Consider the following 136670-nt stretch of genomic DNA (forward strand, 5'->3'; position numbering starts at 1 on the left):
ACAACACTTTAATATTAAAAATATTGCTTTACATTTCCACTGGATAAAACTGATACTCCAAAAAGCTGTATCATGTTTCACCCTCTTCTCAGCACCCCCACTGTGTACCACCAGAGTTCTGCATAGAACTGATCTAGAAGACAGACTTTGAAACTTCCGGCCTTGGCCCCAAAATTAACATGACTAAGGAAGAGATCCCAACTCTAGGACTGGCCTAGAGCCAGTGGCATTTCCTCAAAAACTCAGACTGCTGGAAGAGGCAACAGAGAGGAAGTTAATGAGGAAATGCAGGCTCAGGGAAGGGAGGTGAGGGTTTCAGGGTCACAAAGCAGCTAAGATGCTATTTGGCAAGATCTGAAGGACAAGAGCCTGACCAGCATCCTGTTATGATTATTTTCCATCTTATTACAAGCCTGTAGTAGGCAGATGTGAAAGGACCAAGACGGTGGATGTGTCTGGTAAATACTGGGATTGAGGACTGAGGATATTCTTGATTATTTCAGTTGTAATTGTCATACAAACGCATTATGTAACAGAAAAGTCCAGAAAAACGTAGGTATGGCTGCATCCAGGGGTACAATGATGCCATGAAGAATGTGTCTCCTGAGTTCCTGCCTTGTGTTTCTTTCACTGAGAGCTAAATTCTCCCCAAAATGTAAGATGGCTGCCAATAACTACAAGTTTATATTCTACTTGCCTAGTCATCCCAGAAGAAAAAAATGTTTCTTTCCCAATAGCTCCAGCAAAGACACCAGGATTGCATCTCATCGGCCTGACTTGGGTCACTAATCCATCCCTGAACCAGTCAGTGTAGTCTGGGATGGCAGAGATGGAGTACTTTAGTGTACTAGGCCGGGGTCATCTGCCTACACTGAAACTGCAGGGTAAGGCAGCCCCACAAAATCACATAGACTGAGGAAGTAGGAGGCGGGGTATTTCTCCAAAGGACAACCCAAGTGTTCTTACCAGAAGAAGGAGGAAGAGATGCTAAGCAGGCAAAATCAATAGTCAACCTGTAAAAAGTGGGCAGGAGCCACAGGTAGTGGGTGGTCACATCCACGACAGTCCATATGACTGCCCTTAACCTCCTAACTGGGTTGTCTGAATGGCCTCTTAATTCAGCAAACATTTCCTGAGTACCTACCATGTACAAGGTCTAGCACCTTCTACATAACAGATGCACAGCAAGGTATTTCCCTGCCAGCAACCCTAGGAAAGCAATAATGGACTCAAGCTATTGCTTCCTCCCCACAGGAATACAGCAGGCAAAATAAGAAACCAGCTCTGATGTCACTTGACATGAAGTCTTGACTCTCCCCTGCCATAGCCACCTTCCATCTACCTCTGAACTTGGTACACTGTGCCATAATGTATTGATTCTCTTCTTCATCTCCCCAACTAATGCGTGGCAAGGCTGAGGCTCATTCATCCATGTATACCCAGTGCCCACGATATAGTAGATGTTCAAAAATATTTGACTTGAGTAAAAATTAGTTCCCAGGAATGGCCTGGCCTCAGTTCATGAAATATTCCTGAAACCATCTTCCCTTCCCAACCAGCTTTCCTTTCATGAACCAGTTTGTCATACCTCAATTCAACTGAACTAATACTTACTGAATGTCTATCATGTGCCAGGTAGTTAGGCTCTGGGGATTCAAAAATTAACAAGATAACATTTCAAATTCAGCACCCTCACAAGAGGCCAAAATCAGCTCTTCTGTCAGTATTTGTCTGGAAGAAAAAAAATCTCAGTACTGGTTTTTGCTCTGCTTCGTGACCTAGGGATGGTCATTCTCCCTCCCTGGGCCTATTTTCCTCCAGAAAGGAAGGACTGACTGGGTATAAAGTCTCTAATAATATAACAGACATATACATGTTGAATTAGACTCCATATTGCCATTTGACCAGGCTATCAAACATGGAGTCAACCTTGATTCTTCTCTCACAGTCCTACCCAAACTGCCAACAAATCCTGTTGACTTTACCTTAAAACCCAGAATCGAACCATGTCTCACCACCTCACCCAGCCTGGTACAAACCACCAACATCTCTAGCTAAGGTCATTGCTGTAACCTCCTGACTGGTCTCGCTGTTTCCAGTTTTGTGCCCCTACAGTCAATTCTCACAGAGCAATCAGTGATTCTTTTACAGTGGAAGTTCAAACCCTCCAATGGCTCCCCATCTCATTCAGAATAAAAACCACACAACCCTACATGGATGGTCATTCACTCTACCCAAGCCACACCGGCCTCCTTGCTGTTTCTTAAAGATAGCAGGTATTCTTGCACTGAACGTTCCCTCTGCCTGGATTGTCTCCTTCCTTCAGACCTTTGCATGACTGATTTGCTAATTTCCTTCAAGAATTTTCTCAAAAAATCACCCTCTCAATGCTACTCTGATAGCCCTATTTAAAATTGCAACTCCTCCCAACCACCTTCCCCATTTTATTTCATTGTAATCATTCCCTTCTATCACACCACAGAATTTACTAATTTTGTTTGCCTTCTTGCACTTAATTGTAAACTCTCTGAATATTAACGAAATATTGATTATTCAATTAATATTGATGTCTGTTATGTGCCAAAGGAGCCCTAGTGACACAATGGTTAAACACTTGGTGGTAACAGGAAGGTCAGCAGTTTGAACCCACCAGTGGCTCCACAAGAGAAAAGACCTGGCGATCTGCTCCCGTAAAGATTACAGCCTAGAAAACACTAAGGGGCAGTTTTACTCTATCGTACGGGGTTGCTATGGGTCAGAATCAACTCAACAGCAAACAACAATATGTGCCAAGTATTGTGCTAAGTAATAGAGCTACAAGGTGACTGAGACAGCTTAAAAGTCTAGTGAGAGAAGAAGTAATAACAATTAGTAGTTACCTACCTTGCTAGTGCCATTGAGTCGATTCCGACTCATAGCGACCCTATAGGACAGAGTAGAACTGGCCCACAGAGTTTCCAAGGAGTGCCTGGCGGATTTGAACTGCGGGCCCTTTGGTTAGCAGCTACAGCACTTAACCACTACGCCACGAGGGTTTCCAACAGTTAGTAGTAGTAGAAGTTAAATAGCACATTTATTGGGTGCTTCCTCTGTGTTAAAGGAGCCCTGAGAGTGCAATGGTTGGCTACTAACCAAAAGGTTGGTGATTTAAATCCACTCAGCCACTCTGAGAAAGACCTAGCGATCTGCTATAGAACTGCACCATATAATTTCTAAGGAGAGGTGGATTCAAACTGCCCACCTGAGCTCTTAACCACCGTGCCACCACAGCTCCATTGGTAAAGATTAAAAAAAAAAAAACCTTATGGGGCAGTTCTACTCTGTCACATGGAGTGGCTATGAGTTGGAATCGACTCAATGGCACCTAACAACAACTCTGTTAAGTGCTTGCAATACGTAATAATAATGATGGCTAACATGTATTAAAACAGACTGTACTACATGTATTACCTCATCTTATCCTCACCAAGCCCGATAAGGTGAACATTACTAGCCTCACTGTAAATAACAAGATTTCAAGGCTTGGCAATGGCCACAGACAGCATGCGAACTAAGGTGATGGCAGTGAGAAAGGAGAGAGTCAGATGTGAGAAATATTAGGATCAGCACACCTTGATTAAAGGTTGTATGTGGGGCTGAGGGAAAAGGGAAAATGACTCCCAGTGTGGACTGGGGTGGGCCAAAGAGCAACAGGGCCGAAGACAAAGATGAAAGCCGAATTAGAGTTGAGTTCGAGGTGTTTGTGGGCCCCTTGGAAACCCTGGTTGCCTAGTGATTAAGAGCTACGTTTGTTAACCAAAAGGTCGGCAGTTCAAATCCATCAGGCGCTCCCTGGAAACCCTATGGGGCAGTTCTACTCAGTCCTGTAGGGTCGCTATGAGTCTGGGTTTGGTGGGCTACTTAGGGTGGTGAAGGAAGGCAGCTGGAGACAGACTATCTTGGGCAGGAACGGAGAAGTGGTTCCGGGCCCTTTCCTCGGGCCTGAATAGATGCTGGGAGAGAGCAAGCAAGAGAAGGGCAGGAGGTGGATTCCCCTCCCTCATGGGTATCTTCAGCAGTAGCAGCAGGAAGGGAGAGGGGGGACCAAAGGACAAAGAGCGCGCAGGCACCGCCTTTGTCCTGGCGGCCCCTTTAAGAAGCGCGCTCCCAGCGTCTAGCCCGCCTTGTATGCAAATTTAGCGGCGAGGCGGGAGCGCGCGGCTGATACCCGGGGACTGGGCTGCGGCGGTTAGTCCTCTCCCGGCCGCCGTCGCCTCCGACATATTGCCCGCAGGAGCTGCGGCGGCGAAGCGGAGAGCGCCGGGGGGAGGAGATGGGTGAGCAGAACGGCCAGGCTTGGCGCGGGGACGAGCGGGCGTGGGGGTCAGGATGGCCGTGCTGCGAATTGCTGCCCCACGCGGACAGGCGCCTGACCAGGGGAGGGGGAAGGGATGCGGGAGGAGACGGGACCCCGCCCCCTCCTGTCGTTTGCGGGGTGGGGCTCTGTTGTGGGGGCGGGACATTAGGGCGTGGGCGGAGCTTCTAAAATGAATTGGGCCTGTGGGGGCTTGAGCTTTGGTGAGGACCTGTTCTTCAGGGCAGGATGGGGCAGCCGGGTTTTCGTCGTGGGGGCGTGGCCTTAGTGCTATGGGCGGAGCATTTGGGCTGTAGGCGCTTGTGGTGGGCGGCGAACTTTGTGGGCTGTAGGACCTTAGCTATAGGCGGTGGGCCGGGGGGCGGCCTTATGGACTAAGGGATTCCATTCTGGAGCGGTGCCTCTGGGCAGAGAGGGTTTTTATAGGCCTGTGGGCAGGGTTTCTGGGCTGGCAGTTCTGTGTAGGCGGGTCTTCTGGGTTGAGGGGTTTTATGTGGGTGCGAAGCTTCTGAAGAGAAGAGGTGGGTGCGGGCAGAGCTTCTAGATTGAGTGTGCTCCCGAATTTAATAAACGGAATATAATAGTGTATGAACAGAGCTTCTGGTCTAGGGGATTGCTCCTGGACAAGTACTGTTTGGAGACTTGTGTGGGAAAAGCTTCTGAACTGAGGAGCCAGGGCACGGGGAAGTGGAGGCTGCTGTGCATCTGTGAAGGGGTGTGAACAAGATTGTAATTTTGATTAGGAGCTAGGGTGGTACTAAGGAGTTTTGTGCAAGGTGGAACCTGGGGGCTTGGACTACACAACTAAGTCTAGGGAAATAGTGGGTCTGTTTTGAACCCACATACTTGACTCTGTGCTCAGGCCCACTGAGTACCCATTGAGCTGGATCTTGGGACTCTGGAAAAAAAAAGCTATCTCAAGACTACTCAGAATTGTAAGCCACCAGAAACTTGTAGTATCTGGATGGGGCTCTGTGCCCACCAGAGCTGAAAGCATGGGACCCAGACCCCAGGACTGCTTGTGACGCAGTGTAAGCTCAGTTTCCTAATTTGTGAAAACCTACCTTTCATTCACTTCTCAACATATACTTATTGGACACTTACTTTATGCTGAACACTGTGGTAGGGGACACAGCAGTGAAAAAGACAGATAAGGTTACTGACCTCACAGACCTTCCATTCTGGTAGCAGAAACAGAGGATAAATATGTTAGCAAATGAGTAAGTAAGATAATTTCACAGAGCGAAATGCTATGGGGGAAGAAAGAAATAGGATAGGGGGTGATGTGCGCAGCTACTTAAAAAACTGCAGTTAGGGAAGGGCTCTCCACACAGAGGGTATAGCAAATGCAAGAGGTAGCAGCCAGCTTAGCTTGCTGAGCAAAGAAGCCAGGATGGCTGCAGTATGGGGGCAAGGCAGAGAATGGTAGTCAGGGGCCAGATCATAGGCCCCGATGAAAATTAAATGATAAAATGAGCCACCAAGTAACTGGTAGCCAGTATCATTGTTGTTATTCTTGGTATATGATATGCCCCTCAGCTTGAGGATCTGCCTTATGTTGAGCCCCACAGGAGGACGAAGAGGTCCCAACAGGACATCCTACTGTCGAAATCCACTCTGCGAGCCAGGATCCTCAGGGGGCTCTGGTGGGGGCCACACCTCCAGTGCCTCGGTCACCAGTGTCCGTTCCCGCACCAGGTAAACCACCTTTCTGTCTCTTGCCTCTCACTGTGGGCTCACAGGGACACTGTGAACAAGACTCTGGTTGGGCTCCAGGATGAGATACCCCAGATGTCCGGTGCAGGCCTAGAGGCAGTGAACAGCAGAAAAGATCCAGAGTGAACTAGCTGAGGGTGGTCATTTGGACAGAAGCAGTGGGATAAGCCCAAAGGCCTGGGTTCTAATTACAGTTCTGCTCCTGATTTGCTAGTGGCTTGGACAAGCTGCCTGTCCTCTCTGGGCTTCTTTTTCCTTATCTGTAAAATAATCTAATAATTCTTTCCATCCTGGGACTGTTGGAAGGTCTGAACAAGATTAAACCCAAACTCACTGCTGTTGAGTTGATTCCAACTCATAGTGACCCTATAGGTCAGGGTAGAACTGCCCCATAGGGTTTCAAAGGCTGAGATCTTTACAGAAGCAGGCTACCACACCTTTCTCCCGAGGAGTGGCTGGTGAGTTCGAACCACCAACCTTTTGGTTAGCAGCCAAGCACTTTAACCTCTGCGCCACAGGAAGAGGCTTTGTTGGCTTTTTTGGCAGGAGTAAGAGGACTCTGTCCTTGCCATGAGCTACTTTTCTGATCCTACCCCCTAATCTTGTGCCCCAGAAACCTTTCCTGGTAGGTACTCAGATCAGCTTCTGATGTTGTTCCCTCCCCACCCCCAGGAGCAGTTCTGGGACGGGCCTCTCCAGCCCCCCACTGGCCACCCAGACGGTCGTGCCCCTGCAGCACTGCAAGATCCCTGAGCTGCCAGTCCAGGCCAGCATTCTGTTTGAGTTGCAGCTCTTCTTCTGCCAGCTCATAGCCCTCTTCGTTCACTACATCAACATCTACAAGACAGTGTGGTGGTATCCGCCCTCCCACCCACCTTCCCACACCTCCCTGGTAGGTGTCCAGCCAGGGTCAGCTGTGTATGTATGGGTGTGACATTTGGTCTCACTATAAACTATCAAGCACCCCTGTGTGCCTGGTCTCGTGCTAGGTATGGGAGGTGTAGAAGGAATAGGAGAGTGACGAATTCCTGAACGTTTCCTAGTGTGCCCAGTACCGTACGAGGCATTCTAAGGGCAACCCAGATTTTGCCTAAAGGAGCTTAAAAGTCTTAAGTCCTGTGGGAGATGAACTGTGTGCATACATGAGTGTTTTAAGGGGTGGACGGAGCTCTGTGCAGCAGGAGAGGTGCAGGGACAGGGCCCGGGTGATCAGAATAAGAGAGCTCACACACCACTCTCTTATCCCCAGGGACTGTCCCACTTCCCTCCTCTGGGTCCTGTTCTACTCCTCTAGGTACTTTCCTGGCCTGACTCAGCTGGAGGCCTATGAAGGTTAGAGAGTGGGGACAGTCCCTGTGGAAAGGACTGGGCAGGGGGAGGTGGTTGTTAAAAGCCGGTGTGTGGGCAGGGGGCCTGCTTGACCCCCAGGCCTCTGCCCTCTGACAGAACTTCCACCTGATCGACTTCAACTTGCTAATGGTGACCACCATCGTTCTGGGCCGCCGCTTCATTGGGTCCATCGTGAAGGAGGTGATTGGGTCCTAGAGGCTGCCTGGGGATTATGGGACTCCCCTTTCCCCCTGGGGTGTCAAGGAGACACCCATATGCCCAGCCCTTCAACTCTGAAGCATTTTCTTGGGGCTCCCTTTGGACTTGGTTGAAGAACATTTCTCACATCCCGTCAGCTCTTGGAGTGTACTAGACTTCAAGGAGAAGGGTTTGCCTTGCCGGGTTCTGCCCAGCCTGCTGTCCCACTTTTCCCTGGGTGGGACCACAAGTCATGCTGGGTGGTATTTGGGCACAGCCCCTTCAGCCTCCATCCAAGACCCCATCCCATCCTATCTTGCCCTGACCCAGGCTTCTCAGAGGGGGAAGGTCTCCCTCTTGCGCTCCATCCTGCTGTTCCTCACCCGATTCACCGTTCTCACGGCAACAGGCTGGAGTCTGTGCCGCTCCCTCATCCACCTCTTCAGGACCTACTCCTTCCTGAACCTCCTGTTCCTCTGCTATCCGTGAGTACCCCTCACCTCCCCATTCCCTGCCTAGCACCCAGCCCCTGACCTCTGCCCTGAGTGTGGCTGGGTCAGCAGGCCCCCAAACTGGGAAAACTCATGGGCAGGGCAGCAGCAATATCCCCTCACATTGTCAGACGACATCCCAGTGAGATCAGGATGATTAGCCTTCTTTTGCAGGAGAGGAAACTGAGGTAGCATAATTTACCCAATGTCCCACCCAGGGGGAATGCAGAACAGGACTCAGATCTCAGTATTTATCCCAAAGGATAGATCTATCCCGAGGGAAATGCACAGGTTCATCTCTGTCTCTTCCTTTCCCCCCTCTCTGGTTCCTAATCTTCCTGTTTCTCTCTTGTGTGTCTCAGTGTTTGTGTAATCTCCTCCGGTGTGTCCTCTGGGGCTGTGTGCCTGCATGCGTGCATGTCTCTATGTGACTGTGCGTGAAGCGCGTGTGTGTGTCTGTGTCTGTCTGTCTATCTTTGTGTCTGTTTTACTCATTCCCTCCTTTTTGCCAGGACTGATTGTCCTTTTCTGGCCTAGAATCAGGGCGGGATTTGGCGAGGCATCCTGCTGGCTGCTCCTGGATTAGGCTCTTGGCTGCCTGACATTAGCAGTCATTTCCCAACCCCTGAGCTTTCTGATTTATGAGCTTCCTCAGGCTGGGCCAGCCCTGTCCCTGGGAAGTTTCACAGCTAGACTCTCCTCCCTTTCTATTCTGGATGACCAAAAGAGCATAGGCATGGGTGCCCCATCACACTTGCTTCAGTTTTTTTTCTTATATCTAGTTTTTCATTATAAAAGTGGTATATGTGTCTTATAAAAACATGAAACTTTACAGAAATTTTAACATGGAAAATGAAAGTCCCAGGTAATCCCAGTCCCCCAGGAAACCATTATTTGCAATATATCCTTCCAAATTTTTTTTTTGTGTAAGTACATACACATTTTTTAAAACAAAAACGGGATCATACTATGCACGATGCTAAACAGTTTACAGTGTCTTTTATATAATCAGTATCACTTGGATGTCTTTTCATGGCAGTATATATAATTCTGCTTCATTTGTTTGAATGGTCTCTGTAGTATTCCATTATATAGATTTTTCACAATTTGCTCTATTTGTCTTCTACTGGCGGACTTTTGAGTTATTCCTAGCTTTTTGTTATTTAAAACAATAAGGCAGGGAACATTGTTTTGCACATTTGTCCAATATTTCTGTACAGCAGATTCCCAGAAGTAGAATTACAGCACCAAAAGGTATGTCTATTTACATTTTTTATAAATATTAACAAATTGCCCTCCAAAAAGGTTGTACCAATTAATATTGTCAACAGTTGCCTTAATTTTACACTTTCTGGTTATTACCTGATGAGTCCGCATTTCCTTGAATACAGGTATCACCCAATGTTCATATTTTTCTTTTTATTTAAAAATTTTTATCAATATCATAGAAATTCATTGTAAAAAATCAAGTCCAGTAATGCTATAAAGCTTCCAATGAAAAGTAGTAGCCTACAACCCCACCCTTCAGATTTTTAGTCCTACTTCTTAAAAGCATTCTCTTTCACTATTTACGGCTTTAAGTATTTTTGGCATTATCTCCATAATTCTAGCATCCTTATACCTTTATTTGTTCTTTTTAAAATTTTGTTTTTGGATTTTATAATTGGATAATAAGTTTACATAGTTAAAATTCAGGTGGTATAAAAGAATATAGAGTGAAAAAGTCTATCCTGATTCCTATCTCCCAGCCACCCAGTTTCCCTTTCAAGAAGTAACCACCAGTGTTTCCATCTTCTTGTGTATCCTTCTGGAAATAAATGTTCTATGCATATTTAAGCAACTCGCCCCCCGCCCCCCGCCACACACGTATACACACAGATTCTCTGCAATGACAGATGAATAGTTAGCTCACTCTCCCATCCTTACTCCTCCCAGTATTTGAGGCTGGTACTATTTTTAGTTCATCTCTTGGTTATCTTTGTCATTAATATAAGTATATCTCAATTTCTTGTTCTATCTAGACAGTATCTTTAAGATATTAGGAACCTTATCCATCTACCTTTCCTTCTTCCTCCTCTCACTTCCTGACATCTATACTTTAATATTGTTAAGTTTGACATTCACATTTTTCTATATAACCACTTTAAAGTTTTCCATTCTTCATCTAAGTCTAATTTTAAAAATTAAAAATCAGTAAGTAGCCTTGATATTATTATGAGTATGACTACCATTCACTGCAGGGCCAAGTAGTGTGCATAGGTAACATTCCTTCTCTGTAGTTACCGAGTTACAATCTTGAACCTCTTAGAAAAGAATGTTCCTAGTCTCAAGGTCAAATGGTTTCTCTTTTCTTACATTCCATCAATTGCTTAAAATCATGTCACATTTTAGTTTGCTTCATATTTAGATTGTAACTTTTCTTATACAGCTTTTTATTTTTATTTATTTTTTGGAGTTTCTAATTGCCTGTCTTTTTTCTTGTTGACAAAAGAATGATGGGCCTTCAACATATCCTCAAGTTTATCCAGCCTCTCAATCATGCTACCTGTTGCCTGGAGTCCATTTTTTCCCCCAAAGACATCCTTCCTGGATCCCTCCATCCTCCTGCTCCAGTCTGGTGGTTACTCTTTAGGCCTGGTGTACATCTCTCAGCCTGGGACTTCCCTTTGCTGCCCTTCTGGGTTGGATCCACTGTTTCCTGGATCCCATGTTTTCTTCTTTCTTGGTTTTCTCACTTATTTTGCTGGAGTACATTATCAGGTAATTTCCTTAACAATGGGTATGTGGGAGGTATATACACTGCAAGAACTTGCATGTTAAGAAATGTCTTTATTCTGCCCTCATACTTAATTGATGGTTAGGCTGAATGTAGATATCTAAGTTCAAATTCATATTCCCTCAAAATTTTGAAGATGTCCTGTTGTCTTTAGCATCCAGTATTGCTAGTGAGAAATTTGATGCTAGTATTCTAACTCCTTTGTAGTGACTTGTTTTTTTCTTTCTGAAAGCTTTTAGGAGTACTGTATCTTGATTATTTGAAATTTCTCAAGGTTGTGTCTGGTGTAGAACTTTTTGTGATTCATCCTATCATTACTCTAGAACTTTCTAAACCTGAGATTTGGGTATGTCTTCAGCTCAGGGAAATTTTCTTCTATTATTTCTTTGGTAATATCTTCCCCTCCATTTTTTCTAGTCTTTCTTTCTGGAATCTCTGTTCATCAGATGGTAGAACTCATAGACTAGTCATCTGTTTTCTCTTATATTGTCCTTCATATTTTCCATTTCTTTCTTTTTCTCTCTGCTTTGCTTTCACAGAGATTTCAACTTTATCTTTCAGCTTTTTTATTGAGATTTTTTTCAGCCATCTTATTTTCATCTCTAAGGCCTCTTCCTTGTTTTCTGATTGTTCTTTTCTCATAACATCCTGTTCTTGTTTTAAAAGTGTCTTATGTTCCTTCAGTTGCTTCAAAAGCTACCGGGGTCAGCTTTTCTGTTTCATGCTGGTTTTCCCCAGTATAGTTAGTTTCTTCAATTGTGTATTTATATTTAAGAATGAAGGACTGAGTAGCTGGAGTCCATTTTCTTTCCCTCTGGCTTTGTGTAAGTGGGTAAGAGGTTTGACTGAGAGTTCTAAGAACAGTACATAGGCAGGGCACACTGATTGGCAAGCTTTACTTTAGAATGAGTGGATTAGGTGCTAATTGCCAAGTTTTGGGCTCCTAAAGGCCAAAAAAAAAAAAAAAAATTTTTTTTTTTTTAAAGGCCAGGTAGAGGGGGGCTGTTACTCTAGATGTCTCCATTGAAACCAGTGCCGTTGACTCAATTCTGATTGCCTCCATTAGAGACCCCAATTGTCTTCAGTTTATTCAGTTTCTTTAGAGAAGAATCTGTTAGGTGGGTTGTATGAGGTAAGTAGGGGAATAATGGGACTGACTCTTCTAAGTAAATACAGATCTTTATTTAATCCCATTTGTTCTGCCCTGCTTCTCTTTTCTACCCTCTATTGAATCCGCCCACTTCAAGGCAGATTCTGTCTGGGATCCCTCTGAACAGAGAAGCTCCCACCCCTCCCGTAGGCCTCTCATAGCATGTTCTAGACCTATGCCACTTAGTGTAGTAGCTACTAGCCACCTGTGGTTATTGAACACTTGAAATAGGCTAATCTGAACTGAGATATGCTGTAAGTGTACAATATATACCAGAATGGGGAATGTGGGTAATGTCACTGAATTGTACACTTAACAGTAGTTGAAATGGCAAGTTTTTTGTGGTATATATCTTACCAGAATTAAAAACAAAAAAAAACTCATAGATTTAAAAAAAAAAAAAAAAGTTTTCATTAGTACCAAAAAAAGTAAAATATCTAAATAAATATTGATTACATGTTAGTACGATAATATGGATATATTGAGTTAAATAGAATGTAATACTAAAGTTAATTTCATCTTTTTTTTTTTAATGTAGCTACTAGAAAATTTTGAGTTACACGTGTGGCTCACATTATATTTCTATTGGACAGCGCTGCTCTCTAGATGATGGCTTCCCCTCATCTCTCAATGTGTTTTGATCTGCTCTTTAAATTTGTTCAAATCACTTGCATACTAATGACTCCCACTCCCATTGTCTTTGCTGATATGGATTTATTTTCTACTTTTATACTGTCATGTCTTGCGTGGAGGGGATGGGAGGAAATTACCATCTTGCATGTGAAGTTCCTTCTAACTTCTAACCTGTCAGAGTAGTCATTTTTCTGCTTAGTTTAATTCACTGTGAAGGAAGGGACTTGACCCTTGCTTCCTACTGTATTCCCAGTGCTCAGCACGATGCTTAGCACACACTCAATGCTAATACATGCGTTGAATGACTGACCATTGGATGGGAAGATGGAAGAATGGAAGGATGAGTAAATTCTCCCCTCTCAGCAACCTGGAGAGCTGAGGCCTGGGGAGGGAAGATTTTCCCCCAGCGGCCGAGGATTGAGTCTTGGCCCATGGGCAGGCCTGCCCTCACCGCCATCTTCCCCAGCAGGTTTGGGATGTACATTCCGTTCCTGCAGCTGAACTGTGACCTCCGAAAAGCAAACCTCTTCAGCCATATGGCCTCTGTGGGACCCCGGGAGGCAGTCAACAGCCTATCTCGGAGCCGGGACTACCTGCTGACACTGCGGGAAACATGGAAGCAGCACACACGGCAGCTGTATGGCACAGAAACCATGCCCACCCACGCTTGCTGCCTCTCTCCCAGCCTCATTCGTAGTGAGGTGGAGTTCCTCAAGATGGACTTCAACTGGCGCATGAAGGAAGTGCTTGTCAGCTCCATGCTGAGTGCCTATTATGTGGCCTTTGTACCTGTCTGGTTTGTGAAGGTATGTTGCTCAGTCCAGCGAGGGAAGGGGCTTGTGTCTGCCTGGGGCCCGATCCTGCTGTCTGCCTCACGTGAGCCCTCCTGCTTGCATAAACAGCTGCCATTTTTTGTGGGATTTCCCATCTGCTGTCCTCTGGTGGGCTAGAGTGACTACTGTCTCCATTTTAGGCTCCTTGAAAGGAAGTGACCTACCCAAGGCCACCCAGGCATTGAGGAGGACATGGCACTGGTGTTCATAATACTTGATAACAAAGAGCAGTGACTTCATATTTCACTGTGGCTGTTTTAGCATGTCACAGTGTCCCGCTTTATCATTAAGGGGGAAACAGGATTCATCCAGATCTGAATGACTCCAAAAGCCTTTGCTCACTTCCTTTGCTTATATGGCCTCCTGGGAAGTACCTCCTCAGTTGACAGTAGGCTTGAAACACTTCTGTAAGGATGAACTGTACTGAGTGATTAGAGTGTGAGAAGACTTAATGTCTTTTGAGCACCTGCGATGTGGCAGGAGCTTTCACATGTATTATAACTCTCCTACATGTCAGTAGTGGTTAAGTGCTACAGTTGCTATCCAAAAAGTTTGGCAGTTCAAATTCACCAGGCCCTCCTTGGCAACTCTATGGGGCAGTTCTGCTCTGTCCTATAGGGTCACTATGAGTCAGAACCGACTCGACGGCAACAGGTTTTTTGGTTTTTTAACACCTCTCAAGGAGTCCTGATGGCACGGTGGTTAAGCACTTAGCCACTAAAAGATCAGCAGTTCATATCCACCAGTCACTCCACAGGAGAAAGATGTGGCAGTCTGCTTCCGGAAAGACTTCAGCTTTGGAAACTTATGAGGCAGTTCTGCTCTGTCCTATAGAGTTGCTATGAGTTGAAATCGACTTGATCGGAGTGGGTTTGGTAACGCCTCCCAGAGGTAGTTAGTGATTGCTGTTACCCTTGTTTGACAGGTGAGAAAACTAAAACAGAGAAGTTAAATGAATTGCCCAAGGTCACAGAGCTAATAAGCAGCCGTGAGGATTTGAACTTGGGTCTCTTATACTCCAAAGTCTGTTCTCTGGCTCAGAGTGGGGGCAGCTGGAACAATTTTTCTTTGTAGGAAATAGACTAGAAGGCACAGAGTATGAGTCCGTGATTAAGCCTTCCTTGTTAGATCTTTGATCTTTCATTTCAGGCCACCCTGATGTTTTACCAGGGCTGTCCTGACTCCCAGGGCAGGTAGAATGAGGGCAGGGAAGGGGAGTGAGGCCTGCATGGGGGTCCCAGGCCTCACCCACCTCCCACCACCCCCAGAACACACATTACTATGACAAGCGCTGGTCCTGTGAGCTCTTCCTGCTGGTGTCCATCAGCACTTCAGTGATCCTCATGCAGCACCTGTTGCCTGCCAGCTACTGTGACCTGCTGCACAAGGCTGCTGCCCATCTGGGCTGCTGGCAGAAGGTGGACCCAGCACTGTGCTCCAACGTGCTGCAGCACCCGTGAGTCTCCCCACCCCACCCTGTTCTGCCCAGTCCCACCCCTCCTGGTCAGGATCTGAAGTCACTCGCCCGCTCACTCATAACTCATTCGTTCAACCAGCGAGTCAGCAAATAGTTATTGAGCCTGTCTTGTATGCTAGGCCTTGTGTCCATAGTAAAGTGTGGCAGGGCTCAAGATGGACATGTTCCCTGTCCTTGGATAACTTGCCTTGTACTGGAGATAGGGAGGGGGCAGGCAGAGGATTCATGGACTCATTAACTGTCTCATTCACTGACTCGTTTTTCACTCATTGACTTGCTCAAGTATTCTTACATTCCGTCACTCCTTCTCTCACATGCTCACTCATCCATTCAATCACTTACTGTTTCAGCAGACGTTTACTTTCACCTATTCCAAACCAAAAAGGAGCCCTGGTGGTGCAGTGGTTAAGCACTCAGCTGCTAACTGAAAGCTTGGCAGTTCAAACCTACCAATCACTCCATGGGAGAAAGATGTGGCAGTCTGCTTCCATAAGGATTTACAGCCTTGGAAATGGGGCGGTCCTACCCTGTCCTATAAGGTTGCTATGAGTCAGAATTGACTAGATGGAAATGGGTTTGTTTGTTTTAATCCATATCAGGCCTAGTGCTATGTATTGGCAAAGGGCTTGGACTTTGACCTATAGGCAAGGGGAGCCATAGAGGGTTTTGAAGTGGAGGGATCATTCCAAGGTATGCTTTAGAAACCTCAGTCTGGCGACAGGATATGGCACTGTTTTCTACTGATGGTGAGCCCTAGCCAGAGGAGGAGGGCCATAGGGAAGAAATGACCAAAATGAGAACCTTAATGAGTTTACAGTTAGTTGGGGGAGATAGCCATGTACACAAATAGGATGGTGGGGTGGTAGGGGAGAGGCTTAGCCACAGGATGCACCCAAAGCAGAAACAAGTAACCCTGTTCAGGAGCCCTAAGGTGTTAGGCTGTCCTCTTCTCAGCCTGGCTCATCCTTCGAGGGTGCCCAGCATTTCTACAACCCTTCATTTCATCACAGTGCTTTTCATCCCAGGTTATATAGTTTTTCTGCCTATATTCCCCCATTACACTGGAAGCTCCTTAGAGCCTCATCAAGACCCCGGGACAGGTAGAATCAGAGCGGGGTGGGGCCCAGCACAAGGACTGGCAGAGAGGAGGCCCCTAGGTCAGTTTTATAGAGATGGGTCTACCCAGGGGAGCAGAGATGCAAAGGAAGGCCAGAGGCCAAGCCTTCTCCTGGTGTTTGTTCTCCATGCCAATCAGGGCCCCTTTCAGGCTCTGACCAGGTGGTCCAGGAAAGGAATGTGCATTGCTGAATGGGCAAAAAGGTGGCTTGGCTAAACCTCAGGCTCTGAGTGTAGGGAGGAGTAGAAAAATAGAACGTTGTTAAGTATGAAGATAAACCTGTCCATGACTCATCGTGGTCTTCAGATGAGATCCAGGCTCTTTCGCATGGCTTCCCAGCTGATGAACTGGGTCTTGTCAGCTTTTCCTGCCTCTTTCATGCCACACCCCACCTTAACCTCTGCTTCAGCCAGACTAAACCTCTTCAGGTCCTTCTGTGCTTTCTGCACTTTTGTATCCTGGCTTTTGCACATGATGTACCTTCTGCCTGGAATGCCCTTTCCAGTCTTCATTTCTTGACTAACTTCTATTTGTCTTCTAGCGCTTTGCTTCCTCCAGGAACACTTCCCTGACCACCCAGCATGGGTTCAGTGCCCCTCCCTTATGCTCCCAACCAAAATAAAACCAGTTGTCATCAAGTTGATTGTGACTTGCGGATTCCCCATGTGTGCAGAGTAGAGCTGCTCCATAGGATTTTCAAGGCTGTGACCTCTCAGAAGCAGATCACCAGGCCTTTTTTTCGAGGCATCTCTGGGTGGGTTCAAACTGCCAACCTTCTGGTTAGTAGTTGAGTGCTTAACCATTTGCACCCCACAGGACTCCTCTTAAGCTCCCACAGCCCCGATAATTGTGCTTAACACTGTCTGCTGGGTTTGCGTAGTTACTTACCTGTCGTTCCAGGACTAAATTGTTCCTGGAGGCCAGTGTCCTTGCTCATTAAGCACGCAGAGTCTCTTCATTCCCAGCAGAGTAACATCTGGCTTATAATAGGCACGCAGTACATTTTTTTGTGAGTGTATAGTTTTTTGTTTTCTAAGTACAATTCACGTAGAATGAAATGCACAAATCTTAAGTATAACAATTCTTTGAATTTATACACCTGTGTAACCCACCTCCAGCCCCTCAGAAAATGTCCTCGTGGCTCTTCCCAGTTACCCCCTAACTCTGAGACTAGCACCTTTCTGCTTTCTTTCACTATAGGATAGTTTTTCTGTTCTAAAACTTTGTATAAATGGAATCGTACAGTAGATAATCTGTGTCTAGCTTCTTTTATTCAGCATATTGTCTGTGAGGTTCATCCATGCTGTTGCATATAACATGATAAGTACTTGTTGAATTAATTAGCAAGGCAGGGGTATGGGATTGAGAAAGGGTTGCTTACAGACTGATTTTCAACCCTCTGGCCCAGGAACCTTGGGGTTCCTGGGAGTTCTCACAAAACATTGTAAGAAAGAGCTCACTGGTCCCACCACCTCCTTCTTCCGGCATACACTCACCAGGCCTCTTTGTGTCAGGCCTGTGGCATGCTTGAGGACGCAGGGATGAATTGAACACACTCCTTTTTCTCAAGAGCTCCTAGCCTAGTAAGGGACACAGACAGAGAAATAAGTAAATGACAAAACGCTGGAGAAAGTGAACTAGTAGCAGGAAATTCAGGAACAATTGAAGAATGTTGAACTCTGTGGGGAGTTTGAAAAAGGCTTTCTGGAGGAGCCTGGGCTTTGAAAGATGAAAAAAGAGCTTGCTAGAAGGAGAAGGCAGCAATCAGGAAGGGCAGACCAGTGGAGGGAGCAGCTTATGCAGAGACATGAACAGTACAGTGTGCTAGAGGAACGAGAATCAGTCTGCATGGCTTGCGTATGAGCTGTGTGGTAGGGATTGTGGGGAGGCCACACAGGGCCTCAGAGGCTATGCTGGAGAGCCTGGACCTGACCTCAAGGGCATTGGGAAGGCTTCAGAGGGCTTTAAGAAAAGGAAGGGTCAGGTTCAACTTGGTATTTCACAAAGATCACTCAGGTAGCTGTGTGGCAGACTGATGGGAGGCTAGAGGTGAGGCGACTAGATGAAGAAAATGCACCCAGAGAGGCACAAGGTTTGCTTGACAATCCCTCAGACGTTAGTGATAATCCAAGACCTTTTGACTCCTAATGCAGTGAATTTCTTATGACTCTTACCATTAGAGGCAACTGGGACACAGAAAAGTCACTGTGTCTAAGGGATAGAAATGGGAGTAGAGTCCTGGTGGTCACCCCCTGCCCGATCTTCTGGTATGCCCTTTTATTATTAAGCTGAGGGTAAGGGGTACTGTTGGGCTGTGCCTCCAGGTGGACTGAAGAATGCATGTGGCCGCAGGGGGTGCTGGTGAAGCACAGCAAGAACGTCTACAAAGCAGTCGGCCACTACAATGTGGCTGTCCCTTCTGACGTCTCCCACTTCCGCTTCCACGTGAGTCTCCTCCCCCTGGGCCTGATCTAGAGGGCATGAAGATCAACAGGCAGGAAGGTGATGTCATAGCGAGAGAAAGGTTCCTAATGCATGATCCCCCAAGCTATTTTGGAAGACAATGCACGCATGCAGCACAAGGACAACCATACAAACGATCACTTAATAACTGTAGCTCCCTTGGTAGTAGCAGATCTTTCAAAACATTGGGTGGAGAGGGAAGAAGATGAGACAGTAAAAGGAACAGTTCTTGGTAGTAAAAACAACAACTATAATCAGTGCTTATTTTGTGCCAGGCACTGTGCTAAACACTTCCCATGCCTCCTCCCATTCAGTCTTCACCAGAACCTTTGTGAGAGAAACACCATGGCTGTCTCCATTTTCAGATACTGGGATAGGCTTGGAGCCCTGGTGGTGCAGTGGTTAAGTGTTTGGCTGCTAACCAAAAGGTCAGCAGTTCAAATCCACCAGCTGCTCCTTAGAAACCCTATGGGGCAGTTCTCCTGTCCTATAGGGTCGCTATGAGTCGGAATCGACTCGACGGTAATGGATTTGGTTTTGGGTTTGGGAATAGGCTTAGAGAGTTTAATTCGTTCAGGGGTGCCTTGCTGAGAAACTTGGGTACTGATGACTTATGGGCCCAATACTATTGAAAGGGCTGCTCAAAACCATCTAGGCTAGTGGCCTTCATTTTATCTTACTATAAAAATTATTTTTTCCAACCCAGTCATAGCCCGGAGTCCAAACATCATGGCACTGCTCTATTTGAATGGTCATACATTATCCACTTTGCTTCCTCTTCACCCCTGCTGTAGCCCCTAAGGAACCTCCCTGGAACCTGGGGCTATGAGAAATCACTGACCTGGGTTGATAGCTTCGATTTATAGAAGAGAAACCTGAGGCCCAGGAAGAGAAAGGACTTGCCCAAGGTCCTGCAGCCCGTCAGGTGCAGAGCTTGGCCTGGCATCCAGGTCTCTATGTCAGCTCCTATTTCCTGCCACCTCTTCCCCCATACTGTAAGCAATTCTTAAGATTAAGGTTTAGGTACCTTGGCCGCCACAGAATCAAGACCCCGAGACAACTGAGTACTCTTTTGAACTGATCAGAAATATTTTTTGAGTCTCTCCACTCTACCTGGCCCTGTAAACACCAGGTAAGAGTGAGACGTGGCCATGCACCTTGGAAGCTCCTGGCCTAGCTGGGAATGCTACACGTGAAGTTGTGGGTAACTCAAGCTGCAGAGTTTACAATAACTTTCCATGCCTGTGTCATAAGATTCTTAATTGTTGAGGCTTGACAATAACTCAGGAGGATCACGTATTAATATGTACTGATCTTAGACTAGAAAAGGAATTTGAGAGGGATAAGACCTCTCAAAAAAGGCTTCCTGGAGGAGGTAGAAGTTGACTAGGAATTTGAATGACTTATCTGGGAAACGGCAGTCCTAGCAGAAGGAACATCCAAAGAAAGGCAGATGAGGTGGCAAAGTCCAAGTCCGATCCTACAATGTCTTCCTTCCCATCCAGGTTTGCATGGTGCCCCTTTATTTGTCCCCTTTAGTGGCCCACCAAGAACCCTCAGCCTAGAGACAGGTTTCTGGAGCATTTCTTCCAGCCCATGCCCACCCTCTCCTGGGCAGTTCTTTTTCAGCAAACCCCTACGGATCCTCAACATTCTCCTGCTGCTGGAGGGTGCTGTTATTGTCTACCAGCTCTACTCGTTAGTGTCCTCTGAGAAGTGGCACCAGACTATCTCACTGGCGCTCATCCTCTTCAGCAACTATTACGCCTTCTTCAAGCTGCTGCGGGACCGCCTGGTGTTGGGCAAGGCCTACTCGTACTCGGCCAGCGCTCAGAGGGACCTGGATCACCGGTTCTCCTGAGCCCCAGGGCGGCCCCAGGGACATCACCCAGGCTTCAGCTTCAGACAGGGGCTCCCTGGCAAGGGGCTGTTGGGGAGGTTTGGGCGGGGGACAAAAAAAAAAAAAAAGCAGACAAAAAAAAACAAATCCACCAGAGCTTTGTATTTTTGTTACGTACTGTTTTCTTTCTTTGATATTTGATGTGATTATGAGGAAAAAAAAGTCCTATTTTTATACTCCCAACAAGCCTGTGTCCTGTGGTTCTTTCCCTTTTTCCTGCCTACCAGGCTGAGAGCAAAGGTGCAGGATTCCTGGCTGAGAAGCCCCACGTGTGGCTTCTGGGCCCCAGTGGGCGCTGCCTCCTCTATTGGAAGAGGAGAGGAGGCACCAGAGGGCATGGTACCAGGGATAGCTGCCACTTCCTGAATTCTTGCTGTCTAGCAGATGCTGCTTTATATGTATTTCAGGCCTTGTGTGATCTCACTTTTATGACAACCCTAGGAGGTAAATGGCACTCCTGTAGATGAGGAATGGGAACTTAGTTTTAGTGGCTTGTCCAAAGTAACTCAGCTAGGTAAGGTAAAACTAGGCAAAACAAACAACAACAAAACTCTGAAAGATCAAGCTACTGTCCTAGCAGAATGTGATGTCCTGATTCAGCATGCAGTCACTGGGCCCCTGCTCTGTGCCAGGTGCTGTGGTAGATGGTGAGGATGCCAGGACAGAAACAAGCAAGTCATACTACACTGTGATGAGTACAACTGTTACAAGGTACAGAATAACAGGAGAGAGTACTTAATGCTCTGTGGGCTTCTTGGAGGAGGAGATAGTCTGAGTTGTATTAGCCACTTCCTAAGCGGAGAAGAAAGGAGCCTTGGTGGCACAGTGGTTAAGAGTTGGGCTGCAAACCAAAATCTCAGCGGTTGGAACCTACCAGCCCAGGAGAAAGATGTGGCAGTCTGCTCCTGTAAAGATTACAGCCTTGGAAACCCTATGGGACAGTTCTACCGTGTCCTATAGGGTGGTTATGAGTCAGAATTGACTTGATGGCAATGGTTAACAGGTGGAGAAGAGGGGGGAGGCATTCCAAGGAGAGGAAAGGGCACATGCAATAGCAGAGATTTGGGACATCTGGTGTGTTGGGGGAAGGTAAGCAGAGCGAGCCTACAGCAGAAATGATAAGGAAACGGGACGTAGATGGGGTGGGACTGGAGAGGTTAGCAAGGGCTGGATCAGGAAGGGCGGGGAACCCTAGGTCAGGGAAAGTGTGTGAGCAGGTGCTAGAGTGGAAACAAAACTGCTTGGAGGTGACCTGGCTCCTAGGGGCATAGGATGGAGAGTTCAGGGGCTGGGAGGAGGGAAGACAGTCATTGCCACTCTCATCTATTAAGGCCACGTTCCCTGAGCCCTTGTTAGCCTTTGGCTGCAAGGTACCCAGATGAGTTCACAGTACTGTCTGGGAGACGAACTCCTTAACAAATATTTTGGGTGCCTCTGGAACAGATAGATGAGAAGATACTGTCCCTTCCATAGATGACTGGAAGAAAAAGACACCTTATAAGCGAATCAGAGAGGTAAGTGCTGAGGCAAACATGCATCCGGGGCTCTGGGGGAGCACAAGGGACAGATGCTCTGACTGTTGGAAACAGGCTTCTCAGAGGAAGTGAAGTTTGAATTGGTCTTGAAAGTGTGTAATAGTTCACCACAAGGTCAAGGGAGGGCATTGCATTCCAAGCAGAGGGGACAGCATATGCAAAAGTACAAGAAAAATAAAAACAAGCATATTTGAGGAAAAGTGAGTGATTACAGTTGAAGCCTGGGTTGCCTGGTGGGAGTGGCCCGAGAAGCCCATAAAGGCCCATCTGTGTGCCAGATTGAAATGTTTGGGCATTACCTAAGTAGGAAGGTGCTGAGCAGAGGAGGGACACCACCACCAGTTGCCATCAGGTAGCAACCCCGTGTGTGTCAGAGTAGAACTGTGCTCCATGTGGTTTTCAATGGCTGATTTTTCAGAAATAGTTGGCCAGGCCTTTCTTCCCAGGCAGCTCTGGGTGGACCCCAACCTTTTGGTTAGCAGTGAAGTGTGTAAACCATTTGTACCACCCAGTGACTCCAAAGAAGTGATAGCGGTAAGGTAAAAGCAGAGGGAAGATCTCTGCTTTTCAGGAGATGGGGGTGGGAGCCGTAGAGCCTGGAGGCAAAAGACCAGTAAGGAGATTGGCAAAATATACCTGGAGAGAGTGATGAGGTCTGACCTTGAGCAGTGGGGCGGGAAGAGAAAGATAGCACTTCCTTTTCTGAGCCCAAGTCCTAGAGTTTATCTTTTGAGTTGTTTCCCTTAATGAGCAAGTCAGAGAACTAGAGCTGGCAATTTGTGTGACAGGCCCTGGGGACCAGCTATCATGTTCCTCATTCTGCTTCCAAAAAATAGAGCTACCTCCTGAAACCAGTGACTTGAAGACATAGCCTGCCTGTATATGTGTTGAAGTGAGGGACAGAACTGGCATGTCATTTTGCAAAAGGGAGGCCTAATATGAACCAGCCATAAATTCCATGAATTCAAAAGGCACATGAACACTCAGAGCACTCATCTGTAAAAAGGGTGGTCATATCCCTTGCTCTGTGTAACTCAGCTGTTCCATTCATTCGTGTATTCGGTGATTAGTCATGTGCCAGCTACTGTGCTAGGTGCTGGGAATATAGTGGTGAACAATACAGAACTGACTCCTGCCCTTAGAGAGCTTGCTGTAGGGATAAATTAAATAATGATTGGGAAATCACTCTGCCAACTATAAAGCACTGCACTGGTCTAAATGTTTTTCTACTTCTTATCTCCCATTAAGACTGCAATCTCAACTAGGACTACCTGTGGTAGGCTGAGTCAGAAAACCTGGCTTTGGTCTTGACTTCTTCATTTCCCTATCTCTATTTTTTATATCCTTAAGCAAGTCACTTCCCCTTTCTGGGCTTCAGTGTTTTGTAAGATTGAGATGATTCCTTATTCATATCTATCTCAGGGTCTATGACTGGCTTTAACTGTGAAAGGAAGGGATTAGTTTCTGAAAGAGGAGACTTCACTACAAAGAGGAAATAGTAGCAGAAAAAGTTGAAAACACCGAGGCACGCTTAACTTTTCTAAGTACGTTTGCTTTCCAGTCTTTCTCCACCCACTCCTTTCATATTCTATCCCTATTCCCCACCTTTAGTAGCTGCGGTCACTTTAAGTATGCGCCTTCTACATAAACGCGGCAGTGGGGCGAAGATTGCGTTTCATCCCAGGGTTGACTGCTAAGTGGTTTGTCCGTTTCGGGCTGCCGTCCTGCAGGTCCGCCATATTGTCTGCTAAAGCTACCGCTGGAGCTGCCGCCGCTACCGCTGCCGCCGCCGAGTCGGAGCGAGCGGAGCCGCGATGGGTTAGTAAGGAAACCAGGCAATTGTGGAGTCGAGCTGAGGTAGTCTCGGGGCTAGGTGTCTGGCGAGAGCCTGTCTCTGGTCTGCAGCGGCAGTCTGAGGCCTCAGCAAATAGGTTTGAGGGGAGAAGCTTGGGCGGGAGTGCCCCTCAGGCTAGTTTGGGGCCGGGCTAGGGCCCGCGCGGGGAACTGTCTTCGGGGCTGGTTCTGGGAACACCTTGACACACCTGGAGCCCCCACGTGGTGGCCCCCGGCTGGGGTCCACGCTTTCCCGAGGACTAGAAAGGGGCCGACCCCCCGTCTGCGCGGAGACTGGGGCTGAGGGACGGGCTCCAGTGGCAGGCCCGGGAGGCGCTAAGGGAGCCCTCTCCCGGCGTGTGTTTGGCCGACGCGCTGCTTGACTGGAATCAGTGGCGTCCCTGAACTCGGAGGAATCCTCCCTACGTCGCGTGGTAAGGTCCTCTGGAGAAGAGAAGCCAGGCTTACCAGCTGCAGCCCAGTAACCAGGGCAGTCAGGCGAAGGGCAGCTTGGGCCGCTGAAGGCCGAGAGAACTTGCCGAGCCTCGGCGGAAATGGGGTGGTTCGAGTGGGCTCAGAGTGACAGCCCTCGGTGTGGTAGAAACGATAAGCCAGTGCCTCGTGAGCAGATTCAGGTCGGAGACTTCAGGTTTCTGGACCCGACTCTGGTTAAGAGAAAAGGAGCTACCTGTTGCTTTTTCTGAGGGGCTCCGGCTGGCAAGGCCTCTGCTCAGAAGTCTTTGGAATTAGAAACAGAATCAGCAGTGGTATCGCTTCTCCAGCGCTAAAACTATTAGATTTGCTAAGCCCTTCCTGTGCGCAGGCACTGGTCTGATTACTGTACGTGTTTTACTTTATTCGCACACCTTAATGAGATAGGTACTACCGTTACTTCTGTTTTACAGATGAGGTAACTGAGGCTTAGAGAGGTAAAGTAATTTACCCAAGGTCACACAGGCTGAAACTAGTGATCAGTCACCCCAGAGCAGTTTATAACTGCTGTTCTTTATGGCCTGGCCCTCTAGTGGTTGGGCTGGAAGAAGGGGAAAGCAAGCTTTCAACCTGAAGCTAAGTTCGTAAAGGTGTTTTTTTGCTTGTGCTTTAGCCTGAAGGAAGAAAGGAGCCCTGGTGGAGCAGTTCAGCTGCCAACTCAAAGGTTGGTGGTTCAACCTACCCAGTGGCTCTATGGGAGAAAAGACCTGGCAATCTGCTTCTGTAAAGATTACAGCCTAGAAAACCGTATGGGGCAGTTCTACTCTGTCACCTGGAGTCACTATGAGTCAAAAATCGACTCGACAGGACCTGACAACAACAGTAGTCTGAAGGAAACTGAAAAACTCCGGAATGAATTGCTAACCCCAACTATTTGGGGGCTCAGTGAGATTCTGCATTATTTTGTGAGATTCTGCATTGTTTTGTAAGATTCTGAGGAAACAAATTGTTCCCTTGAGCTGGGAGACAATGACTTTAGAATCAGGTGGTATTTATAATCTGGCCTGCCACTTCCAAGCTCTTATCCAGGGAAGTCATTTAAATATTAAATGCAGCAACACGTATTGAAAGCATCTAGCAGAGTCCACAATAAATGTTATTTTCCTTTCCTGGTCTCTAGAATGGGTGTGCTGTCAAGGTGTTTGAGGATTAAACAAACTAATAATGTACAGTGCTTGGGGCCTAGTAAGCATTCTCTAAGTGTCAGACTGATCTTTTTCCATCTTCAGTGATGTTTGTTCCTTTCCCTTAAGCACTCTGGTTTCCAGAATCCTCCATCAAGTGATAGGACTGTCTTTGTAACTGAAGGTTTGTATCAGCGAAAAACTTTTAGGGGTTTTTATGTTATAGACCGAGTCCGTGGGTGGCGCAAACAGTACAGGGCTCAACTACTAACTGAAAGGTTGGATATTCAAAAACCACCCAGAGGAGTCTCAGAAGAAAGGCCTGGTGACCTGCTTTCGAAAGGTGACAGCCTTGAAAACCCTGTGAAGTCAGTTCTGCTCTGCAAACATGAGGTCACCATGAATTGGAGTCAACTTGACGGCAACTGGTTGTGTCATAGAGTTTGTATTGGCCTTCAATTTCAGGTACACTGATGACTCAGAAAGAAGGAGCTGATGTTTAGTTTATTAAGCTCAGTAAAATAAACTTTATAGAGATTTACCCAGTTTTTACAGATCAAGACGCTACCTCAGAAGATAATACTTCGAGTAAGCAGCAAAGCCAAGAGTGAGATACTTATCCATTTTGTTGCACCATAAGCCTCTCAGAAGACTGAAGTTGTAAGGTAAAGTTAGTCCTTTTCTGGTAGACTAGGAGATGCATTTTCTTCAGTGCAGCAACAAAACCTGATCAAGGTCCTGAAGCGGGATTTTTAGCCTAGAGCTAGGTTGTTGTTAGCTGTCTTGGAGTGGGCCCCTGACTCATGGCAACCCCATACACAGTGGAAAGAAACACTGCCTGGTCCTGCACCATCCCCATGATCAGTTGGTCTGTAAGGTTTTCATTAGCTGCTTTTTGGAAGTAGATCACTAGGCCTTTCTTCCTAGTCAGTCTGGAAACACCACTGAAACCTGTTCAGCATCGTAGCAACACAATCCATCGCTGACAAATGGGTGGTGGCTGCACATGAGGTGCATTGCCCAGGAATTGAACCCAGGTCTCCCCCCTGCAACGTGAGGATTCCACCAGGTTACCTCCCCTCTTCCCTCCAACTCCATCTCCTGTACTTCTCCCCCAGCCCACCTTGTGTTTTTTGGCTAACCTTTGTACCTTGGGGTGAAACCTAGTGTAAGAAACACGTAATCCTAACATCAACTCCCCAGTTATCCCCATTTTACAAATGAACACACTGAGGCTTTAGTAGATTAGGTGACTTATGCAAGGCTGGTGATCTAGGCCCTTTGGGGTTCTACCCCCACCCCCATGATTCCAGAGCCCACTATATTTTACTTCCTCTCAGGAGTACTCTCTTAGAGCTCAAACCTATGTCCTATACGGTTTTTCCTGTGCTAAAAGTTCACTAGCCTTAACAGACCTTTGTAGTGATTTCACTGCCATTAGGAGCCCTTTGGGGTTGATATTGCAGCTCTGGAGTTACTTTCTGACCCTCCTCAGCAGAGACCACAACCTCTGTAGGCTAAGGCATAGGTTGTCTTACCATTCCTATCATCTTGCTAATAGGGAATCTGGCAGCCTGCTTCTGGGGAAGTCTGGCTCCTCCCCAGCCCCAGGGGTAGGTCTTGATTAATCTAAAACTCTAAACCAGTCATTGTAATTCTGTCTCCTTAGCCAGTGATTGATTTAGGCAGGTACCTACGATGCCCTTTCTGGCTAATTAACTAGATATGAAGGGAAGCCTGGGGTACTCCTGGAGAAGTCTTCCTTATTTGAAAGAGATTTTCTACCTTTTATTATATTATTATTTTTGCCAGATTGTATTTTAACTCTGGTTTTACAAAAGTGTGAGCATTAAAAAAGAAATAGGAAGCTATAACAATGTTAGCCAGCATTAAAATACAGAGCTTGCTATGTGCTAGGTACTTTGGACATGTTATCAGGAGGGACCAGTCCCTAGAGGACATCATGCTTGGTAAAGTAGAGGGTCAGTGAAAAAGAGGAAGACCCTCAAGGAGCTGGATTGACACACTGGCTACAACAATGGGCGGAAACAGTGATTGTGAGGATGGCGCAGGACTGGGCAGTATTTCGTTCTGTTGCATATAGGGTCACTATGAGTTAGAACCAACTCAGCAGCACGTAACAACAACATGTGCTAGATATTCTTCTAAGTACTTTATGTATTAACTCATTTACCTCTTAGATTCTCATGTTATAATTGAGGAAACTGAAGCATAGAGAGGTTTAGTAACTCGCCCACTGTACTTGGAAGATCCATTTAGGAAGCATGGTTCTAGCCAAAGTATGGGCTATTGACGGCTGTGGTCTGCTTTTAGAAAGCAAAGAACTCTTTCCTACTCTGAAACACTATTTGCACTTGCTACCTGAAATTTATTAGTAATTTTGGAATCATGAGGCAAAATTTATAAACAGGACAGGTAGTTCTGAGGTTGAGGGTGAAGTCAGCCATTGGGGGTGAGAGTAGAGAAGTTGGAAAGAACCTGACTACTTCACGATGTTTTTTGAACCACTGAATTAGCCAGCTTTAGAACTGTCTTATCTGTGGCTTAAATAGGATAATGAAGGCCACATCTAGTTCACTTTTGGCTGCAAGTAACAAAACCTTACTGATAACCTTGAGTTCAAAAGAAGTAATCTAGCCCATCTCTTTTAGTTTCCCTCTATCCTTGCCCAAAGGAGCTCTGGTGGCACAGTGGTTAGATCGCTCAGCTGACAACCAAAAAGTGGCAGTTCAAACCCTCCAGCCGCTCAGCAAGAGAAAGATGTGGCAGTCTGCTTCTGTGAAGATTTGTAGTCTTGGAAACAATGGGGAGCAGTTCTGTTCAGTTCCATAGGGTCACTATGAGTCGGAATTGATTTGAGGGCAGTAAGTTTGGTTTTTGGTTTTTTTTTTTATCCTTGCCCTGCCACTCCACAGTTTGTAAACAGTTACCTTTGGAGAAGGCGCTAAGCCATCAGTGAACTACCCGAGTGATCCACAGACATCAAACTCACTCTCATTACTGGCCTGCTTCTCTTCCTTTTCTGTTAATTAGTGATCATTGGTCCAGACACTATGGCAGGACACTTACCCATCTTTGGTTCCTTACTCTTATCTACCCTTTCTATATTGGCAGTTGTTGGGTACTGTATGATCCTGCCATTGAGGTTTCCCCTAAATCGCTTTGTGTAGGCTTTTCTCACAGCGCAGCTCCACAAAGTGTTGATTCTGTGATCTTTAACCTTGGTGTCTCAAGCTCCTCAAAGTGAAAATATGGATAATACTGTTTTTAAGATTGTTAATGAAGATTCAGTGAAGTGTTGGATGTCAGAAAGCATTTTTTTTAATTGTAAAGGTGTGTTGCTTCAGAAGCCCTCCAAACTGATCTGTTGCCTCTTCTACCACTACCAGTTTGCTAAGCCACTTACCCATTTTGTGTTAATTTACCTAAAACTAGATAATATGAACATCCGTTTCACTAGGCACACAAACTACAGTATGATTCAACATGTTAAATGAGATTGATGGAGTATCATTCCCATTTTTCCTCAGAAAAACTCAGCCATCTGACCAACAGATAAAAGTTCCTGGTATTAATAAATCAATGTATTAGATTGCATATTTAATATATAACATATTAAATATTAGTAAAGGTTACCCTTTTTTAAATATATAAATGTTTTTCTTCCTACTCCCCAGTTCCTCTTGTATCCCATACTTTGGAAGCCAGTATAAAATAATAAGTATTTTAGACCAGCAAGTCCAGAGTGCTATGAATGCATTTAGTAAGGGGGTCCACCCCAGCCCAAGGGAATCATGGAAGGCCTTTAAGCTAGGTGAAATCTGACCTATGGGTGGTAGCTGTCAGTGAGGGATGGAAGGAGGGATGATTATTTCAAAAGCAAAAGGTTGGTAGGGTAGATGGGTTGGTAGCATGTGAAAGTGATGTTTGGACTTGATCCAGTTGACAATGAAATGCCATTGAAGAATTATAATCTCAGAAGTGACATGATTAGATTTGTTTGTTTATATTGCTTGGGCTGCTCTAGGGAGAAAGAATTAGTATGCAACAAGACTCCAACTAGGAGATTCTTTCAGTAATGAGGTACTCCTGGCAAGAGGTAATAATGGCGACTGAAGTGGTAGTAGTAGGGAATAAGAGTTAGGAATTTGAATCAGCAGGGCTTGGTTATTGATTTTATCTAGAGTCTGGGGCAGAAGGAAAAAAATTAAGCATGACTCCTAGGCCTCTTACCTTGGAGCAGCAGAGTGCCTAGTGGTGCTGTTAACTGAGGTAAGTTTAAATTTGGACATTTTGAGGCGTCTCTGTGACCTCCAAGGGAAGGTGTCCAAAAAGCAATTAGATATTGAAGTCTGGAGCTCAAGAGTGAGCTCTAGAATGGAGATAGAGGTTTGATCATCTCTCTGTCTATCTCTGTGTATTGTGGTAACCGAAACCATGGGAGTGACTGATGTTGTTAGGCACCATCGTTTTCAACTCACAGCGACCCTATATACAATAGAACAAAGCACTGCCCAATCCTGTGCTATCCTCACAAGCATTGCTATACTTGAACCCATCGTTGCAACCACTGTATCAATCCATCTTATTGAGGGTCTTCTTCTTTTTTGCTGATCTTCTACTTTACCAAGTATGATATGCTTCTCCAGGGATTCACCTGGGAGTGACCGATAGTACCTAGGAAAAATGTGTGTCATGGGAGAGGGGCTGACAAAAGAATGCCAAGGTATGTCAGCTTTAACGTGCAGAGAGAAGGGAAGCGGCAGCCAGAATTGGAGGAAGAAAACACGGAATGATTGGTGTCTTAAAAACTAAGGGAAAGAGAGTATTTCAAGGAGGACATGGTTGTCAGGATTTAGTGCTGCCAAAAGGAGAAGCAAAATAAGGACTGAAAAGGCCTATCAAATTTAGCTTCATGTACTTAATCAGTAGCCTTAACGAAAACCATTTCGGTGGCATGGAAGCCAAATTGGAGTGGGCTAAAAAATGAGACAGCAGAGGCAAATTGTTTTAAGAAGTTTGAGTTGTAAAGAGGAGAGGAGGGTTAATAAGGCTGTTGTAATATAATGCTATAATGGCTAGGCAAGAGATCATGAAGACCTGAATTAGGGCAATGACAGTAGGGATGGAGAAGAAGAGTCCAGAAATAATTAGGAAATAAAACCATTTACTCTTTGTTATTGGATGTGGAGATAAGGGAAAAGGAATTGTCAAGTTTCTTGCTTGAAAAGCTAAGATGGTGGTGGTGATGTTAAGTGTTGTGGATGACCCCGTGTGACAGAGTAGAACTGCCCCTTAGGGTTTTCTAGGCTGCAGTCTTTACGGGAGCAGATCACCAGGCATTTCTCTCTTGGAACCACTTGTGGGTTTGAACCACCAACCTTTCAGTTAGCAACCGAGAGCTTAACCACTGCACCACCAGGACTCCTGAGATATTGGTACAGGTCACTAATCCTAAGGAGCCTTTTGCCCCTTAGAAGCAAGGATGGCAAGACTTCGGCTATCTTACTTTGGACACATCATCAGGAAAAAGACCAATCGCTAGAAAAGGATGTAATGTTTGATAAAGTAGAGGGTCAGTGAAAATTAGGGACACCTCCAATGAGATGGGGGCCCTGATGGCGTGGTGGGTAAGCGCTCGGCAGTTTGAATCCACCAGCTGCTCCTCGGAAAACTTACAGGGCAGTTCTACTCCATTCTGTAGGGTCGCTATGAGTTGGAATTGACTCAAGGCAATGGGCTTGGGTTTGGTTTTGGTCAATGAGATTGACACAACAGCCACAGCAATGGACTCAAACATACCAGTGATCATGAAGATGGCCCAGGGCAACTTTTCATTCTGTTATGCATAAGGTTGCCGTGAGTCAGAGTCAATTCGACAAGGAGCTTTTTTCAGACTTTTTTTCTCCTAATTGTACCCCCCCACAATGAAATTTTAATACCACAGATACACTCTGTATCTTTTTATGTACTATAAGTACAGGCATGCCTCCTCTTATTGCCCTTCACAGATAGTGTGTTTTTTACATGTTGAAGGTTTGTGTCAGCTCTGCAACAAGCAAGGCTGTCAGCACCATTTTTCCAACAGCATGTGCTTACTTCATGTCTCTATCACATTTTAGTAATTATTGCAATACTTCAGATTTTTTCAATATTATATCATGGTAATCTGTGATCAGTGATCTTTGATGTTACTATTGTAATTGTTTAGTAGCGCCGTGAACCGTGTCCATACAAGACAGCAAACTTAATCAATAAATGTAGCGAGTGTTCTAACTGCTCCACCAACCAGTGGTTTTTCCAAATCTCTGCCGGTCCTTGGGCCTCCCTATTCCTTGAGACACAACGATATTTAAATTAGTCCAATCAGTAACCCTACAATGGCCTCTAAGTGTTCAAGCAAAAGGAAGAGTCCCATCTCTCTCACTTTAAATCAGAGGCTAGAAATGATTAAGCTTAAAGAGGAAGGCATGTCAAAAGCCTAGATAAACTGAAAGCTAGTTCTCGTACCGAACAGCCAGGTTGTGAATGCAAAGAAAAAGTTCTTGAAGGAAATTAAAAGTGTTACTCCAGTGAACACACAAATGATAAGAAAGCCAAACAGGCTTATTGCTGATATGGAGAAAGTTCTAGTGGTCTGGATAGATCAAATCAGCCACAACATTCCCTTAAGCCAAAGTCTAATCCAGAGCAAGGCCCTAAGTCTTTTCAATTCTGTGAAGGCTGAGAGAGGTGTGGAAGCTCAGCTTATGTTGGAAGAAGATGCCCTCTCGGACTTCCATAGCTAGAGAGGACAAGTCAATGACTGGCTTCAAAGAGTCAAAGGACACCTGACTGACTTCTTAGGAGCTAATGCAGCTGGTGACTTTAAGTTGAAGCCAGTGCTCACTTACCATTCTGAAAATCCTAGGGCCCTTAAGAATTATGCTAAATCTCTTCTGCCTGTGCTCTATAAATAAAACGACAAAACTTGGATGACAGCATATCTGTTTACAACATGGTTTATTGGATATTTTAAGCCCACTGTTGAGACCTACAGCTGAGAAAAAAGATTCCTTTCAAAATATTACTGATCATTGACAATGCGCCTGGTCACCCAAGAGCTCTGATGGAAATGTACAAGAAGATTAATGTTGTTTTCATGCCTGCTAACACAACATCCATTCTGCAGCACATGGATCAAGGAGTAATTTCAACTTTCAAGTCTTATTTAAAAATACATTTTGTAAAGATATAGCTGCCATAAGTAGTGATTCCTCTGATGGATCTGGGAAAAGTAAATTGAAAATCTTCTGGAGAAGATTCACCATTCTAGATGCCATTAAAAATATTCATGATTCATGGGAGGAGGTCACTATCAACATTAACAGGAGATTGGAAGAAGTTGATGCCAACTTTCACAGATGACTGTTAGGGGTTCAAGACTTCAGTGGAGGAAGGAACTGCAGATGTGGTGGAAATAGCAAGAGAACTAGAATTAGAAGTGGAGCCGGAAGATGTGACTGAGTTAACTGCAATCTCATGATAAAACCTTAACCGGTGAGGAGTTGGATGAGCAAAGAAGTGGTTTCTTGAGATGAAATCTACTCCTGGTGAAGATGCTGTGAACATCATTGAAATGACAACAAAGGATTTAGGATATTACATAAACTTATTTGATAAAGCAGTGTCAGGGTTTGAGAGAACTGACTCCAATTTTGAAAGAAGCTCTAGTGTGGGTAAAATGCTATCAAATAGGGTCTCGTGCTACAGAGAAATCTTTTGTGAAAGGAAGAGTCAATTGATGCAGCATACTCCATTGCTGTCTTACTTTAAGAAATTGCCACAGCCACCCCAGCCTTCGCAACCACCACCCTGGTCAGTGAACAGCCTTCAACATCGAGGCAAGACCCTCCACCAGCAAAAAGATTACGACTCACTGAAGTCTCAGATGATGCTTCACGTTTTTTAGCAATAAAGGTTTTTTTAATTAGGTATATATATTGCTTTTTTAGACATAATGCTATTGCACACTTAATAGACTACAGTACCATGTAAACATAACTTTTATATGCACTGGGAAACCAAAAAATTTGTGTGACTCGCTTTGTTGTGATGTTTGCTTTATTGTAGTGGTCTGGAACTGAACCCACAATATCTCCGAGGTATGCTTGTATATACAGGTTAGAGAAATTCCTGCTTTTAATGGTCACAAGACCCTGTTGGAAAGGCCTTTCTCGTATTACTGAAAGTTAAAATGAAGAGCTAATTTGAGGGATTTGTGTGATTCAGCTCACTTGTAGACAATGCAGAAATTTCCCTGACCAAAGAATAAGGGTGGAGGGGAGGGCTACAGAGTAGAGGCCAGGTAGCCAGCAATTCACTGTTCTGATTTCAGAGGCATTTTGCTCTGTGGAACTTCGTTTTTATACCTCTTAAAAAAAAAAAACAAAAAACCAAACTGATCTTGTTCTTAAAAATGACCTTGGGCCTTCTGATCTTTGCTCCTGGTGAACTGTTTGCCTTCTCCACCCCCATTATCTTCGGAAAAATTAACCCTCTAGTTGAGTCGGAATTGACTCGATGGCACTGGGTTTTTGGGTTTAGTTTTCAAAGACCACTTCAGATCTTAGCACTCGGTAAAAATAGTTCTCACTTCCACCCTCTGAGCTCATTGCACACTTACATTCATTGTCTTTTATATTCTTAATGCTATGATACTTACCTAGGTTGTAAAGCTTCCTAAATTAGGCAGAAGCCTTTACACAGTGCCTTGCACACACATTTTTTTAAAACAAGTAATAAATCATATGTATATTTGAATGCTCCTTAGCGAGGATGACAAGACTTCATCTCACATGCTTTGGACATGTTATCAGGAGTGACCAGTCCCTAGAGAAAGACATCATACCTGGTAGAGGGTTAGTGAAAAAAGAGAAGACCCTCAGAGAGATGGCTTAACGCGGTGGCTACAACAATGAACTCAAACATAGCAACGATTGTGAGGATGGTGCAGGACGAGGCAGTGTTTAGTTCTGTTGTACATAGGGTTGCTATGAGTCAGAACCAACTTGACAGCGACAGCACCTGACAACAATATAGACACATATACACATGTATACACTCTCCATACCTGAGCATTGCATTTGTATATAGACCCAAGGGGCACCAAAAAACAAAAAACCCCATTGCCCTCAAGTGGATTCCGACTCATAGCAAACCTATAGGACAGGGTAGAACTGCCCCCATAGAGTTTCCAAGGAGTGTCTGGTGGATTTGAACTGCTGACCTTTTGGTTAGCAGCCATAGCCCCTAACTGCTGTGCCACCGGGGTTTCAAGGATTAGTAAATCCTAAGAGAAAATTAGGACTAGAGAACTAGAGCTGTCAACTCTGGTTGATTCAGTACCTCAGTGTGGCATACTTCATTTAGACCCTGAGCGTTGAGTGTAGTTGTGTGTGCAGAAGTTAGTTTTCCCTCGGTGACCTTTTTTAAATCACCTAGTTTATAGATTTAGCATTGTTTCCTTGAGTGATTGCTGTTCAGCCCAGTCCTGTGAGGATACTGCCAGAGTATGAGCAGCCCTATTATGGCCCCATTGTAGACTGACCCACTTGTCCAGTAGAGGAGTCTCTCCTGTTGTCTTGGTGACTAGCAGTTCTGACAGGCTTGCAGATAATACCCTGAGAGTCTCATGCTGTCAGACCTGTTTCGTGTTGTTTTCTTGTTTGCAGTATTTCCTGGTCATGAAGCTCTGAGACAAATTCAGGAAGTTTAAAAAGCCATTTCTAAACCTTATCCTACCTTGTCATTAGTTGCTGTTGAGTCGATTCCAACGAAGGAAGACCCTGTCTGTGCAGAGTAGAACTGCTTCATAGGATTTTTAAGACTGTGACCTTTCGGAAGCAGATTGCCAGACCTGTGTTCCCAGGTACTTCTGGGTGGTTTCAAACCACCAACCTTTCAGCTAGTACTCAAGTACTTAACCATTTGCATCAGCTGGGTATCCAATCCTACCTTACCAGCACAGCATTTTACTATTTACAAAGTGTTGTATACCGTTGAACTGCTTCCAACTCATAGTGACCCTACAGGACAGAGTAGAACGGCCCCATAGGGTTTCCTAGGCTGTAATCTGCAATAGCAGATCACCAGGTCTTTTCATGTATATACTTGTTTCATCTTCACTGTAACTGAGGTAGACAAGATAAGGTTAGGTATTGTGAACTAGTAAGTAGCAAGACCGGAGCTAAGATCACCTGGCTTTGTAGGTCTTTTCACTAATACCACACTACTTCCAGTGTTCCTCTTCATGGTCCATCCGGTACAGCAGCCTCTCTCAGCACTAAATACTTCTTTCTAATACAGACCTTTGAAGGTAGCCTGTCCGTTCATATATTGTTGAACTTATAAAAAGATTCTCAAACCCTACACCAGTCCAAATGGGCATTTGTCTCAGCTTATCCTGTTTCCCTCCACTTTGTATCATTAATGCTACTGCTGCCACCACTGACCCCTCCTCCACGTACCTGCACACACGCACACACATCTTCAAAAACAAGAACTGGAAGGAATAGTTTTTTTTTTCCTTTGAGTGGCAAACAGCCTTCCAGTACTACCTAATTACCTGTCAATTCCTATAGTTTTCTACTTCCTCTCTACATGTTAGTATTTATATCATCTTATGTTTGTAATCCTTGTTCCTGCCAGGAAGTAGACCACATCTCATCTGAGGGATTGAATCAGGTGACAGAATGGTAGAATCCAGGAAGAGTATTGACACTACTGGGAACACACTTCAAGGAAATAAGAGTCCTCTTGTGGCTGGTATGCTGCTTAAGTAAGGTTTATGTAATGGAGAGAGACATAATGGAGAAGGACATCATGCTTGGCAAAGTACAGGGTCAGCAGAAAAGAGGAAGACCCTCAATGAGGTGGATTGACACAGTGGCTGCAACAGTGGGCTCAAGCATAACAACGATTGTGAGGATGGCGCAGGACCGGGCAGTGTTTTGTTCTGTTGTGCACAGGGTCACTATGAGTCGGAATTGACTCAACGGCACCTAACTACAACAACAATGGAGAGAGACCTGAGTTAGACTCTGCCACTTATTAGCTGAGTCCTGCAAGTTATACCTCAGATCTCCCACCTTAAAATGGGAGTTATATATGAGCTTGGATTTAAGCTAAACAAATCTTTACTAAATCATTCCCAATGGAATTTTAAATTTCCCTGGGAGCCCCCTTTTGTAGAAGTTAGAGATTGACTTTGGGATATTTGAAAGATCTCTCAAGAGAGATATGCTGGGTTTTAGTCTGGATTTAGTAGATAAAACCATTTAACCATGGTCAGTGACTTTGGAAAGCATGCTGGATTGAACTTGAGAAGACTGCTTCACAGCCAGTAGTAAGGACATAGATGTGTGATGTTCTTGGCAGGAGCGTTGTTATCCTTGCCTGCCGCAGTGCCTGACCGAGATCCCCTCCTAGCAGGACATGGAAAGTAAGTAACTTGACACAGGAAGGGAACTCATGTACTGCAATAGTTTGTTCTCAAGCTTGGCTTAATGTTAATGTCATTAACTCTGAAGGCATCTCAATTAAAGATAAGCTTATTAAGAAAGGACTCATGTAGGATCACTTTTGATTAGTGTACAATTGCTCTATATTATGTCTAAAAAGAATAGCTATCTACCTGTGAAAGAATAGTTATTCACATGCCAAAGAATAAAGTTGAACCCCTACCTCACACCATATATAAAAATTAATTCAATGGGTCAAAGGCCTAAATATAAGAACTAAAATTGTAAAACTCTTAGAATAAAACAGGGTAAATCTTTGTGACCTTGGAATAGGCAACGGTTTCTTAGATAGGATACCCAAAGCCCATGAAAAAATTAAAAACAATTAAGCAATTGTATATAAAATCAGAATTTCTGGTTTCTCTTGAAAATCTAACAAAACTTTTAGATATGGAAGAGAAATATGAATGAAAATGGTCTTCAAATACTTGAAAGGATATTGTTTCAGGAACCCAAAATAGGATCAGTGTAAGTTACTGGGGTATAGGTCCCATTCAGAATGAACGGAAGTTTCTAATACTTGGAGCCATCTGAAATGAAATGGGCTGCTTTTGGAAATAATATGTTTCTTATCACCGGTAGTGGCCAATCACAGGTTTAAGGCTTGCAAATTAAAGAGAGATTTAAGTATCAGAAAGGAGACCAGACTAACAATCTATAAATCTCTTTTGATTCAGCCTGTGGATTCTGTTTGATAAAGTGCCAGGTTATATAGAACAAGCAGAATGAGGTTCTCTTGACTTTTATTCCTCCCCAGTACAATCCATTTGGAATGAAGATATGGTTTGGGAGATATTTATGTACATGCTATTACTGTCAGCCTCTCTGTTTCTGAAATCACAGCTTAAAGAGTAGACCCTAAAGCCATAGGATTTGTTCATCCTTAAAACCAAATTTCAGAAACACTTGGCTTTCCAAGTATATGTGAGTGTACTCTTCATGGATAATGAAAATTATGATAAGTTCTCATATTACTTTATTTTGTTTTCTTTTCTATTTGTTTTGCAGTTTTTTTTATTTTGTTGTTGAGAATATACACAGCAAAACATACACCAATTCAACAGTTTCTACATTTACAGTTCAGTGACATTGATTACATTCTTCCAGCTGTGCAACCATTCTCATCTTCCTTTTCTGAGTCATTCCTCCCCAGTGAACATAAACTCATTGTCCCCTCAGGTTCTTGTCTAATCTTGCAAGTTGCTGTTGTCACTTTGATCCCATATAGATTATTCTTAAAAGAACATAATGCTCAAGGCAGACTTTTTTTTTTGTTTTTACTAGTTAAGCTAAACTATTGCTTGGTTTTAAGATGACTTCAGGGAATATTTTTGGTTTAAGTTTTAAAGATTATCTCACTGCAGTAGTTTCAGGGGTTCATCCAGCCCCCACGGTTCAGAAAGTCTGGAGTCCATGAGGTTTTGAAATTCTGTTCTGCATTTCCCTCCCTTTGATCAGGATTCTTCTGTAGAATATTTGCTCAAAATATTCAGTGATGGTAGCCAGGCACCATCCAGTTCTTTGATCTCATGGCAAAGGAGGCAGTTGTTCATGGACGCAATTAGCCACACATTTTATATTCCTCCTGTTCCTGATTCTCCTTCTTCCTCTGTTGCTCCAGACGAATACAGACCAATTGTCAAGGCTTGGATGGCCACTTGTAAACTTTTAAGACTCCAGGCACTACGTAAGGAACCTAGAAAGTAGAACAGAAGCACTAAATATGTTATTAGGCCAATTAACTGGGAGGTCTCATGAAACCATGACCCGGTACCTCCAAACCAAGGAACCAAATCCTATGAGGTTTTTAGTTGTACATAAGCAGTCTCAGCAGCTATTGTTGTTGTTGTAAATATATCTATCACACAGCTTTTGCCTGTTCAACTTTTTATAGGTGTACGACTTATTGACAGCAATTTTATTGCTTTATTTTGGCTGCCAGGGAGCTGACGTGCCAAAATGCTAGTAATTGGGTCCTGCTTGTCTGCATTCATCTTTCTGCGTTTTGTTTTTGTATCTTTTATTTTGTTGATTTTATTATAAGACACTTTAGATCTTTGGAAAACTGAGGTTTAAAATGTTGGATGGAACATTTGAGAGTGTGCCATGAGCTGTGCACTGTGCTATAGACTCCAAAATAAATATGAGCTCTTGCACTCAAAGATTTAATGGTCTGAAAGTGAGGGGTGAGGAGGGTAAGAACTAAAACAATGTCATTGGCGGTGACATTGTGGGAATTAGATTGAGATTGGAGTAATAGATCAAATCAGTGTTATTTACCAACCTGTTGTCTTTGGTAAGGGCCCTAGTGGTTAAGTGCTTGACTGCTAACTGAAAGGTTGGTGGTTTGAACCTAGTTGCTCCACGGAAAAAAGAGGTGGCAGTCTGGTTCCATAATGTTTTACAGCCTTGGAAACCCTATGGGGCAGTCCTACTGTGCTCTCTAGGGGTCACTAAGAGTCGGAATCGACGGCAAGGAGTTTTTTATTTTGTGTTTGATGGCTGTTGATGGCTGACTTTAAGACCGGGTGAATGGTGAGGGCATCAACTCTGAAATAGGTAAGATAGAAGAAACAGGAAAGTGAGGTGGAGATTAAGCATTTGGAAATAAGATTTCAGGAAGGAGATTGTGGTATGGATTTGATACTTGGTGTAAAAAATAGAGGTTGAAGCTAAGAGAGATCACTTGGTGGGGGACAGGGGAGCACACCCTCTGAGAAGAGGGCCAAAGGTAGAATTTTGGTACACACTGATATTGAGAGGTTGACATTGGAAGAACACAGTAAAAAACCTGAGTGGTTGGAGAGGTAAGAGAAGAAGTTGGTGCCAATAAAATCATGGGTAGAGAGTTTCAAGAAGGCAAAAGTAATCATCAGTGGCAAATTAGAAAGTCAATTAGAATGAATATTGACAAGGTCACTGGATTAAAAAAAAAAATACTGGATTTAGCAGTCTAAAAATCTTTGAGGCATTTGTGTCCTATAATCTCAAGTGGAGTGTTTTTTATTTGGGTGTCATATCTATTCTGGAGGAAATGTATGGTTTCTAGGTTCCTAGTAAGTAACCCTTCTAACATCTGCCTTTGGAAGTTCTTTGTAGTCAAGAAACAGGTTTCTTAATGCTGTACACTCCTTTGGCAAACATTTATTAAGCACCTGTTTTAGCTAGGCCCTGTGTCTGTTACAATGTAGGTGTTCAATAAAGTAATTAAATACATGAACAATGGTTTATTCAACAAATATTGGTATGTCTTTGATATTATAGGTGCTGGAATATAACAAAGGTCTCTGTCTTTATAGAACTTACATGTCCTGTAGGAGAGAACAGACACAGCAAGTAATTAGTGTAGAGAAGGAAATAAAACAGGTGCTCCAACAAAATAGGGAAACTTGCCTTGGGTTAAGGTAACAAGGGAAGGATCCAGTAATTCCAAAGGCTGGGGAAGAGCATTGTAGGCAGAAAACAGGAAGTATGAAGACTCTGCATCAGGAAATAGCTTGATAGGTTCCAAATACTGAGACAGCCAGTATGACAGGATCATATGATGAATGAGAGTAAAGAGTTGCATAAAATGAGATGAGCTGAATATGTAGCCTGGGCCTTGTATTGTGGAAAAGATTTTTATTCTAAATGGGAAAGGAAGTGGTGTGCTCCAGTTGCATTGTGTAATGATGGTTTTAGGGGTCGGTTGTTCTGGTGGTTGGTGACTTGGACAGGGTAGGAGTCAGGATTTCGGAGAGTTGTAAATATATTCAAAACGTACGTTGGAGTTAAGCTGTAACAGAATTTGCCGATAGAGTAAAGAGGTGAGGGAAAGGAAGAAACCAGGAGTAGCTTTTACCTAGGTTTTGGATTAAGTAACTGGTAAATGCTGTTACTACTGCTGAGGGTAGAGAGAGGAAGTTAGAAATTAAGTTAGTTTTGGACATCAAAGTGGAGATTTCAAGTAGGCAGTTGAATAGGTAAGTCTGGAGCTCAAGGGAGAGGGCTGGGCTGGGCTGGAGACATAAATTTGGAAGTTGTCATGGAAATGGATGAGATCAACTAGGGAAGGAGTTAAAAAAAAAAAAAAAAAGAACAGTATTTAGGTGTAGAGAGGAGGAGCCCATCAAGAAAGACTGGGAAGTATGGGTGAGGTTGAGAGTTAAGCAGTGGTGCCAAGAAAGCTGAAAGAGTTTCTGAGAGGAGGGATTGATAACTGCTGTTGAGGCATTGAGGGAGGCAGAAATTTCTATCCATTGTATTCATTAAGGAGCCATGGTGGCACAGCGAGCAGTTAAGAGCTTGGCTGCTAACCAAAAGATTGGCAGTTCAAATCCTTGGAAACTCTGTGGGGCAGTTCTACTCTGCCCTGGGAGTCACTATGAGTGGGAATCGACTCGATGGCAACAGGTTTGAGTTTTTTTTGTTGTTGTTTATATTCAGCAGTTGAGGTTGTTGGTAAAGCAGTTTCATTGGAATCGAATGAATGGAAGTCAGGTTTGAATAGTTGGAAGTGTGAACAGAGCACGTAGAGATTCAGCAATATTGGTAACATCTATATTTTAAAGTTGAATAGAGGTCATTTCATTATGCCTTACATCTTACACTTAGGGTGTGTGATACTCCGGAAACATTTCAGAGTAAAATTAAAGTGGTTGGTGACTTATGCTATGTAGATGACTTTCGAAAAGAAAGATCTGGTTAGCACATCAACTTAGTATCAGGAGTAGTGGGCAACTTGCAGTTAAGTGCCTCCTGCTATGATGCAGTGTAAAGCGTTCAGCATCACCTATAAAGTATTCTGGCCAAAAAATACTTTAACCTGAATCTTTTCTAGTCTTTAGACCTAATTTCCAGTGTATAATAATTGCAGGGGATAGGGGTATAAGTTAAATGACAGACAAAACCAGAAAGTGGGCCATTGGGTAAGACAGCTGACCTAGTCTCTTTAGAAAGTCAGTATCAAAGTAAATAAAGGGGGGGAGGGAAAACCCATTGCCCTCAAGTTGATTCCAACTCATAGCAACCCTATAGGACAGAGTAGAACTGCCCCATAGGGTTTCCAAGGAGTGGCTGGTGAATTCAAACTGCTGACCTTTTGGTTAGCAGGCATAGCTCTTAATGTAAATTTAAAGTGACCACATGTTGAGATGATTATATTCTAGTTTTTAAAAAATTCTTAATTGTCTAGAGATTTACATACTGAAATATACGTGGATGAAATGATATGTCAGTATTTACTTCAAAATAATACAGGGTATGGACATAGGTGGGAATATAGATGAATCAGTAATGGTTTTGAGTTGATTAGTGAATCTAGATGATGAGTTCATTGGGATTCATTTTATTTGCTTTTCTGTTTATTAAGTATATTTGAAAATTTTTATAATAAAAAGTTGTAATAAAAGACCGAGTATAATATATGAACCTTGACTGGATCCTGGTTTTGGGTGGGGAGAAGAGGGACAGCTACAAAAGATATTTTGAATTAAGAAATTTGAGTATGGACTATATTAGATAATTGGGTAATTTTGTGACCAAAAAAAATTTTTTGGAAGACAGCTACCTGGCCAGCTGGCTGGAAGAGATCCGTATTTGTACCCATGCCAAAGAAAGGTGATCCAACAGAATGTGGAAATTATCGACCAATATCATTAATATCACGCGCAGGTAAAATTTTGCTGAAGATCATTCAGAAGCAGTTGCAGCAGACATTGACAGGGAACTGCCAGAGATTCAGGCCAGACTCAGAAGAGGACATGGAACAAGGGATATAATCGCTGATGTCAGATGTATCCTGGCTGAAAGCAGAGAATACCAGAAAGATGTTTACCTGTGTTTTATTGACTATGTGAAGGCATTCCACTGTGTGGATCATGACAAATTATGGATAACATTGCAAAGAATGAAAATTACAGAACATTTAATCATGCTCATGAGGAACCTGTACATAGACCAAGAGGCAGTCGTTCGAACAGAACAAGGGTATACTGCTGGTTGAAAGTCAGGAAAGGTGTGTGTCAGGGTTGTATTCTTTCACAATACTTAGTCTGTATGCTGAGCAAATAACCTGAGAAATTGGACTTATACGAAGAAGAACAAGGCATTAGGATTGGAGAAAGACATTAACAACTTGTAAAATGCAGATGATACAACCTTACTTGCTGAAAGTTAAGAGGACTTGAAGCACTTACTGGTGAAGATCAAAGACTACAGCCTTCAGTATGGATTACAACTCAACATAAAGAAAACAAGAATTCTCACAGCTAGACCAATAAGCAAATCATGATAATTGGAGAAAATATTGAAAATGTCAAGGATTTCATTTTACTTGGATTCACAGTTAATCCCCATGGTGAAGAAGCTGTCAAGAAATCAAACAACGTATTCCATTGGGCAAATCTGCTGCAAAAGACCTCTTTTAAGTGTTAAAAACCAAAGATATCACTTTGAGGACTAAGGTACGCTTTACCCAAGCCATGGTGTTTTCAGTCTCCTCTTATGCATGTGAAAACTGGACAATGAATAGGGAAGATTGAAGAAGAATTGAGGCATTTTAATTATGGTGTTGGTGAAGAATATTGAATATGCCATGGACTGCCAGAAGAATAAACAAATCTGTCTTGGAAAAAGTACAGCCAGAATGCTTATTAGAAGCAAGGATGGTGAGACTGCATCTCATGCTTTGCACATGTTATCAGGAGGGACCACTCCTTGGAGAAGGACATCATGCTTGGTAAAGTAGAAGGTCAGCAAAAAAGAGGAAGACCCTCAATGAGATGGGTTGACACAGTAGCTGCAACAGTGGGCTCAAGCCTCACAAGGAATGTGAGGATGGCACAGGGCTGGGCAGTGTTTTGTTCTGTCGTACATAGGGTTGCTTTGAATTGGGACTGACTCGACAGCACCTAACAAGGTAGTTTTGTTAATTTTCTTAGGTTTGAATAAGGTATTACGGTTATGTAAGAAGATCCTTACTAGGAGATGCATACTAAGATAACAGGGTGCAGTGCTGAGTCATTATATTTGCCACTTTCAGGTGACTCAATTAAAAAATATGATGTGTATGGCAAAGTGCTTGCCTGCTGACAGAAAGGCTGGAGGTTGAAATGCACTAGCTGCTCTGTGGGAGAAAGATGTGGCAGTCTGCTTCTGCAAAAGTTACAGCCTTGGAAACCCTATGGGGCAGTTCTGCTCTGTCCTGTAGGGTTGGTATGTGTCAGAATTGACTCAGCAGCAGTGGATTTGGGTGAGTGGGTATCTCTTTGTGTGTGTGTGTGTGTGTGTGTGTGTGTGTGTGTGTGTGTGTGTGTGTAAAATACATATGATAGAATAAAACAAATATGACAGTGCTAAAAAGTGTTGACTCTTAATGGAGAGCCTATAGATATTTCTTATACTATTTCAAAGTTTCAATTTTTGAATATTTCATAGTAAAAAGGGAACGGAAAAATATTTTCTGTTTTGGCTCTTGTGGACTTGCTCTGATTTTCTTCAGTTTCAGCTTGAACTTGCATGTGAGCGATTGATGGTCTGTTCCACAGCTGGCCCCTTGCCTTGTTCTGACTGATGATATTGCGGCAAGAGCTAGAGGGAAGATGAATGAAAAGATGCAGTCACAAGTGTCGAGCTGATTCTCTGTATGAAGAACTGCAGGTGGTGAGATTTCTTGGAACCATTCCTGTAGTACCGTTTTTTGCTAGCAAAGTTGTAAATCAGCAGTACCAAAATTTTGTCATCAACCTTGCATTCATTTGTAGTAATTACCTACTAGGTAGGCCGGCAGGAAGTCAGGCAAAATTTAAGCCAGTCCTGTTTTCTTTTGGCATCTTTAAGGCAATGAATGGGCCATGTAAGTTTTAGAACATCTTTGAAAATGTTGGATTTATTATTCTCTTTATCACTTATGTGTTGTGTGTTATCTTCCCTACCCTTCAAATCCCACATCATGGCTGGCTTTATCAGCTTTGGAGGAATTTTGATTTGATTAAATCTGTTGGTGTAGGCATTAGTCCACACAGGGTCAGATGTACTTCAGTATTTTGGTTGTTTGAATTTGTGGGCTTAGGAGACAACTGCATCTGTTGAAACATCTCAATTGATATTCTGTCAATTCCTGGAGCCTTGTTTTTCACCAGTGCCTTCAGTGCTGCTTGGACTTCTTCCTTCAGCACCTTGAGTTCCTGATCATATGCTACCTCTTGAAATGGTCGAACGTCGACTAATTCTTTTTGGTATAATGACTGTGTATTCCTTCCATCTTCTTTTGATGCTTCCTGCGTCATTTAATATTTTTCACCCATGGACTCCTTCACTATCGCAACTCGAGGCTTGAATTTTTTCTTCAGTTCTTTCACCTTGACGAAAGATGAGCGTGTTCTTCTCTTTTGGTTTTCTATCTCCAGCTCTTTGCACATGTCATTATAATACTTTACTTTGTCTTCTCGAGCCGCCCTTTGAAATCATCTGTTCAGTTCTTTTACTTTATCATTTCTTCCTCTTGCTTTAGCTGCTCAACATTCGTGAGCAAATTTTAGAGCCTCCTCTGACATCCGTCTTGGTCTTTTTTTTCTGTCTTTTCAGTGACCTCTTGCTTCACGTATGATGCCCTTGATGTCATTTAACAACGCATCTGGTCTCCGGTCATTAGTATTCAATAGGTCAAATCTGTTCTTGAGATGGTCTCTAAATTGAGGCGGCATATACTCAAGGTCGTATTTTGGCTCTCGTGGACTTGCTCTGATTTTCTTCAGTTTCAGCTTGAACTTTCATATGAGCAATTGATGGTCTGTTCTACAATTGGCCCCTTGCCTTGTTCTGACTGGTGATATTGAGCTTTTCCATCGTCTCTTTCCACGGGTGTAGTCAATTCCATTCGTTTGTGTTCCATCTGGTGAGGTCCGTGTGTATAGTCACTGTTTATGTTGGTGAAAGAAAGTATTTGCAATGAAGAAGTTATTGGTCTTGCAAAATTCTATCATTCCATCTCCTGTATTTTTTCTGTCACCAAGGCCATATTTTCCAACTACCAATCCTTCTTCTTTGTTTCCAACTTTCGGATTCCAATCACCAGTAGTTATCAGTGCATCCTGATTGCATGTTTGATCAATTTCTGACTGCAGCAGCTGATAAAAATCTTCAGTTTCTTCATCTTTGGCCTTAATCGTTGGTGCATAAATTTGAATAATGGTCGTATTAACTGGTCTTCCTTGTAGGCATATGGATATTATCCTATCACTGACAGTGTTGTACTTCAGGATAGATCTTGAAATGTTCTTTTTGATGATGAATGCAGCACCATTCCTCTTCAAGTTTTCATTCCCGGCATAGTAGGCTATATGATTGTCCAATTCAAAGTGGCCAGTACCAGTGCATTTGAGCTCTATAATGCCTAGGATACTGATGTATATGCGTTCCATTTCATTTTTGACGATTTCCAATTTTCCTAGATTCATACTTCGTACAGTCCATGTTCCAATTATTAATGGATGTTTGCAGCTGTTTCTTTTCATTTGAGTTGTGCCACATCAGCAAATGAAGGTCCCGAAAGCTTTATTCCATCCATGTCGTTAAGGTTGACTCTACTTTGGGGAGGAAGCTCTTCCCCAGTCATCTTTTGAGTGCCTTCCAACCTGGGGAGCTCATCTTCTGGCACTGCATCAGACAATGTTCCGCTGCTGTTCATAAGGTTTTCACTGGCTAATTCTTTTCAGAAGTAGACTGCCTGGTCCTTCTTCCTAGCCTCTCTTAGTCTGGAAGCTCAGCTGAAACGTGTCCTCCATGGATGACCCTACTGGTATGTGAATACTGGTGGAATAGTTTCCAGCATCACACCAACACGCAAGCCCCCACAGTACAACAAACTGACAGACACGTGGATGCAGCACTAGAGGTGCTCACTCGTCTATGCCAAGAAATATTTATGCCTATTCACAAGAATGGTGATCCAACCAAGTGAGGAAATTATAGAACAATATCATTAATATCACACACAAGCAAAATTTTGCTGAAGATCATTTAAAAATGGCTGCAGCAGTATATCAACAGGGAACTGCCAGATATTCAGGCCGGTTTCAGAAGAGAATATGTAACCAGGGATATTGTTGTTGATGTCAGATGGATCCTGCCTGATCGCAGAGAATACCAGAAGGATGTTTACCTGTGTTTTATTGACTATGTAGAGGCATTCAACTATGTGGTCATAACAAATTATGGATAACATTGCGAAGAATGGGAATTCCAGAACACTTAATTATACTCCTGAGGAACCTTTACGTAGATCAGGAGGCAGTTGTTTGGACAGAACAAGGGGATACTGAGTGGTTTAAAGTCAGGAAAAGTGTGTGTCAGGGTTTTGTCCTTTCACCATACCTATTCAATCTGTATGCTGAGCAAATAATACGAGAAGCTGGACTATATGAAGAACGGGGCATCAGGATTAGAGGAAGACTCATTAACAACCTGCAGTATGCAGGTGACACAATCTTGCTTGCTATAAGTGAAAAGGACTTGAAGCACTTACTGATGAAGATCAAAGACCATGGCCTTCAGTATGAATTGCATCTCAACATAAAGAAAACAAAAATTGTCACAACTGGGCCAGTGAGCAACATCACAATAAAAGGAGAAAAGATGAAGTTGTCAGGGATGTCATTTTACTTGGATCCACAATCAACAGCCGTGGAAGCAGCAGTCAAGAAATCAAACGATACATTGCATTGGGCAAATCTGCTGCAAAGGACCTCTTTAAAGTGTTAAAAAAAAAAAAAAAAAAACAAAGATGTCGCCTTGAAGGCTAAGGCACGCCTGGCCCAAGCCATGGTATTTTCAAATTGCATCATATGCATGTGACAACTGGACAGTAAATAAGGAAGACCGAAGAATTGACACCTTTGAATTGTGTTGACAAAGAATATTGAATATACCATGGACTGCCAAAAGAACAAACAAATCTGTCTTGGAAGAAGTACAACCAGAATGCTCCTTAGAAGCAAGGCTGGCAAGACTGTGTCTTACGTACTTTGGACATGTTGTCAGGAGGGATCAGTCCCTGGAGAAGAATGTCATGCTTGTCGAAGTACAGGGTCAGCGGGAAAGAGGAAGACTCTCAGCGAGGTGAATTGACACAGTGGCTGCAACAATGAGCTCAAGCGTAATAACGATTGTGAGGATGGTGCAGGACCGGGCAGTGTTTCGTTCTATTGTGCGTAGGGTCACTATGAGTCGGAACCAACTTGACGGCACCTAACAACAACAACGACAAGAGAGAACTCACTGCAAAAGAAAAAACTTGTACTGTTAAGGTGAGTTCCTAATAATCAAGTATGAAGGTGGGGCTCTTAGATGAGAGGGAGCAATAGTAAAGTCTTCTTTAAGCGTAGATGTGTCTTTAATGTTAGCATTGTTGTTGTTAGTTGCTGTCGATTTGGACTCATGGCCACTGCACATGTGTCCGAGTAGAAAACCCTGTGTTCCATAGGGTTTTCAAGGCCCAGGTGAAATAGCCAGTTAGATCTCATGTATGAAAACAGTTTTTGAAAAAAGCATAATACTGTTTTTCATTTAATTATTTGATTATTGTCCTTAGACGGAGGCTTGAAATAGCTGATTTCACCCTGGCTGCGTCAAGTTTTGTTTGGCTGGCGTAGTGTTTTGAAAATGGAGACTAAGTCTCGTTTTAATCATCTGTAAAATGGGGATAATGCCCACTTCTCGGGGTTGTGATGATTAGAGATAATATCTACAAAGAGTTTGGCATATTATCAAACCCTACTAGCTTGCTAAGGCCATGGGATTTATATCCCAGTACACTCTTAATCCGTTCTGTTTAATTAACTGGCATGTAACTATAGTGTTTTAAGTGAGCATCTTCTGTTGATGCTTGTTTACTTGAGAATTTCTCCTGAAAAGTTCAAAGGAGGGGCTAGCTGAGAAAAGCCCTGGAGGAGGCAAGTTTCTTACATTCTTGTAGGAAGAGGCCAAATATTGGGAGATAGTTTATCCCTTTTATCTTTCTTCCTAAAGCTTCCTAACTGTAGCATATGCACAGCAATCAGTCTGCCTGATTTAAAGCCTTAGTTCATTTTATGTGCCAGGGCAGTGACTATACCATTTCATTAGGAAACCTCCCTTTGCAAAAAGGAGAGCCAGCATAGCTTAGCACCAGGACAAAGAACATAATTTCAAAAGATTCACTGTTCATGGTGTTTCAGGGCCCATCTCCTTCTTTGAAGATTGTCATGTTATTAGGTAGAAAATGAAGGCTGGTTCCCTCAGGTATTTTGGACTCTTCTAGGCAGCTGCCTTAAAGTGATCGGTTGGTAACTTTTAATTTTTATTGTGCTTTAAGTGAAAGTTTACAAATAAGTCAGTCTCTCATACAAAAATTTATATACACTTTGCTATATACTCCTAGTTGCTCTCCCTCTAATGAGACAGCACACTCCTTTCCACTCTCTATTTTTGTGTCCATTCAGCCAGCTTCTGGCCCCCTCTGCCCTCTCATCTTCCCTCCAGATGAGGAGCTGCCCATATAGTCTCATATGTCTACTTGATCCAAGAAGCTCACTCCTCACCAGTATTTTCTATCCATAGTCCAGTCCAACCCCTGTATGAACAGTTGGCTTCGGGAATGGTTCCTGTCTTGGACTAACAGAAGGTCTGGGGACTGTGACCTCTGGGGTCCTTCTGGTCTCAGTCAGACTATTAGGTCTGGTCTTTCTACCAGAATTTCGCTAGTCTCAGTCAGACTATTAAGTCTGGTCTTTTATGAAAATTTGAGGTCTGCATCCCACTGCTCTCCTGCTCCCTCAGGGGTTCTCTGTTGTATTCCCTGTCAGGGCAGTCATTTGTTATAGCTGGGCGCCATCTAGTTCTTCTGGTTTCAGGCTGATGTAGTGTCTGATTTATGTGGCCCTTTTTCTGTCTCTTAGGCTCATAATTACCTTGTGTCTTTGGTGTTCTTCATTCTCCTTTGCTCCAGGTGGGTTGAGACCAATTGATGCATCTTAGATGGCCATTTGCTAGCGTTTAAGACCCCAGACGCCACTCTCCAAAGTGGGATACAACATGTTTTCTTAATAGATTTTATTATGCCAATTGACTTAGCTGTCCCCTCAAACCATGATCTCCAAACCCCTGCTCCTGGTACACTGGCTTTCGAAGTGTTCAGTTTATTCAGAAAACTTCTTTGCTTTTGGTTTAGTCCAGTTGTGCTGACCTTTCCTATATCGTGTGTTGTCTTTCCCTTCACCTAAAATAGTTCTTATCTACTATCTAATTAGTGAATACTCTTCTCCATCCCTTCCTCCCTCCTTCCTCGTAACTGTCAAAGAATATATTCTTCTCTGTTTAAACTATTTCTTGAGTTCTTACAATAGTGGTCTCATACAATATTAGTCTTTTGTCGCTGACTAATTTCACTCAGCGTAACGTCTTCCAGATTCCTCCATGCATAGTATTCCATTGTGTGAATGTACCATAATTTATTTATCCACTCATCTGTTGATGGGCACCTTGGTTGCTTCCATCTTTTTACTATTGTAAACAGTGCTGCAGTGAACATGAGTGTGCATATATCTGTTCATGTAAAGGTTCTTCTTTGTCCAGGATATATTCCAAGGAGTGGGATTGCTGGATCGTATGGTAGTTCTATTTCTAGCTTTTTAAGGAAGCACCAAATCGATTTCCAAAGTGGTTGTACCATTTTACATTCCCACCAGCAGTGTGTAAGTGTTCCAGTCTCTCCACAACCGCTCCAACATTTATTATTTTGTGTTTTTTGGATTAATGCCAGCCTTGTTGGAGTGAGATGGAATCTCATTGTAGTTTTGATTTGCATTTCTCTAATGGCTAGTGAAGGTGAGCATTTCCTCATGTATCTGTTAGCTACCGGAATGTCTTTAGTGAAGGGCCTGTTCATATCCTTTGCCCATTTTTTAATTGGGTTATTTGTCTTTTTATAGATGAGTTTTTGCAGTATCATGTAGATTTTAGAGATCAGATGCTGATTGGAAATGCGATGGCTAAAAACTTTTTCCCAGTCTATGGGTAGTCTTTTTACTCTTTTGGTGAAGTCTTTGGATAAGCATAAATGTTTGATTTTTAGGAGCTCCCAGTTGTCTAGTTTCTCTTCTGGTGTTTGTGCATTGTTAGTAATGTGTTGTATACTGTTTATGCCATGTATTAGGGCTCTTAACGTTGTCCCTATTTTTTCTTCTATGATCTTTATCATTTTAGATTTTATATTTAGGTCTTTGATCCATTTGGAGTTAGTTTTTGTGCATGGTGTGAGGTCTGGGTCTTGTTCCATTTGTTTGCAGGTGGGTACCCAGCTATGCCAGCACCATTTGTTAAAGACACTGTCTTTTCCCCATTTAACACACTTTGGGCCTTTGTCAACTCTCAACTGCTCATATGTGGATGGATTTATGTCTGGATTCTCAATTCTGTTCTATTGGTCTAGGTATCTGTTATTGTACCAGTATAAAACACTATTGTGGTGGTGTAATAGGTTCTAAAATCACGTAGTGTGAGGCTTCCCACTTTGTCCTTTTCTTTTAGTAATGCTTTACTTATCCAGGGCCTCTTTCCCTTCCATATGAAGTTGGTGATTTGTTTCTCCATCTCATTAAAAAGTGCATTGGACAAGGTAATTACGAGCCCAAGAGACAGTAAGGGCTACATGAACCAGAGACTACATCATCCTGAGACCAGAAGAACTAGATGGTGCCCGGCCACAACTGATGACTGCCCTGACAGGGACCACAACAGAGAATCCCTGAGGGAGCAGGAGAACAGTAGGGTGCAGACCCCAAATTCTCATAAAAAGACCAGACTTAATGGTCTGACTGAGACTAGAAGGACCCCCGGCTGTCATGGTCCCCAAACCTTCTGTTGGCCCAGGACAGGAACCGTTCCCGAAGCCAACTCGTCAGACATGGATTGGACTGGACAATGGGTTGGAGAGGGATGCTGATGAGGAGTGAGCTACTTGCATCAGGTGGACACTTGAGACTATGTTGGCATCTCCTGTCTGGAGGGGAGATGAGACAGTAGAGGGGGTTAGAAGCTGGCAAAATGGTCACGAAAAGAGAGACTGGAAGGAGGGAGCGGGCTGTCTCATTAGGGGGGAGAGTAATTGGGAGTATGTAGTAAGAAGTGTATAAGTTTTTATGTGAGAGACTGACTTGATTTGTAAACTTTGACTTAACGCACAATAAAAATTACCTTAAAAAATTATTTTTAAAAAAGTGTCATTGGAGTTTGGATTGGAATTGTATCTGTGATCGCTTTGGGTAGAATAGACATTTTTACAATGTTAAGTCTTCTATCCATGAGCGCTTGGTAACTTTTTGAAGTACAGACCATGAACATTAGACTTTGGTTTGGAAAGTCCTAGAGCCAATAGCTACTGGCTGTATCAGTGCTTTAAGCACACATTTGTGCGTTATGGTATTGTTGCCATCTCACACACGAGGCAGCTGGCTATATGTATTACGCCTATTTCTGAGAAATTGTGCATAATTTAAAATTTTTATGAATCTCTGATTTTTAACATAAAAAAAACCCAGTGCCATCGAGTCAGTTTTTAACATACCAGCAATTAAATAGAGCACTACAGTAATCTTGCTACCCACTAGTGTGTGACCTGAGCCTCAGTTTCTTCATCTGTCAGTTAGGACCCATACCTATTTTATAGTATTATTGCTAGTACCTCAGTTATAAAAGCTTAGAAAATACATGGTAGCGTTAGACATTTATCTCCTAGAAATGAGAGATATAACTTGAAGGACCTCTTCACTTTGAGAGAGTTCCTTGACTAGTAAAATCCAAAGGCCATGTAAGACAATCAGTATTGTGGGTTTTCTTGACCCAGCTCCAGCAAGTAGGGTAGTATATAATGGGAAAAGATTCTTTGTCTGTTGGGTCCGTGAGAGAAAGCCCGTTCTTTCTTTGGTTGCTGATAGCAGATGTGCTTGTGCAGATGTTCCCCCTCCTAATCTAACCTCGCCTGCCTGGCTTCTCCCGTGAAGTCATAAGCAAATACTTGTGATAGTTTCTTGTTGCTATGGTGATTAAAGAAGCACAGTAGCCTGGATCCCTTTCCAGCTTCATTGTCAGGGCTGCTGGCAGGAAGGGATAGCCCGCCCAGAAAGCCCAGGCTCACAGTCATGATATACCATGTGTCAGGTAGGGCATAGCAGTCCACAGTGCTGCCTTTAGGAATCTGCCCTGCATCTGTTAGCCTCCAGGCACAGGGATAATCAGGGACCCCAGGTAGGTATGGAGACTTGCACATTCTAAGAGCCTGCTGCTGCTGTTGGTTCCCCGAGCTGCCTTCCAGAATGCCCAGGGGCACCTTCTCTGAAGTTTCATCTTCTCAACATCCCTAGCTCCAGTGTTCAGCTTTCTTCTCAGCCTTCATTTTCATTCCTTTTAGAATCAGATTTTCTTAGAGACTGCTTTTCCCTTCTCACATTTCTGTACTTTCTGTTCTGTTCCCCCCTGGTGTTGCTTCCCACTCCCAAGATAAACTGTTTGAAGACCCAACCCAAATTTTATCTTTGGGAGATTTTTTTTTTTTTTACTCTGTCATCACAATCACTACTGTCTCTCCAGAAGAAGGCAAAATTAGAGTTAATTGTCCCTTTCCGTATTCCTACAAAACTTTTTTCATCCCTTTTGCGGCATAGTGGTTAAGTGCTACCTACAGTTGCTAACCAAAAGATTGGTAGTTTGCATCCACCAAGCACTCCCTGGAAACTGGGACAGTTCTACTCAGTCCTGTAGGGTCACTATGAGTCAGAATCGACTCGATGGTAGTGGGTTTGGTTTGGTTTCGCTCTGTGTTCCTACAAAACTTTTTTCATCCCTTTTGCAATATTTTTAGTCACTGTTTCAGATTAGAAATTTAGAGGATGGGAAATGCCCATAAGGGGAGAACCAGGTTGGTAAGGCTTCAGGCCCCTGTGTCCGTATTCAACAGTTTTACTTTTATCAGTGCTTTTAATACTGAGGTTCCATGTGAGATTTAATTGGAGATGGTACTTTGCGAAACTTTTTAAATCACTGTTTTAATAATTGAGTCTGCTGGACTAAATTGTGAATTCTTGGAGAGGAGCAACTAACGTCATACTGTGCTTCTTGGTACCTCCAGAATCCCTAGTGTGGGATAATAAACTCTCAATAAATGCTTGGTAAACTGAAGGGCAAAAGAGTCTTTGAAAACATTGTTACCCAGCACTCAAGAAAACAAAGCTGCTGCTTCTGTAAACAGAATAGGCAGCTTTTTCCTGAGAGACAAGTATCAGAGCTGAGCCTCCACCTGCCCCAGGATTGGGGGTCTGGCTCCTCTATTTTATTTAGGCGCATGAGATTCTGATCTAGTCCTTTAAGATTTTTAAGGGAGGCACTTTTAGGGTGCCTCTGACAACAGCCCACTGAAGTTGTTTATAGATGTGAATGCTGAGGGTCTGAGAGATGAAGTGACTTAGCTAAGATCACACACTCAGTAAGTCGCAAAGCCATGATTCATACCTCAATTTGTCAGACTCCAAAGTGGTATTTCCTATGTGGGCTGCCTCTTTACACTTTTAGGTTTTCAGATCTCAGATTTGAGATCCCATGATTTGAGGGAGTTGGGGGTAGCATGGGGTGAGGATAGAGTTACTGGATGGAGAAGAGACAAAGGTGAAGAGAACTATCTGAGCATTACCACATGCAAAACTTTTGTGATAAACCAAGGACATGGGCTACACATGCAGAGAATAGAGCAGTTTGGGCTGCAGGCCTGCAAACTTTCCTTCTTGTTATTTAGTGAAACATAGTGGGGCCAAACCTGGAATACATTAAGCAGGTAGAAGGATGATAGACTTCAGCCTTCTCTAAGGCTGTACTGAATACCTAGCCACAATTCCTCCAACTCTTGACTCTCTTTCAGATTGCCCAGTAGCTCCCACTGTCTTGGTGAGTGGTGTTCAACCTTGGAAGTACGTAAGGATCATCTATAGCACTTCTTAAAAAATGTGCAAACTCAGGCCCTGTCCAAAATCAGTTATCTTAGATTTTATCTGATGTGTACAGCAGCCCTGTTAACCTCTAAGAAAGTCCCCACCCCTTTTCTCTAAAGAACATAGAGATTCTAGAGTGCCACTGAATGCATGGAGTTACTGCCACTTGGCAAATACCATTGAGTTTGTAGAACACATTATGGTTTCAAAATCAGTAAGAAATGCCTACAAATTTCCCTCCTATTCTTCTTTCCTCAGAGCTAGATTTTTGAGCTTGGTGTCTGATTGCAGCTGGCAGGTTTTTGTCAGTAGGTAAGCTCAGGGGTAAGTCCAAGAGAAAAGCTGCTTTTTGAGGGCAGATTTGGGGAGAGGGAAATGAACAAGGTGCTCTATGCTGTAGCCATCCTTCTTTTGCAGGAAGATTAATGATGTTCTTCATCTCCATGAGAAATAACTTTGTTAAACAGAATGGCTTTTTGTATATATACTCTGAATTTTTTCAGGCTTTATGGTGAAATCGAAACCCTGGTGGCGTAGTGGTTAAGTGCTACGGCTTCTAACCAAGGGGTCGGCAGTTCGAATCCGCCAGGCTTTCCTTGGAAACTCCATGGGGCAGTTCTACTCTGTCCTATAGTGTCACTGTGAGTCAGAATTGACTGGACGGCAGTGGGTTTGTTTTTTTGGTATGGTGAGATAAGTGTAGTCTTTTTATTTTTTAGGAGGGAGGTAAGATAATTAGCTTTAATTATGTATGTCTAGTAAAACTTCAGAAGTAACCACTAAGATTAAAATTCGCTGTATAAATTCCAAACTGGTAGAGAGGAAAATGTCATGATGATAAAAATAAACTGGGGGGTGGGGGGGAAGCTTAGAAAAATCTGGACAAGAGTATACAACCAAAAAAAAGGTGGTAGAAACAAGTCAAAACAAGTCACTTGCAGAAATCAATTAATACAGATGATCAGATTGGATTTTTTTTTAATTAAGCAATATGTGGTTTATATGAGACATACCTAAAATATACTCAGGTTGAAATTTTTAAAAATAGAAAAATACCCAGCAAGCAAATATTAACCGAAAGAAAGCTGGGATGTTACCTGTATACACATTTAAGGTTTTTAGATCTTCTTGATGAATTGATTATCATTATAAAATGTCCTTATTCATCCCTGTAGTAAGTATTCTTTGTTAACGTTGACCCTAAAGTGGGTTTCTTGTATACAACATATACAAGTGTCTTCATTTTATTGTTGTTTATTTTTTATTGTTACTATTGTTCTGACAATGAATCCTTTTTAATAGAAGTGTTTACACCATATTAATGTAATTATACATGTGATTGAGTCTGCTCTTTTCCTATTTGTTTTCTATTTATTGCATTTGCTCTTGGTTCTTTTTTCCCTCTTTACCTGCTTTTTTTTGGATTAATTATTTTTTATGTTTTCATTCTATCTCCATTCTCGGCTTATTAACTGTATTTCTTTGCTTTATTTTTTTAATGGTTGTTCTAAGGTTTGCAATATACATCTTTGTTATATCACAGTGTACCTTTAGATAATACACCATTTCACGTGTCTAGTAAGAACCTATGACACACTTCCATTTCCCCTACTCGTCTTTTTTGCTATTGTTGTAGATTTTATTTCTAGGTGTTAATTACACAAATCCCACAATTACATTATTTTTGCTTTAAACAATTATTTCTAATGCAATTTTTTTCCTAAATTTTATTTATTTTGTTGTTGTTGAGAATATACACAGCAAAATGTATACCAATTTTATTGCAGTTATTTTATATTTACTTCCATAGTCACCATTTCTGTTGTTGTTAGGTGCCGGCAAGTCGGTTCCAACTCAAGGCAACCCTGTATACACAGGACTGGGCAATGTTTTGCCATCTTCACAATCATTGGCTATGTTTGAACCTGTTGTTGAAGCCACTGTGTCAGTCCATCTCACATCTCATTGAGGGTCTTCCTCTTTTTCGATGACCCTGTACTTTACCAAGCATGATGTCCTTCCCCAGTAACTGGTCCCTCTCCTGATACATGTCCAAAAGTATGTGCGACAAAGTCTCACCATCCTTGCTTTTAAGGAGCACTCTGGCTGTACTTCTTCCAAGATAGATTTGTTCATTCTTCTGGCAGTCCGTGGTATATTCAATATTCTTCACCAACACTGTAATTCAAAGGCGTCAGTTCTTCATTGGTGTTCCTTATTCATTGTCCAGCTTTCATTTGCATATGAGGCGATTGAAAACACTGTGGCTTGGGTCAGGCACACCTCAGCCCTCAAAGTAACATCTTTGCTTTTCAACACCTGAAAGAGGCCTTTTGCAGCACATTTTCCCAATGCACTATGTCGTTTGATTTCTTGACTGCTGCTTCCATAGACGTTGACTATGGATCAAAGTAAAGTGAAATCCTTGATAACTTGAACATTTTCCCCGTTTATCACCATGTTGCTTATTGGTTCAGTTGTGAGAATTTTTGTTTTCTTTATGTGAAAGAGTAATCCATACTGAAGGCTGTAGTCTTTGATCTTCATCAGTAAGTGCTTCAAGTCCTTTTCACTTTCAGCAAGCCAGGTTGTGTCATCTGCATATTGCAGGTTGATAATTAGTCTTCCTCCAATCCTGATGGCTCTTTCTTCTTCATATAGTCCAGTTTCTCAGGTTCTTTGCTCAACATACAGACTGAATAAGTATGGTGAAAGGATACAACCCTGACACACACCTTTCCTGACTTTCAACCAGCAGTATCCCCTTGTTCTGTCCATAGGTATGCCTTTTGATCTATGTACAGGTTCCACATGAGCACAATTTTTTTTTTAAGTGTTCTGGGATTTTCATTCTTCGCAATTGTCTTAGCCATCTAGTGCTGCTGTAACAAATACTACAAGTGGATGGCTTTAACCAAGAGAAATTTATTTTCTTACAGTCTAGTAGGCTAGAAGTCCAAATTCAGAGCATCAGCTCCAGAGGAAGGCTTTCTTTTTCTGTCATCTCTGGAGGAAGGTCCTTGTCATCCATCTTCCCTTGGTCTAGGAGCATCTCAGCGCAGGAACCTCGGGTCCAAAAGACAAGCTGTGCTCTTGGTGTTGCTTTCTTGGTGGTTCGAGGTTCCCTGTATCTCTGCTCGCTTCTCTCTTTTATATGTTAAGAGATCCCCTCAAGACAAAATCCAATCTTGTAGATTGAGTCCTGCCTCACTAACACAATTGCCACCATCCTCCCTCGTTTACACACATTTTGGGGGGAACATAATTCAATCCATGACAGCAATGTTATCCATAATTTGTTATGATCCACACAGTGGAATGCCTTTGCATAGTCAGTAAAACAGAAGTAAACATCTTTCTTGTATTCTCTTCTTTCATCCAAGATCCATCTGCCATCAGCAATGATATCCCTTGTTTCACATCCTTTTCTGAGTCCGGCTTGAATTTTTGGCAGTTCCCTGTTGATGTACTGCTGCAAATGCTTTTGAATTATCTTCAGCAAAATTTTACTTGCATGTGGTATTAGTGATACCGTTCAGTAATTTCTGCATTCTGTTGGATCACCTTTCTTTGGAATAGGCACAAATATGGATCTCTTCCAGTCAGTTGGCTAGGTAGCTGCTTTCCAAATTTCTTGGCATAGACGAGTGAGCACTTCCAGCATCGCATCCATTTGTTGAGACGTCTCATGTGGTATTCCATGAATTCCTGCAGCCTTGTTTTTCGCCAAGGCCTTCAATGCAACTTGAACTTCTTCCTTCAGTACCGTCGGTTATTGATCATATGCTACCTCCTGAAATGGTTGAATGTTGACCAGTTCTTTTCTGTACAGTGACTGTGTAGTCCTTCCATCTTCTTTTGACCCTTCCTGTATCGTTTGGTGTTTTGCCTATAGAATCCTTCAATATTTAAACTTGAGCTTGAAATTTTTCTTTGTTTCTTTCAGCTTGAGACATGCCAAGCATTTTCTTCCCTTTTGGTTTTCTAACTCTGAGTCTTTGCACATTTCATTAGAATACTTTGTCTTCTTGAGCTCCCCTTTGAAATTTTCTGTTCATCTCTTTTACTTCATCATTTCTTCTGTTCACTTTAGCTAGTCTGCATTCAAGAGCAAGTTTCAGAGTCTCTACTGACAAATAATTTGTTCTTTTTTTTTTCCTTTTCTCTCTTTTTAATGACCCTTTGCTTTCTTTATGTATGATGTCTGTGATGGTTAAGGTTGTGTGGCAAGTTGACTGGGCCATGATTCTCAGTGGTTTGGCCGTTATATAATGACGTAATCACTTCCACGATGAGATCTGCTGTGAACTGACCATCAGTTGAAAGGGAGCTTCCTTGGTGTGGCTGCATCCAATATATATGGACTTCCTGGCAAAGCTTGCTAGCTTTTGCTCACTCTGGATCCTGCCTCTGGCTCATCATCATCTGACCACTGGTTCTTAGTACTTGAGCCAACAGCCTGCCTTCTGACCTGCCAATCTTGGGTTCATCAGCCCCTGTAGCTACCTCCATTAGAAGAAGCCTCCAGCCTCACACCTGACCCACTGACTTGGGACTTAACTAGCCTCTACAACCCTGTGAGACATTTCCTTGATATAAATCTCTCTGTTTCTACATGTATATGTATTTGTGTGTGTGTGTGTATATATATATGTATGTATATATCTACGCTTCACTGGTTTTGCTTCTCTAGAGAAGCCACCCTAAGACAATGTCCTTAATGTCATCCCACAACTTGTCTGGCCTTCAGTCATTTGTATTCAGTGAGTCAAATCTGTTCTTGAGATAGTCTCTAAATTCAGGTGAGATACACTCAAGGTTGTACTTTGCCTCTGGTAGACTTTTTTTATTAGTCATGAACTTCAACTTGAACATACAAATGATTGTCCTGCAGTCAGCCCCTGGGCAGTCCGCCCTTGGCCCCAGGGACCCAGTTGAGTACCTGCAACTTTTCAGAGGGTCCTGGAAGTGAAGACTGTTACCATAAATAATGTTGTTAGGTAATGTCCAGTCAGTTCCGACTCCTAGCAACCCTGGGCACAACAGAACAAAACACTGCCTAGTCCTGCACCATCCTCACAATCGTTATGCTTGAGCCCATTGTTGCAGCCACTTTGTCACTCTGTCTTTTTGAAGGTCTTCCTCTTTTTCACTGACCCTCTGTTTTACCAAGCATGATGTCCTTCTCTAGGGACTGATCCCTCCTGATAATATGTCCAAAGTATGTGAGACATAGCCTTGCCATCCTTGCTACTAAGGAGTATTCTGGTTGTACTTCTTCCAAGACAGATATGTTCATTCTTCTGGCAGTCCATGGCATATTCAATATTCTTCACCAGCACCACAATTCAAAGGCGTCAGTTCTTCAGTCTTCCTGATGCATCATCCAGCTTTCGAATGTGTGTGAGGTGATTGAAAACACCATGGCTTGGGGCAGATGCACCTTAATGTTCATAAATAATGCTAAGATATCATTAACATTTTCATTGTGTCTGACATTTGCACTGACACTGCAAAACAGTGGTGGGCAAAACTGCTGATGCCTTAGCACTTACCAAGGCAGTGACATCAGACTGTACCGGCCACTGGCCTTGATGATATTGAGCTTCTCCATCGTCTCTTTCCACAGATGTAGTCGATTTGATTTCCTGTTTATTCCATCCGAGGAGGTCCATGTGTGTAGTCACCATTTATGTTGTTGGAAAAAGGTATTTGCAATGAATAAGTCATTGGTCTTGCAAAATTCTGTCATATGATCTTCTGTATTGTTTCTGTCACCAAGGCCATATTTTCAAACTATCAATCCTTCTTTATTTTCAGTTTTCACATTCCAATCACCGATCATTATCAATGCTTCTTGATTGCATGTTTGATCAGTTTCAGACTACAGAAGTTAGTAAAAATCTTGTTTCTTCATCTTTGGTGTTAGTGGTTGGTGCATAAATTTGAATAACAGTTGTATTAACTGGTCTTCCTTGTAGGCATATGGATATTATCCTATCATTGACAGTGTTGTACTTCAGGACAGATCTCGAAATGCTCTTTTTGACCATGAATATGATGCTTTTCGTCTTCAGTTTGTCATTCCTGAAATAGCAGACCAGGATTGTCTGATTCGATACGGTCAGTACCAGTCCATTTCAGCTCAGGGTATCGGTCTACAAGCAGTCCATTTCATTGTTGGTAACTTCCAATTTTCCTTGATTCTTACTTCATACGTTCCATGTTCCGATTATTAGTGGGTATTTGCAGCTGTTTCTGATCATTTAGAGTCATGTCACATCAGCAAATGAAGGTCCTGAAGCTTTACTCCATCCACATCATTAAGGTTGACTCTACTTTGAGGAGGCAGCTCTTCACCAGTTGTTTTTTGAGTGTCTTCCAACCTGAGAGGCTAATCTTTGGCACTATATCAGACAGTGTTCTGCTGGTATTTATAAAGTTTTCACCAGCCAGTTCTTTCAGAAATAGATTGCCAGGTCCTCCTTCCCAGTCTGTCTTAATATGGAAGCTCTACTTAAACCTGTCCGCCATGGATGACCCTGGTGGTATTTGAAATACCAGCATCACAGCAATGCACAAGCCACCACACACTATGACAGACCAACAGACAGGTGGTTTTACTTTCAGCCAGTGCAGAAATAAATAAATAAGCCTTCCTTAGTAAAATGCGTGGTAGCACACAGTGGGAACTAAAAAAAAAGAGGATAATAATAAATAAGAAAGGAAAAAAAAACTTATTTGAAGATGATGTAATTCAAGCATTCAGTGTTTTGGAATTAATAAGAATTTAGCATGGTGTCTGGATATGAGATAAAGAGCAATTCTTTCCCCCCATGGCTCCCCCCAAAAAAAACCTAAGAATAAATCTAAAAGATAGAGAAGATCTTTCATGGAGAAAATTCTATGTCTTTATTGAAAGGTTTTGTTGTTTTTTTTTTTAATTTAATGGGAGAGACATTCATATTGTGTAAGGGCAGTTCCAATAGGATTTTCCAAGGGATTGACAATCTGATTGTAGATTTCAAAGGCTCAGGAAAAAACTAAACCACTCCCTCCTGAAGATTAAGATAGGAGGACTTGTACTTCCAGATGAGGAAAATTTTTTAAAAAGTATATTAATCAAGATAATACGATATTGGTGCAGGAAAGAAATTGACCAATGGAAGAGAGGATAAAATTAGAATTGAGCATATGGGGAAATTTGCTTCATGACAAGAGTGGCATAGTGAGAGGAGGGTATTAGGTAAACCATGCTAGGACAACTGATTATCCCTATGGAAAATAATGAAATGGAATTGCTGTCTAATAGACACACATAATTAAATTTCATATAGATGAAACACATGTAAAAAAAAATAACTTTTAGAAACATGAGAGGGTATCTTTCTGACTTTGAGAGTGTGAAAGGATCTGTTAAACAGGGCACACAAAAAGCTAACCATGAAAGTTTAACTATATTAAAATTCTTGTTAAAGAACTTCACAAAGTAAAAAGACAAGCCACAAACTGCTGGAAGATATTTACAAATAACCAACAGATAACTTGAATATCTAAAGAGCTATAAATCGATAAGAAAAGGACAAATAATAGAAAAATATTCAAAATATATAAACAGGCATTTTTCACAGAATGGGGGAACATATATGGCTAATAAACATGAAATTTAACCTCATTATTATCAATCTGGGAAATGTAAATCAGTATTTCAGTGAAATACCATATTCCATGCACCCAGTAGATTGGCAAAAGTCTTAAAATTGGAATTACTGGTCAGGATATATATCATTGGGAACACTTCCTGTATTGCTAAGTTAGTGTAAATTGGTAACACTTTAGAAGACAATTTGACACCATTTGATCAAGTTTAACATTTACCTATCTATAATCCAGCAATTTATTTCTGTATCTGTACCTTAGAGCAGTAGTTCTCAAAGTGTGGTCTGCACACCCATAGAGGTTCCAGCAGCTTTTCAGAGGGCCTTGAAAGTCGAGACTATTATAAATAATATTAAGATGTTATTTGACATTTTCATTGTGTTGACATTGTGCTGACACTATGAAACAATGGTAGGTAAAACTGCTGGTGCCTTAGCAGGAATCAAGGCAGTGGCACCAAACTGCACCAGCAGTCATTGTATTCTTCACACCACTAACTTGATTGTTTAAAAAAAAATAATAAATGCCAGTTTTATTAGAAGAGTTCAGCAAAGCATCAGGATATAAGATAAACATACAAAAATCAGTTGGATTCCTCTACACCAACAAAGAGAACATCAAAGAAGAAATCACCAAATCAATACCACATACAGTAGCCCCCAAGAAGATAAAATACTTAGAAATAAATCTAACCAGAGACATAAAAGAACTATACAAAGAAAACTAAAAGACACTACTGCAGGAAACCAAAAGAGACATACATAAGTAGAAAAACATACCTTGCTTATGGATAGGAAGACTCAAAATTGTAAAAATGTCTATTCTACCCAGAGCGATCTATAGATATGATGCAATTCAATCCAAATTCCAATGACATTTTTTAATGAGATGGAGAAACAAGTCACCAACTTCATATGGAAGGGAAAGAGACCCTGGATAAGTAAAGCATTACTGAAAAAGAAGAACAAAGTGGGAGGCCTCACACTCTCTGATTTTAGAACCTGTTATACCACCACAGTAGTCAAAACAGCCTGGTACTGGTACAACAACAGATACATAGACCAATGAAACAGAATTGAGAATCCAGACATAAATCCATCCACATATGAGCAGCTGATATTTGACAAAGGCCCAAAGTCTGTTAAATGGGGAAAAGACAATCTCTTTAACAAATGGGGCTGTAATAACTGGATATCTATTTGCAAACAAATGAAACAAGACACATACATCACACCATGCACAAAAACTAACTCCAAATGGATCAAATACCTAAGTATAAAATCTAACACGAAAAAGATCATGGAAGAAAAAATAGGGACAATGCTAGGAGCCCTAATACATGGCATAACAAAACATTACTAACAATGCGGAAGAGAAACTAGACAACTGGGAGCTCCAAAAATCAAACACTTATGCTCATCCAAAGACTTCACCAAAAGAGTTACAGACTGGGAAAAAGTTTTTGGCTATGACAAATCCAATCAGTGCCTGATCTCTAAAATCCACATCATACTGTAAAACCTCAAGAACAAAAAGACAACCCCATTAAAAAATGGGCAAAGGATATGAACAGGCCCTTCACTAAAAACTTTCAGGTAGCTAACAAGATACGTGAGGAAATGCTCACGATCGATTGATCATTAGGCATTAGAGAAATGCAAATCAAAACTACAATGAGATACCATCTCACCCCAATGAGGCTGGCATTAATCCAAAAAACACAAAATAATAAATGTTGGAGAGGTTGTAGAGAGACTGGAACACTTATACACTGCTGGTGGGAATGTAAAATGGTACAACTGCTTTGGAAATCGTTTCCTCAAAAAGCTAGAAATAGAACTACCATTCCAGCAGTTCCACTCCTTGGAATATATCCTAGAGAAATCAGAGCCCTCACGTGAACAGATAATGTGCACACCCATGTTCACTGCAGCACTGTTTACAATAGCAAAAAGATGGAAGCAACCAAGGTGCCCTTCAACAGATGAATGGGTAAGTAAATTATGGTATATTCACATAATGGGATACTATGCAACTATTAAGAACAACGATGAATCTGAAACATCTCAACATGGAGGAATCTGGAAGGCGTTATGCTGAGTGAAATTAGTCAGTTGCACAAGGACAAATATTGTATGAGATCACTATTATAAGAACTCAGGAAGAGGCATTATGCTGAGTGAAATTAGTCAGTTGCAAAAGGACAAATATTGTATGAGACCACTATTATAAGAACTCAGGAAAAAGTTTAAACAGAAGAAAATATTCTTTGATGGTTACAAGGGTGAGGGGTAGTCACTAATTAGATAGTAGACAAGAACTATTTTAGTTAAAGGGAAAGATAACACACAATACAGGGGAGGTCAGCACAACTGGACTAAACCAAAAGAAGTTTCCTGAATACAGCCAAATGCTTTGAAGGCCAGATTAGCAGGGACAGGAATCTGGGGTCCATGGTTTCAGGGGGCATCTAGGTCAATTGGCATAAGAAAATGCATTAAGAAAACGGTCTGCATCCCACTTTCATGAGTGGCATCTGGGGTCTTAAACGCTAACAAGCGGTCATCTAAGATGCAGCAATTGGTCTCAACCCACCTGGAGCAAAGGAGAATGAAGAGCACCAAAGACACAAGGTAAATATGAGCCCAAGAGACAGAAAGGGCCACATAAACTAGAGACTACATCAGCCTGAGACCAGAAAAACTAGGTGGTATCCAGCTACCACCAATGACTGCCCTGACAGGGAACACAACAGAGAATCCCTGATGGAGCAGGAGAAGAGAGGGGTGCAGACCTCAAATTCTTGTAAAAAGACCAGACTTAATGGTCTGACTGAGACTGTAGGGACCCCGGGGGTCATGGTCCCTGGACCCTCTGTTAGCCCATGACTGGAATCATTCCCAAAGCTAACTCTTCAAACAGGGATTGGACTGGACTATAAGACAGAAAATGATACTGGTGAGGAGCGAGCTTCTTGGCACAAGGAGACACAGGAGACTATGTGGGCAGCCCCTCTCTGGAGACGAGATGAGAAGGCAGAGGGGAACAGGAGCTGGTTGAACAGACATGGGGCGTACAGGGTGGAGAGGAGGAGTGTGCTGTCTCACTAGGGGAACAACAGCTAGGAGTACATAGCAAGGTGTGTATAAGTTTTTGTATGAGACTGACTTGCTTCATCAACTTTCACTTAAAGCACAATAAATAAAAAAATGCCAATATCACTTTTCATTTTTAAAATGTTTTTGATGAAACAGTACAGATTCTAGATTGGAAAATGTATCTGGAGGAAAATTGCTTGTCGGCTTAAATCGTGAGCTAAAGTAGCCACTTCTTTCATTAACAGCATTTTTACTTTAAAGAATGAATGACAGACAAACGGTGGATATCCAGACTTAGGTATTGGGCAAACATTTCTCAAAAATGCATGAAATGAGTTTGTCAGTGTTTGTTGTCAGTAACATAATTTCAGCTTTCAAGTGAAAACGTACCTTCTACCACGTACTCAACAGCTTCCTGATAGATAGGTAAAATAGGGAAAAAACTGGGAAAAAGAAGACCAACAGAAAAATGGATAAATTATGATGTATTTACACAGTGGACTAATATAATAGTGAAAATGAGTGAAATACAACTGTATACAAAAACATGGGTAAATTTTAGAAAACCAATGAGTAGGGGGAACACTGTTCTCAGAATATCGAAACACAGTGTGATACTATATTTTGGGTTATTCATATGTATGATTAATAAAAGCAAAAGCAAACAAAGATCACAATTTGGGATGGTAGTTTTCTTTTGGCTGGAGTCAGGGTCGTGATAGGGAAACCTGAAATAGGGAAAGAGCCCATAATTTGTTAAGACATATTGGTAATGTTTTAGTTCTTAGATTTTGGTGATAGGCTCACAGATATCCGTTGTATTTTTTTGCTTGGTAATTTACATATGTTTCATCCTTTTGTATTTATCAGATACTACCTTTTTTTATTTTAATTTAAAAATAGATGGTGGCATCTCCTGTCTGGAGGGGAGATGAGAGGGTAGAGGGGGTTAGAAGCTGGCGGAATGGACACGAAAAGAGAGAGTGGAGAGAGGGAGCAGGCTGTCTCATTAGGGGGAGAGTAATTGGGAGGACATAGCAAGGTGTATATAAGTTTTTGTGTGAGAAACTGACTTGATTTGTAAACTTTCACTTAAAGCACAATAAAAATTTAAAAAGTGGATGGTTGTCATAAAGATACATGGTATTCCACTGAGTTAAATATACTATAATGTATTTAAGCTGGTTTGGTATTTTCTTGTATCTGAGTTCTTTGGGCAAGTCATATAACTGTTTTCTCTAGTTAAATTAGGGTGATCATAATTTGTGAGCCTTTACCATGTGTCACTGTTCTAAGAAGCACTTCATATGTGTTAACCTACGTAATCTTTCTAACAACTTTATGAAGTAGGACTATTATGTCCCTGTTGTAAAGATGAGATCCTGATGCATAGAGAGGTTAAAGCAACTCGTTCAAGGTTGCACAGCTAACAAGAGCCAGGATTTGAATTCAGGCAGCATAGCTCCAGCACCCCTTCCCCTCTTAACTGCTGTGCTATGCCAGTTCTGTAATGTTGTTTGCTGCTGTTGAGTAAGCCCCCAACTCATGGTGACCCAGTGCATAACAAAACGAAATGCCGCCCAGTCTGGCTCCATCCCCATGATGAGGGTTGGACTGTTGTGATCTATAAGGTTTTAATTGGCTGATTTTTGGAAGCAGATCGCCCCAGACCTTTCTTCCTAGTGTATCTTACTCTGGAAGCCCCACTGAAACCTGTTCAGCATTGTAGCAGCAGGCAGTCCACCACTAACAGACAAGTGGTAAGTGGTGGCTGCACATGAAGTGCACTGGCCAGGAGTCGAATCCCAGCCTCTCACATGGAAGGTGAGAATTCCACCACTGAACCGTCAGTATCTCTCAGTCTGTAATACCATTTACTTTGACAAGCATGTTTTGATTAAAGGAGGGGTGTGTGTGTGTTTTCGTGTGGTTCTACAAATGTTAGGGGTGCTATTACTGAGATTATGAGGCCTCCTTGAGAAGCTGTGATCCTCCCCCGTATAGGAGAGGGTGGGTAGGAACAGAAGCCCAGTGAAAAGGAAATGCTCTTTTCTTAATGGCCTTTGCCAATGTGTTTTTACCGTCCTTTTTTCCAGAGACCATGGCGAGCCCAGGGAAAGACAATTATCGAATGAAGAGCTATAAGAACAATGCCTTAAACCCTGAGGAAATGAGGCGAAGAAGAGAGGAAGAGGGCATTCAGCTCCGGAAGCAGAAGCGGGAGCAACAAGTGGGTTAACCAGAATATTCTCAAACATACTGTTCAGGGGAGCAATCCAGCTGCTGTGGTTGACCTCCACCTCGCACTCTTACCTTCCCCTCAGGAAAGTAGCTTAGCTCTGTGGGCCAGTCATCCAGTTCGCTTTGTAGCAGAAATGTTGGAAGCTTTGAGAAAGGGAGAACTAATCCTATGTCCCTTTTCCACAAGTTAGACAAACTTAGAATCATTTGTATCTTCAATACAACATTCTAGTTCTAGCTTCTTGTTGTCCTCCCTCTTCACCCTACAGTCAGTGTTAGGCCTGGCCTTTAAGGCCCAGCTCTAATCCTGGCCTTTTAAGAGGCACATTCTGGGCTGCCTTACTTCTATTTTGTTGAGTCTCTGTTCTTTGTAAACCCATCTAGGACTGAAACTGTATTAATGCCTCATCATCTGCTCTCTCACCCTACCCTCTCCCGCACAGCTGAATTGGTGCCTTGCTCAGGTCTGAATTCAATCACCTAACCTGCTTTTTCCTATCCTCTTGCCATACCATTATTCTTTTTCTTCAAAGCCTTTTATATCCATCATCTTTTATAGAAAGGGGATAAAACTTTTTTCTTTTTTAATTTCTTCTCCTGTTTATAAAAGTGCTGTCTCAAAAAATGTGAACAGGTAGATGCAACATAGAAAGTAAAGCCCTTGAATATCTTCCCATGTCAATATAAAGCTTGGGTCTCATTTTCTCAACGATTCTAGCATTTCCTTAACAGTTATGCCAGAATTTAACGTTGGATTGTTTTATTCTTGTTGTTGTTCAAGGGTAATCTTACCATGTCTCTTCACTTTACTTTCAGCTTTTTAAAAGGAGAAATGTTGAGCCGATTAATGAAGAAGCAGCCATGTTTGATAGTCTCCTCATGGACTCATATGTGAGCTCTACCACTGGGGTAAGGCCCTTGCATGCTGCCTGAGGCAAGCCTGAGAAGTGCCTGCTTCTAGAGAATAGAAATTGAGTTGTTCCCATCACCTAGTAGCTTTGATGATAACCATGCAAAGCTCTTTTTTCCGTGGGCCCTTTTGTATTTAGTCAGCTTAAGGAGCCAATAAGGATTCATCTCTGATAAGAGATGCCTGAGGAAATATTTAAGGGAAACTCTCAGTTGCCTCAGAGGTTAGAAATCACTTTCAACTGTCCCAACTTGAAGCAGCCATAGATTAAACAAACCCCTTCTCCTGAGCCTGTGTGTTATGCCATCATTTTGCCCTCAAGTCTTTAGAAAACAAGATGTCAGGCAGGATTGTGTGCTCACATATGCCTTTGGTGTTGATTTGCAAAGTTCTAAGTCTGTTTTATGTTCTAGGAGGGTGTGATCACAAGAGAGATGGTGGAGATGCTCTTTTCTGATGATTCTGACCTGCAGTTAGCAACCACACAGAAATTCCGGAAACTGCTCTCCAAAGGTACAAAGCCTGACCCTCCCCAGAGAAGCGCTGCATGATTTAGCCTCCCATTTTTTCTCACTGACCTCGTCAACTACTCTTTCCTCACTCATTCTGCTTTAGCTGTACTGGCCTTGATGTTCCTTGGACATGCCAAGGACATGCCACATTCTACCTTTGCAATGGCTATTCCCTCTGTCTGATATCCTCTACTTCCAGATGTCTGTGTGGCAACTCCCTCACTTTTATGATCAGATCCTACCTTCCCAATGAGGCCTGTCTTGACACACTAAAGTTGCAAATTACCCCCCCACCCAACCCTCAGTATTTTTTATTGCCTTACCCTGTCCTACTGATTCTTCTTTTTCCCATAACACTTAACACCTTTTAACATAAAAGAATGTCTTTTCCCACTAGAATGTGAGCTCTTTGAGGCTTGGTTTTGTTCACCTCTGTATCTTCCATTCTTAAAACTGTGTGGCACATAGTAGGTGCTTAATAAAATCTGTTGTATGACAGGAAAAATACTTATTGTCTCAGTGTTTCAAGCAGTTTTCCCAGGAAAAAAACGGGTATTAGAAGAGAAATGTATAGACTAGAGTTGCTAATCCCATGGGCTTTCCTCTCTGCCTTAAAATTCTTTGCTTAGGTTCAGTAAGCCAAAGCTGAGAATATCAAAATTAGAACTGACTTTACTTTTTAGCATCCTAACTGAATCATATAGTTCAAATATGACCAGCTATTGTTAAAGCCACCTCACCAGAAGAGAGTTTGTGAATGGTTTGAAGAATGGTCAGGGGTATTTGGGAAGGATTGTGAGCTGACCGTAGTGAAAGGATCAGCCAAAGGCTCTCCTGACTTTGCCTCTCCTTCCCTTCCCCCTCTTCCAGAGCCTAGTCCCCCAATAGATGAAGTCATCAACACTCCAGGAGTGGTGGATAGGTTTGTGGAGTTTCTGAAGAGGAACGAGAATTGTACATTACAGGTGAGGCCTGGAATGGTGGTGGGGGGTACCAGATGAAAGCCCCTCTTTCAAGAGATTGCATTGGGGTATTTCTGCAGGACACATCTTTCAGAAAGTAGACAAGTAATATGATCAGGTGCCCCCTTGGCCTCAAAGAAGAGCACTAAAATCTCGTCCTTAAATCATGTAATCTCAAAGGAAAGATACCAGAATATGGCAGACTGATCATTCAGTTATAAATCAGAGGCTCAAGTCCAGATTCCACTCTATCTAGCTCTATGAACTGGGGCGGATCATTTAACCTCTCTGGGTCTCTCTTCTCAGAGATATGTGATGAGTCAGTCCAACACTCTTATTGATACTTTGTAGAAACTTAGCTGGAAGGGACTTTGAAAGAAGGATCTCACTCTAATCCTGGTTTCAGAAGTAAAGAAAGTGAAGTCCAAGAAATAAAGTTACTTGCCAAAAGACTCATGGGTGCTGTGCTAGTGCAGGATCAGACCTTGGGACCATTTAAGCCCAGTTCTGTCTTCACACTATGTCACATCACTGCCAATAACCTCTCCCTACAGCTTTAAAGGGGGGTAGTTTTTTTGTTTTTTCATTTATTTATTTTTTCACCAGGGTCAGGAGGCTTACTGTTCTGAGCCAGCTGGTAGACTTCACTGCTCTGTCTGGAATGACCTCTCAGTGATGGCTTAATCTCTCCTTTTAGTTTGAAGCTGCCTGGGCTCTAACAAACATTGCCTCTGGAACCTCTCAGCAGACCAAAATTGTCATTGAAGCAGGGGCTGTCCCCATTTTCATAGAGCTACTTAACTCAGACTTTGAGGATGTACAGGAACAGGTAATGGTCAAGTTTGTCTTAATTCTTGTTGGTACCCATTGCTTAGTACCCACAGATCGTAGAGATAGACTGAGAGCTTCTGTTTCTCCCACTAGATTCTTACTAGTTGGATAGCAGTGGAGAGTGGTACTGGAATCTTTATTCCATTACTACATCTAGAGGTGGTCTAAGGAGGCTACAAGGATGCAACTTTCCCATCACTTTCTCTTTATTGGGGTGGGGGTTAGGTGGGTCTTGGTTTGACTTCTCTGGCTGCAGTATAGGTGGCAGCCTGTCTTCTCCATTGAACCAGGAACTCCCCCAGAGAAAGGCCTTCATAGAGCAAGTGCTCAATAAAGATTTTGACAGGGAGGGTACCTGAGCTTGTTTAATGTGTCTCGGGCCCTGATGTGGTTCTCTGCCTGGGTACTCTGTAGTTGGGACTATAAAGTACTCACAGAAGCCAGCTAAGCTCTGCAGGTTACAGTTCCATTATCTTCATTTCAGGCAGTCTGGGCACTGGGAAACATAGCTGGAGACAGCTCCGTTTGCCGAGATTACGTCTTGAACTGTTCTATCCTTAATCCTTTGTTAACGTGAGTAATTATAATCATCTGCACCTAAGACATTTATAGGGTGGCCATGTGGCAGGTCACTGGGGGCAGCTTACTTGGTCCCTTAAGGTGAAAGGTAAATACAAAAACTAAAAGTGCAATTCTGATTGCCACAGAAGAAGATTAAGTATCTCTGAGAGCAAGACAACTGTGCCACTGGTCTGTGCCAGGGAGGATCTTGTGCTTCCTAATCTCAAGGGGCAGCAGAGCCTCCTGTTGGTCTGTCTGTCTACTGTTGAGCCAAGGGAAAGAGGCAGTACTAGCCCATCTGGAAAAATACAATGTTCTCTACACAATGCATTGGTTTACTATGGGGTTATTTCCATAGATAAAGACCCCTCCTGTTTCTTCCCACCCATTTAAAGTACTAAATGAAGACAAATGAACTGTTCTTCAGACCTCAGTCTCATAGGCTTCCACTATCATTCTTTCGCTGGTCCTTCACAGAAAAATCGTTCCATACTGCGTGGCTAAAGCCCTTCACTAGACCTCAGCTTTTATTTCCAAAGAGAACGATACTTCTTGTCTGGGACTTATGGCTAGAGTTAGGGGCACAGTGTGTCCTCTTCCAAAGCTTTGCAGGTTTACCGAGATCCAACCCTCTGTTTTGCCCTTATTAACTCTGGTTTTAACTAGCCACAGCTGTTCCTAGTCCTCTACACAGCTGGAGGTGGGCCTTCTGGTCCAAACAGGCTCTTTTAACTTAGAGTTATGGGGAGGACGAAATAGGCTGCTAGAGTCTCTCGAGGGTATGATAGGATTTGCCTCCAGGGTTCATTAGCAACTGCCGTTTACCATGTCATCGGTGCTCAGGATCTGGCTTTGCTGTTTCCTTCAGACTCCTTACCAAGTCCACACGACTGACAATGACACGAAATGCAGTCTGGGCCCTGTCAAACCTGTGCCGGGGAAAGAATCCACCCCCAGATTTTCCAAAGGTGAGAGGTTCTTACTATACCCTGGGTGATACCAGATTCCTTCAAATGGAAGAATTTGGATATGGGAGTGTTTTAAATCTTTGGGGAACCCCTTAGAGCCTCAAATCAAACCCAAGTGGAACTGAAAGAGATGACCAACAATGAAGGAGGTGATCTTGTGTGCCTGGTGTGTACCTAGATGGTAAAGTGGAAAGGTAGGCCTGGGGATTTAATGTAGTAGAGATCCCAGGATCCAGAATCACTTGCAGGGAAAGGGACAGCAACATTAGGGTTAGTGGTAGAGGGTAGAGGTGTCACCCAGTGAGTCCCTCTCACTCTGCTTCCAACAGGTCTCTCCTTGTTTGCCCGTGCTGTCTCGCCTGCTCTTCAGCAGTGACTCAGACTTGCTGGCGGATGCTTGCTGGGCCCTCTCTTACCTGTCTGATGGCCCCAATGAGAAGATCCAGGCAGTCATAGACTCTGGAGTTTGCCGGAGATTGGTGGAGCTTCTGATGTGAGTGATCTCCATTAGGCATATAGATTTCCTAAGCTCCAAACTCAGACTGAAGAGCCACAGACAGCAATTTGCTGTCCTAGCCAAGGGTCGGAAACCCTGGTGGTGTAGTGGTTAAGTGCTACAGCTGCTAACCAAAGGGTCGGCAGTTCAAATCTGCCAGGTGCTCCTTGGAAACTCTAATGGGCAGTTCTACTCTGTCCTATAGGGTCGCTATGAGTCGAATTGACTCGATGGCACTGGGTTACTGGGTTAGCCAAGGGTCTGGAGCCATAAGAATGCTGCCAGCCTTGCTGGTCAGCAGACCTGAATATGACTCTACTGATCATCACTCTCTCCCTCTGTAGGCACAACGATTACAAAGTGGCTTCTCCTGCCCTGCGAGCCGTGGGTAACATTGTCACTGGGGATGACATCCAGACCCAGGTAAGGAAGAGGGGGTATAGGATCTTAGCTCAGACCAGCTGTAGGAGAGCACTGTAGAGAGCTGCCTGTGGACAAAAACCTTCTCTGCTAAGAGCTTTTGTCCTGGTGGGAGGCAGCATAGTCTAGGAGAGAAAGCATGGACTCGAGTAAAGAATTCCAACTCTGCCACTTTCTGTATGATGTTGGGACAACTTGGTTACCTTCATTTCTTCTATAAATTAGAAATAAATCATCATCCATTTGGTGCTTGTTAGGAAAACCTAAATGGGATAACCTGACTGACAACCTGGAACATTGTAAGGTAGTTCTTAATAATTTTTGAGTCATGGTCCCTTTGAGATACTGCAAGCTATGGAACCCCCATCCCTACTTCTTAGGCCTTTAGGGTCCCAGGAACACTACCTCATGTTAATAACCCCTCCAGTAAGGGCACAATAAGCAAGGTTTTGTTCGGGTCTTGAGCAGTTGGCATAATTCTGTGGGATTCTTTACAGATTCTTATAGGTGAGCAACCTCACTCAAACCTGCACTCTCATTTCCTAGGTGATTCTTAACTGTTCAGCCCTCCCTTGTCTCCTCCACTTGCTGAGCAGCCCCAAGGAGTCAATCCGGAAGGAAGCTTGTTGGACCATTTCAAACATCACTGCTGGCAACAGAGCTCAAATACAGGTAGAACAGGCACTGAAGTCGGGGGGGCAGAGGTAGGTAGGCATAGGAACATGGGAGATTGTGGAATATTTGCTTCTCAAAGGAAGGATTGATTTGTCTTTAGAAATGGAGGTCAGCATGTGCTGTTGATCAAAGATTCTTTGTAGGTAAAGTCAGGTTCCTCTGCAGCTTGTCACTTACATGGGAAAAACAGGAGGACTCCCAGCAGAGGCATGATATCTAAGTGTTAGCTGATTTGTGAGCTGGATCTGCTTTCTCTTCTTGAAGCTGAATCCTTGAAAAGTGCTTGAAGTTGTTCTTCTCTAAGTGACCATTCAACCATCCTCTCTCAGGCTGTTATAGATGCAAATATCTTCCCTGTGTTGATCGAAATCCTTCAGAAAGCAGAGTTCCGCACAAGGAAAGAAGCAACGTGGGCCATCACCAATGCCACATCAGGAGGGACCCCTGAGCAGATCAGGTATCACATTCCCTTTCCATTGTCTTGAATGATACGTTTGCTATCCCTCTTGGCTCGTGATTCACAGATGACCCCTGAACTGTTTTACTGGGGTAGGTCTGCCCCTAGTCCAACTGCAATAGGGTTTAACTGGTAAACCACTACAATGGACTGGAATCTGGAATCGTTGCCTATAGACCAAGATATGTGGTTCCTGTTTTCTCTCCTGGGGAATAGAAACCCATGACACAGATATCCATCCCTCCTCTACCTTGTCTTACATTACAGAGAACTGAAATCCATGTAATTCTCAGTTATCTGTACAAATGAAGGAAAATCATACTTGAGCTTATTCAAAGCACCTTCTTTGGGAAATCATTTTTGGGGATGAGGCTTAAGAGAAGTTAATAGCTATTTTGTGTATGTGTGCTCTTTGATTTTAGTTTCAATTATCTAAACATGAATAGGAGTCATGAAAATTGGACATGTGTCTTGCCCTCAGCCCATAGTCTTATAAGGGAAGTACAGTCTGTATATATGAAGTCTTAGGAGTAAAGGGGTAACCGTTGAGTTAACCTTTAAATATAAATAAATATGGTGTTGAAAAAGGTCTTTTGGATGGGGAAAAAGCATAAGTAACGGTATAAGGATCAGAAAGCTGAAGACCTTTACTTGCAACAACAAGTTTGACTGGAATGTAGTATCCTTGAAAGGGAATAATGGGAGGTGAAGCTAGAAAAGGAGATAGGAGCCAAATTATGGAACATCTGTATTGTCTTCCCAAAGAGCTTGGACTTCAGGCAAGAAGCCTGTGAGAAATTTTAAGCAGGGATGTATGTGTTCAGAGCTGTGTTTCAGAAAAGGGTAATATTGCAGCAAGGGAAATATTAAAGGCAAGGAGGAGGACGCTATTGCAGTCATTCATGTGAGAAATGAACTAGACCAGTAGCAATGGGAGGATGCAGAGATTGAGGCAGAAAGAGAATGAGTGGTTATCGAGACTCATTAAAAGTGGATTGTTGACACAGGCCAAAACACCTGCCCAGCAATTCACTTGCCAAGTGTTAACTTAGAACTTGCCTGGTCTCTGGCCCCCAGGTACCTGGTCTCATTGGGCTGCATCAAACCCCTGTGTGACTTGCTGACTGTCATGGATTCGAAGATTGTACAAGTGGCCCTCAATGGACTAGAGAACATCTTGCGGCTTGGAGAGCAAGAAGGCAAGCGCAACGGCTCAGGGGTCAATCCCTACTGTGGCCTCATCGAGGAAGCTTATGGTATGTGCCCTCTCTCCGCCCTCACCACTGCCTTAAGCAGAGAGGTTCAAAGTCAGAGCTTGGGGACTGTAGGCCTCTAACATGGTATGCAAAATGTGAGGATGTGGGTTTTTCTGGGAGCACCCATAGCTGCTATGAGATTTGGGTCTGTGTTTCCAAAAATGGTTAACAACTCCTACTCTAACCAAGTTGTACCATCAAAAAAAAAAAAACCAGTTGCCTTCAAGTTGATTCCAACTCATGGCCGTCCACAGGGTTTCAAATGTTCCTGGAGGACTAAGGAGCATGTACTATAAGTGGCTGGGATAGACTGGGATTTGGAGTTGATTCATGTTCAAATCCAAGGTTTTATGTATCAGTTTCTTCTCTTGTCTGAAAAGTAGGTCTTTCTAATAGGCCCTTCTAGTAAATAGGTATGGTACAGATGCACATATAGAGGCCCAAAGCTGAAGATAGAAGCAGGAGCTGGAAGGCATCTGTTTTCATCTGAGTTTCTAACAAGTCCCAATAAGAGTACTAGATTGACTCATCACTCATCTCTGAGAAGAGAGACCCAGAGAGGTTAAAAACTTGCCCCGGATCACAGAGTTAGTTCGAAGCAGAATCAGAACTAGAACCTCTGATGTGTAACTGTCATTTTGGTCTCTTTCCTTTGGGATTATGTAGTTTTAGGAGTCAAAGAGTGATTTGATTATATTAACTTAAGTTTGTAAACACTTAACATCTCAGGGAAGGAAAAGTAGAAAAATGTTACATGGGCTCAACTTCTCATAGAAAAGCACTCAGACTTCACTGTTCTCCCTCCTTCCTTCTTGCCACCAAAGGCTTAGATAAAATTGAGTTTCTCCAGAGCCACGAGAACCAGGAAATCTACCAGAAGGCCTTTGACCTCATTGAGCACTACTTTGGCGTAGAAGATGATGACAGCAGCCTGGCTCCCCAGGTGGATGAAACGCAACAGCAGTTCATCTTCCAGCAGCCTGAGGCCCCCATGGAGGGCTTCCAGCTATAATGTCTGCCTCCGGGGAGGGGAGGGGATGGGAAGCACCACCAGCCAGCGGAAAAGCAGCCCTCTGGTGGGCGGGAAACCAGCCCCCCCACCATCAGCTACCACACACCTCTGCTGCCCTGGAGACTGTGCTCTTGACCTGCTCCACCCCCTTCCCTGGAGGGCGCACCCTCTGGACAGACAGAACCATCTGAGGCTCACATTTGGGTTTTGTGACAAGAAGGGGACATGTTGGGTTTTTCTTCCTTACACTATATTTTGGCTGCACACATGTCTTTAACCCAGGAGCCCAGGGGTAGACAAAGGAGGACTGAGGTAATCAGTTTTGCACCTTTTTTTATTTTTTTCTTTTGTGGTGACTTCCTTCCCTTTTATTTTTCTTCATCCTTCCCAGTCCTCTGCCCTGATCTCTGTAACTTATCTTGGGTACTTGAGCAGATGGAATATTCCAGAGGTGGGGGGTGGGAGGGGAGGGGAGAAATCCAAAACAAAGTGTTCTTGCTCTGACAGAATATTAATCTTGTATGCTTGGATTGAGTTATTTAATTTTTTTCTTTTGCACATTTTTCTTGTATTAAGGTTGCTCTTCTCAAGAGCCATGAGGTCCTGGTTTTAGGAATCCTGGCTGTCAGCATTGTCTGGGACTAGAGGCTGATGGGGAGGCTACCATGAGGCAAATGTCCTTTCTTCCCTCTGACCCCTTGCCCAGACCTCTTTAGTTTGGGAGATCCCCCTCACTTTCCTGGGACAAATACTCCAGTGGGAATGGAGGGGAGGAGCACAGGCCTTCAGACGGGGCTTCCCACGCGTCGCTACTGATCCCATGTTTCCTACCCACCTTCCAAAAGGTGCGACCCAACTTCATTTGTTTACTTGAAAATTGCCCCCCGGAGTTGAATGATCCTCCGAGGTGGCTGTATTTTCTCCTAAGCACGAGATGGGAGGCTGTGGTCCTTCCTTTCTCCTGCGGAGAAGATGGTCCTTGCTCTGGTGACCCTTAAATTTCAGAGGAAATTGGAGTGAGAGTGTCATGTATTGGGATAGCCAAGGATCCCTGCCTTTGGCCTTTCTTCTTCTTCCTCTTCCATAGTTGGATCATGTATATTTTACTTCCAAAGGAGAGAATGTCAAAAAGTTCTGTATTTTTTTATATTCTATATATTAGGTAGGTTAATTGTAATTGGTCTCAAGAGGAGGAACTGTCTGTAATTGTTGTAAGTAGGATACTGTGAGGAAGACCAAAAAGAGATGTGGAAGCCCCCACACTCACGGGGCCTGAGCTTGGTCCTTTCCCTCTCTGCTTGGGTTTTGGGCCACCACCTGGGACCAACCCTCAGCTCTGGAACCTTTATATAGCAGGACAGCTTCATCTGATTGTTCTAGTACCTGAAGGGAGCAAGGATGCCCCAGGGCCTCGTGAAGTCCTGACTGCTGAGCATCCTACTTACGTTAGGAAACCCAGAAAGCAGTCTGCCTTCTCAGATTCAGTCTCCAAGACCCCTGTTCACATGACTTATCACACATGGCTGCCTCTCCTATCATCACAGAGACTTGAGCAGCCTAGTACTTTCATGAGAGCTATTGGTATCTTCCTCTTTGGAGTCGTGGTACCTGGTTTGGGTCTTACTCTTCCTTGTGACAACTTGCCTTTTCTTTCTCTTTGGGTAAAGCTAGTGTAGTGCCTCAATGGCTTCCCTGTGCCTCTGGGTGGATTACATATGATAATAAACCCCAGTTGTCAGGGATCAGGGTGGAGAAAGTTGTCAGCTTAAATACAGACCAAGTGTGGAGCTGCTGAAGGCACAATCTGACCCTCCCCGCCCGTCCCACTGTGGTCAGTTAGAGAGAGGCCCTGCTCCAAGCTGACTTTTCTTTCCCCAAACAGTGCCATTCTTGCCCCCATGCCTATATATCCCCTTCTGGCTCAGGTGAAATCCATCCCCCTCTGCTTATAGGTTTAAAGTTCGGGTGTTCACTGTGGGTCATTGGTTTTGGATTTGCCATCTCCTTCTAGTGTTAAGGTCCAACTCTAGCGCCGTTCTATGAGCAAGGTAATTTGGGGCTGGCAATTATCACTGGAAAGTTACACCAGCGCTATTCTGCGCTGGTGAGTCAGATGCCACTTGTCAACTTGGAAACGATTACTACCAACCCACAATTTCCCAGGTAGGCAAGGGACAGGACAAATTTTCACTTGGCCTGGTGCCTCCATTACAAAAGAATTCTCCTATATTTCAAAGAAAGGCTTTTTTCCCCTATTGCCCTTATCCAGAGGATAGAAGAAATTTTTCAATGTCTCTGACGTTATGGCCAAATTCTTAGTGTGAGACCTACACATCCTGCTTTCCTAACTGTTCTTCCAAAGTCCACTTCGGCTTTAGATCTGAGCTTTGTACCAGATGGAAGACTTTTTTGGTCATCTAGCTGGTGCTTGAAGCCATTTTTCTCCAAGTACTTCAAAGGCTGAAGTGTCCCTGGAGGTACAACGTGAAGACACATTTCTTGTCAGAGGAAAGTGGCCTCTAGGAGCTCTCCTTTGTAGTGTCATTCCCAGACCATGTTTTCCAATTCTTTCTCCAAAAACCCCTTCAGTCAACAGATGAAGTTCTTCCAGCAAGCATACACAGGTCTTCTGTGTTTCCTCCTCTCCTTTAGCCATCTTTGGAAGCAAAAAATTACTTCTTCATCCCAGGCTTGACAGCCATCTTGTGGTCAGCCCCTATCTGGACCCCAGTAACCTCTTAGTGAGGTCAGTGGCTTTCTGGTAGATTTTTGAATGGTTGTTGCAGGGATGGAGAGGCTTCCCAGCCTACTAATAACTGAGGAGCCTAGACAAGTTGGAATCCTCCTGTGTTGGCACATGGCTGGTATGTCCCTGTTAAGATCTCTGGTTGTAGATTTACAGAAGTGAGGGTGGAGGAATCTAGATGTGGATTAAGGGGACAAGGGGCTTTTTTCTTAGCTAAAATGTTCAAATATTATTTTGAATTGTGCCAGCTATTTATTGCCAGCCCCTCTGGGCCCTCTCCACTCCCAGATCAGCTCACTAGTACTAAAAGGGTCTTTGGTCTTCAGCTCCCAGCTACTCCCTGTGACTGCCTTCTAGTAGAACCACATGGGTTTTATTCTCAACTGACCAGCCTAGTTAATTTGGGGCAATGGGCACAAATGACCTTCCCAAGGAGCAGGTGTTGATGACCCCAGCTTTCAGGGGCCCTTGGTGTTCCCCCTTACTAGAACCCTTAGATCTGTTCTTTCCACCTTCTTTGTTTCTTCCAGGAACCCTATTTTCTGGAGCTGAACTACACAAATCTGTAGCTGCAATTATACTTAGTCAAGGAAGAGGGAAAGAAGGCTCTCAGCACAGACCTTCTATTTCACTAAAGCCAAACCAGTTTAAAATTAAAACCATCTACCAGAATGAACTGGATTTCCATATTCTCCTTTTTGCTTTCCTTCCCCCTGCACCCTAGAGCTATCCGTGTTCTAGCTAACTAGAAGGGAAGGAGATGAAAGCCTAGCAATAATTCCTTCCTCAACCCAGGTCCCTCTTTGAAGGCCACCCTCATTTCCTCAGGCCTCCTCTCCTCCCCTAGACTCACTCATCATCTTAGGCATTCCTCCATGGAGTCATCTTATGGGCTCAGATTCTAGATTCTCCTATTTTCCAGGTCCCTGCAGGCACTGCAGGGTCATAAGGAGAACAGCCCAGCTGGGGGCCAGCCTAATGTCAGAGACATTGCTTTAGGTGTACAAAGTAGTTCCTTAAAAAATTGCTTCTATCCTCTGTACAAGGGCAATGGAGGAAAAAAGCCTTTCTTTGAATGTGCCTGCCTGCCGGCCTCCCTGGCAGCCTGGGGGAGGGTTACAAGGCTCAGGATGCTGAACCATAGGAAAGAAATGTTCATAACCAGTGGCAATATGTTCCAGGCCAGGACTACTCCAGGAGTGCACGAGTGTGGGAATGAAACTGCTCAGAGTAGTTTTCTTCCACAGCTGTTTTAGGATTGCACATTCTAGACCAACCTTATCCAGTATTTTTTCTGTGTCTTAGCTTTTAAATTCTTTTGTTAAGCCCCCAAGCGAGAATTGGCCCTACAGGGATCCATGTGGCAGACACTAGATGCTCTTTGGCCAAGGCCTTGGTAATGACTCAGTCATCCCATTGCCTATCCCTTAGCCCTACCCCAGATAAGACCATGGCAGGGGAGGAAACTGAAGTCAAGACTAACCAACTTTATGTATTAAAGCTGTTATTTTTCCTCTGAGGGCATTTTGCATTAGATCTGGGCTATGTGCAGAACCAAAACTGGCTTTGAGAGTTACTGACTTAAATTTGGGGCCCAGACACTCTGGGAGAGAGGTTTGCATAGTATGCTATAAAGGTTTTGGGCCTACCTGGCTACTTCTGGGCCAGCCTGACTTCTTATGTCCACATTAGCACTACCTGAACCCCTCTGTTGAAAGCTAGCCCTACTCCCCTAAGCGGGTCAGATTTTCAGCCCCTGGGCTTAGGGAGAGAAAACTGTCTGCATGCTCTGGGGCAGTAAAGGAAGGCATACCTAAGAGGCCCTGAGACTGACTAGGAACCTCTGCCTCAGAGGATGTCCTTAGCATCCTCAGGCCCTGGAGTTGGGTATTGGCTTCTTTATCCAGCTTTTGTGGAAACTGCCTTTGATTTTATCACTAGAGAAGGAAAAGGAGGTATAGGACCCCAACCATCCAGCAAAGCAGATGTCCCCCAAAACAGGTTGGTTCCCAGCTACAGACCCTAGAAAGGTGAATCCAGCCCTTCTCCTCCTTACTGGTATTTCTTTCCTAATTCATTTGTTTTTATTTTTCCAAGAACCATAAACTCTCTGGCTATTTTCCATGTTCTCAGGGCCCCTGGGTAGACAGACACAGCTTGATGATTTTAGAGCAGACATAGGCCAAGAAACCATGGCATTGAGTGTGCTGAGTCCAGACAAATGATATTTATATACACATCCAAATTTGAAGAGAAATGTATTTCTTTAGGTTTCAAACACTGTAATAATAGATATAAAGCAAAAAATAAAAACCTGTTGCAAAGTTCTAAATCGTCTCTTTTGGTTTGGAGTGAACCTAGGCTGGATTATTTGGAGGTGAATGAGGAAAGGGTATTTAAACTTGTTAGTCTAATAGAAATAAAAATCGCTGCAGCCTGCTCCTGCTATAAAAGGTTTGTTTTGTTTTTTTTAACAACTTTATTGACGTATAATTGACATACAATAAACTACACCTATTTAAAGTGTACAATTTGATAATTTTTTATATACATGCACTCGTGAAACCATCACCACAATTAAGATAGTGAATATACCCGTCACCCCCATAAGTTTCACTGTGCCCCAGCACTAACCTGCATTCTATAGTCATTATAGATCAGTTCGCATTTTCTAGAGTTGCTATAAAGGATCTTGACATTGTTTCGAGTCTTACAAGCTAACTGAATATTGTCCCCATTTTGCCAGTGAAGAAATGTTCTCATAAAAGTTGAGGTCATACAGTTCACAAACTCCTCACTTCAGCTTAGAGCAATTCCTAACACAAATTAGACAAGAAGCCAACAATTTGATTTCGCCCAAAAGGAAGGTCTTATTTGGCTGATAGTGAGTTTTAAGTTTTAATTAGTTAACAACATTAAAAAATCAAGAAATAGCTGTCTTGAAAAACACTGAATATCTGGCATAACTGGGCCTAAGTTTCTGCTTGGCAACAATCTGCAAGGACCTCTCTACCGTAATCACTACCATACTAGTTGTCTCCCTGACTCATTGCCATATTTCTTTTATACCTGAGAAAGTGACTTTTTAAACCCATGTTTCTATTTTTCTTGTTCCGTGGTGCCTGCTCTATCTACTCTTATTACCCGTCTGGTCCCTGGAGGCCAGTGTTGACCTTTCTGCTATACCCTCCACCCCTCACTCCATTTAAGCCTGTTCTTATTTTCTTTTTCCTAGAACTTCAAGGCCTTATTGATAATGTAACCTCCTCAAGGGATTTCTAACATGCTTTTCCGGAAATGAGGCCTTCATTTCAAGAGACCTGGATTCCAAATCCTAGCTTCTCAGTTCCTTCATCACACAATTATACCGTATTGCCTCTCAGTGTTACCTGGTAAAGGCAAACCTTGATGTCTGGAGCCACTAAACAGAGCTCTCTGCCCTATGGTCTCCTTAACTTTTGGGGGAAATACTTAACATCTTAACAGCCCCCAAACAATGCTCAATTTGAACAACTTAAAACCATTCTCTGCCTTCACCAAGTGCTAGCCTTTGGGACAAGAGAATTTAGCTAACAATTCCCCACAGTATTCTTTGACTTGCAAGCAAATAGTATCAACACCTTGGTGATAACGCTGTAATAGAACTCTATCTAGACGTAGGGAGCTAGGACAGATTGCAGAGCATTGGGAAGGCTCTAAAGAGGCTTTTGAGCTGGGCCTCAAAAGAGGAAATAGGATCTGCAAAAACCTGAGAAATGCTGGAAAGAGTAAAAGTACAGTTGAAGCAAAAACGAGAGTGGGGATGGGGAGGATTGGCTGAAAACAGAAGAAGCCAAATCGTCTAGGCTTTCAGCTCCAGGCGCAAGGATTATTGGCCTTTATTCCATTATCTGTAGGTAGCAGGGATAACGAATTGTGATTCCATATTTGGAGAGAAGCTTGGGGTTCCCCCCCCCCAGCTTTAGCCCCAGTGCCACTGGGACTTTGTCAGTCTAGTCAGATGGTGTGATGAAGTGGCCTGCGTAGGGTTGGCCTGTCAGAGAAAAAGGCTTGGGAATCTTTGTCTGAGGCCAAGCTCTCCCTGCAGGGTGTCCTCAGCCCTTTCCAAAGAGACTAGTTGCCACACTGGTGATGGAAAAAAAAAAAATGTTGCTTTCGAGTCAACTCGGACTCATAGCGACCCTATAGGACACAGGAGAACTGCCGACTTTTTTGGTTAGCAGCTCTTAACCACTAGGCCACCAGGGTTTCCAACTGGTGATGAGGAGTGGGAAAAAAATAAGTCACCTCGACTCATCCTAAGGGAAAGCATGGCAGAGTAGTTAGTACGGTGGCCTGGTGCCAGACTTCCTGGTTTTGAATCCCTGCTCTAACCACTCTTTAGCAGTGTGACCTTAGACAAGTTATCTAACCTTTGCCTTACTGTTCTCATGAGGAAATGGGAAATAACAATAGTACTTGTCTCGATGAGTAGTTATGAGGATTAACCATATGGCAGGCACCCAATAACCTGTTATTGCTATTATTAAAAGCCTCCATTTGAAAAAAGGAAATTGAGGCCCAGAGAGAGAAAAGAATGCCCAGTCATACTACAAATCAGTGATGACGTCAGAACTGGAATACAGGTCTCTCGACTCAAGAATCCATCGCTCGTCGAGAGGCCTCAGAGTCCCCCAGATACTAAAAATAAGAGGCATAGAATTTCACAATGTGGGGTGAGAGGGTGGTGGCGTGCAGGAAAGAATAGCCAGGAGCAAAGCCTGGGTACTGAATCACAGCTTCTGAATGATAATGAGGTTACTCTAGGTATTTATGCATAGTAACTGGCTCCTTCCGGACCTACAGGGTACCCGGCTGCCAGAACGAAGCCCTTTCCCTTGCATCTTGGGAGTTGTGGACAGCTAGCCCCGATGCATGGAGGGACATGTAGTCCCTTCCCTCCCCCGCCTTCCCAATTACCCGCCTCAAAGGCCGCCATCGCCTCAGCTTTCCCAGCAAGCTTCGCGAGAGCGCGGGCTATTGATTGGCTGCGACGAGAGCGGGCCGCTCTGCCGAAAGCGGTTGCCCAGGGTTTCCGGTGCGCGGCCAGAGCGGGTGAAGCCGTCGGTACGTCGGCGGCGAGGTACGTGCTGCTGCAGCTAGCGGGACGAGACGATCAGGGTGCTCCCTGTATGCCTGGATACTTTCGGCAAGTGGGGGCAGTCGCGCCGATTTCGTGCGTGGGCTAGGGCGGGGAGGCGGGTTATGGCCTTGCGCATGCGCGCGCGCGGCTGGAGGGCGCGCGGGGCGTGGGTGGCTGCGCGCGCGCGCGCTCGCGGAGCCCACGTGAGTCCTAGGGGCGGGGGGGAGGGTTCGGGAATAGAGCATCCCGCCACGTCAGTCTTCGGCCCTGAGCCAATCCCGCGCTCGGCCTGTCGTGAGGGGGCCGTGTTGTGCCGGGAAGTGGCTTCGGCAGGAGGGAGGCCTCTGTCCTCGCCCGTTCTAGGAGTAGCGCCCCGAAAACCAGCCTGGGCACGCCAGGCTCCCCTGACCGGGCAGAGACCGGGAGAACCGTTAGCTCCCCCCGGTAGAGGCCAACCAGTTTGTTTTTGTTTTGAGAAGCTTTGTGCGCCTGGCATTGGGCGGCGAAGATTTTCGAAGTCTGGAAAATAGCAACTGTGTTTCTTTCTGAAGGATTTGCTCTTAATCTAGCCTTGCAAACCACAATGAAGAACCAAGACAAAAAGAATGGGGCTGCCAAGCCATCAGGCAACACTTCCAACCCAAAAAGCAACCCAGGGCAACCGGAAGCGGGACCAGAGGGAGCTCAGGGGCGGCCCAGCCAGGCTGCTCCTGCAACCGAAGCTGAAGATTCCACCACCCAGGCCCCGGGGAAGCCTGAGGGTGTGTGCCAGCTTTGCTTTTCCATCGGGCAGGGGGAGGAGTTTGTGGTACTCCTGCTTAGCTGCTGGAGTTTGAAGCCGAGGCCAGCAGTTTACCCAGGGAAGAGGAAATGTAGAATGAGAGGAGGACAGTGCAGAGTCTGTGTGATTCCCCACCCTTTCCGGGGGAGTTGATATAGCCTCCTGCTCCAAACACGAGCAGAACCCTCTTTAGAGAAGGCTGACAGGATTAAACCAGGTGGCAGTCAAATGAGAGGCCTGACTAGCAAATCCTCGTCCCTTTAGGAGACACTTCAGTCACCAGTGGGTAACTGCCATCCATACTTGAGGTGTTTCTGGAACTTGTTTAATAGTAAGGAACAGCTTTTGAGGGGAGGAGATTAGAAGTTGAGTTCATGCTAAGTGCTTAGTCCATGTTGAATGCTTTACATACCTTTATACTCACAGCAAACCTTATTGGGTGGTGGTGAGGGATAGTTACACCATTTATAGGGAAATGAACTGAGCTTTAAAGAGATTAGGCAATGTTTAACCCAACCCGGTGAGTCTGGCTGAGCCTGAAGAGCCCCAACCAGTGATATAACCATCTCATTTCTCACTGTGCACCTCATCCTATTCTGTTGTAGGGGCTCAAGCCAAAACTGCTCAGTCTGGGGCCCTCCGTGATGTGTCCGAGGAGCTGAGCCGCCAGCTGGAAGACATCTTGAGTACTTACTGTGTGGACAACAATCAGGGGGGCCCAGGTGAGGATGGGGCACAGAGTGAGCCCGCCGAACCTGAAGATGCAGAGAAGTCCCGGAGCTATGCTGCAAGGAATGGGGAGCCTGAGCCAGGGACCCCAGTAGTCAATGGTGAAAAGGAGACTTCCAAGGGGGAGCCAGGCACAGAGGAGATCCGGGCGAGTGACGAAGGCGGAGACCGAGACCACCGGAGGCCACAGGAGAAGAAGAAAGCCAAGGGGCTGGGTGAGCAGAGGATAGCTACTTAGTTTAACCAGAGCCAGCTGTGTGGGGCCACAACATAGAAATGTTCAGGTCATTCACTGCACAAGGGCACCTGGCTTCAGAAGCAAGTGGGGCTGAAATCTAGCCTGCTTGCTCTTTGAGAAAATGGAGAGCAGGAGACTTGGTGGGCTCCCGTGCCAGCCAGCACCACAGTGTGACCTTGGGCAAGTCCCTCCCCTGTCTGGGCCTTAGTTTCCAGTTCTTTTTAGTAAGAGAACTAGACTAGACCAGGATCAAAAGCTCAAATGTCCCCATAAACCAAGCTAACCAGGGGACCCATGTGGATCAAGAGAATGCCTGTTTCATCCAAAGGTTGACTGCCACCTGGTCCCAGCTAATTGATAGCAGCCAAAGCTGCAGGCTTACTGCAGCCAGTTTTTTTTTTTTTTTTTTAACTGTTGGCAACTAAAACACTAGGAGCCAAGCAAAACCCGTTTATGGGCTGGATTTGGCCTGTGTGCCAGTGACTTGCAGCCTGTACACCCAACTCTTGGAGACTCCCAAGACTGACACTCAGGAGCCTGGTGCTGTTCTGTGCAAGGTGGCCCCCAGGGAGGGAGCAGTGAACTCTCTGACTCAGGTGCAGGCAGCGGGGAAAGGTAGTGACTGACAGGCTATTAAAGGATCGAGGTTGGGTGATGTTATACCTGTGCCCTACTCCCTACTTTCCTACCCTCAGCTGTTGCCCTAATTTGAAGAGAGAGTATTTATTTTAAAAAATCTTAGACTTGAGAAACTAACTTTAGCTGTGAACTTTCATTTAAAGCACATACAAAAAAGAGATTTTCGAATCACGTATGTGGAAGATATACTCGTTTTATACTCATTCACTATTTGGCTACCTGTTGACAGGAAATTTTCAGTGCATTCTCAGGGAGGCCAGAGACTTAGCTTTCTTGGATCCTTCCTCTTTTGGAAAGGCCCTCCTTGCATTGAAACAGTAGCACTGAACTCCAAGGTGGGACACCTTTCATCTGGTGATAGAGCAGGCCATTTTTCTCTCCCACCGGTGGTGCCCACCAAGATTCCACAGGTGCCCAGTTGTTCAGCGGTTGAGCATGTGCCCTGTGACAGGCACTAGGGAGAGTCCTGGGGCCCTCACGAAGCATGTAGTCTAGCAGGGAAGGCAGCCAGTTTGACGAGCAGAAATATAAAGTAGGGTAGGGGAGGGCTGTATTAAGGTTCAAGAGTGTGGGCCCAGGCCTGGAGGGGCTTGGGGCCTCCCAGAGAAGTGTGTGCACACCTTTGCTCTCTGCTTTGCAGGAAAGGAGATCACACTGCTGATGCAGACATTGAATACGCTGAGTACCCCAGAGGAGAAGCTGGCAGCGCTGTGCAAGAAGTATGCTGAACTGGTCAGTCCCCAAACTGCCCCTCATACCCTCCCTGCCTTTGGAAAGTCAGCAGGCCCCCTGGACTGGGGCTGCAGTGCAGAGGCAGATGGGTGGCTTAATTCCTGTTCACCCTCTGAGTCTTTTGTCCAACCTTTAAGTAGAGAGTCAGGTCCCATCCGGCCTCTTCAGGGTCGACAGTAAGAGAAGGAACTTCACATTCCTTGAAAGAAATTTCTTAATACATTCCAGGTGGTAGAGCCCTGTCTCCTGGCCTGAGTCCCAGATAACAGTGTCTTCTTGCCTGTGTGTTCTTGAATGTGCAGCCCCCCAAAATATGGCCACACATGGTGCCATTATCACACTTAACAAAATTAACATTTATCATTTGATATCCTGTAGTACCTAGTCTAGAGTCAGATTTCCCCAGGTATTTAAAACCATTAGTTTGATCAAATCAGGGTCCACATGAGGTCTATTATGTTTGGTTGTTGGTAATACTCTAAGATAACCTTCCCCTTAACCACCACCACTCCTTTTTTTCTCATGACATTGGCTTATTGCGGAACCAGATCAGTTGTCCTGGAGGTTACCCCACTTTCTAGCTTTGTCTTGCCTGTGGTGGCATTTAACTTGTTTCTTTACCTTTTTAGTTGCTATAAGTGATGTGCTGGTTAGCTCTAGAAGCTTGATCGAATTCAGGTTCAGCTATTTTGATATGAATTCATCATAGGTGGTGCTGTGTACCCTGGTGGTACAGTGGTTAAGCACTTAGCTGCTAACCAAAAGGTCAGCAATTCAAACTTACCAGCTGCTCCATGGGAGGAAATGTGGCAGTCTGCTTCCGGAAAGATTACAGCCTCAGAAACCCTGTGGGGCTGTTCTACACTACCCTATAGGGTCGCTACGAGTCGGAGTCAATTCAGCGGCACTGGGTTTAGTTTTTTGGGTTCAGTGTTCTATACTTTGTGTTAAATCACAGGAGACACAAAAGTGGGGTTTTCTCTTTGTAGTGATGTAAGGGGGTTTAGATAGTAGCAACCAGATTCCTCCCTTTTCAGGTTCCCCAGCAGAATCAGAATTAACAGATTCATCCACTGATGGTCATTGCACACTTATTTTAAGGTTCTTTGTTTCCATCCACATTTGTTAGCTGGAGTCACCTTTTAGGAACTTACCTGTAAAATGGGGGAAATCATAGCTCCCCAAGGGGGCTGTTGGAAGAATTCAATAAAAGGAAGGGTGTTAAGGAGATATCCCCCTTTCAGAATGGTCCAGCCAGGGCAAGGCTGATGCACGACAGGAGGGAGCGGGCGGCTGGAGTAAACGCGGGGGACGAGGTCCAGCACACAAGCAGAGGGGTTAGCCTTGGTGAGCGGCACAGCCAGCCCCTCAGGACGGAAGGAGAGGACAGTTGCCAGTAGATGGATGGTGATGACACTTGTGCCCTGCTGCATTGGTTGCCTCTGTTCTTGAAGAAATGGGAGAGTCATAGCTGGGGTGGGAGAGGCTTGGGGAGGAGGATAAAGCAGTTATCTAGAAGAGGAGCGTGAATAGCGCAGGAAATTAGGATCTCTGAGTAGGCAGGGATCTTCATGAAATTCTGAAATTGGTCATGAATTGAAAGTGAGATCCTCCGAGCAGGGTTGCTTCAGTGCAGGTGCAGAGGAAGCAGGAGGTTGAATGAGCAGGGTTGAGATTTCGCTAGGAGAAGGGGACAGGAGAGTTGAGGGCATAAGGAATCTAAGCGAGGTAAGGTAAACGATTAAAGGAGCATTGAAGGAGAGTCAAAAGATGGCTGGGTAAGTGAATTAGAGGCCCAGTAGGCTCTGAGACTTGTAGGGAACCACAGGTATTGGAGAGAATGAGCTAGAAAAATAAAAGGTGGTGGTCCTGGCTTTGAGATAATGGAGGTGGGTGCAGGTCCTGATAATGACAAGGTCTAGACATGTGTTGTCCAGGACGTAGCCACTAGCCGGTTGAAGTGGCTAGTCCAAATCTGGATGTGCTCCAAAGTGAAATGCACATTGGATTCCCAAGACCTAGGGCAAAAGAAAGAATGTAAAATATCTCGTTAATGGGTGTTTTTTCATGCTTATTCCATGTTGAAATTTTAATATTTTGGATGTTAGATAGAATAAATACGTTATTAAAATTAATTTGCCTATTTCTTTTGATTTTTTTAATGTGGCTATTAGAAAATGTAAAATCACATACGTGGCTGACATTGTATTTCTGCTGGGCAGGGCTGGATGGGCCTGGGAAGGGGGCTAAGCTGGGCCAGCGGATGTGGTCTGTGCAGGAGCTAAGGACTGTACGGCCAGGGTGTCAGAGGCTTGTCTGTTGATGTTGAAATGACCGAGAGTGGTGGTCTCAGTTGTGTTGGCCAGAGAAATGGTGAGCCAGTGCTGTGGTCCTGAAGCAATGGGGAAGAGGAGTAATGGTGATGAGTACACGGTAGGGGAGCAGGTAGCCTTAGGGGTGAGTGTCCACAAAGTTGGCGGGATGCAGTGGTCTGAAGTGTCTGGAGAGTTTTGTCCCTGGAGTCAGAGCTGGGATAGAAGCTGTGGTCTGCTGGCTGGGGGTCCTTGCTTGTCCTTTCTGAGTGAGCTATCGTGAGAAATAAATGGAGCTGTGAGAGAGCTTCGGTGGCCTGAGCTGTAATGACTGGGGGAGAGGGAGGGGGAGGCCAGCTCAGGGGGCCCAGGGCCAGTATGTTGATGCCCTTTGGGGAGCACCCTGCAGGGCACTCACCTGCCCTCTCTGTCCCCAGCTGGAGGAGCACAGGAACTCTCAGAAGCAGATGAAGCTCCTGCAGAAGAAGCAGAGCCAGCTGGTACAAGAGAAGGACCATCTGCGGGGTGAGCACAGCAAGGCTGTCCTGGCCCGCAGCAAGCTTGAGAGCCTGTGCCGTGAGCTGCAGCGACACAACCGCTCCCTCAAGGTAGGCCGCCCACACCCCGGCAAGAGCGCCTGTTTCCCTTGGCTTCCATTTAATCTTTGGTGGGTTTTCCCCTTGAAAAGCGGCACAGGCTTGCAATATAGAAATCAACTTCCCCCATAATATGCCACCTTAGACAGAACTACTTGAAACCATTCAGCATGAACTCGTATTACCAGTTCCTGGGTGGCACAGATGGTTAAGAGCTTGGCTACCAACAGGAGAAAGGTTGTCGGTTCAAATCCACCTAGAGATGCCTTGGAAGAAAGGCCTGGGATCTACTTCCAAAAGATCACAGCTGTTGAGAACCCACTGGAGCAAGGACTGCAAGGAGGTGTTCTGTCAATATTGAAATGCCCGAGAATGGTAGTAAGAACGTAAGAATCATGTTGACCACGCCGGTAGAGCTGATGGCAGATCATCTCCCAGAGGTTGGTCAGTCAGGCATGCTGTGTCCTTTCTTTTGTTCTGCTCAGTCTGCGGTGAAATCCAGGTTGCTCCCTTGAACCCCAAATTGTTTTCACGTGCATATTCTCACAGATGGTGGATATATGTGTTTTACCAAATTTGAATTGGCAAATAGATGGTATTTTGCAACTTGTTTTGGTTTTAGTTCATGTGTCACTTTTAAAATGTTATGTATTTAATGTAAATTTGATGTGGGGATGCAAACCCCAGAAGTCATGGTCCCCAGACTTTCTTTTAGCCCAAGACAGGAACCATTGCTGAAGCCAACTCTTCAGACAGGGATTGGACTGGAGTATGGGATAGTAAATGATACTGGTGAAGAATGAGCTGCTTGGATCAAGTAGACACATGAGACTATGTGGGCATCTCCTGTCTGGAGGGAGATGAGAGGGAGGGCAGAGGGGGTCAGAAGCTGGCCGAACGGACATGTAAATAGAGAGTGTGCTGTTTCATTAGGGGGAGAGCAATTAGGAGTATATAGTAAGGTGTATATAAATTTTTGTATGAAAAACTGACTCGACTTGTAAACTTTTTATTTAAACCACAGTAAAAATTAAAAAAACAAAAAAAATTTGATGTGAGGATTCAAAGGTGACAAAAGTGTAAGAAATTAAAGGTAATGGTTGTCCACCCTCCTCAACCCCACTGCCCAGCAGAAACCACTGGCAGAATAAATCTATTTGTATGTAAGTTGAAGTACAGCCTTCGAGGTTTTCTTCTCTATGTATAAAATCTTACATAAAATTTTTTAAATGAAGTAATTGTATGTGAATTGTTTGATGTCCTTCCCCCACCCCGCCCCGACTTTTCAAAATGCAGTGTTTTTGTCTATCGGTTTATGTAGGGTTATGTCATTCTTTTTTCAATTTTAATAAGATTCTGCCAGATTGCCTTCTGATGCGGTACAGTATACCCTCCCACCGACCTTGTATGAGGGCCTGATTCTGCACAACCTTGCCAGCCCTGGGTATTAATGAACTTTTACAACTTGGTCTACTGGGGGTGGGGGGACAAAAACACATTAAAACAAGGATATTTGATCTGAAATATGTGGGAGAATTGGCGTCAGAAGGTTTAAATTACTTCAGAATGGCACTGACACATGTGCCTGCAGTTTTCTAGGGAGAGCGTCTCTCACTTTCACCTGATTGGGGGGGTCCATCAGGAGCCCCCTGGCACAGCGAGCGTCCCTGGAGCCTGGCTACTCTTGGGTGTGGGAGCAGGAGGGTCGTTGGTGGAGGCCATCCCTGAAGGGAGGCTGGCTGGGAGAGTGGATAATTGAGCTGGGGCTGACTTCTCTGCCCAGGAAGAAGGTGTGCAGCGGGCCCGGGAGGAGGAGGAGAAGCGCAAGGAGGTGACCTCACACTTCCAGGTGACGCTGAATGACATCCAGCTGCAGATGGAACAGCACAATGAACGCAACTCCAAGCTGCGCCAGGAGAACATGGAGCTGGCCGAGAGGCTGAAGAAGCTCATTGAGCAGTATGAGCTGCGTGAGGAGGTAAGCTCGCCACAGACAGCAGCCTTGGCCAGGAGATGGTGAGGGCCCGGGGCCAGCCAGGCGTTAGCACACCACTTTCAGGCTTCATCCTTCCTCCTCCTCCTTGGGAGGGGAGTAACGTCATTCCTTATACAGATGAGGAACTGAGGTGAGGAGAAGTCTCATCCATGGCCACATAGCCACAGGTCTATGGTGCCTTGTCTCATACCACAGGGCCAGCTAGCCTTTGGGATCTAGAATTACCTAGATTTTAAGATGGAGATAACATGCATGTACTATGTATTACACAGCACCTTCACCAGGGCCTCAGGGCAGCACTCCCAAATCAGACATGCTAACGTTCATGCAGTGAAACGTCTGACTGTTCAATTCAGGTGGGATAAATACAGAGTATAAATAGCCTCACGCTGGGGCAGGTCAGTTTAGGTTGCCAGCTATGACAGTTTCCATTTTCAGAGCCTTTGAGAATTTGAAATCACAGTGGAGGGACTGGGCCCGTAGGCAGTGATCGGCTCCAGACTCCTTACTGCTCTGCTGTCCCTGCCACCTGAAAGGGCAGGTTGTCACTTCCTTGGCTGGTGTCGGCTGCTACCCAGGCACTGAATCCCGCTGCTACTTGGGCACCCATGTGCCCGTCACTTGGCTGTGCCAGGCCTCTGTTTCCTCTTGGCGGGAGGGGAGAAGCGCAGCTTCGCTCCAGGGCTGAGTAGAGGAGCGGGCCCCGGTTGTCTTAACAGATGAATGCCACAGGCCTGCTGTGGGCCAGGCCCTGGAGGTATGGTGGTGGCTGAGAGGGCTGGCACCCTGCCCTCTGGGGCTGACAGTCCAGTCTGGTGATGTGGAGGCGACTGCCCTGACACATCACTCCATTCACTACTTCATCCCTGGGAATAAGGCTGCTTGTGATACATTTGGTTTGAATAGAGTTGAGATGGCTTGGTTCCTGTTCCTCAGTGCTGAAAGACATGAAGGCTTCCAGGCCACCACAGAGTGAGGCACCCACTTCAAAAAGCTGAACCTCCCTCCCCCTCCCCAAGGCAATAAAGAACTTGGTATAGCTGTGGTGGGGAAGGGGGTTCTGCTCCCTCTTCTCATTTATACCCCCTTCCCCATCAGCTTCCTCCAGCACTCCCATCCTGCCCCTCTGAACCTTGAACCTCAGATCACAGGCGACTGGAATTCATCACATCCCAAACTGAACTTATCTCCAAGCCACCTTCCCTTCCCTGTCCCCAAAATGAGAAAATTTCCGCATTCCTTATTTCAGCAAGTCCAGCTGACTTCACCTTTGAAGGAGCATTGAGTTTAGCACCTTCTTGCTATCCCTGCTCTCTGACCTGGTCCAGGTTCCCACAACTCCTCCAGCAGTTAGGGTGGCCATTCCTCGGGGTGCACATGTCTAATCTTTGCCTACAATTACGGCAAATCTGTGTCAACTGAGCTAAGCTGTTTTACTGGTGAAGGCATAGTTTTTCCTTTTCTTCCATTCACAAGGAATCGAGGACTTCAGAAGTAAGGGCTGCTAGCCTTAGGGGGGGATCTGTGCTAGGGCTGGAGATTTGAGTGCATCTATTGCTTGGCTGCCCTGGAGCTAGTACCATCCCTAAACCCCACGCTTAACCAGGGACTCACTCAGCAGTAAAGAGAGAGAAGATGAGGTTGGGGAGCAGACCTTTCAGGGACCTGGGGGCCCCCATGCTGTGCAGCACACGGGTCCAGCATGTCAGATGGGGATGGAAGGCTGGGCAGGGCACCCTGCTCTCTGCACATGGGACATCCCTGCAGCCACCAGGCGTCCCTGCGATGGGGAGCTCCTGACAGGTGGCCCCTCACACCATGCTTTCCTGCAGCATATTGACAAAGTCTTCAAACACAAGGACCTGCAGCAGCAGCTGGTGGACGCCAAGCTCCAGCAGGCCCAGGAGATGCTGAAGGAGGCCGAGGAGAGACACCAGCGGGAGAAGGACTTTGTGAGGCTCGGGTCCTGGGCATCAGAGGGGTAGGCTGAGAGGAGGCAGGTTGGGTTCTGGCTCTGCTCTTATTTGAGTCTGTGGGAGAGGTTGCCGCCTAGCCAGAGAGGGGGCAACGCTTCCTCAGAACCCAGTCTGAGAGCAGGAAGCCTCAGTGGGTTCTTGTGCTTGTGGCTAAAAAATGGCTGAACCCCTGGGGTCATCTGACGGGGTCTGGGTGCCTGTCTTGGAAATAGCTCCTCAAAGAGGCAGTGGAGTCGCAGAGGATGTGTGAGCTGATGAAGCAGCAGGAGACCCACCTGAAGCAGCAGGTGAGACCATGAAAACTGACCTGTCTCCAAAGTCCCCTCACTGTGCCACGTCCTAGGGGGAGGGAAATGGAACCCTAATGCTAGGTCTGGCTCTGCCCCAACTGCTGTGTGACCTTGGCCAAGCCTTTGCTCCCTGGACCTGCCCAGCACCCGTGTGGTGACGACCAGGTAGCTAGGTGAGCTTGGAGGCCTTTGCTCCTAGCACAGTTGTTTTAAATTACATAAGTTATACTTGATTCCTGAAGAAAATTTTGGAAATAAACATAAAAGCAAAATATGTGCCACCCCAAATTTTACTTTCTAGAGTTTAGTATGTTAGATTATATTCTTCCAGATACATAGTTTTTGTTTTGTTTCAAAGAAAAATGGTATCTCAATAACATTATTAGGTCAGAGGGCCAAGACTTGGTCTGAGTATTCTAACCAGAGGCACCTCCAGAGAAGCCCAGGCTCACCTGTGGGCTTCTATCTCACCCAGCTCGCCCTATACACAGAGAAGTTTGAAGAGTTCCAGAACACTCTTTCCAAAAGCAGCGAGGTGTTCACCACGTTTAAACAGGAGATGGAAAAGGTAACATGGTCCAGGCCAGCTGCGGCTGCTGGGGAACAGGCTGCTTCAGAGTTGAACGCTGGGCCTGTCTTCAGGAAACCCTGTCGCCGACGTGCCTCAGGGAGCTGCTGCCAGTAACAGTGTGATTGATACCAAGGGTGGGGTCATTAGAGGGGATCTCGCACGTGTCCTGGAGAAGAGGCAGTGTTGTCATTTAGTGTTATTGGTGGTGGGCGTTTAACTTGGGGAGACTTCCTGCAGTGGCACCAAGACATCAACTGTGTCCTGTGATGCCTGTGGGACTATTCCACACCCTTGGAGATGGCGGCGCACAGGGAAGGTCAGCTCTCTGATCATTTCCTTCCATCTGTCACATGACCCAGATGACCAAGAAGATCAAGAAGCTGGAGAAAGAAACCACCATGTACCGGTCCCGGTGGGAGAGCAGCAACAAGGCCCTGCTTGAGATGGCTGAGGAGGTGGGCCGAGTGTGGACTGCAGCCTGGGGGTGGGACGTTATTGAAATCAGGCCTTTTACCGTATGTTGTACCAGTGAGTAATGCAGCTGGCACTTAGACCCGTGTTTGTTCAAGTCCAGAGGCACTGATAGTTGCCTCCCGGGGGAGGGTGGACCCAAGGGTAGATCTGCAGTTGGGAGCAAAGGGAGGAAATGGAAGAGAGGAACCAAGAAGCGGAAAACGGGGGCGCCGATGATGTGTGTGGTTTGCCTGCAGAGTGGTTCAGGTAATTGGTGGTTTTGTGGCTTGAGATGTAGGAGAGGGGGAACTCACACGGAGCAGGGACTGCATGCCAGGCTATGCTGAGTGTTCACATATGCCAGCTCGGGACCCTTCCCTTCAGATCTGTGAGGTTTGTGCTGGAAGTCATTTTTACAGATAAGGAAATAGGCTTAAAAGCCAAGTATTTGCCAAGGTTGGGTGGTTGATAAATGGAGGAATTCCTTGTCTGAACGCCAGGCCATACTCCTTTTCTGTGTCATACTGCCCCCAACTGACACCCAAGTCACAGCATAAACCAAGGCTCTTTACTAGAAGAGGGCCTAGCCTTTGACTCCAGTCTGTTCCCAGCCTTATTATAAAGTGGGAGTGTTTTCCAAGTGGTAGTGCTGCATGGGAAGGTGATGGGATGTTGCTGAGGGTCCCATTTCCCTCCCCAGAAAACACTCCGGGACAAGGAGTTGGAGGGTCTGCAGGTGAAAATCCAGCGACTAGAGAAGCTGTGCCGGGCGCTGCAGACAGAGCGCAATGACCTGAACAAGAGGGTACAGGACCTGAGCGCAGGTGGCCAGGGCCTGCTCACTGACAGCGGCCCTGAACGAAGGCCAGAGGCTACCACTGCCACCAAGGAGCAGGGTGGTGAGGGGCTCACGGCTCAAGCACCCAGCTCCCCAAGGGCCACAGAAGCTGCCTGTTGCCCTGGAGTTCCGAGCACAGAAGCATCAGGCCAAACAGGGCCATGGGAACCCAGCCCCACCACCGCCTAGAACGTGGCACTTCGGGTGTGCTGGGAAGGGAGCAGGCAGCCCAGCCAGGCCTGGCCCACACAAGACTCCCACCTCAAAGCAGCCCAGAGCTAGGCCAGGGTGCTCTGACCTGGCTGGCATTTGACACTTTGTAATTTTGGATTTTGTGGGTCAGTTTGACATATATATGGCATATGTGCAAGACCTCATACATTTATAGTTGTACAGTGGGCTTGCATTGGGGGCAGGGGCATGTAAATAGGTCAGTGGCTCTTCTGTGAGCTGAAGAGTCTTATAAGAGGAGCTTGTCGTCTGTGGCTGCCATCACTGTGAGCTGGCAGGACAAGTGACTTGAGCATTTCTCCTGCCTGGTTTGAGGCTCAGGCCCCACTGAGCCCTCAGGACTTGTGAGAAGTGACAACACCCAGGCCTTGACTGTTCCTGTTGTGAGCAGGGCTCAGGGCTCTCCTGGCTCCCCTGGAGATGCCTTTCTCCTCTTGACCTGGAAAAGGTGTTCCCAGGCAGAGCCTTAGCGGGGTACCCAGAGCAGGTGATCAGACTGCTTTATTGCCAAGACAAGGGGCCTGGAGAATGTTTCTGGGATGATGCTGGTAGGGGGCCCTGTGGGCATTGCTTTCCCTGCCCTCTGGTAGTGCTAGGACCAGGCCGGTGATGCTTCTCAGTCTCCTTACTCACAGGTGCCTCTTTAGCCTGCATAAATGGATGACAAGAGAGCACCCAAAGGATTCTTTCTAAAGGTTTTTTTTTTTTTTTTTTTTTGCACATGACAGTGTTTGTACTGATCTGCTGAGGAGGAGGAGGGGTACCAAACAGTGGGCCTGGATTCCTAACCTCCAGTGTCTCACCACCCACCTGGCTTCTTTGTCAGGTTGGTGCTGAGGTTTCCTGTTTGGTGAGACCAGGTTCCTTGTAGTGAGAGAAAGGAAAGGGCTTCTGATAGCTTTGCCACAAGCTTGCCTGAATCCTGGGAAGCTCCTCTGATTCCTGTCCCCTCTCTTCGTGCAGTGGGTTGCTGGGCCCCAGGCCCAACTATCCCTTTGGCTTTATGGGTCTATTTCTGCACCCTGCCCCTCTACCATCAGCACCACCAGGTGTGCAGTCCATGAGATGTACCCCGGTTCCATTCGCTGGCACCTCATCCAGTGAACAAGAGCAGAGGTATTTCCTTCTGGGGATTTCACACCCGCCAGTGTGGGAGCCCGCAGGCCAGCCCCTAGCTGTTGTATAGCTGGTAGGGAATGAGACTCCACACACTATTGGGCCCCAGAAATCCACAGAATGGTTGCTGACATTTTTGTTTGTCACAACTTTAAACTCTGAAAGTTCTGCTGGTTGCTAACTTGCCAAAGTTTTAGCCAGGTTTTTGTTTTGTTTTTACCAAGCAGTCTTCTGGGACAACAGAGTGAGTCTCTGATCAGAAAGCAGGGCTCTGGACCCAATGCCCCCTCTCCAGCCAGGCGTCTGCTTCTCCCTGGCTTTCTTGAAGCCAGTCTACTGTCCACAGCCCTCTATCTTCCACAGCTAGACCACAGCCTTTTAACTTCATCCCTCAGATAAATAGGTTCATGAGGAACGTTTAGTTTTCCTGAATCCTGTTATGACTTAGACCAGAAATGGTGACTGAGGGGATACCAGCTGCCCTCCTGCACCCATGGCAGGTATCACTAACCTGTTTCAAGGTGTCTCCTGCTGATCCCCATAGGTCCTCATTTGCACCAGGATCCCCCAGCAGCCAGTATGAGCATTGAGACCTATTTGCCATCCCTGGCTGAGATATTACTCTCCTGTGGAGAAGTGTCCAATATCTTTTTCTTCCTCTCTTTGAAATCCCTGTGTTTGGAATTGACCCCAAACCTGCCTCTTCCTGCTCCAGGAACACCTTTTCCATGTGCCCAGGCTGAGGTGAAAGAGCTGCCAACCCCACATGGGATTTACGGGGCTGAGGAGGTGCAGGAAAGAGGAGGGGTATCTACCTGCCCCCCTTGAAGAAGGGAAAGGCCTCAGGGGGGCCCATAAATAATTGCCTGCCTCACTTCAGCTACCTCTTTAAAGCCTCGTGGAGGGGTTGGGTCTGTTGGAGCTCAGTGTGCTGTGGGAGACCACAGATGGTACAGCAGCTCAATGAGACCAGTTCTGGCTACTGGGGAACTGCAGTGGGCAGATGGCCCCAACCAGGCTTCCAGGTCAGGAATGTGGGCTTTGAGGCAGGCAGACCTCTACCCTCAACTCCAGCTATTTCTAGGGATTCAGGCCATAGGTGGGGGTCCCTTTCTCTTCCTCTCCATTGACCAAATCTCACCAATCAGTACAGCTGCTCTGCTTGCTCTCCTTTCCAAAGGTAGCCCAGGTGCCTGGGTACTGCGCACACAGGCCTGGGCTGGATGCAGGGGGTAGCCTCTCCATGAATGAAGGCCAGTTCTGCCTTCCCCGCCCCGGGCCGGTTCCATGCATGTGACCTCGGTATTAGGACCAAGAGCTGTTCTATGTAGGGTTCATGGCTAGTTTTTCCTCCAGGGGACCACAGCAGATGAGGCTCACAGCTCAGAACTCCTGGCTCTGCTAACAGTAACTTGTGTTTCAGGACCTTGACCGCTGAGCGCTTCCTGTACACCAGATTCTGAGAGGTGTCAGCAGCACTTTTTTTTTCTTTTCTTTTTTTTTTTTTTCATGAGGTGTTGGACCATGGGCCAAGCTCAGGCACTTTGTGTACGAGAATGTTATTTCTGTAAAGATAGTTATTTCCCCTCTCCACCCTTCCATGGTGGCCCTTCTGTGGGCTGACTGTGAGGCAGGTGGGGCTGCCCTGGTGTCTGTTGGGGGAGGGCCGAGGCCTGCTGAGCTGACTCCAGCTGCTGCTCCAGCCCTCCTGCCTTGCACAGCACAGAGGTGGCCACCCCAGGGACAGCTAGGCACCTGCCTGCCCTTTGATCCCTCCCCAGGGGGCTGTCATCTGTCCCCATAACTTGCTTCCCCGATGTCTTCACCTGGCCATCCAGACTTGTTTGAAGCTGTGCTGACAGCTTTTTTTCTCCTTTCAGTATCCACAACAGCCAGGGATTTGATTTTGATGTATTTTAAACTATGTTAAATAAAGAGTCTGTTGCCTTACTCACCACTGTCTGACCTGTGTGGTCATTTGGTGCTTCTAGATCCTTCCATACCTCTCCACGTGCATGTGTTCAGCCCTACAGACACAATATCTCTGGCCTCAGGATCTGTGCAAAGTTGCCATGGCTGTGCCCTGGCATCCTGCATCTCACAGCGTGCTTTCCCACTGCCCAGCGCTCACCACGGGTTCAGGACAGTAGCAAGTTAACTTGAGCTGCCTGAGCAGAGCTCGTGGCAAAGTCGGCATGATGCTTGCATACATAAGAGACCCACGATGATTTCTTTCAATCAAAAATCATCCCTGCCTTCAGATCTCAGGCTAGTGAGGGAAACAGGTTCTTAGAACACAGAAAGGAGGATGGCAATGGCACAGCACAGAGGCCCCACCCCACACCAGCAAGGGGAGAGAGCTGGGTACCAGGAAGGCCGTTCTGTCCCAGAGGGTAGGTAGAAATGTGGCAATTTCACTTAGAAACTTAAAGTGGTCCAACTGGGGATGTAGATGCACAGGAGGGTTGGGAGAGGATGAGCCTTTGTGTTGGGTTAAGGGATTTGGGCTTGATCCAGAGGGCAGGGGGATCTGCTGAGGATGTTTGAACAGGAAATGGGTAAAGTTCATGAGGAAAGTGGACAAAAGGCAGGAAGACCAGCTAGCCAGGCACAGGTCCATGGAGTCCCAGGTTAAGACGGATGGGCACTCATCACTGCTGTCTGGGATTATCTGCCATGGGCAGCCTCCTTTGGCACTGGCCCACCCAAGGGAATGCCCAGGGGCCTCCAGGTTCCTGTGATTTTGTGCATTGCTTTAGGGGACCATATTCCCCATGCACTTCAGAATGGCTGGTTTCTTGCGCAGTCCTGTTTTCCCACCTCCAAGCCTGGATTTTGGGGCTGAGGTTCCTGTATGGAGACCTCTTACTGGTGGCCTCACCCAGCACCCTGTTCTCTGTGGGGCCTGAGTTGGTCTGGCACAAAGGATAGTATGTGAATGTCCAACAAATGGTGTAGGTAGCCAAGGTGCCCTTCCCTGCAGGCCCCCACAGGTAGCAGTGCCCATATGCTGGCTGTAACAGTCCATCCCAGCAGATCCTCCACCCCTTCCAGCCAGGGTCCTAATGAAGGACCAGTGTTCTTCTGTACTGCACATTGGTTCCAATAAAGGATCCTCTGGAAGGGGTAGGGGATGCACCACCAGCTCTTGGAGCTCCCAAGCAAAGTGGCTCTGAAAGTAGCTTCACGCTGCTGGCCCCCCAGGGAAGCAATTGAGGGTGAGAACCTCACAGATGCTCCTGGCCTGTCCACCACCTTGCTGGGGGAACCCTGGTGCCACCCTCTAGCAGCTCTGTTAGGGAGGAGAGGGGCTCCCTGTTGTCCTCCTTGTGGTGCAGTCCCTTCCCTCCCTCCCTCCAACCCCTTGGTTATTGGAAAAAGTCCTGAATGAATATCTCCCCTTCTGGAGTGTCCTGGGTGCTGGAGGCACCTGGGAGGAGTCCTGAGCAGGTGCCTGAGGAAGCAGTGCCCATTCATCCCCACCTTGGCCAGAGGCCCAGGCCCAGGGAAGCCACTCCCTTTCAGTGGGAGGGGAACGTGACAGGTGGCTGTGCACGCTGCCTGGGGCTGTTACTTGAGACAGCTGGGCAGCCTGGCCAAGGATGAGTCTCTCTCCTGTGGTATCAGATGCTGCTCTGGGGACCTGAGCCAGCAGCCTCTGCCAGGTCTTTAAATAGCTACGCCGCTGATCTGGCCTCCAGCAGCACAGCAGCACTCAGCTTCTGACCATCAGGTTTCCCTCCTGGGCTCTGGAGTCAGGCACCTGGAACCAGGCGGCCTGGCCTCAACCTGGCGATCCTGCTCCTGTCGTCCAGGCCTGGGGGTGGGGAGGGGGTAAAATGACTAGACTGTCACTTCACCAGAGATTACAGCCCCCACCACTTACTATTTAGGAGAGTGATATTGTTACAGCCAGAGCCTTGAAGAAGAAAATTAAAAACAAATCAGGCTCTCCTGGGTGTGGGCGGGTCTGCTCAGTCCCAGCAATTTGGCTCTTCAAGCTCCCCCCCCAGAGGGTCTCAAAACCACCACCCCTTTGAGGTGGCAGAGGCCTCCTGCACCTCCCCATTTTGGGCAAATTTCCCGACTCCTCTGACTTTCAGGGAAGCAGAAGAGGGTAGGAACCTTCTAGTAAAATGGGAATGATGATATCTTCCTTCAGGGTTGTTATGAGGATTAAATGTACATGAAGTGCTTAACAAGGGACCTGAAACTCAGCAGATGGCTGCTGTCCTCTCTCTCTCTCTCTCTCTCTCTCTCTCTCTCTCTGACAAAGCCACCACCATTTTGTAAGGGACTGTAGCTTCTCTCTGAAACTGACGGGGAAGTGAATATGTTTTTAGATCGCCATCACAGAACCAATTGGGTCGCCTTAGTTCCAGCGGAGAGATAAAGTCGGGAGAGGGGATAAGCAGCCTAATAAACGGGGGGATGCTCCTCCCCTCTTACTCCATCCCGACACCTACAGAAGGTCACTTTCCCTTTAAATGCAAATTACTTCCCGCCCGCTTAGCTTCATCGCGTCCCGGTTCCCAGGAGGAGAGAGCTGAGCGCGAGAGGAACCTGCGCCGAAGCATCGCTTCAGGCCCCGAGCCTCCAGGTCAGTCGCCCCCGAGGGGTGGGGGCGGGGGCGGGATGACGCAGGTCTGACGCTCGATTTCTGACCCGGGCTCCCGAGCTGGCACACATGGCTTTGGAGCCCGAGTGTGGGAAATAGATCCCGGGTGGCCCCCAGCCGCTTCTGGGGAGCTGGGGCGCCTGCTCAAGTTTTCCTGTATCAAGTCCCTAATTGGGTCAAGCTACTGTAGGGAGGGGCGGATAATGCGGCTCCTGTCACCCCTCCACCACACCCCCAGACCTATTCGGTGCCAGCCAGCCAGGTGCCGGTTTAAATCCCTCTTCCTCTCCACCACCCCCCGCAGACAGACAGACACATACCACCACCACCATCCTAGAGTGCAGGGTTGGGCTAGGTGGCTCCAGCCTGGAGCAATCAGCTCAAAAAAAAACAAACCCTGCGCTCCCAGGCCCCCAGAGAGGAGGACCACAGCAGACTGGAGCCTCAGGGGGCAGGGCTGGACTGGAGGCCAACTGGGCAGTGCCAGCCACAGGCTCGGCCATTGTTGGAGGCCAAGGCAGCCAGCTGTGGACCACCCGCCCCACCCTGGCAGCAGCTGAGGCTGTTTGTCAGTGGAGCAGGGACCTCCTGACCTGGAAGGGAAGGTTGAAGCTGGTAGAAGCATGTCCCAGGCAACTTCTGGAAGTCTTGTGGTGTTTGTGGTTGGGGTGGGGGAGGAGGGATGCCAGTGTCTAAGTGCGAGAAAACTCCCAACAAACTCTGCCCCATGTGCCAGGGCTTCCCCTACTATTACTCATCCTCTGGTGGTTCCTGCCTGACACTGGGGCCTCCCAGGTGCCCCCACCCAGGCCTCGGTCACGTCCATGCTGACGGTTTCTCAGTGTCTGCCTAGGGGAAGAGGGAGTTGATAAATAAAAGGGGCCTAGTTGACAGCCCTAATCCTCAGCTGGGCTCTTGCCTGTTGGAATCCACCCTGTCTCCCCCTACATTTCCTCTGCCCAGCCCAGCCCCCTCGGCCACAGGGACAGGAAACTCCAACAGCAGCAGCAGGGTAATAGTGTCTGGCTCAGCCCTTTCAGGCAGGACCTAGGTTTTCCCCGCTAAGGCTAGAGGGCAGGAGAGGACATGGGGTGGGCCAGGGAAGGCCCTTCAAATGCATATCCATGCCCCCAGGAGCAGGCGCTGGCATCTGGCCCTGCCTCCACTGTACCCATGAGGGGATATAGCCCCTTACAGTTGTGAGAGGACAGTTAGAAAGTCCAGGGCCCTTCCTTTGCAACTCTCAGGGGTTGCCAGGTGAACGGTTGAATTGGCCCCTAGCTGTCTTAATGGGGCTACCTGTCTCTTAGGAACTGAGGCCCAGCCCACACCCAATGGATGACAAGAAGAAGAAGAGGAGCCCCAAGCCCTGCCTGACCCAACAAACCCAGGCCCCAGGCACGTTTCGCAGGGTCCCTGTACCCACCAGCCACAGTGGCTCCCTGGCCCTGGGACTCCCTCACCTGCCATCTCCCAAGCAGCGGGCCAAATTCAAGAGGTGAGTACAGAAGGGAAGCAGAGAAGGGAAGGAGGGATCCCCACTCCAAGCTGAGCCCTGTGGGGAGGGAGGCAAGGGGGGACTCCAGTCTTCAACTATTTAGCAACAATTGATGCCTCCCATTGGCTGGGCCCAGCCTGAAGCACATCCCAGGAAACTTAGGAGATGATCAAACCCAGTCTCTGTCCTCAAGTATGTGGGGAGAGGGCCAGGTGGATCATTGGGGTCACATATAGTGTGATGATCACTTCAGAGAAGGGAGAGAGTCAGAGAAGGCTATTGGGCATAGGGAGAGGGAGAAACATTCCAGACTGAGAGGCCCACCTGGCACAAGTATGGAAGAAAGAGACTACCTAGGAGATTCTGAGAACCACAGGTGGTTTGGTCACCTGGAGTATCGGGGGCCAGGAGAGTTGAAGGGGAAGCCAGGGTGTACAATTTGAATTCTCTGCTGAAATTTTTTTTTTTTTTTTTAATGATTAGGACTTTGCATCCTACCCTATAAGGTGCCCCTGTTTGTTCCCCACTAAAGACAATGTGTTTTTTCTCCAATTCTTTCCAAATAAAATCACTGTGTTTCCCTTTGGCTTTGCACACCGCCTGCCTGAGAGGCCTGTTTGGGGATAGCCAGCAGTGGAGTGTAGCTGAAGCTCAGGGCTGGGATGGAAGTAGCAGGAAATACAACTGGAGAGGTCGAGGCTACACTGGAAGGGCCTTTGAGGTTATCCTGAGGGTAATAGAGAAGTTAAAACAGTGTTTCAATAGAAAAGGAGCAGGAGGATATTTTTTGGAGGGGTAAAATAGGATATAGGAGCCCAGGTGGCACAATGGTTAAGTGCTCAGCTACTAACCGAAAGGCCAGCTGTTGAAATCCACCAGCGGCTCTGTGGGGGAAAAGACCTGGTGATCTGCCTTCGAAACCCTATGGGGCAGTTCTGCTCTGTCCTCTAGGGTCACCATAAGTCAGAACTGACTCAGCATGCAACAACAACAAAATAGGATATAATTAGGCAGTGCACATCAGTGTCTGCCTCTTTGCTACCAGGTGTCCCAACTATATGCTAAACTTTTCTCACTACATGGCACATTTAGAACTTAAAACATGGCAGACACTTTGAGGATAAAACATACATGCTAACTAATTGTTAGAACAAAGGGGCAGAGGTGAGAAGGAAACAAATGGCCCCTGGGGAAATGGACCTCTGCAATGAACACATTTATCTGTGAGGAGGAGAAAACAGAGGTAGTGATTGTTCAATTACTACCTGGATCTCAGATTAAATCCCCAAAATTATATTTTAGGAATAATACTGTACTTATAGGAGTCCCTGGGTGACACAAACGGTTAAATGCTCGACTGCTAACCTAAAGGTTGGCAGTGTGAACCCACCCAGAGGTACCTTGGAAGACAGACCTGGCGATCTCCTTCTGAAAGGCCACAGCCTTGAGAACCCTTTGGAGCAGTTCTACTCTGCACACATGGGGTCGCCAGAAGTCGGAATCTCCTCGATGGCAACTAAAAACAGCAAAATGGTCCTAGTGGTAATAAAGCGGTACCTGCCCCTATGGAACAAATTCACTGAGGATGGGGAGGACAAGTAAGTCCCCCTGGGGTCACAGGAGGGCAGTGAGGGGCTCAGGCAGAAATCCAGTAATAGCCTTCCAGACATGCCTCTGGCTGTGAGTGTCACTGGCAGAAAGAGACTTCCCCTGACTTCTTCCCTTCACCTCTTCCTGCCACCAAATCTGGCCAGTGCAGTGCCAGGGAAGCAACGTCCACTGATGTTGGTGGGTGAGTGGGCAGATGCATCAGTGCATACAGACTGATGGCACAAAAGACCCAGGAGTACCTGTCTGCCCCAGCCTGTCACCATAGTCATGCCCATCCCACCCAGGGTAGGCAAGGAGAAATGCCGCCCAGTGCTGGCCGGAGGTGGGGGCGGCTCGGCAGGCACCCCCCTGCAGCACTCTTTCCTGACTGAGGTGACCGATGTCTATGAGATGGAAGGGGGACTGTTGAACCTGCTTAATGATTTTCACTCAGGCCGGCTGCAAGCCTTTGGTGAGTACTGGAGAATGAGCCTAGAGGGTATGTGGGTGGGGCTGGAGGGGCTGCTCTCTGGGGTGTGGCTGGGGCCAGGGTCCCAAGCTGGCTCCCAGGGCTCAGACAAGGGCTATCCAGGGAAGGAATGCTCCTTTGAGCAGCTGGAGCACGTGCGGGAGATGCAGGAGAAGCTGGCCCGGCTGCACTTCAGCCTGGACGTGTGTGGGGAGGAGGAAGAAGAGGAGGAAGAGGACGGAGTCACTCAGGGTCTGCCTGAGGAGCAGAAGAAGACCATGGCTGACCGAAACCTGGACCAGCTGCTTAGCAATGTGGGTCAGGGCTGGGTGCTTCAGTTCCTGGGGGACCGGGGGTAGGAGAGGCACATGCTCCCAAGGCAACTCCTGACCTCTGGGTGAAAAGGTGGGGGGTGCATGGATCCCACCACTCCAGGGCCCTCGATCCCCACCAAATTATGGCCTCCACAGCATCTGGTGTCTCACCTGGCATTGCTCTTGACCAAAACCTCCCTTTTTCTCTGTTGACAGCTGGAAGATCTTAGCAATTCCATGTATCCTTTCCAAGGAAGCTGGCAGTGTGCGTGTGTGTCCTGAGATTGGGTCAATTTCTTCCTCCCCACCATCCCCTCAGGAGTACTCACATACAACCAACATCCCCAACCTTTTTAGTCCTATTGAGTCAGAATTAGGCACAAACTGCCCAGGTAGAGGAGTACAGAAGGAATTTTCCAAGTATTAGAAATAAGGTGTTTTCAGGGAATATATTTTACACACTGATCAAAATCTCTGCAAGGCTTGTCTGATGCCCTCAGCACTGAACAATCATTTTGATTAATTTTAGGCCACCTCCCCATCTAGTCCTCAGATGGAAATTGCACACACACACACACACCAGCCACTCTGTGGCTCACAGGTCCACCTGCTCTTTGACTAGGAGAAGGTAATGATCTGGATCAAGAGAGGAGAGAAGGCGACACAGCAAGAAGGTCACTGCGGGTGCAGACTGCAGCCTCAGACCATGAAGGCCCTAGACCCCCAGCCCGTTCCTTTGCACACTTGGGGAAGCTAAACCTATGCAGAATGGGAATATGGGGGTAGAAGGGATGACTGAGGTCCAAGGCGTCACAACCCTTGACTGGCACAGACAGAAGCTGCACCTGGCCGAGAACACTGGACCTGAGGATCAGTCAGCTGTGTAGGCGTCGGACCCAGGCCCAGACTGCCTTTTTTCATTCCCTTCAAACTGACTTTTTACAGGACTCGGGACTCGGGCGGGTATTCAGCAGCCCCCCAGGTGCTATGGGGAGGGGGGCACTGGATGGCATTAAACTCGAAAGAAAGAGGCTCTGTGTCCTCTCTCCTGTCATTGCGCCTTTGCTCGGCGGCGACGCCCGTGTAACCCACTTTTGGTTGGGAAGTCCTGCTCAGGTAGGGCTGGAATCCCCGGCGCGGCTCTGCGGGTGGGACTCGGGAGGTAGGGCGATCGAGACACGGGTGAGCTTGTCGCCAGGACGCGTCAAGCATGGTGAGGAGGACCGTTGCCGTGGAGACAGCAGGGGCGGGATCCGACAGGCTAAGGAGTGGCGCGGCCTAATGACGCACTGCGCAGGCGCCCTGCGGGCCGCGGTACCGTTGGCGCTGGAATGGAGCTGGAGCAGTTGTTTCGGAAGGTGTCGGCTCTGCAGGTGCTGTGCGGGGCGGGGAGGGCAAGGTGCACCTGATTTCCTCTCAGGAGATCCCGGACTGGGACCTTCGAGCGATATGGGGCTACCCGCGTGCCAACCTCTGGAGATGGCAACTCACCCCCTACCGCCCCAAAGAATGCTGGAATCCTCGGACCTTCCCACGCGCCCTTCCCCCCGCCCCCCACAGCTCCTGCTGGGATCAGGGAAAAGGTGGGAAGGGCCTTAAAGCGAAGTGGGGATTCAGGCAAGCATCCTGCCTTGAGCCTCCATGCAGTGTCACCTATCCTTTCCCTGGGGCCGTGCCCTCGCTTGCAGCGACCAGAATGACCTCTCCAGGAGAAAGCCCCAAGATACCCATTCTCTTGCAGTAATAAGGGTCTTCTTTCCCCTTCATTCTCCACACCAGGCTTGTGTCCGGGGCTTCTTGGTCCGACGCCAGTTCCAGAATCTGCGAGCTGAGTATGAGGCTACTGTACGGGAGATCGAGGGTGACCAGGGTGTGGTCCAGTGGACTGAGGGCTGGATTCCCAGGCCCCAATTTCTCCCAGAGGTAGTGCACACCCCAGAGGGAGAAAGGAGGAGGAAGGCCCTGGGTAGGGGGCTCAAGGGAATAGTGGAACCCACCCTTCCTGCTTTATTCTCCTGGGTGGAACCCACCTTTCCTACTTTAACCTCCTAGAAGAGGCTGCAGACTCACTGCCTCAGACCCCAATCCTTAATTCTCACCAACTTGTCTGCTGGATGAAGGGGCTGAGCTCTGGAGCTCTCATACCTCTCTGACTGATTTCTCAGAACGTAAAATCCCATCGGACCTGGAAAGCAGGAGAGAGAGTGACAAATCCAGAGAAGGAACTAGGGAGTCAATTTCCATGTAAAGAGCCTGAGGAGATGGTGCTGAAGAAGTCAAGAGAAAGCTCAGCAAACCCAGGAAGTCGAGAAGACAGCCCCCAACTTCAGGATAAGCAGAGCAGGAAAACCAGGAAACCCAGTCAAGGGGAAACCAGAGACTCATCAAGGATGGGGAACCCAGGTGACTCTCTGCCTAGATTAGGACAAGCCCTGACCCTCTTTGGGACTCAGCTTCTTGATCTGAAAAGTGAAAGGCTTGTGCTAGATAAAACTGCATTCCCTACTTCCCTCTTCCTCGTTGAGGGCAACAGATTAGGTGGATGGGGGAGGGTGCCAGTGTTCTAAAGCTAAGACAGTGCCCAGTATTGACCCCTCAAGGCTCTCTTCTTCCTCCCTCTCTCCTTCATAGAAGCCACAGATCCAGGACTGCCCTACAGCCAACTTGAACTCCAGGAGGTCCAGCACCTCCGCAGCCACTTGGCCATGGAACTGCTGTGGTTGCAACAGGCCATCAATAGCCGTAAGGAGGTGAGCACTAACTGAGAGCCCTTTCTGCACATTTAGAGTCAAGGGAAGCGGGGAGGGGAGGCCTGCTCCCATGCCCAAGCAGGCATGCCTGGTACAATGTCTGTCCTCTCTCCCAACAGTACTTAACTCTCAAACAAACACTGAGCTCCCCAGAGGCAGGCCAGACCAGAGATGGGCCCCTTGTGTGCCCAGACCACTTGAGACAGGCCTGTGAGAGGGCCCACACACAACCAAGCCCACCACTGGAGGACCAGTCCTGCAGAGAAAGAACCACCAGAGAGCTAGACCATGTGGATGACTCCTGCTGGAGGGTCAAGTCACAACCCCACAAACCTCCAGAAAGTCTGGCCATCACAGATAAAACCACTGCTGGGGCCAAGTACAGGGAACCATGCTATAGGAGGGCTGGATCACAGCAGCCCACACCATCAGACAATCAGGCCATAGGGGACAAGCTCACCAAAGAGCCAGATCGTGGAGAACAGGCCTCCAGAGGTACCTGCCTGCAGCTGATGAAACACCCTGAGGACCAGACTCCCAGAGGCCTCAAACCCAGGGGCCATTGTTCTGAGAAAGCCACAACACAGCTGCTCACGCTTCCGGAGGAGCCAGCTATTAAGGACAAGTCTCCCAGAGGACCAGACTACCAAGAGCCTGATTGCCAGAGTGCTGGACTACAAGAATCGGGCCTCTCAGAGGACCACATCATCTGGGATGGAACCTTGGCAGGGCCAGAGCATAGCAGCCTGGATCTCTGGAGAACAAAACCACCCAAGGGCCAGACCCTCAGTGATAGAACCTCCAAAGGTGGACTCTCCAATGAGCCTTGCCATGAAGGATGGACAAACCAGAGAACTGAACTATGGAGATCAAGGCCACCTAAGTACCTGTCATCCACAGGGTCAGACCATACAGGAAAGGACCACTGGAGGGGCAGATCATGGAAAACAGGACCACCAGGCTAGACCCTGAGGAGCCAGGGAGGATCAGGTTCCGAGAGGGATCCTATGAAAATGTGATGAGTGAGACAGGACCTCCCTGGCTCCCAGGCACCATCTCTCCCTCCTTCCCTGCCCCTGGCCATTGGTGGGGCCATTGGTGGGGCCATTGGTGGGACCATGAGGAGGTGGAGCAAGAGCTGGCACCAGTATGGGGAGAGGGGAGAGCAGGATACCCTTTCGTGCTCTGCCTGTGGCTCAGTTCAAATTTGGGAACAGGGAATTACCTGGGGAAAGTAAAGTGGGGGGCCTGTTGGAGAATAAAGATTTTTCTTAGACTCTGAGCCTGGCTGTTTTCATCTTCTGACTCTGACTCTGGGCCTTCCAGTTCACTTCCCACTGGCATGAGGTATCTTCCCCAGAGCCAGCTGAAAGCAATGGCCGAGGAGCAGACCTAGCCATCCTCCTTGGGGAAGGGCCTCCAAAGCTGATTTCCCCCCTGGTGGGGGGCTCAGCCCTTGGTTAGGGAAAAACAGGGAGGCCCTGGAGCTGCCCCCCACTCCCCATGTTGGAACATCTGTGTTTAAGTGTGATTGCTGTACTCCTTTCACTGTTTGACTGTGCCACTGTCTGTGTATATAGTGATTACACCTGCTGTACTCTTATGGACTCGATGGCAGTGGGTATGGGTTTGGTACTCTTATGAGGCCCTTGTGAGAATCAGGACATCTGAACTTCCAGCTCAGACCTGGCTTCCAGGTCCTACTGTTAGGTCTCAGCTAAGGCTGCTTACTATAATGTTAGAGTAGATTGGATGAAACCCTGAATGCAAATGGATGCTCCTGCCAAGTGAGAAGGCAGGACTCCACCTCTGACTGGCACCACTCCCAGCCCTGCCTTAGGTCCCTAGCAACAGCTCCGCGTCTCCGTCTGAGGATACACGATGGCAGGCAGCAGTCCAGTAGCCAAGTGGGTAGTGGTGTACAAGAATGGGGATCCTTTCTTCCCAGGCCGCCAGCTGCTGGTGACTCAGCGCCGCTTCCCCACCCTGGAGAGCTTCCTCTGTGAGGTGACATCTGCCGTGCAGGCCCCACTGGCTGTGCGTGCCCTCTACACACCCTGTCATGGCCACCGTGTCACTGACATGGCAGAGTTGCAGAACGGAGGACAGTATGTGGCTGCCGGCTTTGAACGATTCTGCAAGCTCCAGTAAGTGGGCTGGGGCTGGTCAGAGAGCCTAGGAAGGGAGACAGTAGCATTTACCCAGTACTTAGCGTGTGTGTAGCAGGCACTCTATTCATTTTCTCATGTAATATATCAACCCTATGAAGGGGATGGTTTTATCCCCATTAGTTAGAAGGGGAAACAAGACAGCAAGGTTTAGTAACCTGCCTAAGAGTGCACAATAGTTGAGCCTCAGTTCAAATCAATGTCTGTCTGGTATGGATGCTTATGCCCATCACATCCTGGGGGAAGGAGACCATAATCCTGCAGTCTGAGCCCCCTTTTCCAAAAGCTCTTCTTGATGGGATACCCTACCACCGTCACCAAACAATCTAAATCCATTCATCACTTCCTCCCATCTGTGCTTAAGCATCCCCTGCTCTCCTGTTAAACAGTCATGCCCCATGGCAGGGTGGGGCTGTACCTTTCAAGGCGGGAGAAGAATTTGAGCATCTGAGTTTCCAGTTCAAATTGGTCTTCAAGTCCCACTCTTGGCTCTAAGCTGAGGTTGCTTATTATAACACAAACAGCAAGGGGTCAGGAGCTAGACAGAATCTAGGCTGTCGCTTCCTGTGTGACCTTGGCTAAGTCACTTAACTTCTCTGAGTCTCAGATAAAATGGAGATAAAACCACCTATCTCATGAATGAGGAAATTCTTGGGATATAATGAATGCTTAATGAACTAGTTTCTCTTGACCCTTTGAACTTATGATTTGTATCTGAGCCCCCAGTCTGGATTGCCAGCCTGACGAAGGGCCTTAAGAAAGGAAGGTTCAAGCGCCATCATCTGTTTCTGGACTGGGATGACAGCAGCTATTCCAGTGGGGAGGGAGACCTGATCCCAGGCCCAGACTCTGGCAGTTGCTGGCCTGACCTGTAAGCTATTTTTCTTTCAGCTACTTAGCCCCTGGAGAGAAGGATCCAGGCAGGAAGAGCAGCAGACCACCAGTGAGTCCCCCAGCCCTCCTGTCTTCCCACCCCTCCTAGGATTGCCCCCAGTTTGGTCTGGGAAGTCAGGGGCTCTGGGAACAGCAGGATCTGCTGGATACTCCCCATGCCCACTCTGGAACCAACTCTCATCCTTCCTGGGGTACGGGAGTTTAAGACACTATCCCTTGCCCTTTCCCAGCCTTTTACTTTATCTCCAGGCTGTGGTCCCCAAAGAAAGAGGAAGCTTTGAGACACAAGTAGGGGTAGAAAGTGAGCTGACTAGGGAGGTATAAGTGCCCTTTGGTGAAAGGTGTGACTGGTCCTCATCTGTCCTTGCCTCCCCTACCCCTGGACTAGTTCCTTTTCCCTTCACCCCACCCACTTGGACTGATCTGCCCCGAACTAGAGGCCCCAATTTCTCCTGACCTTGGGGGCTGACTTGGGTTTCAGGGTCCTCCTGTGACTCGCCACCTGTGTGATGGGGCCCTTGGACGGTGGCTGCCTCCAGGTGCCCCCTGCTATATCCAGTGAGTGCTGTTGTCGGGAAGCAGGGATACAGATTTTGGCTTCAGTGAGACCAAGAAATGGGGAATGGGTTTGTTCCGGGAGCCTCTGGTCACCAGTGGGGTGTAAAAGGTCCAACATGCTTGCTGGGTGAAAATGGACCAATGCCACCTTTCTTCCTGTCAAACCCCAGGCGGCCTGGGGATTCTCCCCTTTACCAGGCTGCTCTTTATCCCAGTGTGTTCAGGAATGGGGACCTGTTAAGTCCCCCATTTAGCCTGAAGCTGTCCCAGGCTGCCAGGCAGGACTGGGAAACAGTGTTGACGCTGCTGACCGAGAAGGCCAAGTTGCAGAGTGGGGCTGTGTGCAAGTAAGTATGGGACTGGGGAGGTTCAAAAGCCCCCAAATGGGAGCTCCCCTAACTGGTTTGGGCTGTCTCTGAGGATGAAAAGGCAAAAGGAAAAGCATGGTTCCCCAGATGGAACTGCTCCAATGCCATAGGAGAGGCCCCTGTGGCCCAGCCCTTGGAGCCAGGGCAGAGCCTAGGTGACTGGCCCTGAGGCCCAGGTGCCAGGTCACCCTAGGAATACCTATACCTACCCCCTCACAGTCTGCTGAATATGAGGCAGGTGGTCCACCGGGCCTTGTCCCACTCACCTCTCTCTCCCGACCAGACTCTGCACCCTGGAGGGGCTTCCACTGTCGGTAGGGGAGGCTCTGGTGAGCGGCCATTACTATGTGGCTGTCGGACAGGATGACTTCAAGGCCCTCCCCTACCTAGAGCTGCTGGTGCCCAGCCCCTCCCTGCCCAGGGGCTGCTGGTATGTGTGTGTGTGAGGTGGAGGGGTATAAAGCTGGCGCAGAGGAAGCCACCTTCTGGTCTGTGTGCTCTCAGACTGCACATCTTCCCCTGTCTATGAGCCTTTTCTTTTTCATTGCAGGCAGCCCCCAGACCGGAAGTCTAGGCCCCACAGGCAGGCGGTAGGTGATGCAGGGGCCATGGAGGTGAGAAGCAGGGCTAACTGGTTGACTTCTCCTCTGGCTCTGGCTCTGGTTCTATTTCACTACCTCCTCCCAATAATCTTGTGGTGATAACTGCTCCATTTTCCAGAGGAGACTGAAGCTTAAAGGAGTGAAGTGACTATTTCAGGGGACACAGTTGTTGAATGGCAGGAGCCAGACCAGAACTTAGTCTGAGAGCCAGCTCATCTAGGTCTATGAAGGTCTTCAGAACTCTTGAGTTGTTGAACCTAACTCCTTGCCAGGATGGATGCTGGGAGACAGAACTGGCATATCTGGCAGAGCAGGGTCCAAGGAAACTTATCAGCTCCCTGTTCCATGCCAGGTCTGAGTACTCCCAAGGAGAGCTTGTGGGCTTTTCCGAATGCCAGGCATCCACTGCTGTGTCCCTGGTTAAGACACCCTGATGGAAATAGGGAGCAGGGAGGGAGGATGCTGGCCATGGAGTTGGATGGCATCTCCCCTCCTGAGCTCCCTCAGGCATTGGGGCACTCTGAAGCCAGGAATGGGGAGAAGAGGAGATAAGAGCAGCCAGCACCTGTGGCCTAATCCCAGTGTCCCCTCTATAGGCCCATGGCCACAGGGCACAGGCAACTCAGCCCACTCCAAAGGAGCCAGCCAGAGTTGAGCCATCTGCTTTCTATGCCAGACCCCAGGAGGCCACTCAGCCAAGAAGCAAACTCCCCCTTCTCCCATTTTCATCTGGTGAGGGGCTTCTGGGGTCCTGGCCCTTCCCAGCCACTCTCTGACAGAGACAGACTGTTGTGTGGGAGCTCTGTGGGCAGAATGCCCAGGAAACGAGCTGACCCTGACCTCGGCAGAACTATCCCTGACTCCCTCAGCTGCATATTCAGCCCCCTGTTCATCACAGGGACTTGGCATATTTAAAGAAGCACATGGAGAGGGCAATGCTTAACCCAAAAGAGTGAGCCTTCAGGGATGGGATGTGGAAGGGATAGGGGTAGGGGGTCAAAGGCCTGCCTCTCAACTTCCCTGCCATCCTGGAGAGGATAAGGGACTGGTAGAGAAGGTCAAGGAAGGAATGCTGAGTGCTCCTCAGCCTGGGCATTAGCCAATGTTGCCTCCCTCATCAGGAGTCAAGGGAGTATATGGGGCTCCCCACCCAGGGAAGGAGACAGCAGGGGCCCAGGAAGTAGCAGATGATGAAGACACCCAGACAGAGGAGCCCTTGGATCAGGTGGGCTGGGAGTGGTATGTTTGGACAGGAGGAATTCTGAACTGAGAACTGGTGGCCCTGAGTTCCCCTTGTGACCGTTAGCAGATCTCCTAATGTCTTAGAGCCTGACTTTCTACCTTGTTAAATGAGGGGGCAGATTGATCCTGATTTCTAAAGTCTGTCCTTTCCTGGAGCTCCCTGTTGAGGGCTGGACCAAAAAATCAAAAACCAAACCCACTGAGTCGATTCCAACTCATAGCACCCTATAGGACAGAGTAAAACTGCTCCATATGGTTTCCAAGGAGCGCCTGGTAGATTCAAACTGCTGACCTTTTGGTTAGCAGCCGGAGCTCTTAACCACCAGGGTTTTCAGAGGGCTGGACAGGGGATGCTAATGGCTCTATCTGTATGGCCCTCTACCTCCTCCAGAGGGCAGCAAAGATGGTGGAAGAGGCCTTGTTCCTGGGAAGTGACCAGCCTGGGGCTGGGGCAGCTATCTCAGCCTCAGCCCCTGCTCTACCATCTTGAGAGCCAGCAGCTCCAGCCAGAAATTGGGGACCATCACATCACTCTGCAGCCACCTTTTGTCCGCAGCCTCCAGCAGCCGGTGCCCTCCCTGGGCTTACAAAGTAGGCTGTGGCCTCTTTAGCCCCTCCCCACTCTTCCTCTGGTCCTAAACCTACCACAGCTCTCCGAGCAGAGCAGCCTTAACTGCAAAGGCCATTTCCTTATGGGCTTCTCTGGCCAGGGAAAGGAGTAGCAGACTGAACTTGGGGGAGAGGCCACAAAGTTTGGAGCGAGTTGGGCACAATAAAAGAATACTTACTAAACTTTGTTTACTACAGATTTATTACCAGGCAATGCACTGGGTGATGGAGTTAGCTAGTGCTGGGGCTCACAGTTGTCCTACCATTTGAGATGGGCTGGCAGTTGAGGAATCCCGCCCATCTCATGGGTGGGACAGCTCATCTCCCCTACACCTGCCACTTCTCCCCTCAATTCCACCCCTTCAGTCAGCCAAGGTACTCTGACTGAGCCCTGGGGCCTCCTGTTTGCATTTCTAGCTCAAAGACTGCAGAGGTCCTTTGCATGCTGCTGGGGCTCTGTAGCTCATCGGTGCTGCTGCTGCAATGGCCCAGATCAGGCCATAGTAATGGGGGCTGGTCAGGGGGCCTGAGATGATAGCAGAAAGGGAACTGCTGTGGGTGAGTCTGAAGTCTCCTGTGCTAAATCCTAGCAGCTGAACAGCACCTGAAGGTTTCAGAATCTTTTCACTCTGTTCTCTTACTGTGATCCACGAGGTAGCTATTATCCCCATAAGGGATGAGGAAGCTGAGGCTCAGAGAGGGGAAGTGCTAGGTCTCTGCTCACACCTGGATCTCATGGGCCAGTGGCTTCCTGGAGACAGCAGAGCTGGTGGGTGGGGTCTGTGCATTCAGAGGGTGGACAGTTGCCCCTGGGTCTTGCTCACTGAACTTGTGATGCAGAGTGCAATTCCTGTCACGGTGAGCACCATGCCTGCAACTGCTTCTGCGATAACAGGCGGAAATGGAAGAGCTGTGAGCCCAGCCATGCCAGCAGGAGCTAGTACAGGGCTGGGGAAGGGTTTGGGGCATCTGGTCCCAACTCCTACCCCAACCTCTGTCCCCAACCCAGACTGCCTAGGGGAAAGCAGCTCTAATGGCCACAAGGAAGCAGCAGAGGCTGGACAGCCAGAGGAGCCGGGCAGAATGGAGAAGGGCCTCTCCCCACCTGTCCATCTTTCAGTTAGCAGCACACCTTTTTTAACCATTTGGGCTCTGGAAAAGAACTAATGTGGGTGTGTCAAAGCCCAAGTAGCTGCTTCCCACACTCCCAGTGGCCTGACTTACGTTTTCCACCAATATCTTCTCCAAGTACCTTTCCAACAACCAGCGTGAAGACGACGGCCAGAGAGTTACAGATGGGCACAGCTAGGGTTAGATCTGGGTAGTCAGAAGGAGAAGAATCACTGAGAGGCAAAAAATGTCTTTCTAGGCACAAAACATTTTGGTTTCATCATCAAGACGGCCCTTTAAGAGAGGGATCATGACCGCACTTTCCAGATAAGTCACAGCAAGCTTAGGACTCAAGCCCAGGTCTCCTGACACCAAATTCAGTGCTTCCTCAGGATTCCACCATGAAGACCTGATCCCCAAGGTCTGGGACCACCATGTTTTGATGCTGAGGATGAGGTCTTTGCATTCAGCTCCTCAGAGCTCAAGGGCATCTGGGAGTGCATCAGGCCAGCGGTTTTCAAGCTTTCTTTAAATGAAATTTTATGAGAAGTCCAAAATGTAAAATACATGAAAGTGGAGTGACTCTAGAGAAAGCTGGGGTGGCAGATCTGGAGGCTGGCCTATCTCCTTGCCCTCTCATGGCCTCTGAGGGGTTCCCCAGAACTATCTGGGGTCCAGACTCCCCTCAAGTCCCTGGGGGCCTGGGTAAGACTCCAGGGGAGGCAAACCACTGCAGGGGGACTTCTCATAGCAAAGTTCGAGAGCATAAAACTTTAAATAATCTATGGCTTCAGATCCTCTGCACTGACATGTTATGGGATTAGGTGAAATAAATTGGCCAAAATTTTGTAAGCTCCTCTCTGAATGGTGATAGTCATGTCTGCTTCACAGGGTCATGATGGGAATAAAATGTGTAATACAGTGGAATATAAGTCCTGATCCATACTATGACATGAATGAACCTTGAAAACATTATGCTAAGTGAAATGTCAGCCACAAAAAGACACATAGTATATGATCCCAATAATATGAAACATCTAGAATAGGCAAAGGTGTAGTGACTAAAGTTTATTAGTGGTTACCAGTGGTGGAAGGGAGAGGAGAAGGCGGAATCACTGCCTAGGCGGCAGTGAGCTTCTGTTAAGGGTGACAGAAAAATTTGGAAATGGATAGTGATGATGGTTGCACAACATGAGGACCATAATTAATGTCACTAGATTGTACATGTAAAAAAATGTTGAAATGGCAAATATTTTGTTATACATATATTTACCACAATAAATATATTAGAATAAAAAATAATAGAACGTGTAAAATTAGCACAGTATCTTTGCAATAGAGTCCAGTCAACAAATCTTAGGGAAAAGGAAATTCATATTTATTGAGCTCCTACTGTGTGCCTGACACTCTGCTGGATGCTTCTCGTAAAGAAAAAAAAAAAATTTTTTTTTTTTTATATTTAATCCTCACACTACGAAGCAGGTCATATAAAACTGAGGCTCAAATAAGAGACTTGCTCAAGGTCGAGGAAGGTAGCACACGGTAGAAGTAAGAATGTCAAAGCCAGCACAGCAAGATGAACCTTCTTCCTCCTCCGCTGCTGCACAAGACTACCAGGCTTCACACCAACCCTAGTGCTTGATAGCATACCAAAACCAGCCTGCTATGCCCCTACTGCTCAGAGAAGAGGGTGCAACGAGGAAACCAGAGACAGTGTTCTCCCTCACTGTTGGGAACAGATATTTCAAGGTCCTTCCCAAAAATTTCTCTCCTGGGTGACCTTCACCACTAAACAGAATGGTTCCAAGCCAGAGACCCACCTGTGGATGCCAAGGTGAGGTAGTAGAGAAGGGAGCCACACTGGTTGAGGAGAAAGGGCATCAGGTACTGGGAACAGGAGAAGCTACAGTAAGTGTGATTGCCAGACTGGGTAGGGCAGCACTGCCTTCTTCGAGCTTCTAGCATATGCCTTTCCTTGGAGGGAGAGGTGGTTCTAAGGGCCCAGGGAGCACTAAGCCCTCAGAGGACCTTTCCAGGGCAAAAAGGGAAACAGTTACTGACTGAACTCCATGCTTTTGCCCTGGAATGCCCTCTCCCTCAGCTCTGCTAGCTCCCATCCTCCCCATCCTGCAAGGCCTTGAGTGCATGCCAATGTCACCCCCTCCAGGAAGCCTTCCTTGAGTCCCTCCAGCTCCAGCCTCCCTCCTCTAACTCACACAGCACCGTCATCTGTACCCTTCATACCCTTAGTCCTGAGATAGGTGGATGTGTCTACCTCTCGTCTTTACCACTAGCTTAGGCTGGCAGCCTTGGATTCAGGAGCAGTTCTCCACATCCTCTTTTCCCTCCATCCCCAATTTGAGCGCCAAGCTCTCCCTCTGGAAAGGTCTGTTGCAGAAATCACAATCATAAAGTAATAATAACAGCCATGAATTGAGCACTTATGTACTGGGCTGAACGCTAAATTCTTTTATGTGGCTCATTTCACTTAATCCTCATGACTGTCCTATAAAGTAGGGCATTATTATCCCCATTTTACAGACTATGAAAACAGGCTCTGGGAGGACAAGTGTATCTGCCGGACAAATGGCGGAGCCAGGATTCTGGCCCAGATCTGTTTGATTCCAGAAATCAAATCCTTAGCAGCCACCCTCGAGAGGCAGGCCGTTCAGGGACGCACCTCAGTATTCAAGAAGAGGGTCTTCATCTCCTGCAGCAACTGCTTGGCCCAGGTACGCTCATGAACCTGCTGCAGGCCGGCGGAGGCCCGCTTCAGCAGCGGCTGCGTGCCACCCCACAAAGCGGCCACCAGCACCAGGGCCAGCACCTGCCCTGAACGGAGGTTCCGGTCATTTCACCCTCCCCAACCTGCTGCCCGCCTGGCCCGGCCCTCCCCAGCCCTTCATCCAGACCGGGCCCTTCCCTGGCCTTCTGTCCTGGCCGCCCCCCACCTCCCTCCTTCGCGTGATTGGCTGGTAGGTCAGGCCCCGGGAAGCCAGAAAAATTGAACCAGCAGCCTGGGGGCTGGGATTGTGGCAGGGGTGAGGGTTGGAGGGGTGGAGGTGGGGTAGGAAATGAACTCTGAGTGTGGTCTGCGAGGCCATGGAGGGGCGGGGTCAGCTACCCACCAAGAGACGCCGCCATGGCAACGTCACTACCTTCTACTTCCGGGAACGGATAGGCGGAGACCCATAATCCGGAAGTGGCTCCAAGGCTTCTTCCGGTCCTACTCAAGCCGCCGCTCTTTAGCGTCACCGCCGGCATGGTGAGTTCCACTGAGGTGGGGGTGCTGGCTTGGGGGTCCCAGGCTGGGGCAGGAACCCGATTCCGGCCGCTGACACTCTCGTCCTGTCTCCACAGAAGCCGATCCTGCTGCAGGGCCATGAGCGGTCCATTACGCAAATCAAGTACAACCGCGAGGGAGACCTTCTCTTCACCGTGGCCAAGGACCCTGTGAGCCTCATCCTGAGGGCCGGTGGGTGGGACCATGCGGAGGGGAGCTGCCAGGGTGATGGTTGTACAAACTAATTTTGCCGCTAGAGGGGACCCAAACAAAGATCGCACGGTTCTGAGAACCAGGGAACCAGGGTAGGGGAACACACCACCCCTTCTAGAGGAAAGCTGATCCATGGGCCGCGAGGGACACAGGGGATTTAATGGGGTGATGGCGCAATGGTTAAGCACTGGGCTGCTAACCGAAAAGTTGACGGTTCGAACCCACCCAGTGACTCCCCGGGAGAAAGACCTGGAGATCTGTTCCTGTAAAGATTACAGCCTAGAAAACCCCGTGGAGCAATTCTACTCTGTCACGTGGGGTCGCTGTGAGTCGAAATTGGCACCTAACGAGTTTCATTTCATTCAGTGAGCTCACTGAGTGCAAACAGTCCCTCGTGGTACTGCCTTTACACAGAATATTAACACTAATGCTTAAAAGTGGGGCTCTCAACCCAAACAGACCTGGATTTCAATCCTGACTGTTGGATCTGTTAGCATTGTGACTTTGAGTATGTCACTTAACCTTTTTAAACTTCCAAGTTTCCGTTTTTATAAAATACGGTGCAGCGGTTAAGAGCTCAGCTGCTAACCGAAAAAGATGGTCAGTTCTAATCCACCAGCCGCTCTCTGGAAACATGGGGCGGTTCTGCTCCGTCCTATAGGGTCGCTATGAGTGAGAATCAACTTGAGGGCAGTGGGTTTATTTTTTATATATAACCCCAAGCTCCCTCACGGGGTTGTCTTTAGGATTAAATGAGATCATTTATGTAAGGAGCTTAGCACAGTACCTGGTGCATGTTGTTGTGTGCCATCAAGTCGATTCCAACTCACAGCAGCCCTATGGTGCATATGAGTGGTTAATTAGTGTTAGTTAGTTATATTTAAGCTCTTTCGACTTCATTTCATTGATGCCTCCCAGTTACCCTTTGAAGAAGACGTTATTCTTATGGCCACTTTACAGATGGGAAAAGCGAAGGTCAGAGGGAAGAAGTGCTCTATTTGAGATAATACAATGATAATCCAGTCCCTAGTGCCAGTATGAACACAGGCTTCCCTACTGCCAATTGCTCCCATTGGGACAGGACACCAAAGCTGTTTTTTTTTGGACTAGAGCTCAGCTTGACCTTTTATTCTTCTGAAGGTCTGGGAATATGTGCAGTGACAAAAGAGGACACTTTTGTAAGCCTCCTGACTCCCTTGTTTACCTGCCGGCATCTAGAGGCTGCTGAGGGTTCTGGGGTAAAATAGGCCACTGCTCTGCCTGAGATGTTAGCATCCTGTCATTTGATTCTTCCAGATCGTCAATGTATGGTACTCCGTGAATGGGGAAAGGCTGGGCACCTACATGGGCCACACTGGAGCTGTGTGGTGTGTGGATGCCGACTGTATCCTTACCTTTACTCTTTGAGTCTATGTTCCCAGGTCTGCCAGCAATGGAGAGGTTGCTGAGCTTGGGGCTGGTGGTTTGGGATGCTGTTGTGGGTCTAGAGAATGATACCTCCCTCTCTAGTCTCTTCCCTGGTTGGGCAAACGTTTGGGAAAACTTCCAGTTGTGGATAAGGAGGTGCAAATGCTTTGAGGTAGGAAGGGGGAAGAAAGACTGTTTGGAACTGAACATGGAAGTGATTCACTTGGCCTCCCAAGAGGACAAGGGCTCAGGCAAACCTGGTCTTGTTCCTTAATACGCACTTCAGGGGACACCAAGCATGTCCTCACTGGCTCAGCTGACAACAGCTGTCGTCTCTGGGACTGTGAAACAGGTAAGCCTGGGTCATTCACTTTTTCAGCAAACATTGAGTACCTACAGTATGCCTTTTTAAGTGAACAGGTTCTTGGGAAATAGAAACAGAAGAGAAGATAAGGAAGACAGATGAGAAAAGAGGCACTTCGTTAAGATAAAAGCCATGTTAGAGGAAGCATAGAGTACTGTAGTAGGATCAAGGGGGCAACTGACTGCCTGGAGTAGAGGCGGGAGCAGCCAGGGAAAACTTCTCAAGGTACACGTAATATGAGCTGGGGCTGGAAGGGTGAAAGAAGGTCATCACTTTGGCGCATGCAGGAATGAAAGCATAGCAAGTGTTAAGCCCAAGTCATCTGATCTCGCTGGAGTTCCTGCTTCTTGGGTGGTGAAATAGGTAGACAGTAGAGAAGATGAGGCTGGATAGGTAGGCTAGAGCCAGAACAGACGTTGAGTGCCAACTCAGGAGCGTGGCTTTGTTCTGTAGGCCTTGGCAAGCTATGGAGGTCTCAGAGCAGGGAAGTGGCAATGTGTTTACTTTTAACAAGTTCAGGTAGCAGTGGGCAGCGTGCATTGGAAGAGCTAAGACTAAAGACAGAGAAGCCTGTTAAGCTGCTTCATTTAGTACATATTTACTGGGCACCCAATTCTGTCCCAGGCACTGGGGACACGCAGAGAAATTAGACCAGGTCTCTGCTGTGGAGGAGCGCAGTCTAAGGGGGAGACAGATGATTGCAATCCACCATGAGCAGCACCACGTTAGCTGATGTCGGAGGAGAGATGAGGGGAAGAAATTAAGACTTGAGCCAAAGCAGTAGCAGTGAGGAAGAGGAGAGGGGTGGATTGGAGTCACTGGAGCAGGAGAAACAGTGGCATATGATGCTAGCCAGGTGTAAGGAGTGTCTTCCCATGATGGCAGTGGGCAAAGGGTAGCCCAGACTCTGTCTGTCGCCAGGGAAACAGCTGGCCCTACTCAAGACCAACTCAGCTGTCCGGACCTGTGGCTTTGACTTTGGGGGCAACATCATCATGTTTTCCACGGACAAGCAGATGGGCTACCAGTGCTTTGTGAGCTTCTTTGACCTGCGGGACCCAAGCCAGATCGGTAAGGGCTAGGGCTGGGGTTAAGGTGAAGGGTGCAGCTCCGGAGCCCAGGGCCTGACGTCTGCTGCCCATCACAGACAGTAACGAGCCCTACATGAAGATTCCCTGCAATGACTCCAAGATCACCAGTGCAGTTTGGGGGCCCCTGGGAGAGTGCATCATCGCAGGCCACGAGAGCGGAGAGCTCAACCAGTACAGTGCCAAGGTAAGGGGCCACACAGGGCCCAAGCCTTCCAGGATGAGGCCTTTCAAGGGGCAAGACAGCACAATGGTTAAGAGCAAAGGCTGGATTCAAATGTAGATTTCGCCACTTTCTAACTATGATTTTGGGCAAGTTATATAACTTGCCTGAGGCTGTTTGTCTATAAAATATTTTAAGCATCAAATCACATCAGGTGTTTGAATAACTTGTCACAAAGTTAATGATAATTACATGTAAGCATTTTCCTGCCACCACTAAGTGCCAGGTCCTGTGATGGGCTCCGAGGACACAAGTAACTCAGACATGGTCCCTACCCCAGGGGAGACAGACTTGTAAACAGCTAGCACATGAGTCAGATTATGAACTGTGCCACCATAGAGGTCTCAACAAAGTGTGGAAGGTGCACCTTGTCACAGAGGAGCTGGCATGTATGTTAAGCTGTAAAGAATAAATGGAGCTTTAAGCAGGAAGGAAAGGGCGTTCCGCAGGCAAAAGGAACAGTGAAAGCAAAGGCGTGGAGGTTTGAGAGTACATGGATGAAGAGTCTAGTGTCATTGGAATGAAGTATCAGGGAAGGTAGACAGTGACTAGATTTTAAAGGTCCGTGAGTGCCAGGAGGTATGGAGTCTTGATATTCCTCTAGACAGTTGGGAATCTTGGAGGGTTATTGCCAGATTTTCTCATTAGAAGGCTTTTGCAGGCTACAGTTGGAGAGCAGATCTGAACTAGGGCAGTAGCCACGGGCATGCAGTGGAGTACTAGGTAGATTCAAGAGAAGTTTAGGGGTGACTGATTAAATAGAGGAAGGAGCCCTGGTGGCACAGTGGTTAAGCGCTTGGCTGCTAACTGAAAGGTCAATGGTTGGAACCTACCAGCCACTCCCGGGGAGAAAGATGCGGCAGTCTGTTTATGTAAAGACGTCAGCTTTGGAAACCCTCTGAGACATTTCTTCACTGTCCTATAGGGTCCATACGAGTTGGAATTGACTCAACAGCAAGTTTGGCTTGGTCAGGACTAAAGAGAGGGGGTGAAGAAAGGGTCAAATTCAGGTTGTCTCAGGTTTCTGATTTGGTTGTCTAGGTATCTGAGAATGCTGAAAGGTCAGTCAGTCACTGGGCAAGCACTGACACTGGCCCACAAGGGGCCAGACCCACCCTCAGGAAAGGAGCAGGAACCAAGGGCAAAGGCATGAATAATTCTAGCAGATAGTGGACGTGATCTGTGCCCCGGTAGGCCTGACTGCAAAGCTGGTGCTCATTCCCTGAGATGCTGGTGCCAGATACATCCCTACCATGTGACCACAGTGACCGAGGAGACAAAAGTACATTCTTTACACAGGATAGGTAGAAATATTTAAGGAAAGGAAATGGAAGTTTTCTGAGGGCCTATTGTGTGTAAGGCACAATGCTCAAGGCCTTTTAGTCATCCAGCAAAGTTACAGAGCATATGCAGGTGCCTGTCACAACAAAGTTACAGTATCCCCGGGAGGTGGGATTTTATTAATCCTATTTTCTAGATAGACAGATTGAGGCACAGAGAAGTACTTTTCGAAAGTCACATGGCTGTAAGGGGCTGATTCCCAAACTCTCTTCTCTATACTACACATGTTGTTTAGTTAGTTAGTGAGTTGTATAGTGGGAAGGGAAATTGGGAGATGAAGTGGCCCTTTAAGAGACCTAAAAAAGATGGACATCCAGCAGTCCCCATGGACTGACTATGACCAAGATCCTGGGAATGAAGAGGGTGTGGGCTCTATCTATATGAGACCGAAAGGTCAACAGTTAAACTCCATACAAAGATGAGAAGACAAGGGGGGCAGGGAAACTAGAGTACTGGAAATGAAACAACCAGAACACAATGAGACTGTTGCCGTGTTGTAAAAAGTGTAACTAATGGCACTGAACAACTCGTGTAGAAATGGTCAAATGGGAGCCTAATTTGCTGTGTAAACTTTCACTGATAACACAATAAAATATTTTTTTAAAAAAAATAATAAGGATAACTTTACGTAAAAAATTTAAATGGAAAATCTTCTTTAAAAGAATATATCAAATTTGATTAAAAAAAAATAAAGATGGTATGAGCTTTGGCTCTCTGCCTCTTATTAGTTGTGTGGTCTCCAGCAAGTCACACCATTTCACAAACCTTAGTTTCTTCCTCCTAAAATTGTAATACCCACTTGATAGAATTATTGTGAAGGTTAAATAAGATATTAAGTGCTTAGCACAATGTTTGGCAAATAGTAAGCTGTTCAATAAATATTTGTTAAAAGAAAGAATAAATGGAAACGTTTCTACCATTATGTTTAATAGGTCCATAGATTTGTGACCGTGAGCATGTGTTCTCCTCAGTCCTGGATAGCCTAGCAGTATTTATGAAACTCATACCTGAGGGCCAGGTTAGGATGTAGTCTTGGCCCGGGGGAGTGAATAAATGTTGATTTGGGGATACTCCCAGCTCAGGCCTCCCCTCCCCTTGGTGGGACATAGAAGCAGTGTAGAACCCTGGCTGACTGAGGGTGATCAGGGCCAGTCAGAGCTCACTCTTCCTCCTTCCCCCAGTCTGGAGAGGTATTGGTGAATGTTAAGGAGCATTCCCGACAAATCAATGACATCCAGTTATCCAGGGACATGACCATGTTTGTCACCGCATCCAAGGACAACACAGCCAAGGTGAGCCTGGGGAAGGGGTCAGGCGGGGTTGCTCCCACCCACCTGCTACACAGCTCTCAACCTGCATGACTTCCCCTAAGAAGGCACCTTTTACATATTTCTCTCCTGCCTTCTCTCTCCAGCTCTTTGACTCCACAACCCTTGAACACCAGAAGACTTTCAGGACAGAACGTCCCGTCAACTCAGCTGCCTTGTCTCCCAACTATGACCATGTAAGGGAGCTCCACCCAGGCTTCTTAAAGCCCCAGAAAACTTCCAGGGTCTAATGTTTGTCTAATGGTTAGACTATGAACGCTGAGGGTAAGTGGTGTCAGGCAGAGAGGAGTTCCAGAAAAAGCAGAGTCAGGCTGGATGATTTGGGTAGCCTCAAGGACAGGGCAGGAGGTGGCTAGAGTGTCTGTTAGTATTCTCCCAGTCTGATATGGGAGATTTTAAAAGCTTCTAGGGAGGGATAGAAATAGAAAATGGATTTGGCTCCACTTTGGGGTTGTCTAGAATTTTTTCTTTCATTCAGGTGGTGCTAGGTGGTGGTCAAGAAGCCATGGATGTAACCACAACCTCCACCAGGATTGGCAAGTTTGAAGCCAGGTAAGGGGGTGGGGAGCTCTTCCAAATTGAAACCTCATGGAGTGTCTCCATGGCTGCTAGGACTAAAACAAACAGACAAAGCCACTGCCTTCAAGTCCATTCTCATAGTGACCCTATAGGACAGAGTAGAACTGCCCCATAGGGTTTCCAAGGCTGTAATCTTTATGGGAACAGATCGCCACATCTTTCTCCTGTGGAGTGGTTGGTGGATTTGAACCACTGATCTTTTGGTGAGCAACCGAGTGCTCAACCACTGCTCCACCAGGGCTCCTTTGGCTGCTAAGAAGTACAGCCAAATTTTTGGCCCTTCTGTGTCAAGCCCTAGACAAATCATTGTATTGCTTTGTACCCAAGTTTCCTCATCTGTAAAATGGAGACAATGATAATTTAATACCTTCCTCATGAAATTGTGCAGGTTAGAGAAATGAGTTAAGACTTGTTAAGGTCTTACAACACCACCTAGTACACAGTAAACAGTGTTAGCTGTGTATCCAGGCAGACATTTGGGCCCAGTCTCCCCCTAGCTTTATCTTCACATTCATTTCCCCTTGTTCCAATTGCCCCACCTTATTTTGTGTCACATAATTTGTGTCCGAGGAGTGTTACCTCAGATGTGTTTTGGAAGGAAATGGAGAGTGAATTATTTCTTCTCTCTACCCTCTCTCTCCCAGGTTCTTCCACTTGGCATTTGAAGAAGAGTTTGGAAGAGTCAAGGGTCACTTTGGACCTATCAACAGTGTTGCCTTCCATCCTGATGGCAAGAGGTAGGACCTCAGCAATGGAGCTGAGCTCAGTCTGGGTCGGGTCTCTGCCCCACAAGCCCTGCCTTTGCCCCACTCTGATGCCCCACCCCACAGGCTTGTCTCTCCCAGAGCAGGCATCTGATTGGTCCCTGGCTCTCTTTCCAGCTATAGCAGCGGTGGAGAAGATGGTTATGTGCGCATCCACTACTTCGACCCACAGTATTTTGAGTTTGAGTTTGAGGCTTAAGGAGCTGGATCTCCGTCTGTCTAGGCTGCTCACAAAGTTTCGGACTCTGAGAAATACATTAGTCTGGAAATAAATGGTTTCTGGTCAGATATTTTGTGGAGTCAGTTTTAGCATTTTCCCTTCCCACTGACACCTCAGCAAGCTGATACCAGTCATGGATACCTTTATTATTTGAACCTTCTCCTTACACTTTGGATACTTCACACCTGAAACTTCAGTATTATGGGCTAGGTTGGCTTGCAGGCACCTTTACCCAGGATTCAAAGATGCTGAGTCCTAGAGAGGTCTCAGGAGCACCTCAGCCACTGTTCAAGGAGCCAGCGCTTAGGGTTGGGGCTCAGAGGCTGAAGCTGTTGGCTGAGAGTCGTCTGTCTTTCCCTTTTCTGTCACTATTTGCCACACCTTCTCCCATGCCACCTCTGGAGGCTCAGGTGGGCGGGTCCAGCGCAGAAACAGGCCTGAGGAGGAGGAAGAGGACAGGTAAGGAAGCTGAGCAGGGGGAACAACTCCCCAGGGGGAGAAGGTGAGGTGGGGGAGTCACCTTGCCACAGTTGCAGGCTCTGGGGCTCCACAGAGGGCCAGAGGGCCAATGGATTGAGGACATAGAGTGGGTTCCTCAGTTTTCGTTGCTCTTTTGGCTGGTTGAGCCTGGACCAAAGGGAGTGTGTTTGACTCCTCACCTCACACAGGCATCTGCAGAGAATAAATAAATGAGTTTCCAGCCCCAACTATGCCTCCTGGGATTCTGGTTAGGAGACCCTGGTTAGTAGAGTAAGAGCTACCCAGGGGCAGCTATAACCTCTCATTGTTCTTGCAAGATTGTTTCCAGTCAGATCTTGTCCTGGACTGCAGAACAGAGCTGGAACAAGACAAAGTCATAGTTCTTAAGAAATTCTGTCTAGAGGTAGAAACCAATTTATCTGTGTCTGAAAGTGTTAAGGAAGGCTCATCAGGAATGTGATATTTGACACGGGAGAGAGATGTGACAGTCTGCTTCCTAGATTTACAGCCTTGGAAACCCTATGGGGCAGTTCTGCCCTGTCGTGTAGGGTTGCTGTGAGTTGGATTTGACTTGATGACAGTGGGTTTGATTTGGTTTTTGGTTAAGCTGCCATTGTTTTATGATTGACATATTTGACTAGAGATACTGACCTTAATTGTTTCTAGGTCCAAATTGACTCTTTCATGCCATATATATATATATGAAGGAATAACAGAATCTTAATTGGGTTTTTCTTTAGGAATTTGTTCAGAATATGTTTAAAAAAAAAAAAGGCACTTGAAGGGGCAAGTGCATGATGCATGAGTAACTACTGGGGACTAATGGGACCACCTTCCTGCAGAATGGAATGACTACTCCACCAAGGCGAGAATATGCAGGCAACTTCAATTACAAAACTAAATTATCACTTTGGCCTCAAAAGGCTAGCATCAAAAAAATAAAAGATGACTCTTCAAAAAAAAACAACGTGATATTTGAGCTGAGTATCAGCAGAAGTTCACCAGGTGTGTAAAGACATGGAGACACTTAGGAGGGGGAGTCCCATGAACAAAGGGAAAAAAGTAAAAAAGGGACTGACGAGTTTTAGAATGCCATGAAAGTAGAGACGGAGCGCAGCGAGGAGGCTGTTCAGTGGTGGAGATTGGAAAAAACGAGATTAAATTAGGGCCCGGGGAGGGGAGCTGACAAGAGGACTCAGCTAAGAAATTTTGAGGAGAAAGGCTAAATTTGAGGGATGGGTGAGAGGGAGGTAAAGATGACAGTTTTCTAACCTGAATAATCCATCAGTGGAGTTAGTGAAAACAAGATGGGGTGGGGAGGGCTGGACAGCAGAAGATAACTATGATCCCCACCTTGGAGAGGAATGAACCCTCCCATTCCTCAGCCTAATAAGACAAAGAAGATGCTTATGGGGACTTATTGGGAGCATATGCAACAAGCCAACCAAAGAAAAGTAATTACCACCTTTTGTATGATTATGTGCCAGGCACTGTGCTAAGCACTTGCCATGCTTTAACTCAGTCACCAACCCCCTATAAATGGCTACTATAGTGATCCTTCCCACGCTACAGATGAGGAAAGTTAAGACTCAAGAGAGGTTTGCTTAAGATCACCCAGCAGGTGAGTGGTAGGGCCAAAATTGGAGCTCAAACAATTTGACTTAATTTTCAACCTCCATTCTATTGCTTCACTAACAAAGTGGTAGAGCCCCCAGAAATGATTTAACTTGACAGCAACTTCGCCTTCCAGTCCTGTTTCCAAGCTAGGTGTACATTTGCTCTTGAGGGTGGCTCAGTTAAGTGCTTGACTACTAGCTGAAAGGTTGATGGTGCAAACCCCCTAGAGGTACCTTGGAAGACAAGCCTGGTGATGTGCTTCTGAAAGGGCACAGCCTTGAAAACCCTATGGACCCAAAACCATGGCCCCCGGATGCTCTGTTAACCCAGAACTGAAACCATTCCTGAAGCCCACTCATAAGACAAAGATTAGACAGGACTATAAAACAAAAAATAATACACGTGAGGAACGGGCTTCTTAGTTCGGTCAGATACATGAGACCAAATGCGCAACTCCTGCCCGGATGCAGGATGAGAAGGCACGAAGGGACAGGAACGGGATAAATGGACACAGGAAACCCGGGGTGGAAAGGGGGAGGGTGGTGTCCCATTATGGGGATAGCAACCAGTGTCACAAAACAATATGCGTATAAATTTTTGAATGAGAAATTAACTTGCACTATAAACTTTCACCTAAAGCACAATTAGAAAAGAAAAAACCCTATGGAGCACACATGGGGGTCTCCATGAGTCAAAATCGACTTGACAGCAACTAACAACAATGGACAGGGTGGGTAGGGCTGAAGGACTGGCCTTGAACCTGTCCATCTCTTGAGTTTGCAGAAGTTCGGGAGAAGTGTAAGGTTTAGAGATAGGGAAGGAGAGGATACTCAGTTTTCGTAGAAGTGAAACTTTGAAGGGAAAGATGTTTTCTAAGGAAATAACGGTGCTGATGCACCAGGTACCTGGCCCTATCCTGTGCCTGCCCCCTGACCCACCTTGGCACCCCCTTAGCTCACCTCTCCTTTTCGCTGTTGCAGAGGAAGGTGCCAAAAGGGGAGGCATAGGCGTGCTCAAACAGCGCCAACAGCAGCCCCTCCCCAAACTCCAGCGACAGTGGAAACTGGCGGCCCAGCTGCCACACGCAGTCCAAGAAGAGGAGAAAAGTGGGTGCCTCGTGCTTGGGGCGGGCGTGGGAGAAGGCCGAGTGGGCACAGCGCAGCTGGAAGGGGTGGCCTGCCTGGGAAGGGGGCAGAGCCATGGGCACAAGGAAGCAGGGTTTTGGGATTGAAGGGTAGGGCTGGGACTTTATGGCCACTTACCTGGATCCACTCCCTTTCCACCAATTCCTGGAATCCAACCATGGTTCGGCTCAATGGGTCCAGGATGAGTTGGGCCAGTGAAGTCACAAGCAGGGTGCTGTCTGTACCTTCAGCCCCATGCACCAGGATGCAGGCCCCTTCCCTGTGGACCCAGGGCTCATCAACAGTGTCCAAGTCTTTCCCTACCTGGTGGGGCTGGGCCAGGTATAGAATGGGCCCTATTCCAGATCCATGTCTTTGTGCCAAGGGTTGGGAGTCCTGACCATCCCACCCTGTTCTCTGTCTCATAGGATGGAGGGCCTTACCTCTCCATGCCCTGGGCTGTCAGACATGCGGTGCTCAGCGCCTCTTTCACATGTGCCAGCCAGCTGCAGCCCTCTAGCCGACTAAGCCAGTGATCTGTGCTCTGCTCCAGGTCCCCACAGGCCTCCACTAGGCGCACGAAGCTCTCCTGTAGAGGCCGCCCCCTGGGCAAGTGGAAGTCTGGTCATCCCTCCCCCAGCCCAAGCTCCTGATGAGCATGGCCTGGAAGCAAGCGCTTCAGACTAAGAAGGGAGCCATAGAACCCTCCAGAGAGCCCATCTAATCGGAAAGACACAGGACCCTTTGGGGAACCCACTCTCATGGAGCATAGAGTCCATTGAAGAGCTAATCTGATAGAAGTGATTCGGTATTCTTAAGGATTCCCCAGTCTGATGGGGGACACCCAAGACTCTCTAGAGAGACCTAGTCTATTGGGAGATACAGCATTACCTGGAAGGGGTCTCACAGGATGCCATGGGAAGCCCCCAATTTGGTGAAAGTTTAACAATACTCTTGAAGTACCCCAATCTGATGGGAGTGACACAGGACACTCTGGAAGGCCCATCTGACACAAGATGCAGAGTACTTTTGGGATTCTGGCAGCTGCTCCTACTTCCAGAAACTGCTCTGCTCAAGGTACCAGCAACCTTCTGCCAGAAAATCTAATGGAAATTTTTTAGCCCTGTTTAAAAGCCTTCAATGGCTTCCCACTACCTTTAGGATAAAGTCTAAACTCATGGTCATGGCATTCAAGACTTCTGCTCTGGCCCGTCATCCCTTTAGCCCCATCTTTCTCTACTCCTGCCTCAACTCTACACTCCCACCATACTGAAACACTTGCAGCTCCCCAACAGGGCAGTGGCCAGGCTCTGACACCTGCAGTTCCCTGCACCTGGAGCATCCTCCTTCCCTCTAATTCCTCCTTTTTCAGGTCTCAGCTAAAGCATCCCATCCTTAGGGAAACCTTTGGACTACCTTTACTAAGAGAGGGGAGCCTCCTCTGTGCTCCCACTTAGCACACTGATTTCGAATTGCCCATTTACGGTTGATCTCTCAACCTTGTCTGGATTGCCACCATCACAGCCCCTGTGCCCAATATCGGTTGACTAAATGAATAAGGAGAGTTTTTGTATTCTGGATGGAGGAGCAGTTTACTCTCCTCAGAGCACAAAATGTCCCCCCAGGACCTCTTGTCATTACCATCACTTGGAGACAGAGAAAACAGATACATCTCTGTGGCACAGCCCTCAAAGCAACCTGGGACTGATGATAGGGAGGTGTGTGCCTGTGTGTGTGCAAGGGGATTGTTCCAGAGAGACAAATTTCAGTTTAATGTAGAGGTACTTTTTCTTTACAGGCAGAGTTGGGGTGCCTAGAGAGTAATGAGCTCTGTCACTGGGGGTGTGCAAATGGGGATGCCCCCTGGTGGGATGGCAGATGCCCCTCCTCGACACATCCATGATGAATCTTATAGGAGAGAACCTGGGAGAGGATAGGAAGGCCCGTGGGTCTCCTTTACCTCTCCAGGGGCCGGTGCAGCCGCTTCCAGCCGGGGTAGGCCGCCTTGGCCTCGGTGCCGCCGCCGGCCATGCGGGCCTGTTTAGCAGCCTGGGCAGAGCGCGTGTCCACGACGAAGCCCTGGGCCCCAGGCCGCGCCCCTGCTAGCACAGCCCGCAGCAGCTCCTCATCCTCAGTGCAGCGCCGCTTCTGGGGCCCGGTCAGGGGCTGGCTGGAACGCAGCAGCACCTGCAGAAAGGGACTCAGCTCCGGGGACCGTACCCACCCAGCCCAAGCCACGGAGGGCGCTCAGGACGCCCCTTGGCTGGATCTACACTCAGGAACCAGGCTAGAACTGAGAGGGGTGGGACCGAAGCGCAGGGGCCTTAGAGGCGGAGCTTTGTGGCTGGACTGGGTAGGGACCCGATAAGGAGGCCGCGGGCGGGTGATGGGTTGACAAAGGAGGGACAAGGCTTCAAGGAGGCTGGGGCGGCCAGGGGAGAGACCAGAGAAAGATAGGACCCTGAAACACGGGAGGGGGCGGGGCCAGAGCCTGCGAAGGCGGGATTGAGCGGGGGCGTGGCCGGCTAGAGGCAGGATCGGGTGGGGCCAGAATAGGGCTGGATCTGGGGCAAGCCGCCAGGCGGCTAAATGGTCGGTGCACAAAAAGGCAGAGAAGATGCACAGCTGATCTTGGGGGCGGAGTCTGGGGCGGGGCGGAGCTCACGGTTCCGCTGCGTGCGTGGTGGTAGCTGAGCACCGGGAACCGGCCTCCCTGGCGGAAGCGGGCGCTCCGCGCCAGGGCCTTGTCGTCCACCGCGCGAGGCACGATCACCGCCCGGGGGTAACTGGGGCACAGGCTGAAGTTCTCATTCACCTCGCTCAGCCGCCACGCTTTGGTCTGTGGCGCAGGGAGGGGCGGAGGCCAGGTCTAGGGCGCCCAGTGAGCGCCCCGTCCCCACGTCCCAGCCAGGCCCGGTGCTTCCACATCCCGGGGCCCCCACGGCCACGCCCACCTCGCGAGCTACTCGCTTGTAGTAGCTTTCGGGCGGGTGGAAGTGCCAGGCGTCGCCCAATCTCAGGCCCTTGGGACGGTAGAAGAACGGAAAGGAGGTGATGACCGATTCCAGGGAAGACAGCGCCTGGGGAAGGAAGTCAGGGGGAAAAGGTCGGAATCGGCCCACCCGCGCGCTCTCCAGCCCCACCATTCTGTAGCTCGCGTCCTTCCAAGTAACTCAGACCAATCTGCATACCCCCGCCATTTAGCTAACGTTGGATGCGGAGTCCCCTCGCACTGTAGCCCCTGTTTACTCCCCCTCTCTGCAGGAAGGGGAGCCCCGGTGGCGCAGTGGTTAAGAGCTGGGATGCTAATCAAAAGGTCGGCAGTTCGAATCCACCAGCCGCTCCTCGAAAACCCTAAAGGGCAGTTCTACTCTGTCCTATCGGGTCGCTATGAGACGGAATCCACTCGACGGCAACGGGTATAGGGGGAAGGGTTAGCTTCAGGGCCGGCGTACCTCGATGGAACGGGCGATGTCCAGCGTCGCTTCCACACCCTCTATGTCCAGCTGCAGCACCCGCAGGTCTTTACAACGAAGCGTGATGGTGCCCGATTCACCGGCGACCCTGGGGATACACGGGCTCAGGCTCAGTGTTCCCCACCCCCGCCGGGGGAGAGGAAAGGATTTGCAAGAGGGCGCCAGCTCCAACCGCGCTTTCCCTTCCCCTGCTCCCCGCCAAGCTGCGCGCTCCCAACTCCAGGGACTCCTCCGCCACGTCTCACCGTTTCTCGATGGAGTCAACATTACGCAGCAGCAGCAGCCACAAGTCCTGGGGCCCCGGCGATAGCAGCAGGTGGTGGCCGGTGACACACAGCGTACCGCGCAGCCGGGGCGCCTCCGGGCCCAGCAGGAGCTCGGCCTGGGCCCGGCCGGTGCGCATTAGCTCCGAGTACTCCAGGCTGCCCGTGGGCTGCCTGGGGCCCAGCAGAAGGACAGACTCTGGGAGCAGCAGGCCCGCGGGCGCGGGCTCCGAAAGGGACAGGAACTAGCTGGGCAGCTGGCGACGCCGGCAGGACAGCTGTTAAGGAAGCCCCTCAGAGGAAGGGATATCACAGTTGCACAGGAATTTACCCTTCCTTTTTTTTTTTTTTTTTTATTGCCGGTTCCTCCTAGCGAGGATCTGGACTAGAGCCTGTTAAGGGAACCTCAATTTCCTCATCTATGAAATGGGGAGAATAATTTTGCTTAAAGTCCTTAGGCCAGTGCCTGGGTCTCAGAAGGCTCAGAAGGTACTCACTATTTTTGTTTTTTAAACCCTGGAGTGCTGCCACTCCCGCTGACTTAAAAAAGAAAGACAACAATCTCTCCCCCTGTACTTTGGTGGGAGGGCTGAAAAGAATGGGCTTGACAGCGGCAACTGCTTATTTCCTCCCATACCTCTGAGGTTTGAGGAAAATCCCTTGGTCCACCTTAAATGCAAGCAGCTGTGTAGCTGGTGCCCCTCCCCCTCCACAGCTGGACGTCCTTGCCTGAGGGCGCCCTCTATGGGGGCCACTTCTGGCAGAGTCCTGCCCCCAGGACCCCCATCTTTTCACCAAGTATGTATGCCTGTGCACGGAACTGGGTCCAGTGTTTAGTTTTGGGGACCCAGGGGTGACTGATGATAGCAGAGATTTCAGTCTGGCAAGAGACACAAAAGCCAGCAGATTACTGAAATAATGGAGAACTCACCCATCCATCCATCCTTCCATCCAATTATTCTTTCATTCTTTAATCTCTGATGTCTACACCCTGCTGGATGCTGACTTCGAGGAAGATTAACACTGACTGAGCCTTCAAAGGGCTTTCTGGTCCACTAGGTTCCAGGTTGTTTTTTTTTTTGACAGTGGGGAGACCCTTCTTTCAAAAGAAAATCTGAAATCGTAGGTGGATCCCCATAATATAAACATAAAATTGGAAATGCTATACAAAAGGTCGGCCATTCGAATCCACCAGGTGCTCCTTGGAAACCATGTGGAGCAGTTCTACTCAGTCCTATAGGGTTGCTATGAGTCAAAATTGACTCCACAGCAATGGGGTTTTGGGGGGGGGGCGGTTATTCAAAAGAAAGCAGACACATAAGAGTACAGGTGGTAAAATTCCAGACCAGCAGCATCTTCACCTGAGAATCTGTTAGAAATGCAAACTATCAGGCCCCACCCAAAATTCTGAATGAAAAACTCGGGCATGGAGCCCAGCTATGTTTAACCAGCTCTTCAGCTGATTCTGACATGTGCTAAAATTTGAGAATTACTGGAAAATACATAAACAGACAAAACTTATCTATGCTGTCAGAAATTAGGGTAGTGGTTACCTTTAAGGAGGTAGTGACAGGCCACTTCCTGGGTGCTAGTAGTACTTTGCTGCTTGATTTGAGTGCTGGTTACAGAGATGTGCTCAGTTTGGGAGAATCCATCAGTTGTGTATTTTTTTATTTTATTGTGATGAAAA

At 46.5% G+C, this 136670-nt stretch overlaps 9 protein-coding genes across 27 annotated transcripts; 7 read left to right on the forward strand and 2 right to left on the reverse strand.

Moving 5' to 3' along the window:
- Window positions 1–4191: 4191 nt before the first annotated feature.
- On the forward strand, window positions 4192–20612 carry TMEM39B (transmembrane protein 39B). Of its 2 annotated transcripts, XM_049878592.1 has the most exons (9): window positions 4192–4316; window positions 5926–6052; window positions 6743–6962; window positions 7517–7600; window positions 7928–8082; window positions 13117–13453; window positions 14749–14936; window positions 18399–18519; window positions 20156–20612. In XM_049878592.1, exons 1-9 carry the CDS (start codon window positions 4313–4315, stop codon window positions 20396–20398), a joined length of 1479 nt encoding a protein of 492 aa, XP_049734549.1. In that variant the 5' UTR covers window positions 4192–4312; the 3' UTR covers window positions 20399–20612. The 2 variants fall into 2 exon arrangements, with proteins under 2 accessions (XP_049734549.1, XP_049734550.1); XM_049878593.1 differs by lacking the exons at window positions 4192–4316; window positions 5926–6052 and adding an exon at window positions 7320–7402 and having other exon boundaries at window positions 6874–6962.
- A 3070-nt stretch (window positions 20613–23682) lies between these two features.
- On the forward strand, window positions 23683–82308 carry KPNA6 (karyopherin subunit alpha 6). Of its 6 annotated transcripts, none has more exons than XM_049878596.1 (14): window positions 23683–23790; window positions 67850–67983; window positions 68811–68903; window positions 69318–69417; window positions 70287–70381; window positions 71076–71207; window positions 71694–71782; window positions 72639–72738; window positions 73068–73231; window positions 73579–73657; window positions 74201–74326; window positions 74659–74786; window positions 75864–76042; window positions 76867–82308. In XM_049878596.1, exons 1-14 carry the CDS (start codon window positions 23787–23789, stop codon window positions 77052–77054), a joined length of 1611 nt encoding a protein of 536 aa, XP_049734553.1. In that variant the 5' UTR covers window positions 23683–23786; the 3' UTR covers window positions 77055–82308. The 6 variants fall into 6 exon arrangements, with proteins under 6 accessions (XP_049734553.1, XP_049734555.1, XP_049734556.1 ...); XM_049878598.1 differs by having other exon boundaries at window positions 23697–26086; XM_049878599.1 differs by having other exon boundaries at window positions 23697–24239.
- A 2508-nt stretch (window positions 82309–84816) lies between these two features.
- Window positions 84817–100380, forward strand: TXLNA (taxilin alpha). Of its 5 annotated transcripts, none has more exons than XM_049878606.1 (11): window positions 84817–84988; window positions 85474–85683; window positions 86309–86425; window positions 87950–88041; window positions 90791–90961; window positions 92733–92927; window positions 94778–94897; window positions 95134–95208; window positions 95687–95779; window positions 96142–96237; window positions 96936–100380. In XM_049878606.1, exons 2-11 carry the CDS (start codon window positions 85506–85508, stop codon window positions 97260–97262), a joined length of 1464 nt encoding a protein of 487 aa, XP_049734563.1. In that variant the 5' UTR covers window positions 84817–84988; window positions 85474–85505; the 3' UTR covers window positions 97263–100380. The 5 variants fall into 5 exon arrangements, with proteins under 5 accessions (XP_049734563.1, XP_049734560.1, XP_049734558.1 ...); XM_049878603.1 differs by having other exon boundaries at window positions 84817–84922; window positions 86309–86647; XM_049878601.1 differs by having other exon boundaries at window positions 84818–84988; window positions 86309–86647.
- A 2567-nt stretch (window positions 100381–102947) lies between these two features.
- CCDC28B (coiled-coil domain containing 28B) lies at window positions 102948–107939 on the forward strand. Its single transcript, XM_049878621.1, has 6 exons — window positions 102948–103020; window positions 104349–104536; window positions 106432–106598; window positions 106719–106909; window positions 107126–107148; window positions 107742–107939. The coding sequence occupies exons 2-6, from the start codon at window positions 104373–104375 to the stop codon at window positions 107794–107796; spliced, it is 600 nt and encodes a 199-aa protein (XP_049734578.1). The 5' UTR covers window positions 102948–103020; window positions 104349–104372; the 3' UTR covers window positions 107797–107939.
- Window positions 107940–108019: 80 nt separating this feature from the next.
- IQCC (IQ motif containing C) lies at window positions 108020–110761 on the forward strand. 2 transcript variants are annotated; one of them, XM_049878609.1, is made up of 5 exons: window positions 108020–108282; window positions 108689–108832; window positions 109075–109312; window positions 109541–109659; window positions 109779–110761. In XM_049878609.1, exons 1-5 carry the CDS (start codon window positions 108241–108243, stop codon window positions 110622–110624), a joined length of 1389 nt encoding a protein of 462 aa, XP_049734566.1. In that variant the 5' UTR covers window positions 108020–108240; the 3' UTR covers window positions 110625–110761. The 2 variants fall into 2 exon arrangements, with proteins under 2 accessions (XP_049734566.1, XP_049734565.1); XM_049878608.1 differs by having other exon boundaries at window positions 108278–108832; window positions 109779–110627.
- A 772-nt stretch (window positions 110762–111533) lies between these two features.
- On the forward strand, window positions 111534–115981 carry DCDC2B (doublecortin domain containing 2B). 4 transcript variants are annotated; one of them, XM_049878610.1, is made up of 9 exons: window positions 111534–111806; window positions 112719–112770; window positions 113203–113279; window positions 113495–113626; window positions 113931–114077; window positions 114198–114261; window positions 114846–114981; window positions 115371–115474; window positions 115883–115981. In XM_049878610.1, exons 1-9 carry the CDS (start codon window positions 111541–111543, stop codon window positions 115979–115981), a joined length of 1077 nt encoding a protein of 358 aa, XP_049734567.1. In that variant the 5' UTR covers window positions 111534–111540. The 4 variants fall into 4 exon arrangements, with proteins under 4 accessions (XP_049734567.1, XP_049734568.1, XP_049734570.1 ...); XM_049878611.1 differs by having other exon boundaries at window positions 114198–114237; XM_049878613.1 differs by lacking the exon at window positions 113495–113626.
- Window positions 111746–120594, reverse strand: TMEM234 (transmembrane protein 234). 3 transcript variants are annotated; one of them, XM_049878618.1, is made up of 6 exons: window positions 120339–120594; window positions 119891–120042; window positions 119031–119097; window positions 117325–117417; window positions 116827–116983; window positions 111746–111834 (listed from the first exon to the last, which is right to left on the reverse strand). In XM_049878618.1, exons 1-5 carry the CDS (start codon window positions 120592–120594, stop codon window positions 116889–116891), a joined length of 663 nt encoding a protein of 220 aa, XP_049734575.1. In that variant the 3' UTR covers window positions 111746–111834; window positions 116827–116888. The 3 variants fall into 3 exon arrangements, with proteins under 3 accessions (XP_049734575.1, XP_049734577.1, XP_049734576.1); XM_049878620.1 differs by lacking the exon at window positions 111746–111834 and having other exon boundaries at window positions 116872–116983; window positions 117353–117417; XM_049878619.1 differs by lacking the exon at window positions 111746–111834 and having other exon boundaries at window positions 116872–116980.
- On the forward strand, window positions 120394–129426 carry EIF3I (eukaryotic translation initiation factor 3 subunit I). 3 transcript variants are annotated; one of them, XM_049878616.1, is made up of 11 exons: window positions 120394–120475; window positions 120571–120663; window positions 122003–122090; window positions 122400–122465; window positions 123399–123548; window positions 123625–123752; window positions 126311–126421; window positions 126544–126633; window positions 126936–127009; window positions 127681–127773; window positions 129241–129426. In XM_049878616.1, exons 1-11 carry the CDS (start codon window positions 120473–120475, stop codon window positions 129296–129298), a joined length of 954 nt encoding a protein of 317 aa, XP_049734573.1. In that variant the 5' UTR covers window positions 120394–120472; the 3' UTR covers window positions 129299–129426. The 3 variants fall into 3 exon arrangements, with proteins under 3 accessions (XP_049734573.1, XP_049734572.1, XP_049734574.1); XM_049878615.1 differs by lacking the exon at window positions 129241–129426 and adding an exon at window positions 127918–128090; XM_049878617.1 differs by lacking the exons at window positions 120394–120475; window positions 129241–129426 and adding an exon at window positions 127918–128090 and having other exon boundaries at window positions 120619–120685.
- LOC126072834 (myotubularin-related protein 9-like) lies at window positions 128152–135523 on the reverse strand. The gene is made up of 10 exons (XM_049878607.1): window positions 134963–135523; window positions 134697–134805; window positions 134196–134321; window positions 133907–134080; window positions 133202–133428; window positions 131685–131846; window positions 131380–131521; window positions 131077–131297; window positions 128541–128692; window positions 128152–128457 (listed from the first exon to the last, which is right to left on the reverse strand). The coding sequence occupies exons 1-10, from the start codon at window positions 135118–135120 to the stop codon at window positions 128324–128326; spliced, it is 1605 nt and encodes a 534-aa protein (XP_049734564.1). The 5' UTR covers window positions 135121–135523; the 3' UTR covers window positions 128152–128323.
- Between the last annotated feature and the right edge of the window lie 1147 nt (window positions 135524–136670).

The sequence above is a fragment of the Elephas maximus genome, chromosome 3 (genome assembly GCF_024166365.1).
Source record: "Elephas maximus indicus isolate mEleMax1 chromosome 3, mEleMax1 primary haplotype, whole genome shotgun sequence".
Taxonomy (NCBI): domain Eukaryota; kingdom Metazoa; phylum Chordata; class Mammalia; order Proboscidea; family Elephantidae; genus Elephas; species Elephas maximus.

What these genes read in the sequence shown, in the direction of transcription:
- TMEM39B (XM_049878592.1), top strand. An exon ending in TTGGGTCCATCGTGAAGGAG is followed by an intron (nt 7,601 to 7,927) that starts GTGATTGGGTCC and finishes GCCCTGACCCAG; the next exon opens with GCTTCTCAGAGGGGGAAGGT. An exon ending in TCTCCCACTTCCGCTTCCAC is followed by an intron (nt 18,520 to 20,155) that starts GTGAGTCTCCTC and finishes TCTCCTGGGCAG; the next exon opens with TTCTTTTTCAGCAAACCCCT.
- KPNA6 (XM_049878595.1), top strand. An exon ending in AGCAGAAGCGGGAGCAACAA is followed by an intron (nt 67,984 to 68,810) that starts GTGGGTTAACCA and finishes CTTTACTTTCAG; the next exon opens with CTTTTTAAAAGGAGAAATGT. An exon ending in ACGAGAATTGTACATTACAG is followed by an intron (nt 70,382 to 71,075) that starts GTGAGGCCTGGA and finishes CTCTCCTTTTAG; the next exon opens with TTTGAAGCTGCCTGGGCTCT.
- TXLNA (XM_049878603.1), top strand. Translation starts at nt 85,506, where the DNA reads ATGAAGAACCAAGACAAAAAGAATGGGGCTGCCAAGCCATCAGGCAAC. An exon ending in GGCCCCGGGGAAGCCTGAGG is followed by an intron (nt 85,684 to 86,308) that starts GTGTGTGCCAGC and finishes ATTCTGTTGTAG; the next exon opens with GGGCTCAAGCCAAAACTGCT. An exon ending in AGACCCACCTGAAGCAGCAG is followed by an intron (nt 95,209 to 95,686) that starts GTGAGACCATGA and finishes TATCTCACCCAG; the next exon opens with CTCGCCCTATACACAGAGAA.
- CCDC28B (XM_049878621.1), top strand. Translation starts at nt 104,373, where the DNA reads ATGGATGACAAGAAGAAGAAGAGGAGCCCCAAGCCCTGCCTGACCCAA. An exon ending in CAGCGGGCCAAATTCAAGAG is followed by an intron (nt 104,537 to 106,431) that starts GTGAGTACAGAA and finishes CATCCCACCCAG; the next exon opens with GGTAGGCAAGGAGAAATGCC. An exon ending in AGGCCGGCTGCAAGCCTTTG is followed by an intron (nt 106,599 to 106,718) that starts GTGAGTACTGGA and finishes AGGGCTATCCAG; the next exon opens with GGAAGGAATGCTCCTTTGAG.
- IQCC (XM_049878608.1), top strand. Translation starts at nt 108,551, where the DNA reads ATGCAGTGTCACCTATCCTTTCCCTGGGGCCGTGCCCTCGCTTGCAGC. An exon ending in ATCAAGGATGGGGAACCCAG is followed by an intron (nt 109,313 to 109,540) that starts GTGACTCTCTGC and finishes TCTCCTTCATAG; the next exon opens with AAGCCACAGATCCAGGACTG. An exon ending in CCATCAATAGCCGTAAGGAG is followed by an intron (nt 109,660 to 109,778) that starts GTGAGCACTAAC and finishes CTCTCCCAACAG; the next exon opens with TACTTAACTCTCAAACAAAC.
- DCDC2B (XM_049878610.1), top strand. Translation starts at nt 111,541, where the DNA reads ATGGCAGGCAGCAGTCCAGTAGCCAAGTGGGTAGTGGTGTACAAGAAT. An exon ending in GAACGATTCTGCAAGCTCCA is followed by an intron (nt 111,807 to 112,718) that starts GTAAGTGGGCTG and finishes TTTTTCTTTCAG; the next exon opens with CTACTTAGCCCCTGGAGAGA. An exon ending in CAGAGTGGGGCTGTGTGCAA is followed by an intron (nt 113,627 to 113,930) that starts GTAAGTATGGGA and finishes TCTCCCGACCAG; the next exon opens with ACTCTGCACCCTGGAGGGGC.
- EIF3I (XM_049878615.1), top strand. An exon ending in GTGGTGTGTGGATGCCGACT is followed by an intron (nt 122,091 to 122,399) that starts GTATCCTTACCT and finishes TACGCACTTCAG; the next exon opens with GGGACACCAAGCATGTCCTC. An exon ending in TCAACCAGTACAGTGCCAAG is followed by an intron (nt 123,753 to 126,310) that starts GTAAGGGGCCAC and finishes TCCTTCCCCCAG; the next exon opens with TCTGGAGAGGTATTGGTGAA.
- TMEM234 (XM_049878618.1), bottom strand. Translation starts at nt 120,594, where the DNA reads ATGGCCCTGCAGCAGGATCGGCTTCTGTGGAGACAGGACGAGAGTGTC. An exon ending in TGCCATGGCGGCGTCTCTTG is followed by an intron (nt 120,043 to 120,338) that starts GTGGGTAGCTGA and finishes ACCTCCGTTCAG; the next exon opens with GGCAGGTGCTGGCCCTGGTG. An exon ending in CCCTCTTCTTGAATACTGAG is followed by an intron (nt 119,098 to 119,890) that starts GTGCGTCCCTGA and finishes TCCTGTTCCCAG; the next exon opens with TACCTGATGCCCTTTCTCCT.
- LOC126072834 (XM_049878607.1), bottom strand. Translation starts at nt 135,120, where the DNA reads ATGCGCACCGGCCGGGCCCAGGCCGAGCTCCTGCTGGGCCCGGAGGCG. An exon ending in ACATCGCCCGTTCCATCGAG is followed by an intron (nt 134,322 to 134,696) that starts GTACGCCGGCCC and finishes TTCCTTCCCCAG; the next exon opens with GCGCTGTCTTCCCTGGAATC. An exon ending in GAGCCTGCAACTGTGGCAAG is followed by an intron (nt 128,458 to 128,540) that starts GTGACTCCCCCA and finishes CCTCCTCCTCAG; the next exon opens with GCCTGTTTCTGCGCTGGACC.